This window comes from Salmo salar, chromosome 13 (genome assembly GCF_965601325.2).
Source record: "Salmo salar chromosome 13, fSalSal1, whole genome shotgun sequence".
Lineage (NCBI taxonomy): Eukaryota > Metazoa > Chordata > Actinopteri > Salmoniformes > Salmonidae > Salmo > Salmo salar.
Window position 1 is genome coordinate 94,342,640 of NC_138303.1, and position 144,179 is coordinate 94,486,818.

The following is a 144,179-nucleotide window of genomic DNA, read 5'->3' on the forward strand; positions in this document are numbered from 1 at the left end:
AGCATAATTTGCAAATAAATTAATTCAAAATCCTACAATGTGATTTTCTGGATTTTTTTTTCTAATTTTGTCTGTCATAGTTGACGTGTACCTATGATGAAAATTACAGGCCTCTCTCATCTTTTTAAGTGGGAGAACTTGCACAATTGGTGGCTGACTAAATACTTTTTTGCCCCACTGTAGGTAGAGTTATTAAAGTGACAATGCATATATAATAACAGAGAGTAGCAGCAGCGTAGAAGGGGGGCAATGCAAATAGTCTGGGTAGCCATTTGATTAGCTGTTCATGAGTCTTATGGCTTGGTGGTAGAAACTGTTAAGAAGCCTCTTGGACCTAGACTAAGTGCTCCAGTACCGCTTTCCATGCAGTAGCAGAGAGAACAGTCTATGACTAGGGTGGCTGGAGTCTGACAATTTTTAGGGCCTTCCTCTGACACCGCCTGGTATAGAGGTCCTGGATGGCAGGAAGTTTGCCCACGGTGATGTACTGGGCCATACGCACTACCCTCTGTAGTGCCTTGCGGTCAGAGGTCGAGCAGTTGCCATACCAAACAGTGATGCAACCAGTCAGGATGCTCTCGATGGTGCAGTTATAAAACCTTTTGAGGATCTGAGGACCCATGCCAAGTCTCCTGAGAGGGAATAGGTTTTGTCGTGCCCTCTTCACATCTGTCTTGGTGTGGTTGGACCATGTTAGTTTGTTGGTGATGTGGACGCCAAGGAACTTGATGCTCTCAACCTACTCCATTACAGCCCCGTCGGTGAGAATGGGGGCGTGCTCAGTCCTCCTTTTCCTGTAGTCCACAATCATCTCCTTTGTCTTGATCACGTTGAGGGAGAGGTTGTTGTCCTTGCACCACATGGTCAGGTCTCTGACATCGTCCCTATAGGCTGTCTCATCATTGTCGGTGATCAGGCCTACTACTGTTACGTCATCAGCAAACTTAATGATGCTGTTGGAGTCATGCCTTGCCATGCAGTCATGAGTGAACAGGGAGTACAGGAGGGGACTGAGCACGCACCCCTGAGGGGCCCCCGTGTTGAGGATCAGCGTGGCGGATGTGTTGTTACCTACCCTTACCACCTGGGGGTGGCCCGTCAGGAAGTCCAGGATCCAGTTGTTTAGTCCCAGGGTCCTTAGCTTAGTGATAAGCTTTGAGGGCACTATGGTGTTGAACGCTGAGTAGTCAATGAATAGCATTCTCACATAGGTGTTCCTTTTGTCCAGGTGGGAAAGGGCAGTGTGGAGTGCAATAGAAATTGCATCATCTGTGGATCTGTTGGTACGGTATGCAAATTGGAGTGGGTCTAGGGTTTCTGGGATGATGGTGTTGATGTGAGCCATGACCAGCCTTTCAAAGCATTTCATGGCTACAGACGTGAGTGCTATGGGTCGGTAGTCATTTAGGCAGGTTATATGGGCAGCAAGTACGAGACAGCGCAGAGAAGCGTAAGAATTGTTATAGAGGTATTTTGTCATGCATAGGCAAGAGATGTGATTTGTTAATGCAACCTATCGATAATAAAGTTAGGAATTTTCATGCGAGACAGGAGTCAGGATTTAGGGTTTCGGTCGGATTTGGACTGATATGAAAATAGCCTAGGCTCTAGATCAGGAGAAGATCTACTCATTAAGACTGCATGTCTGTGACAGAGATGCCTATGTAGTGAATTGTGCATATGCCTATGAAATTTGTGACATAATGACAGCTCAAAGAGGCACACGTTATTTTATAGGCTATACTGTAGCAGTTTATTAGGGTAGTAGGGTTTATGGGTTTATTAACCGCATTCTGGTCACGACTCGCCTGTGCAGTCCGGCAGTGTCAATTATGTGTGTGCTTTGAATTCAGGGTGACTTTGTGTGAAGTAAATACGCTAGGCTAACAGCTTCCATGTGACAACCTGTTTGGATAATGTGCTATTTAATTTTTTGCTAATCTGCTGCTGTGCATATTGGGTATTTTATGGAATTGCATTAGTGCGATATTGGGGATAATTGGATTTTGAATGGGAATCAATAGTTTGGTCCCCACAAGGATAGTGTGAGTGTGGCAGTCCATATTTTAACAAAACATAAATACTCTTACGACAATGAGTACATTTTTCCTAACATGCTCATGTGTGTATGTTTTGGAGCAGGAGGAATGTTTTTCCTTGTTTGTCATTAAATCACAGCTCACAGATCACTGCACCTGTACATAGCCCATCTGTAAACAGCCCATCTATCTACCTACCTCATCCCCATACTGTATTTATTTATTTATCTTGCTCCTTTGCACCCAAGTATCTCTACTTGCACATTCCTCTTCTGCACATCTACCATTCCAGTGTTTAATTTCTATATTGTAATTACTTCGCCACCATGGCCTATTTATTGCCTTATCTTACCTCATTTGCACTCCCTGTATATAGACTTTTTGTTTTCTTTTGTTCCACTGTATTATTGACTGTATATTTTGTTTATTCCATGTGTAACTCTGTGTTGTTGTATGTGTCGAATTGCTATGCTTTATCTTGGCCAGGTCGCAGTTGCAAATGAGAACTTGTTCTCAACTAGCCTACCTGGTTAAATAAAGGTGAAATAAAATAAATAAATGTGAAACTGTTTTCATCTGTATGCATGCTTTTGGGTGGATGTTGCTAGTGTGTCTGTCTGCCTGCCTGTCAGTCTGGGCATGTGTATGAGTTATGTGTGTGGGTGGAAGGTAGCCTAGCACTTAAGAACTTTGTGCCAGTCAACCAAAGGTCTCTGGTTCGAATCCCTAAGCTGACTGTCGATGTGCCCTTGAGCAAGGCAATTTACCCTAATTGCTCCTGTAACTTGCCCTGGATAAGACTGTCTGCTAAATGACTAAAATGTGTTTCTAACCCAGTATTCCTCTCTTCCTCTCAGGTCGTGGTGGTCGTGTGGCAGCCCATGGAGGTACTCTGCCCTCCATTGTGAAGAACATTGCTCTGGACAAAATTGATGACAGCAACCTTTGCCAGGCCTTCCTCTGACACGCCAAGGAGCCCTCCAAAAACCCCTACTGGGTCGCCCATGCCTACACCAAGTAAAACCGACCCCACACAAACACACTCCCGTGATGACACAGAGAGACAGGCTGTAAAATGAGGCTGCGGTGGGTATAGTTTATGGCAGTGTGGCTGTGCTAAGGTTGCAGCCTGCCTGGCTTGGTGACACATGGATGTTTAAAGTGCTGCAGGCTGCAGCCCAGGTCTGGAGGCCCACGAACCACCATTCAGCTACCTAAGAGGGCTCGTGTTCCACCTTGATGTCCACAGACACCCTGGCTAAGGGACAGGACATTTATGGGCTGAGGATCTAAAGGTGTTTAAGGAAAACGTCCACATTCATCTGTAGGCATCCCAAACCTAGTCATGATAGGCCCATATAAATGTCATTAATGGCATGATATTTGACAGGAGACAGTATATTTAGTTAGCACAAACCTCTCTTGGGTTCGGCATCTGCTTGGTTTGGAGTTCACATGCATTATGCATCAGTTTAATTCTGGCGACACAATCCCAATGGACTGTCAATATAGCTCATCACCTCACCAGTCGACAGGTGTATACATGAGTTATGGAGATTTCATCGTCATCATCCTTTTCATCATCATCCATGCAGGTACGCTTGCTGAGGTATTGAGTGTCGTGGACACTGGGGTAAGACACACCAAGGTACCATGTCTAGTCTGGGCTAAGAAAACATCCTAATCCATGTAACCATACCTGTAGCCTCTTACCTGAGTGGCCTTGCTCAGCTGATCCGCCCTGTATGGAGATGATCACTCATTAGTCATTACCACTGCTAACTGGAATGTTGACACTAATGAGACACATTGTAGCACTTGGGCACCATGATAGATTCATGACCAACTGATCTGGTTACTTCCTTTGTTGGGCTCCCTTTAATTAGTTATCTCTGGTATAAGTACACACACACTAGTGATGCGTGGGTTGAATAAAGAGAAACAATACCTTTAAAAAATCCATACATGTATAATTATTGTGCAATTTATATAGGTACATTGAGGTTTTTCTTTAATTATTTTAGGCTATCTGGTGTTACTGCATAAGCCTGAACTTTAGGGCTAAACTGTACGCGCCAAATAGCCTACACAGCCAATTGCCAAATAATGCTTTTGGGAACAGGCAGAAAAAGTTAATGTCAATCCACGGAGGCAAAAAGGACATTGCCGAAGTATAATTCATTAAGACAAAAGCTGCGAAAGGAGAGTTGAAAATAAAGAGAAGTGTGGGGGGGACTTCAATTAGGCCTATGGCATGTCAAAGGAAATGTTGCCTACTGTTTAGATGGGTTAAATGCAAACTGAAATCTGGACATTGACTAACCAGAATAACCGGTGGGGGATTTAGGTGTAGGCGACATGAGCATCTTGCCGGGGGCGGCACTGGGGCCTGCACAAAAAAAAATCAGAAATGGTGACATTTGCGCGATTGGTTTTCTATCGCTCATTTGCACATCATGTCAATGATATCATGTCACCGTGTGGGACTGTTGGTCAATTAACCTTGTCGGAGTGGGCGCCCTGATTCTAGTTTGTGAGCTAGGCAGGCTACTGCCTGGGAAGGTCTCCCACTCACAAGTACGAGATGGGGAGAGGGGCGGAGGTAGGTTATAGTGCACCTCTAACTTTGTACAGTACTAATGCAATTAATAAAATCATTAGTAAAATCAGTTACACTACGAAATGCTACGAAATAAACCACAATTCATTCATAATACTGTGAATATATAGTTTCAAAGACATATTGTTGGTTTGTGCGAAATAGTTTAGAATAATATAAAACCAGTCTGCACATCACCAAGGTGAATTGGTTTAGTCTTGACTCTTGGTTGACAGTGTTGGGGGATGGGTAATGTAGTGCTGCTCGAGTGCCAAATCAACATTTGTCTTTGTTACTTCTTTTGATAGTCTTATTTTTGTATATTTTTATTTTATTTATATAGTTTTAAATGTTATGATTATTTATTTGTGTTGATCCAAATGTCTGAATAAAAATGACAGTTAGTGCAGAATTTGTTGGGGGGGGGGGGCTCTCAAAGGGGGGTTTGCCCAGGGAGCCATACAAGCTAGAACCACCACTGAGAATAACCTACAGTTTTTTTGGCAAATTCCAAAGTCCTCTGATAATACGAGTCCCGTGCGAATCCACATCCTTGTGTTTTGAGAGAAATGTCTGTTTGACAGTTGTTGCTCGCGATTTGACCAAGAAAACAATAACTGATTCGATAAATTGAACAAAGTTCTATGCATAGCCTATATATTGCGCCTCTGTAATAACAGACATTCTGGGCTAGTAATTACATAACAGCGTGGCAGCGTGGCAGACGTGTTGTTGCCTACTCTTACCACCTGGGGTGGCCCGTCAGGAGGTCCAGGATCAAGTTGCAGAGGGAGGTGTTTAGCCCCAGAGTCCTTAGCTTGGTGATGAGCTTTGTGGGCACTATGGTGTTGAACGTTGAGCTGTAGTCAATGAACAGCATTCTCACATAGGTGTTCCTTTTGTCCAGGTAAGAAAGGGCAGTGTGGAGTGCAATTGAGATTGCGTCATCTGTGGATCTGTTGGGGCGGTATGCAAAATGAAGTGGGTCTAGGGTGTCTGGGATGCTGTTGATGTGAGCCATGACCAGCCTTTCAAAGCACTTCATGGCTACCGATGTGAGTGCCACTGGGCGGTAATCATTAAGGCAGGTTTCCTTCGCTTCCTTAGGCACAGGGACTATGGGGGTCTGCTTGAAACATGTAGGTATTACAGACTCGGTCAGGGAGAGATTGAAAATGACAGTTGGTCCGTGCATGCTTTGAGTACAAGTCCTGGTAATCCGTCTGGCCCAGCGGCTTTGTGAATGTTGACTTGTTTAAAGGTTTTGTTCACATCGGCTACAGAGAGCGTTATCACACAGTCATCCAGAACAGCTGGTGCTCTCATGCATGCTTCAGTGTTGCTTGCCTCGAAGCAAGCATAAAAGGTATTTAGCTCGTCTGGTAAGCTCGCGTCACTGGGGAGCTCGTGTCTGGGTTTCCCTTTGTAGTTTGTAATAGTTTTCAAGCCCTGCCACATCCGACGAGCATCAGTGCCGGTGTAGTAGGATTCAATCTTAATCCTGTATTGACGCTTTGCTTGTTTGATGTTTCGTCTGAACTCTAGCCTTTAGCTCGATGAAGATGTTGCCTGTAATCCATGGCTTCTGGTTGGGATATGTACGTACAGTCACTGTGGGGACAACGTCATCGATGCACTTATTGATGAAGCTGATGACTGAGGTGGTGTATTTCTCAATGCCATTGGATGAATCCCGGAACATATTCCAGTCTGTGCTAGCAAAACAGTCATGTAGTGTAGCATCCGCATCATCTGACCACTTCCATATTGAGCGAGTCACTGGTACTTCCTGCTTTAGTTTTTACATGTAAGCAGGAATCAGGAGGATAGAATTGTGGTCAGATTTGCCAAATGGAGGGTGGGGGAGAGCTTTGTATGCATCTCTGTGTGTGGAGTAAAAGTGGTCTCAGGTTTTTTTCCCCCTGGTTGCACATGTGACAGGCTGGTAAAAATTTGGTAAAACGGATTTATTTTTGCCTGCATTAAAGTCCCCGGCCACTAGGAGAGCCGCTTCTGGGTGAGCATTTTCTTCTTTGCTTATGGCCTTATAGAGTTCGTTGAGAGCAGTCTTAGTGCCAGCTTTGTTTTGTGGTGGTAAATAGACGGCTACAAATAATACAGATGAGAACTCTCTTGGTAGATAGTGCAGTCTACAGCTTTTTAGGTACTCTACCTCAGGCAAGCAATACCTCGAGACTTCTTAATATTAGACCAGCTGTTATTGACAAAAAGACACACCCCCACCCCTCGTCTTACCAGAGGTAGCGTCTCTGTTCTGCCGGTGCATGGAAAATCCTGCTAGCTCTATATTGTCCGTATCCTCGTTCAGCTACGTCTCGGGGAAACATAAGATGCTACAGTTTTTAATGTCCCATTGGTAGGATAATCTTAATCGTACGTCGTCCATTTTATTGTCCAGTGATTGCACGTTCGCGAGAAGATTGGGAGGCAGTTGGAGTTTACCCGCTCGCCTCCGCATTTTCAGAAGGATCCCCGATCTGCGACCCCTTTTCCGGCGTCTTTTTTTTTCATGCAAACGGAGTGGATCTGGGCCTGTTCCAGTGAAAGCAGGAGATCCTTCTCGTCGGACTCGTTAAAGGAAAAATGTTCTTCCAGTCCGCTGTGAGTAATCGCTTTTCTGATGTCCAGAAGTTATTTTCGGTCATAAGAGACGGTAGCAGGACATTATATACACAATAAGTCAAAAAATAAGTTACACAAAATGCAAAAGAAATAACAAAATAGCATAATTGGTTGGGAGAATGTAAAACGTCAGCCATGTTCTTTGGCGCCATCTTTCAAATACTCTACCAAAATGTTGGATATTCTAAGCAGATATTTATCTAAATCGGGGACCAAAAAAATCCAGCACCCCTGTCGAATAATCGTTCTGCAGTCTTTGACTGTAGCCTATAGCGCTTTTTCATTATTTGCTGTTTAGAGTTAGGTGTGAGCCTCAGATTTTCACTTTATCACAGTCGGGCGGTTGCAGATTGGTTATTAGCAATTGCGGGCGGTTACGGGTGAACAAACAGCTGACCCGCGTACCACTAACACACACACACACACACGAGACAGAACACTATAAATATTGTATTACAACTCCCTCACCTGATCATTGAATGACCTGTTAGAAAGTTCTAAAAGAGAAGGTATGGTCTATAAAACATCTTAAGGAAAGAGTCATTGAGTAGGAGGCATACTACAAGTGTTTTAGGAGGTGCTGCCTGGACCCTAGTGGAGGTATTGGAAGAACATATTCCTAATTTCCCTACTCTCTCCTTCCTATAGTCTAACCCAATGTGTGCTTTTCGTGTGTGTCTGTATGTTTCTGTGAGTGTGTGTCATGTCCACTCCATTACTCACCTAGGACAGATGTTGGATTTTAATCATTGCTCAGAATGAGCAGAGTGATAACAATAAGGAAATGGTTTAATCTCCTGCCGACCTACCTCACTGGTTAATGTCCTATCCCTTTCACTAAAATCACTAAAATCTTGTCCCATTATTCCTTCTCTCGGTCTGTATCAGTTTAATTTTCTGTTGTGTTGACGCTGAATAAGACTATCTTATTTGTATCGTGTAAGGATGGTTGTAATGTACCGTACCAAAGTAAATTGTCTCCCCTCCTCCCTGTCTTCTGCCAGTACCAACCAGTTGCAATCTTTCAAGATGAGGAAGAGTCTGATGAAGAGGCTGACAATGAACCAGATTGGAAGAAACGCAAGATTTGAGCCGCAGCAACTCCTTTGTGTGTGCGTGTGTGCATGCAAGTGTGAGTATGAGTGTGTTTTTGTGCGATTGTGTGCTAGTGTGCTGGGGAGTGTTTCTATATGAATATGTGTATGCTTTTTAACTTTCTGTACTTGAATCAAATTTTGTGTCGTTTATGATCTCCTGAGATACAGTAATTAAAGGCATAGTTCATCCAAATTATACATGTAGTGTGTACTTTACTCCACCTCACTTTATCCCACCTCATTGAAGCCTATAGCATGACTTTGGACTTTCATTCCCAGATCAAGACTTTCAGCTAGATTTTATTGAGATGCAATCTCTTCCAATTAAAATCCATCTTGATCTATCTGGTGTCTATCATGGAGTTAACCTCTTAGACATCCACTCAGTCTTAGTCATAGACTGAAGGACATGCATGCATTTCCTTTGAGTCACTCCTTCAAATAAATATTTATTTAGATGTTATTTCTGTTGCGCAGTTTCACTTGCAGGACTTAACCAGTCCTAAATATTGATGGGAAAAGAGAACATTTTGCATGGAAATGGTTTATTGAATTCGGAAATACCAAGACAACTTAATGCCATGTGGTGTTATTTACGATTCATCATTTGGGGAATCGTTTTGGGGTATGAATTGAGTTTAGAAAGTTACTCCATGTATAATACTTTTGTCAATATGAACAGGTACTTTATCTAGTATACAGTACCAGTCAAAAGTTTGGACACACCTACTCATTCCAGGGTATTTCTTTATTTTTTACTATTTTCTACATTGTCAAATAATAGTGAAGACATCAAAACTATGAAATAACACATGGAATCATGTAGTAACCAACACATTTTTAATCAAATCAAGTTATATTTTATATTTGAGATTCTTCAAAGTAGCCACCCTTTGACTTGATGACAACTTTGCACACTCTTGGCATTCTCTCAACCAGCTTCATGAGGTAGTCATCTGGAATACATTTCAATTAATAGGTGTGCCTTGTTAAAAGTTAATTTGTTGAGTTGTGTTAAGTTGTGCTGTGACAAGGTAGGGGTGGTATACACAAGATAGCCCTATTTGGTAAAAGACCAAGTCCATATTATGGCAAGAACAGCTCAAATAAGCAAAGAGAAACGGCAATCCATCATTACTTTAAGACATAGTCTGTCAATCTGGAAAATTTCAAGAACTTTGAAAGTTTCTTCAAGTGCAGTCGCAAAAACCATTGAGCTCTATGATGAAACTGGCTCTCATGAGGACCGCCACAGGAAAGGAAGACCCAGAGTTACCTCTGATGCAGAGGATAAGTTCATTGGAGTTACCAGCTTCAGAAACTGCAGCCAAAATAAATGTTTCACAGAGTTCAAGTAACAGACACATCTCAAGATTAACTGTTCAGAGGAGACTGTGCGAATCAGGCCTTCATGGTCGAATTGCTGCAAAGAAACCACTACTAAAGGACACCAATAAGAAGAAGAGACTTGCCTGGGCCAAGAAACACGAGCAATGGACATTAGACCGGTGGAAATCTGTCCTTTCGTCTGATGATTCCAAATTTTAGATTTTTGGTTCTAACCTGTGTCTTTGGGAGACGCAGAGTAGGTGAACGGATGATCTCCTTATGTGTAGTTCCCACCCTGAAGCATGGAGGAGGAGGTGTGATGGTGTGTGGGTGCTTTGCTGGTGACACTGTCTGTGATTTATTTAGAATTCCATGGCACACGTAATCAGCATGACTACCACAGCATTCTGCAGCTATACGCCATCCCATCTGGTTTGCGCTTAGTGGGACTATCAGTACTGAGCAGCTGTCTTCATCGACCTGGCCAAGGCTTTCGACTCTGCAGACAAGAATGCGGTGATTGACAGACTCAATAGCCTTGGCTTCTCAAATGACTTCCTCGTCTGGTTCACCAACTACTTCTCAGATAGAGTTCACTTTGTCAAATCGGAAGGCCTGTTGTCCGGACCTCTGGCAGTCTCTATGAGGGTGCCACAGGGTTCAATTCTCGGGCCGACACTTTTCTCTGTATATATCAATGATGTTGCTCTTGCTGCTGGTGATTCTCTGATCCACCTCTACGCAGACGACACCATTCTGTATGCATCAGGCAGTTCTTTGGACACTGTGCTAACAAACCTCCAAACGAGCTTCAATGCCATACAACACTCTTTCCGTGGCCTCCAACTGCTTTTAAATGCTAGTAAAACTAAGTGCATGCTCTTCATAAATAGAATTTAAAGTCATGTCTCATTATGATATGTGGAGAAATAAGTATAGCCAGTTACAATTGTAATGGCCTAGCGGATAATAAGAAAAGACGATCAGTATTTACCTTGTTAAAAGAGAAGGAATATAATATCTATTGTTTACAGGAAACCCATTCAACAATTTTAGATGAAGTTTTGTGGAAAAAGAACTGCGGGGGCGAAATATATTTCTCCCATGGGCAAAGAAATTCAAAAGGGTGGTTTTAATTAACAGTAATTTTGATCCAAATGTGCAAATTGTCCAAACAGATTATCAAGGTAGATGGATTATTTTAAATATGTTATTGGACAATAAACAGATATGGCTTATTAACCTATACGGTCCGAATAATGATGATCCAAGCTTCTTTGAAAATATATATAAGAATTTATCAACTCTACAAGCAACACTAGACTCTATTATTATGGTGGGAGATTTTAATACAGTCTTAAATACCTCTATGGACCGGAAAGGAAATCACACTACAAACTATGACCCTCAGGCACTTAAGGAAATCATGAATGTCATGGATATATTGGAATTAGTGGATATATGTAGACTTAAATACCCTGACCTAGTGAGATATACATGGCGGAGGCTTAATCAAGCTAGTCGTCTTGACTACTTTCTTATGCCATTCTCTCTGGCACCAAAAGTTTAAAAAGTGTTGATAGGGGACAGAATACGGTCGGATCATCACATAATTGGCATATATATTACTCTTACAGAATTTCCACGTGGGCGAGGATATTGGAAATTTAATCAAAGCCTACAAGATGATAAATTGTTTAGAACTAGGACAGAAGAATTTATAACTGACCTTTTCAGACATAACATAGGTACAGCAGATCCCCTTATTGTATGGGACACTTTTAAGTGTGCCTTTAGAGGCCATGCAATTCAGTACTCATCTATAAAACAAAAGCAATTTAGATCAAAAGAGTCCATATTAACAAAGGAAATTGAAGGACTAACAATACAGTTAGATAGCAATAAAACCATAGAGGCACAGAATAAGTTAGATGAAAAACAAAAAGAAATGGAGGAACTTATCCTGTTAGGGCTAGGGGGCAGTATTTGCACGGCTGGATAAATTTTTTTACCCGATTTAATCTGGTTACTAATCCTACCCAGTAACTAGAATATGCATATACTTATTATATATGGATAGAAAACACTCTAAAGTTTCTAAAACTGTTTGAATGGTGTCTGTGAGTATAACAGAACTCATTTGGCAGGCAAAACCCTGAGACATTTTCTGACAGGAAGTGGATACCTGATGTGTTGTATTACCTTTAAACCTATGCCATTGAAAAACACAGGGGCTGAGGAATATTTTGGCACTTCCTATTGCTTCCACTAGATGTCACCAGCCTTTACAAAGTGTTTTGAGTCTTCTGGAGGGAGATCTGACCGAACAAGAGCCATGGAACGATGATGGCCCATTAGACACCTGGCGCGCGAGTTCATGTTGGGTACCCTCGTTCCAATACGTTATAAAAGAGAATGCATTCGTCCACCTTGAATATTATTCATGTTCTGGTTAAAAAAGGCCCTAATGATTTATGCTATACAACGTTTGACATGTTTGAACGAACGTAAATATATTTTTTCCCCTCGTTCATGAAGTGAAGTCCGGCGGGCTTAGATCATGTGCTAACAAGACGGAGATTTTTGGACATAAATGATGAGCTTTTTTGAACAAAACTACATTCGTTATGGACCTGTGATACCTGGAAGTGACATCTGATGAAGAGAATCAAAGGTAATGGATTATTTACATAGTATTTTCGATTTTAGATCTCCCCAACATGACGGCTTGTCTGTATCGCAACGCGTATTTTTCTGGGCGCAGTGCTCAGATTATTGCAACGTGTGATTTCCCAGTAAGGTTATTTTTAAATCTGGCAAGTTGATTGCGTTCAAGAGATGTAAATCTATAATTCTTTAAATGACAATATAATATTTTACCAATGTTTTCTAATTTTAATTATTTAACCTGTTAGGGCTAGGGGGCAGTATTGACACGGCTGGATAAAAAACGTACCCGATTTAATCTGGTTACTACTCCTGCCCAGTAACTAGAATATGCATATAATTATTGGCTTTGGATAGAAAACACTCCAGAGTTTCTAAAACTGTTTGAATGGTGTCTGTGAGTATAACAGAACTCAAATGGCAGGTCAAAACCTGAGAATATTCTGTACAGGAAGTACCCTGTCTGACCATATCTTGGCCTTCTTTGCCCATCTCTATCCAAAACAAAGGATCTCTGCTGTTACGTGACACTTCCTACGGCTCACATGGGCTCTCAGAAGGCGGCAAAAAGCTGAATCGTGGCTTTGCATGCTCTGGCTGAAAAAAAGTAGCGCGTTTGGGTAGTGGCTGGTTACAGTACTGTGAGATTCAGGCGCGTGCCCGCGTCGACCGAATGCTTTGTTTTCTTTCCTCTGTTTACCTAAACGCAGATTCCCGGTCGGAATATTATCGTTTTTTTACGAGAAAAATGGCATAAAAATGGATTTTAAACAGCGGTTGACATACTTCGAAGTACGGTAATGGAATATTTAGATTTTTTTTGTCACGAATTGCGCCATGCTCGTGACCCTGATTTACCATTTCGGATAGTGTCTGGAACGCACGAACAAAACGCCGCTATTTGGATATAACGATGGATTATTTTGGACCAAACCAACATTTGTTATTGAAGTAGCAGTCCTGGGAGTGCATTCTGATGAAGACAACAAAGCTAATCAAACTTTTGTAATAGTAAATCTGACTTTGGTCAGGGCTAAACTTGGTGGGTGTCTAAATGGCTAGCCGTGATGGCTGGGCTATCTACTGAGAATATTACAAAATGTGCTTTCACCGAAAAGTATTTTAAAATCGGACACCTCGATTGCACAAAGGAGTTCTGTATCTATAATTCTTAAAATAATTGTTATGTTTTTTGTGAACGTTTATCGTGAGTAATTTAGTAAATTCCCCGGAAGTTTGCGGGGGGTATGCTAGTTCTGAACATCACATGCTAATGTAAAGAGCTGGTTTTTGATATAAATATGAACTTGATTGAACAAAACATGCATGTATTGTATAACATAATGTCCTAGGTGTGTCATCTGATGAAGATCATCAAAGGTTAGTGCTGCATTTAGCTGTCTTCTGGGGTTTTGTGACATTATATGCTAGCTTGAAAAATGGGTGTCTGATTATTTCTGGCTGGGTACTCTGCTGACATAATCTAATGTTTTGCTTTCGTTGTAAAGCCTTTTTGAAATCGGACAGTGTGGTTAGATTAACGAGAGTCTTGTCTTTAAAATGCTGTAAAATAGTCATATGTTTGAGAAATTGAAGTAATAGCATTTCTAAGGTATTTGAAAATCGCGCCACGGGATTCAACTGGCTGTTGCGTAGGTGGGACGAATTCGTCCCGCCTAGCCCCCACTCCTATATAAATGGTAGATTATCAGACACGCAACAAGAAGGTCTGATATCATTATTACTGAAACTGGACCCAAATGGTATATACACTGCTCAACAAAAATAAAGGGAACACTTAAACACACAATGTAACTCCAAGTCAATCACACTTCTGTGAAATCAAACTGTCCACTTAGGAAGCAACACTAATTGACAATACATTTCACATGCTGTTGTGCAAATGGAATAGACAACAGGTTTTTTGCACACCAGTGTTTCTACTTGCACATCTTCATCTGCACATCTATCAATCCAGTGTTAATTTTCTAAATTGTAATTACTTCGCTACTATGGCTTATTTATTGCCTAACCTCCTTTCTTGTCTCACTGCTTTGCTTTATCTTGGCCAGGTCGCAGTTGTGAATGAGAACTTGTTCTCAACTGGCCTACTTATCCAAATGGAATAGACAACAGGTGGAAATTATAGGCAATTAGCAAGACACCCCCAATAAAGGAGTGGTTCTGCAGGTGGGGACCACAGACCACTTCTCAGTTCCTATGCTTCCTGGCTGATGTTTTGGTCACTTTTGAATGCTGGCAGTGCTTTCACTCTAGTGGTAGCATGAGACAGAGTCTACAACCCACACAAGTGGCTCAGGTAGTGCAGCTCATCCAGGATGGCACATCAATGCGAGCTGCGGCAAGAAGGTTTGCTGTGTCTGTCAGCGTAGTGTCCAGAGCATGGAGGCGCTACCAGGAGACAGGCCAGTACATCAGGAGACGTGGAGGAGTCCGTAGGAGGGCAACAACCCAGCAGCAGGACCGCTACCTCCGCCTTTGTGCAAGGAGGAGCAGGAGGAGCACTGCCAAAGCCCTGCAAAATGACCTCCAGCAGGCCACAAATGTGCATGTGTCTGCTCAAACGGTCAGAAACAGACTCCATGAGGATGGTATGAGGGCCCGACGTCCACAGGTGGGGGTTGTGCTTACAGCTCAACACCGTGCAGGATGTTTGGCATTTGCCAGAGAACACCAAGATTGGCAAATTCGCCACTGGCGCCCTGTGCTCTTCACAGATGAAAGCAGGTTCACACTGAGCACATGTTGTAAAAGCATTCCAGGTGAAGCTGGTTGAGAGAATGCCAAGAGTGTGCAAAACTGTCATCAAGGCAAAGAGTGTCTACTTTGAAGAATCTCAAATATATTTTGATTTGTTTAACACTTTTTTGGTTACTACATGATTCCGTATGTGTTGTTTCATAGTTTTGATGTCTTCACTATTATTCTACAATGTAGAAAATAGTAAAAATAAAGAGAAACCGTGGTACTGACTGGTACTGTACATAAACAGTAGAGCTATCTTACGCAACATGTATGGTATGGCCACCCAAATGTGTCAGAGCTGAATAGCTAGAAATGTTTAAAATATCCTTTAATTGCTGCTTTCACCTCACCCAGAAACTAAATAAGTGATGACAGTCAGCAGTGTTGTCCTAAATCTCCTGTCCAACCTGTAGATTGTCTATAATTATGTTAGTGTGAGGGAAAAAGCTAGTAGGGTACAGTGCATGGATCACGTCTATGTTCATTACAGTCCTCTGGAATGTAGCCTCTGGCTTTTACCCACCTTACAGTTTCATCTATATTTTTCGTTGCTGAATATTTACCACCACAAACCAATGCTGGCACTAAGACCACACTCAACAATTTGTATACGCTACAGTTCAAAGGTTTGGGGTCACTTAGAAATGTCCTTGTTTTTGAAAGAAAATCACATTTTTTGTCCATGTAAAATCACATCAAATTGATCAGAATACAGTGTAGACATTGTTAAGGTTGTAAATGACTATTGTAGCTGGAAATGGCAGATTATTTTTGAAATACCTACGTAGGCGTACAGAGGCCCATTATCGGCAACCATCACTCCTGTGTTCCAATGGAACATTGTGTTAGCTAATCCAAGTTTATCATTTTAAAAAGGCTCATAAGAAAAAACTTTTGCAATTATGTTAGCACAGCTGAAAACTGTTGTTCTGATTAAAGAAGCAATAAAACTGGCCTTCTTTAGACTAGTTGAGTATCTGGAGCATCAAATCAAAGTTTATTTGTCACTGTAACGAGTATCGTGTGTGGAGGACCAAGACGCAACAGGGAAGTGTATACTCATCTTCTCTTTTTAATATATAAGAAGGAGAAACAAAATAAACACGCATACAATTAACTGAAACGACACTAACAGTTCTGTCAGGTGACAAGCACAAAACAGAATACAACTACCCACAATACAATCACACCCCTAATTATAGGACCTTCAATCAGAGGCAACGATAGACAGCTGACTCCAACTGAAGGTCCCAACACCAATTAACTAAACATAGAAATACAAATGACTAGACAGAACAGAAATAAACTAACATAGAACAATAACCAAAACCCTGGACTAATAAATCAAATACCCCTCTCCACATGGACACATACACACAACCACCCTGAACCACATAAAACAAATACCCCCTGCCACGTCCTGACCAAACTAAACACTAACAAATAACACCTTTACAGGTCAGAACGTGACAGTCACGTGCGCCGAATACAACAGGTGTTGACCTTACAGCGAAGTGCTTATTTACAGGCTCTAACCAACAGTGCAATTTTTAAGTAAAAACAAGTTATTAGGTGAAAAATATATAAGTAAAGAAATAAAAACAGAGTGTGATTACACAGTCGTCCGGAACAGCTGATGCTCTCATTCATGCCTCAATGTTTCTTGCCGCGAAGCGAGCATAGAAGTGATTTAGCTCGTCTGGTAGGCTTGTGTCACTGGGCAGCTCGCGGCTGTGCTTCCCTTTGTAGTCTGTAATAGTTTGCAAGCCCTGCCACATAAGACGAGCGTCGGTAGTAGTAGTGCGATTCAATCTTAGCCCTGTATTGACGCTTTGCCTGTTTGATGGTTCGTCGGAGGGCATAGCAGTATTTCTTTTAAGCTTCCGGGTTAGAGTCCCGTACCTTGAAATCGGCAGCTCTACCCTTTAGCTCAGTGCGAATGTTGCCTGTAATCCATGGCTTCTGGTTGGGGTATGTACGTACAGTCACAGTGGGGATGAAGTCCTCGATGCACTTATTGATAAAGCCAGTGACTAATATGATGTACTCCTCAATGTCATCGGAAGAATCCCAGAACATGTTCCAGTCTGTGATAGCAAAACAGTCCTATAGTTTAGCATCTGCTTCATCTGACCACTTTTTTACTGACCGAGTCACTGGTGCTTCCTGCTTTAATTTTTGCTTGTAAGCAGGAATCAGGAGGATAGAATTGTGGTCAGATTTACCAAATGGAGGGCGAGGGAGAGCTTTGTACTCTGTGTGTGGAGTAGAGGTGATCTAGAATTTTTTTCCCTCTGGTTGCATATTTGACATGTTGATAGAAAGCATTTGTGGGTTCGATTACAGGCTCAAAATGGCCAGAAACAAATAACTTTCTTCTGAAATTCACCAATCTTTTCTTGTTCTGAGAAATTAAGGTTAATCCATGTGAAAAATTTCCAAGAAACTGAAGATCTGTTACAACGCTCTGTTACGTACTACTCCCTTCACAGAATAGCGCAAACTGGCGCTAACCAGAATACAAATAGGAGTGCACAACTGAGCAAGAGGACAAGTACATTAGAGTGTCTAGTATAATAAACAGACGCCTCACAAGTCCTCAACTGGCAGCTTCATTAAATAGTACCTGCAAAACACCAGTCTCAACGTCAACAGTGAAGATGCGACTCTGGGATGCTGGTCTTCTAGGCAGTGTTCCTCTGTCCAGTGTCTGTGTTATTTTGCCCATCTTAAACTTTTCTTGATATTGTCCAGTCTGAGATATGGCTTTTTCTTTGCCACTCTGCCTAAAAGGCCAGCATCCCGGAGTCGCCTCTTCACTGTTGACGTTGATACTGTCAGAAACATCTCAAGAAAGCTCATCTGCGTGCTCGTCGTCCTTACCAGGGTCTTGACCTGACTACAGTTTGGCGTCATAACAGACTTCAGTGGGCAAATGCTCCCCTTCGATGGCCACTGACACGCTGGAGAAGTGTGCTCTTCACGGATGACTCCCAGTTGAAACTGTACCGGGCAGATGGCTGATGGCGTGTATAGCGTTGTGTGAGCAAGTGATTTGCTGATGTCAACGTTGTGAACAGATTGCACCATGATGGTGAAGGGTTATGGTATGGGCAGGCAGGCTTAAGTTAGGGACAATGAACACAAATGCATTTTATTGATGGCAATTTGAATGCACAGAGTTACAGTGACGAGATCCTAAGGCCCATTGTCCTGCCATTCATCCGCCACCATTACCTCATGTTTCGGCATGATAATGCACGGCCCCATGTCGCAAGGATCTATACACAATTCCTTGAAGCTGAAAATTTTCCAGTTCTTCCATGGCCTGCACCCATTGAGGATGTTTGGGATGCTCTAGATCGACGTGTATGACAGCGTGTTCTTGTTCCCGCCAAATCCAGCAACTTCGCACAGCCATTGAAGAGGAGTGGGACAACATTCCACAGGCCACAATCAACAGCCTGATCAACTCTATGCGAAGGAGATGTTGTGCTGCATGAGGCAAATGGTGGATACTGACTTGTTTTATGATCCACACCCCTACTTAAAAAAAGGTGCATATCTGTATTCCCAGTCATGGGCCTAATGAATGTACAGTGGGGGAAAAAAGTATTTGATCCCCTGCTGATTTTGTATGTTTGCCCACTGACAAAGAAATGATCAGTCTATAATTTTAATGGTAGGTTTATTTGAACAGTGAGAGACAGAATAACAACAAAAATATCGAGAAAACGCATGTCAAAAATATTATAAATTGATTTGCATTTTAATGAGAGAAATAAGTATTTGACCCCCTCTCAATCAGAAAGATTTCTGGCTCCCAGGTGTCTTTTATACAGGTAACGAGCTGAGATTAGGAGCACACTCTTAAAGGGAGTGCTCCTAACCGCAACTTGTTACCTGTATGCACATATAACTAGGAATAAAGTTACAGATGGAAAACAGTAGTATGTGACAAGTCAAAAAGGTTTTTGCAAAAAGGGTCAATGCAGATAGTTAACCAAATAGCTCCTCGGACTAACTACATTTAACAAAAATATAAACACAACATGCAACAATTTCAAAGATCTTACATAGTTACAGTTCATATAAGGACATCAGTCAACTTAAATACAGTGGGGGGAAAAAGTATTTGATCGCCTGCTGATTTTGTACATTTGCCCACTGACAAAGAAATGATCAGTCTATAATTTTAATGGTAGGTTTATATGAACAGTGAGAGACAGAATAACAACAAAAAAATCAAATACTTATTTCTCTCATTAAAATGCAAATCAATTTATAACATTTTTGACATACGTTTTTATTCTGTTGTTATTCTGTCTCTCACTGTTCAAATAAACCTACCATTAAAATTATAGACTGATCATTTCTTTGTCAGAGGGCAAACATACAAAATCAGCAGGGGATCAAATACTTTTTCCCCCCACTGTATCTACCTCAACTACCTTGTACCCCTGCACATCGACTTGGTACTAGTACCTTGTGTATATAGCCAAGTTATCATTACTAATTGTGTATCTATTATTACGTGATTTACTTTTCTATTATTTCTCTTTCTTTCTCTCTGCATTGTTGGGAAGGGCCCGTAAGTAAGCATTTCACTGTTAGTCCATATCTGTTGTTTACGAAGCATGTGACAGATACATTTGATTTGAGTTTTGAGGGATTGAGAAGACCATTCAGTTTTGACAAACACTACTTTAGTGTCTTTATAAAGTAGCAGTTCTCATTCACCAGTGTGAATACCCAGTCCCTAGATTTTGTTAACGTTTTTAAGAAAACAGGCATGAAAAGGGTTAGTTTTGTCTTTCCTTAGTGAATCAAATAGCACTGTGAATCAAATTGTGCTGTGCTTTGTCATGCACAATCATCCCAAGAGATCATGACTAGAAAGCGTGTTCTAAACACAAACCCTTGAAAGCTGCTCATCATCTGGACTGTGACCAGTTCGCCATGAAAAAGCCTCAAACGTCCTGAAAACCGTAATGAGTCCCAAAGGAACGTGGCTCAGCCAACCGCCAAGCCCTAAGGCCTAATCTTCTTGCCCAGCACTACTATTCCAAGGGGTGATGTCACCAGCCAGTGGCTGCAGCAGTGTCGGTTACCAGCCCAGGAATGCCAAAATGTTAGAATGCAGGATCAGTGAGTGACGTAACAGTCCAGCAATGTCCAGTGGGATCATCTGCCTCTTTTAGTAGTGGGCAAAGGGTGTGTTTTGGGCTGGATGTGGCACTACAATCCGTATAAGTCATGGAGCAATCAGAGGATCAAATCTCTCCTCTGGACAGGTCCCAGGTTTCTCCTCATCTCCTTGCCCCCAATCTTTGGCTTGTTTTTTAGTTTTTTGTTCAAAAGAGGGGCAGGTTTTGGACTAAAGAAATGTGCTTGTCGATGGTCCAGGCCTGAAGTCATCATCCTCACACAGCTTGATGGACAGCTGTGTGTACATAATCAGGGCTTTCCTTTTATCCACTGGAAAAACCAAGGTACATAAACCCACCTTGAGGTGTATACACACTGGCAGAAATTGACTGACTCACACCGCCTGTGCCATTTTTCTCATCAGTGTTTACACATCTTCTCTGTGCGGTGGAAACATTTTCCCTGAGTGCCTCGATTTCCAGCATGGTGTCGCTTTCCAGCAAGCTTTTGTTTACCGTACAGACCTGGCCCCGGCATTCAGGAATACACAACAGGAGGATGCAAAGCACTGGCGAGCCTCTCCTCCCTCTAATCTACCCCTACAACCCCCTAACACACACCTAAAACCCTCAACCACCCCTCCCTGACCCTTCCTATAAAACCTCAAACCCCCTCTTACCTGACCCTCCCCATAAAACCTCAAACCTCCCCTGCCCTGACCCTCCCTATAAAACCTCAAACCTCCCCTCCCCTGCCCTGACCCTACCCTATAAAACCTCCCCTGCCCTGACCCTCCCTATAACACCTCAAACCTACCCTGCCCTGACCCTCTCTATAAAACCTCAAACCTCCCCTGCCCTGACCCTCTCTATAAAACCTCAAACCTCCCCTCCCCTGACCCTCTCTATAAAACCTCAAACCTCCCCTGCCCTGACCCTCTCTATAAAACCTCAAACCTCCCCTGCCCTAACATCTGTCCTTCAAGTGCTGATGGCAACCTCCAACGAGGTTATTCCACCATGAGAATTACTTTTGCACTCGCCTTTCTTACAATCTCAGAACAGGCTGCTTTCTCTTCCCCCTCAAATGTCTGTCAGGGAGAGACTACACATGGAGTACTTTGTTACGGAAGACCTTTCTTATAAATGACCAATAGGATTCTACAGAACTCGCACTGTATTTTGTATTGAGTAGCAATCAGGCGCACAACATTTTGATAGAAACAAGTTTAATTCTGTAAAAAGTTATAAAATATTGTACAAAAATAAAATTTGTTGAGAGCTTTGGTTCAGTAACACAAAACAAGTGAGACATTACACCTTTTCTTTCACAGAGGCAATAACGACACAAACATAGGTCTGAAAACAAATAATGCAATTTTTTTCTGCCTGCCTGGTGTTTGTACACTTTGCATGTTTATCTTCACAGAATAACTGCCGGAGTTATGAACACACAGGAAAAGATCACTGACTGTTGAGCAAACAACCATAAGACAGAGGGGTCAGTCAGTTAGTTCACACACACTTTAAGATATCGTGCAGAAGGGTAAGGGCCCAAGAGGCTGCGAGGTTGTCTCCAGAAGACTTACACAGAAATCCGATATTAAAGGGGTAGATGGTCCAAATGAAAAGTGTGCTGTGATAAAATGGTAGATTTTTCTCTGACAGTATTTGGCCTAAATTTCAGCTTGATGCCGTGGATTTGTTCTGTGTGCAGGGTGGATTATGAGACTAAAGCTGTGTTGGTTGCAGTTGGGTGAGCACAGATACTCTGGTCCATAATCCATGCCCTTCATCAAGTCCTGTGGCTCTCTCTGTTTCCCTCAGAAGCTCCTCTCTATGATAATGGGACAAAGGCATAGCAGTAATATTATGCTCTTAAAGAATCCTCTGTTAGTGTTCCTTTCTGTTTAGTAGTTGTTTTGGGTGAGTGTATACTCTATGCTGTATAATGCTCACACTGAATGCCTGGTTACCCGGTGCACCCCTCTCTCCCCTTCAGTGATGTCACAAACACTATCTGTCTCTCTTTTTGTTGTACTGTCTGGTCTTAAGACATACACTTCCTTACATATTTATTTGGACAGTGAAACTAAATAACCTGTACATTTGTCCCTATACACCAGCATTTGGGATTTGAGATCAAATGTTTCAGATGAGGTGAGAGTGCAAAATGTCACCTTTTAATTTCAGGGTATATTCATACATATCTGTTTTACCGTTTAGAAATTAAATTACTTTGTAAGTAGTCCCCCCCTCCCCACACTTGAAGATATGTAAAAGTGACTCCAAAATTACACAATACATTATTTACTATTGGGAAAAACATAATTCGTAACACAACCAAAACAAACTGCAAATGCATCCAACAAGTTTGTAAAGTCACAAGCTTGATAGGAATATGGGAACAAATACTACACTTTTGACTACTTTAATACACTACAAGTAGTCAAAAGTGTAGTATTTGTTCCCATATTCCTATCAAGCTTGTGACTCTACAAACTTGTTGGATGCATTTGCAGTTTGTTTTGGTTGTGTTACGAATTATGTTTTTCCCAATAGTAAATAATGTATTGTGTAATTTTGGAGTCACTTTTATTGTAAATAAGAATATAATGTATTTCGGGACACTTCTGCATTAATGTGGTTTCTAGCAATGATTACGGATAATCATGAATGAATCGTGAATAATGATGAGTGAGAAAGTTAGACATCAATATCATATCCCCCAAAAAATGCTAACCTCCCCTGTTGGTAAAGATGAGAGGTTAGCATGTCTTGGAGGTATGACCTTTGTATCTCTAACTTTCTCATTGTGTGCTAGGAATATGGGACCAAATACAACATTTCTGACCACTTTAATACACATATGTGATTCTGTCCAAATATTTATGACACTTTCAAATGGGGGGACTAGATACATAGCGCTTTAATTTTTAAACGGATAAACAGAATGTCGGAAAATACCCTAAAATAAAAGGTGACATTCTGTACTGTCACCTCATATGAAATATTTGATCTCAAATTGAAAACGCTGGAGTATAGACCCAAGTGAAAAGTTTTAGCTTCACTGTCCAAATAAATATGTAGGGGAGTGTGTGTCGGTTTGGCTAAGAGAGGCAGAGCCAAGATCGCCCTTAAATGGTCTTAAGCACTGGTGTTCCAGTGGGAGTAGTGGGCTAAGCTGCATGTTAGAGGATTGTTTTCATACAAACCCCAGATCAGTAAGAAAAACCTGTTTGTCTGTCAAAGCAGAGACCACAGAGACAGAGACACTCCCAGGAACGCTAAAGCCTACTGGGACAGTAACCACTACGAAGTATTTGCCCGGACTTGGTGTAGAGCCAGGACCAGGCTGAAGGGTTGAGGGTAACAGACCCTGGCAGCCAAGTGTACATGCATACCATCAACTTCTGCACTGTGATGGCCAAAGGACAGTGGGTCCCTTTTCCACATTCTAGTGTCAAGGTTTTTACTGACTGCTTCTATGATATCAGAGAGTTTCTGTGCTACCATCACTCCTGGCTAGCTTTTTTGTAGCATTTTGTAAAGCGTTTAGTAACATATTACTTTGCAAACGGTGTGATAGAGAGAGAATGCAATTGAATTGAAAGCAGTGGGCCTGAAGGCTGGCCATATCCAACCTGTCCTGCACCACTTCTCTAGCAATGAGGTCATTTTGTTATTCTGTAAAAAAAGGATGTCTTGAATTAATGTGGAGAGTATCATTGTAAGGAAAGCTACACAGCTCTCCGGGATAACCACTGGCAGTACGACTTTATGTCTAGAAAATAAACAGTGAATGCAGGCTTTGTATGTTCCTTTGCAAACCGATAATGGCATGCCATGATTTTGGCAGTAGTCTTGTTTACCCATCTACTTGGTTAGCGTGAGGAGTGAGGAGCAGCTGACTGGTGTCTCCCAGGCCCTCAGCCCCTAACGTCCCAGGCTGCTCAGCCCTCTCTGCTTTCCATTAGTGACAAATGAGGAACACTGTCAAAGACGCTCAAACCTGGCATCATTCAAAAGGATCGAAAGCAGAGATAAGATTTTTAAGTTTTGAAAAAGGTTGGAATTGGTCCTCTCCACCCTGTCTCTTTCTTTCTGCGCCCCCTCTCTAAATCGATACCTTCTGTTATTCTCAGAAATCTATGATGTTTTGGAATCGGCAGTGGGTTTAGGATTAACTACCATGGATTACAGATATAAACTGTACAGCATTTTGAAACTGAAGGATGAGTTTTATTAGTTTTGGCTGCACCTTGAATCCGGTTGTTTCAGCACAATCTGATTCTACTTAGAAAACACATGGTCCACTTTGGTACCATCCGGGATAAAACAGAGCTCAAATAAATAAGAAGAACAAACATTTATTTTATAAAATGGACTGCAATAAATAACAATAAGTTAATTCAATCTTAATAAATACATCTTGTGTGTGTATATATATATATAAAAATTCTAAATATCTTGGATTTTACATCGATGTGTCTGTCTCTTTGCTATAGGACTAAACCAGTCAACAGGTTCCCTCGTTCATTGTGAATGTAAACTTTAAGCTCCAGTCTGTGCAGTGAAACCAGAACACTCTGGACTGCAGCTGGAAATATTCGTCAGGAAGAGTTCTGCTCTCACTGTATGCCTCATGATCTGACTACGGAAAAACAGACGTTTTTGAGGAACAATATCCTGAATTCCTCTGATTCCGTCTCAGCAGCTCCATTGCAGGCAAGCCTGTGAATGTAACAGCATGGTTTCACAGGGAAATGAGAGCGTATCCCCCTGTAGGCGTCCAAGAACGTGATCCAATCATGAAGTGAATACTGAGCTGAATTGACAACGTCTCTTTTAAAGACCGTTACGCTGAATTTCCAAGTCATTTAAATTCTATGTAATTATAGCATTGAGGAGTCCCTTCTCCACTGTGACCTGATCTGGGCTCCGAATCAGCCTAATTACTGGAGGTTTGGGGACCACACCATCCCTGTTCACCTCACAGCAGCCTCTCAGGAGTGGGACACAGGACATGCTAATACTGTCCATGGTTCCTAAGACACCACTGGAGTGGACTGTATCCGTCTCATGTTCCCTTCTTTTCCCATGTGTTCCTTCATTCCAAGAGGCAGTACCAGCCTCTGAGAGGCTTTATGTTACTGCTCCTTCTCCTTTCTGTCTGTCAGCCTTTCTTTCATTCGTCTCTCCCAGAGTCAGACACAGCCACATTTGCGGGCGGAATGCTTCCGCAGAATGTGGTAGTCCTCGTTGTTGTCATCCAGGAATGACAGATCATCGTCAAACGTGATTGGTCGACAGCAGGTTCGGGAGGGTGTGTCCTTGACCAGCTTCTTGTTGTGGGTGAGGTTGTTGAGGATCTTGTCATAGTTGGTCTCTGCATCTGAACAAGGGCCGCTGCAGTACCGGAAGATCAGTTCCTCTTTGGTCCGGTAGCCCAACCCTAAATCTGTGACATTGAGATGGACCTCTTTTAGCAAGCAGCCTCGGCCTTCAACCGGCTTCATCCGCTGCTCCCCTCTTTCACTGCTCCTCCCTTTGCCCCCTCGCCCCCGACCCTTCTTCTCCCCGCGTCCTCCTCTCCCCTCTCCTCTCCGTCCCCCTCTTCGGTCTGTGTTTGCTGCTCCTCTCTGTCTCCCCTGCTCTCTCTGCTCCCTCCTTCCCCTTGAGCCGCCGCCAGACTCTGATGATCTTCTCAGTCTGCCAATGGTAGCCTTGATAAAATCCATTACATCCTCAAACTGGTCCGGATATGGGCCTGTGATGTCATCTTTAAGAGAGAGAGGATGCAAAGACGAAATTACTGATAATGCAATAGTGAACTCAATGCAATGAAATGACAACACATAGAGTCGTAATAAACAATAGAAGTAAAAATAGTAATGACAACAATTTGAATGTTAAATCAATATTGAGCATCCCCATGACAAAGTAGCAATGCTTCGATGACTGTAACAGTTGACAGTGCCATACAGAATATTGTTTTAGTCTTCCTCAGTCATTTTAGGCAGAGCCATATATTAAGAGTTCAGCCAGGTTTTATTCTCGCCAGGTTGGTGATGTAACAATATGTCAGCGCCTCTGAAACGACCCGCTGTAAACAAGCAAAACAAAGTAGCCAATTTAACAGACGTTTTTATTGATTGGCATTCTGGATAATGTGTCTCCAAATCTGTACTGTGTTGTGGTGTCAACAAATTGCATAGCTGCTTTCACTGGACATCTTCATAGGTTTTGAAACTATCAGAGATAAACAGTACAACATCAATTATCACTTAACTACGGCTATGGAGGAGAAAGTGGCGCTCTCAGAACGTTCAGACACAAACCGTATTGGCACAAGTCTTCTCTAAATATGACTCTGATCTTAGTTATAGGTCTTGGAATGGACAGCCTTCTCTTTCCCTTTTAAAACATTGAATCAGAGTTTACAGCACCTCTAGAAGGGAATCATACGGAATGTGACATTGAGTTAGAGCAGATCTCTCGGAGCACCTATTCTGCTTCAAATTCAAAACATGCAGGGAGCCCTCTGCCCTCTGCAGAGGGGAACAAGAAGACACCCAGAGAGTGCTTTGATCCTTATGTAATACATGTTGATTCTATTATAGTGTAAACCCCCTCCTGCTCCACAGCGCATAAGCATCTTGCAACCCACTCAGAAGATCACAGAAAACATTATTGTGAAATGACTCAATTAGTATGACACTATTACCCAACAGCAATCAGGTGGATGATGTTTTTATTATGTTTTAATGTGCGTGCGTGTATGTTTGTGCATCTGTGTATTTGGTCAGTGTAGGTAAGGTTAGTAGAGGGGCTATGCTGGCCTTGACATGTTTACTCCAGGCCTCAGTTCACTGGCCTGTGTGTGGTGGGCACAGGGCAGCCAGACAGGTTCTGTAGTGTGTCTGTCTGGCAGGTGGAGGTGTCAGTAACCCACCCTCTCTATGGTGGTGGGTGTCACCTGTCTGGCCTGTCCCACTACCAGGGTACAGGTAATCTGATCCACCCAGGTCCAAAGCTAATTGGGCCATCGCGGCCGTATCGGGTGAGCCAGGGGCCAATCTGTTTAGACACCCTGTGCCCTTTTGATTTAGACACTTCCTATTGTGTGGCTATCAGCTGATACACTATAGAGCAGACAGACAGGGGTAGGTACTATTCTATGCCAGCTGACAGACAGGGGTAGGTACTATTCTATGCCAGCTGACAGACAGGGGTAGGTACTATTCTATGCCAGCTGACAGACAGTGGGAGGTACTATTCTATGCCAGCTGACAGACAGGGGTAGGTACTATTCTATGCCAGCTGACAGACAGGGGTTGGTACTATTCTATGCCAGCTGACAGACAGGGGTAGGTACTATTCTATGCCAGCTGACAGACAGGGGTAGGTACTATTCTATGCCAGCTGACAGACAAGGGTAGGTCCTATTCTATGCAAGCTGACAGACAGGTGTAGGTACTATTCTATGCCAGCTGACAGACAGGGGTAGGTACTATTCTATGCCAGCTGACAGACAGGGGTAGGTACTATTCTATGTCAGCTGACAGACAGGGGTAGGTACTATTCTGTGCCAGCTGATAGACAGGGGTAGGTACTATTCTATGCCAGCTGACAGACAGGGGTAGGTATTATTCTATGCCAGCTGACAGACAGGGGTAGGTATTATTCTATGCCAGCTGACAGACAGGGGTAGGTATTATTCTATGCCAGCTGACAGACAGGGGTAGGTACTATTCTATGCCAGCTGACAGACAGGGGTAGGTACTATTCTATGCCAGCTGACAGACAGTGGGAGGTACTATTCTATGCCAGCTGACAGACAGGGGTTGGTACTATTCTATGCCAGCTGACAGACAGGGGTAGGTACTATTCTATGCCAGCTGACAGACAGGGGTAGGTACTATTCTATGCCAGCTGACAGACAAGGGTAGGTCCTATTCTATGCCAGCTGACAGACAGGTGTAGGTACTATTCTATGCCAGCTGACAGACAGGGGTAGGTACTATTCTATGCCAGCTGACAGACAGGGGTAGGTACTATTCTATGTCAGCTGACAGACAGGGGTAGGTACTATTCTGTGCCAGCTGATAGACAGGGGTAGGTACTATTCTATGCCAGCTGACAGACAGGGGTAGGTATTATTAAATGCCAGCTGACAGACAGGGGTAGGTATTATTCTATGCCAGCTGACAGACAGGGGTAGGTATTATTCTATGCCAGCTGACAGACAGGGGTAGGTACTATTCTATGTCAGCTGACAGACAGGGGTAGGTACTATTCTATGCCAGCTGACAGACAGGGGTAGGTACTATTCTATGCCAGCTGACAGAGAGTGGGAGGTACTATTCTATGCCAGCTGACAGACAGGGGTAGGTACTATTCTATGCCAGCTGATAGACAGGGGTAGGTACTATTCTATGCCAGCTGACAGACAGGGGTAGGTATTATTCTATGTCAGCTGACAGACAGGGGTAGGTACTATTCTATGCCAGCTGACAGACAGGGGTAGGTACTATTCTATGCCAGCTGACAGACAGGGGTAGGTACTATTTTATGCCAGCTGACAGACAGGGGTAGGTACTATTCTATGCCAGCTGACAGACAGTGGGAGGTACTATTCTATGCCAGCTGACAGACAGGGGTAGGTACTATTCTATGCCAGCTGACAGACAGTGGTAAGTACTATTCTATGCCAGCTGACAGACAGGGGAAGGTACTATTCTATGCCAGCTGACAGACAGGGGTAGGTACTATTCTATGCCAGCTGACAGACAGGGGAAGGTACTATTCTGTGCCAGCTGACAGGCAGGGGTAGGTACTATTCTATGTCAGTTGACAGACAGGAGTAGGTACTATTCTATGCCAGCTGACAGACAGGGGTAGGTACTATTCTATGCCAGCTGACAGACAGGGGTAGGTACTATTCTATGCCAGCTGACAGACAGGGGTAGGTACTATTCTATGCCAGCTGACAGACAGGGGTAGGTACTATTCTATTCCAGCTGACAGACAGTGCTTGGTACTATGCTATGCCAGCTGACAGACAGGGGTAGGTACTATTCAATGTCAGCTGACAGACAGGATTAGGTACTATTCTATGCCAGCTGACAGACAGGGGTAGGTACTATTTTATGCCAGCTGACAGACAGGGGTAGGTACTATTCTATGCCAGCTGACAGATAGGGGTAGGTACTATTCTATGCCAGCTGACAGACAGGGGTAGGTACTTTTCAATGTCAGCTGACAGACAGGGGTAGGTACTATTCTATGCCAGCAGACAGGCAGGGGTAGGTACTATTCTCTGTCAGCTGACAGACAGGAGTATGTACTATTCTATGCCAGATGACAGACAGGGGTAGGTACTATTCTATGCCAGCTGACAGACAGGGGTAGGTACTATTCTATGCCAGCTGACAGACAGGGGTAGGTACTATTCTATGCCAGCTGACAGACAGGGGTAGGTACTATTCTATGTCAGCTGACAGACAGGGGTAGGTACTATTCTATGCCACCTGACAGACAGGGGTAGGTACTATTCTATGCCAGCTGATAGACAGGGGTAGGTGCTATTCTATGCCAGCTGACAGACAGAGGTAGGTACTATTCTATGCCAGCTGACAGACAGTGGTAGGTACTATTCTATGCCAGCTGACAGACAGGGGTAGGTACTATTCTATGCCAGCTGACAGACAGGGGTAGGTACTATTCTATGCCAGCTGACAGACAGGGGTAGGTACTATTCTATGCCAGCTGACAGACAGGGGTAGGTACTATTCTATGCCAGCTGACAGACAGGGGTAGGTACTATTCTATGTCAGCTGACAGACAGTGGGAGGTACTATTCTATGCCAGCTGACAGACAGTGGGAGGTACTATTCTATGCCAGCTGACAGACAGGGGTAGGTACTATTCTATGCCAGCTGACAGACAGGGGTAGGTACTATTCTATTCCAGCTGACAGACAGGGGTAGGTACTATGCTATGCCAGCTGACAGACAGGGGTAGGTACTATTCAATGTCAGCTGACAGACAGGAGTAGGTACTATTCTATGCCAGCTGACAGACAGGGGTAGGTACTATTCTATGCCAGCTGACAGACTGGGGTAGGTACTATTCTATGCCAGCTGACAGACAAGGGTAGGTACTATTCTATGTCAGCTGACAGGCAGGGGTAGGTACTATTCTATGCCAGCAGACAGGCAGGGGTAGGTACTATTCTCTGTCAGCTGACAGACAGGAGTATGTACTATTCTATGCCAGATGACAGACAGGGGTAGGTACTATTCTATGCCAGCTGACAGACAGGGGTAGGTACTATTCTATGCCAGCTGACAGACAGGGGTAGGTACTATTCTCTGCCAGCTGAAAGACAGGGGTAGGTACTATTCTATGCCAGCTGACAGACAGGGGTAGGTACTATTCTATGCCAGCTGATAGACAGGGGTAGGTACTATTCTATGTCAGCTGACAGGCAGGGGTAGGTACTATTCTATGCCAGCAGACAGGCAGGGGTAGGTACTATTATATGCCAGCAGACAGGCAGGGGTAGGTACTATTCTCTGTCAGCTGACAGACAGGAGTATGTACTATTCTATGCCAGATGACAGACAGGGGTAGGTACTATTCTATGCCAGCTGACAGACAGGGGTAGGTACTATTCTATGCCAGCTGACAGACAGGGGTAGGTACTATTCTCTGCCAGCTGACAGACAGGGGTAGGTACTATTCTATGCCAGCTGACAGACAGGGGTAGGTACTATTCTATGCCAGCTGATAGACAGGGGTAGGTACTATTCTATTTCAGCTGACAGACAGGGGTAGGTACTATTCTATGCCAGCTGACATACAGGGGTACGTACTATTCTATGCCAGCAGACAGACAGGCGTAGGTACTATTCTATGCCAGCTGACAGACAGGGGTAGGTACAATTCTATGCCAGCAGACAGACAGGGGTAGGTACTATTCTATGCCAGCTGACAGACAGGGGTAGTTACTATTCTATGCCAGCTGACAGACAGGGGTAGGTACTATTCTATGCCAGCTGACAGACAGGGGTAGGTACTATTATATGCCAGATGACAGACAGGAGTAGGTACTATTCTATGCCAGCTGACAGACAGGGGTAGGTACTATTCTATGCCAGCTGACAGACAGGGGTAGGTACTATTCTATGCCAGCTGACAGACAGGGGTAGGTACTATTCTATGCCAGCTGACAGACAGGGGTAGGTACTATTCTATGCCAGCTGACAGACAGGGGTAGGTACTATTCTATGCCAGCTGACAGACAGGGGTAGGTACTATTCTACGTCAGCTGACAGACAGGAGTAGGTACTATTCTGTGCCAGCTGATAGACAGGGGTAGGTACTATTCTATGTCAGCTGACAGACAGGGGTAGGTACTATTAAATGTTAGCTGACAGACAGGACTAGGTACGATTCCAGGTCAGCTGACAGACAGTAGTAGGTACTATTCTATGCCAGCTGACAGACAGGGGTAGGTACTATTCTATGTCAGCTGACAGACAGGGGAAGGTACTATTCTATGTCAGCTGACAGACAGGGGTAGGTACTATTCTATGCCAGCTGACAGACAGGGGTAGGTACTATTCTATGCCAGCAGACAGGCAGGAGTAGGTACTATTCTATGTCCGCTGACAGACAGGACTAGGTACTATTCTATGCCAGCTGACAGACAGGGGTAGGTACTATTCTATGCCAGCTGATAGACAGGGGTAGGTACTGTTCTATTTCAGCTGACAGACAGGGATAGGTACTATTCTAAGCCAGCTGACAAACAGGGGTAGGTACTATTCTATGCCAGCTGACAGACAGGGGAAGGTACTATTCTATGTCAGCAGACAGACAAGGGTAGGTAATATTCTATGCCAGCTGACAGACAGGGGTAGGTACTATTCTATGCCAGCTGACAGACAGGGGTAGGTACTATTCTATGCCAGCTGACAAACAAGGGTAGGTACTATTCTATGTCAGCTGACAGACAGGGGTAGGTACTATTCTATGCCAGCAGACAGACAGGGGTAGGTACTATTCTATGCCAGCTGACAGACAGGGGTAGGTACTATTCTATGCCAGCTGACAGACAGGGGTAGGTACTATTCTATGCCAGCTGACAGACAGGGGTAGGTACTATTCTATGCCAGCTGACAAACAGGGGTAGGTACTATTCTATGCCAGCTGACAGACAGGGGTAGGTACTATTCTATGCCAGCTGACAGACAGGGGTAGGTACTATTCTATGCCAACTGACAGACAGGGGTAGGTACTATTCTATGTCAGCTGACAGACAGGGTAGGTACTATTCTATGCCAGCTGACAGACAAGGATAGGTACTATTCTATGTCAGCTGACAGACAGGGGTAGGTACTATTCTATGCCAGCAGACAGGCAGGGGTAGGTACTATTCTCTGTCAGCTGACAGACATGAGTATGTACTATTCTATGCCAGATGACAGACAGGGGTAGGTACTATTCTATGCCAGCTGACAGACAGGGGTAGGTACTATTCTATGCCAGCTGACAGACAGGGGTAGGTACTATTTTATGTCAGCTGACAGACAGGGGTAGGTACTATTCTATGCCAGCTGACAGACAGGGTAGGTACTATTCTATGCCAGCAGACAGACAGGGGTAGGTACTATTCTATGCCAGCTGACAGACAGGGGTAGGTACTATTCTATGCCAGCAGACAGACAGGGGTAGGTACTATTCTATGCCAGCTGACAGACAGGGGTAGTTACTATTCTATTCCAGCTGACAGACAGGGGTAGGTACTATTCTATGCCAGCTGACAGACAGGAGTAGGTACTATTATATGCCAGATGACAGACAGGAGTAGGTACTATTCTATGCCAGCTGACAGAAAGGGGTAGGTACTATTCTATGCCAGCTGACAGACAGGGGTAGGTACTATTCTATGCCAGCTGACAGACAGGGGTAGGTACTATTCTATGCCAGCTGACAGACAGGGGTAGATACTATTCTATGCCAGCTGACAGACAGGGGTAGGTACTATTCTATGCCAGCTGACAGACAGGGGTAGGTACTATTCTACGTCAGCTGACAGACAGGAGCAGGTACTATTCTGTGCCAGCTGATAGACAGGGGTAGGTACTATTCTATGTCAGCTGACAGACAGGGGTAGGTACTATTCTGTGCCAGCTGATAGACAGGGGTAGGTACTATTCTATGTCAGCTGACAGACAGGGGTAGGTACTATTCTATGTCAGCTGACAGACAGGACTAGGTACTACTCTACGTCAGCTGACAGACAGGAGTAGGTACTATTCTGTGCCAGCTGACAGACAGGGGTAGGTACTATTCTATGCCAGCAGACAGGCAGGGGTAGGTACTATTCTATGTCAGCTGACAGACAGGACTAGGTACTATTCTATGCCAGCTGACAGACAGGGGTAGGTACTATTCTATGCCAGCTGATAGACAGGGGTAGGTACTATTCTATTTCAGCTGACAGACAGGGGTAGGTACTATTCTATGCCAGCTGACAGACAGCGGTAGGTACAATTCTATGCCAGCTGACAAACAGGGGTAGGTACTATTCTATGCCAGCTGACAGACAGGGGAAGGTACTATTCTATGTCAGCAGACAGACAGGGGTTGGTACTATTCTATGCCAGCTGACAGACAAGGATAGGTACTATTCTATGTCAGCTGACAGACAGGGGTAGGTACTATTCTATGCCAGCAGACAGGCAGGGGTAGGTACTATTCTCTGTCAGCTGACAGACAGGAGTATGTACTATTCTATGCCAGATGACAGACAGGGGTAGGTACTATTCTATGCCAGCTGACAGACAGGGGTAGGTACTATTCGATGCCAGCTGACAGACAGGGGTAGGTACTATTCTATGTCAGCTGACGGACAGGAGAAGGTACTATTCTATGCCAGCTGACAGACAGGGGTAGTTACTATTCTATGCCAGCTGACAGACAGGGGTAGGTACTATTCTATGCCAGCTGATAGACAGGGGTAGGTACTATTCTATTTCAGCTGACAGACAGGGGTAGGTACTATTCTATGTCAGCTGACAGACAGGAGTAGGTACTATTCTATGCCAGCTGACAGACAGGGGTAGGTACTATTCTATGCCAGCTGACAGACAGGGGTAGGTACTATTCTATGCCAGCTGACAGACAGGGGTAGGTACTATTCTATGCCAGCTGACAGACAGGGGTAGGTACTATTCTATGCCCTCTGACAGACAGGGGTAGGTACTTTTCTATGCCAGCTGACAGACAGGAGTAGGTACTATTCTATGCCAGCTGACAGACAGGAGTAGGGAATACTCTATGCCAGCTGACAGACAGGACTAGGTACTATTCTATGCCAGCTGACAGACAGGGGTAGGTACTATTCTTTGCCAGCTGACAGACAGGAGTAGGTACTATTCTATGCCAGCTGACAGACAGGAGTAGGTACTATTCTATGCCAGCTGACAGACAGGGATAGGTACTATTCTATGCCAGCTGACAGACAGGGGTAGGTACTATTCTATGTCAGCTGACAGACTGGAGTAGGTACTATTCTATGCTAGCTGACAGACAGAGTTAGGTACTATTCTATGCCAGCTGACAGACAGGGGTAGGTACTATTCTATTTCAGCTGACAGACAGGGGTAGGTACTATTCTCTGTCAGCTGACAGACAGGAGTATGTACTATTCTATGCCAGCTGACAGGCAGGGGTAGGTACTATTCTCTGTCAGCTGACAGACAGGAGTATGTACTATTCTATGCCAGATGACAGACAGGAGTAGGTACTATTCTATGCCAGCTGACAGACAGGAGTAGGTACTATTCTATGCCAGCTGATAGACAGGGGTAGGTACTATTCTATTTCAGCTGACAGACAGGGGTAGGTACTATTCTATTCCAGCTGACAGACAGGGGTAGGTACTATTCTATGCCAGCTGACAGACAGGGGTAGGTACTATTCTATGCCAGCTGACAAACAAGGGTAGGTACTATTCTATGCCAGCTGACAGACAGGGGTAGGTACTATTCTATGCCAGCTGACAGACAGGGGTAGGTACTATTCTATGCCAACTGACAGACAGGGGTAGGTACTATTCTATGTCAGCTGACAGACAGGGGTAGGTGTATTCTATGCCAGCTGACAGACAGGGGTAGGTACAATTCTATGCCAGCAGACAGAGAGGGGTAGGTACTATTCTATGCCAGCAGACAGACAGGGGTAGGTACTATTCTATGCCAGCTGACAGACAGGGGTAGGTACTATTATATGCCAGCTGACAGACAGGGGTAGGTACTATTCTATGCCAGCTGACAGACAGGGGTAGGTACTATTCTATGCCAGCTTACAGACAGAGGTAGGTACTATTCTATGTCAGCTGACAGACAGGGGTAGGTACTATTCTATGCCAGCTGACAGACAGGAGTAGGTACTATTCTATGCCAGCTGACAGACAGGGGTAGGTACTATTCTATGCCAGCTGACAGACAGGGGTAGGTACTATTCTATGTCAGCTGACAGACAGGAGTAGGTACTATTCGATGCCAGCTGACAGACAGGGGTAGGTCCTATTCCATGCCAGCTGACAGACAGGGGTAGATACTATTCTATGCCAGCTGCCAGACAGGAGTAGGTACTATTCTATGCCAGCTGACAGACAGGGGTAGGTACTGTTCTATGCCAGCTGACAGACAGGGGTAGTTACTATTCTATGCCAGCTGACAGACAGGAGTAGGTACTATTCTATGCCAGCTGACAGACAGGAGTAGGTACTATTCTATGCCAGCTGACAGACAGGAGTTGGTACTACTCTATGCCAGCTGACAGACAGGAGTAGGTACTATTCTATGCCAGCTGACAGACAGGGGTAGGTACTATTCTTTGCCAGCTGACAGACAGGGGTAGGTACTATTCTATGCCAGCTGACAGACAGGAGTAGGTACTATTCTATGCCAGCTGACAGACAGGGATAGGTACTATTATATGCCAGCTGACAGACAGGGGTAGGTGCTATTCTATGCCAGCTGACAGACAGGGGTAGGTACTATTCTATGCCAGCTGACAGACAGGGGTAGGTACTATTCTATGCCAGCTGACAGACAGGGGTAGGTACTATTCTATGCCAGCTCACAGACAGGGGTAGGTACTATTCTATGCCAGCTGACAGACAGGGGTAGGTTCTATTCTATGCCAGCTGACAGACAGTGGGAGGTACTATTCTATGCCAGCTGACAGACAGGGGTAGGTGCTATTCTATGCCAGCTGACAGACAGGGGTAGGTACTATTCTATGCCAGCTGACAGACAGTGGTAGGTACTATTCTATGCCAGCTGACAGACAGGGGTGGGTACTATTCTATGCCAGCTGACAGACAGGGGTAGGTACTATTCTATGCCAGCTGACAGACAGGGGTAGGTACTATTCTATGCCAGCTGACAGACAGGGGTAGGTACTATTCTATGCCAGCTGAAAGACAGGGGGAGGGACTATTCTATGCCAGCTAACAGAAAGGGGTAAGTACTATTCTATGTCAGCTGACAGACAGGGGTAGGTAGTATTCTATGCCAGCTGACAGACAGGAGTAGGTACTATTCTATGCCAGCTGATAGACAGGGGTAGGTAGTATTCTATGCCAGCTGACAGACAGGGGTAGGTACTATTCTATGTCAGCTGACAGACAGGAGTAGGTACTATTCTATGCCAGCTGACAGACAGGGGTAGGTACTATTCTATGCCAGCTGACAGACAGGGGTAGATACTATTCTATGCCAGCTGACAGACAGGAGTAGGTACTATTCTATGCCAGCTGCCAGACAGGAGTAGGTACTATTCTATGCCAGCTGACAGACGGGGAGGCGCGCCGCTGCGCAGGGGGTTACTATTCTATGCCAGCTGACAGACAGGCGTAGGTACTATTCTATGCCAGCTGACAGACAGGAGTAGGTACTATTCTATGCCAGCTGACAGACAGGAGTTGGTACTACTCTATGCCAGCTGACAGACAGGAGTAGGTACTATTCTATGCCAGCTGACAGACAGGGGTAGGTACTATTCTTTGCCAGCTGACAGACAGGGGTAGGTACTATTCTATGCCAGCTGACAGACAGGAGTAGGTACTATTCTATGCCAGCTGACAGACAGGGATAGGTACTATTATATGCCAGCTGACAGACAGGGGTAGGTGCTATTCTATGCCAGCTGACAGACAGGGGTAGGTACTATTCTATGCCAGCTGACAGACAGGGGTAGGTACTATTCTATGCCAGCTGACAGACAGGGGTAGGTACTATTCTATGCCAGCTCACAGACAGGGGTAGGTACTATTCTATGCCAGCTGACAGACAGGGGTAGGTTCTATTCTATGCCAGCTGACAGACAGTGGGAGGTACTATTCTATGCCAGCTGACAGACAGGGGTAGGTGCTATTCTATGCCAGCTGACAGACAGGGGTAGGTACTATTCTATGCCAGCTGACAGACAGTGGTAGGTACTATTCTATGCCAGCTGACAGACAGGGGTGGGTACTATTCTATGCCAGCTGACAGACAGGGGTAGGTACTATTCTATGCCAGCTGACAGACAGGGGTAGGTACTATTCTATGCCAGCTGACAGACAGGGGTAGGTACTATTCTATGTCAGCTGACAGACAGGAGTAGGTACTATTCTATGCCAGCTGACAGACAGGGGTAGGTACTATTCTATGCCAGCTGACAGACAGGGGTAGGTACTATTCTATGCCAGCTGACAGACAGGGGTAGGTACTATTCTATGCCAGCTGACAGACAGGAGTAGGTACTATTCTATGCCAGCTAACAGAAAGGGGTAAGTACTATTCTATGTCAGCTGACAGACAGGGGTAGGTACTATTCTATGCCAGCTGACAGACAGGAGTAGGTACTATTCTATGCCAGCTGATAGACAGGGGTAGGTAGTATTCTATGCCAGCTGACAGACAGGGGTAGGTACTATTCTATGTCAGCTGACAGACAGGAGTAGGTACTATTCTATGCCAGCTGACAGACAGGGGTAGGTACTATTCTATGCCAGCTGACAGACAGGGGTAGATACTATTCTATGCCAGCTGACAGACAGGAGTAGGTACTATTCTATGCCAGCTGACAGACAGGGATAAGTACTATTCTATGCCAGCTGACAGACAGGGGTAGGTACTATTCTATGTCAGCTGACAGACTGGAGTAGGTACTATTCTATGCTAGCTGACAGACAGAGTTAGGTACTATTCTATGCCAGCTGACAGACAGGGGTAGGTACTATTCTATGCCAGCTGACAGACAGGGGTAGGTACTATTCTATGCCAGCTGACAGACAGTGGTAGGTACTATTCTATGCCAGCTGACAGACAGGGGTGGGTACTATTCTATGCCAGCTGACAGACAGGGGTAGGTACTATTCTATGACAGCTGACAGACAGGAGTAGGTACTATTCTATGCCAGCTGACAGACAGGGGTAGGTTCTATTCTATGCCAGCTGACAGACAGTGGGAGGTACTATTCTATTGCATCTGACAGACAGGGGTAGGTGCTATTCTATGCCAGCTGACAGACAGGGGTAGGTACAATTCTATGCCAGCTGACAGACAGTGGTAGGTACTATTCTATGCCAGCTGACAGAGAGGGGTGGGTACTATTCTATGCCAGCTGACAGACAGGGGTAGGTACTATTCTATGCCAGCTGACAGACAGGGGTAGGTACTATTCTATGCCAGCTGACAGACAGGGGTAGGTACTATTCTATGCCAGCTGAAAGACAGGGGGAGGGACTATTCTATGCCAGCTAACAGAAAGGGGTAAGTACTATTCTATGTCAGCTGACAGACAGGGGTAGGTACTATTCTATGCCAGCTGAAAGACAGGAGTAGGTACTATTCTATGCCAGCTGACAGACAGGGGTAGGTACTATTCTATGCCAGCTGACAGACAGGGGTAGGTACTATTCTATGTCAGCTGACAGACAGGAGTAGGTACTATTCTATGCCAGCTGACAGACAGGGGTAGGTCCTATTCCATGCCAGCTGACAGACAGGGGTAGATACTATTCTATGCCAGCTGCCAGACAGGAGTAGGTACTATTCTATGCCAGCTGACAGACAGGGGTAGGTACTGTTCTATGCCAGCTGACAGACAGGGGTAGTTACTATTCTATGCCAGCTGACAGACAGGAGTAGGTACTATTCTATGCCAGCTGACAGACAGGAGTAGGTACTATTCTATGCCAGCTGACAGACAGGAGTTGGTACTACTCTATGCCAGCTGACAGACAGGAGTAGGTACTATTCTATGCCAGCTGACAGACAGGGGTAGGTACTATTCTTTGCCAGCTGACAGACAGGAGTAGGTACTATTCTATGCCAGCTGACAGACAGGAGTAGGTACTATTCTATGCCAGCTGACAGACAGGGATAGGTACTATTATATGCCAGCTGACAGACAGGGGTAGGTGCTATTCTATGCCAGCTGACAGACAGGGGTAGGTACTATTCTATGCCAGCTGACAGACAGGGGTAGGTACTATTGTATGCCAGCTGACAGACAGGGGTAGGTACTATTCTATGCCAGCTCACAGACAGGGGTAGGTACTATTCTATGCCAGCTGACAGACAGGGGTAGGTTCTATTCTATGCCAGCTGACAGACAGTGGGAGGTACTATTCTATGCCAGCTGACAGACAGGGGTAGGTGCTATTCTATGCCAGCTGACAGACAGGGGTAGGTACTATTCTATGCCAGCTGACAGACAGTGGTAGGTACTATTCTATGCCAGCTGACAGACAGGGGTGGGTACTATTCTATGCCAGCTGACAGACAGGGGTAGGTACTATTCTATGCCAGCTGACAGACAGGGGTAGGTACTATTCTATGCCAGCTGACAGACAGGGGTAGGTACTATTCTATGCCAGCTGAAAGACAGGGGGAGGGACTATTCTATGCCAGCTAACAGAAAGGGGTAAGTACTATTCTATGTCAGCTGACAGACAGGGGTAGGTACTATTCTATGCCAGCTGACAGACAGGAGTAGGTACTATTCTATGCCAGCTGACAGACAGGGGTAGGTACTATTCTATGCCAGCTGACAGACAGGGGTAGGTACTATTCTATGTCAGCTGACAGACAGGAGTAGGTACTATTCTATGCCAGCTGACAGACAGGGGTAGGTACTATTCTATGCCAGCTGACAGACAGGGGTAGATACTATTCTATGCCAGCTGACAGACAGGAGTAGGTACTATTCTATGCCAGCTGACAGACAGGGATAGGTACTATTCTATGCCAGCTGACAGACAGGGGTAGGTACTATTCTATGTCAGCTGACAGACTGGAGTAGGTACTATTCTATGCTAGCTGACAGACAGAGTTAGGTACAATTCTATGCCAGCTGACAGACAGGGGTAGATACTATTCTATGCCAGCTGACAGGCAGGGGTAGGTACTATTCTCTGTCAGCTGACAGACAGGAGTATGTACTATTCTATGCTAGATGAAAGACAGGGGTAGGTACTATTCTATGCCAGCTGACAGACAGGGGTAGGTACTATTCTATGCCAGCTGATAGACAGGGGTAGGTACTATTCTATTTCAGCTGACAGACAGGGGTAGGTACTATTCTATTCCAGCTGACAGACAGGGGTAGGTAATATTCTATGCCAGCTGACAGACAGGGGTAGGTACTATTCTATGCCAGCTGACAAACAGGGGTAGGTACTATTCTATGCCAGCTGACAGACAGGGGTAGGTACTATTCTATGCCAGCTGACAGACAGGGGTAGGTACTATTCTATGCCAGCTGACAGACAGGAGTAGGTACTATTCTATGCCAGCTGACAGACAGGGGTAGGTACTATTCTATGCCAGCTGACAGACAGGGGTAGGTACTATTCTATGTCAGCTGACAGACAGGAGTAGGTACTATTCGATGCCAGCTGACAGACAGGGGTAGGTCCTATTCCATGCCAGCTGACAGACAGGGGTAGATACTATTCTATGCCAGCTGCCAGACAGGAGTAGGTACTATTCTATGCCAGCTGACAGACAGGGGTAGGTACTGTTCTATGCCAGCTGACAGACAGGGGTAGTTACTATTCTATGCCAGCTGACAGACAGGAGTAGGTACTATTCTATGCCAGCTGACAGACAGGAGTAGGTACTATTCTATGCCAGCTGACAGACAGGAGTTGGTACTACTCTATGCCAGCTGACAGACAGGAGTAGGTACTATTCTATGCCAGCTGACAGACAGGGGTAGGTACTATTCTTTGCCAGCTGACAGACAGGGGTAGGTACTATTCTATGCCAGCTGACAGACAGGAGTAGGTACTATTCTATGCCAGCTGACAGACAGGGATAGGTACTATTATATGCCAGCTGACAGACAGGGGTAGGTGCTATTCTATGCCAGCTGACAGACAGGGGTAGGTACTATTCTATGCCAGCTGACAGACAGGGGTAGGTACTATTCTATGCCAGCTGACAGACAGGGGTAGGTACTATTCTATGCCAGCTCACAGACAGGGGTAGGTACTATTCTATGCCAGCTGACAGACAGGGGTAGGTTCTATTCTATGCCAGCTGACAGACAGTGGGAGGTACTATTCTATGCCAGCTGACAGACAGGGGTAGGTGCTATTCTATGCCAGCTGACAGACAGGGGTAGGTACTATTCTATGCCAGCTGACAGACAGTGGTAGGTACTATTCTATGCCAGCTGACAGACAGGGGTGGGTACTATTCTATGCCAGCTGACAGACAGGGGTAGGTACTATTCTATGCCAGCTGACAGACAGGGGTAGGTACTATTCTATGCCAGCTGACAGACAGGGGTAGGTACTATTCTATGCCAGCTGAAAGACAGGGGGAGGGACTATTCTATGCCAGCTAACAGAAAGGGGTAAGTACTATTCTATGTCAGCTGACAGACAGGGGTAGGTAGTATTCTATGCCAGCTGACAGACAGGAGTAGGTACTATTCTATGCCAGCTGATAGACAGGGGTAGGTAGTATTCTATGCCAGCTGACAGACAGGGGTAGGTACTATTCTATGTCAGCTGACAGACAGGAGTAGGTACTATTCTATGCCAGCTGACAGACAGGGGTAGGTACTATTCTATGCCAGCTGACAGACAGGGGTAGATACTATTCTATGCCAGCTGACAGACAGGAGTAGGTACTATTCTATGCCAGCTGCCAGACAGGAGTAGGTACTATTCTATGCCAGCTGACAGACAGGGGTAGGTACTGTTCTATGCCAGCTGACAGACAGGGGTAGTTACTATTCTATGCCAGCTGACAGACAGGCGTAGGTACTATTCTATGCCAGCTGACAGACAGGAGTAGGTACTATTCTATGCCAGCTGACAGACAGGAGTTGGTACTACTCTATGCCAGCTGACAGACAGGAGTAGGTACTATTCTATGCCAGCTGACAGACAGGGGTAGGTACTATTCTTTGCCAGCTGACAGACAGGGGTAGGTACTATTCTATGCCAGCTGACAGACAGGAGTAGGTACTATTCTATGCCAGCTGACAGACAGGGATAGGTACTATTATATGCCAGCTGACAGACAGGGGTAGGTGCTATTCTATGCCAGCTGACAGACAGGGGTAGGTACTATTCTATGCCAGCTGACAGACAGGGGTAGGTACTATTCTATGCCAGCTGACAGACAGGGGTAGGTACTATTCTATGCCAGCTCACAGACAGGGGTAGGTACTATTCTATGCCAGCTGACAGACAGGGGTAGGTTCTATTCTATGCCAGCTGACAGACAGTGGGAGGTACTATTCTATGCCAGCTGACAGACAGGGGTAGGTGCTATTCTATGCCAGCTGACAGACAGGGGTAGGTACTATTCTATGCCAGCTGACAGACAGTGGTAGGTACTATTCTATGCCAGCTGACAGACAGGGGTGGGTACTATTCTATGCCAGCTGACAGACAGGGGTAGGTACTATTCTATGCCAGCTGACAGACAGGGGTAGGTACTATTCTATGCCAGCTGACAGACAGGGGTAGGTACTATTCTATGTCAGCTGACAGACAGGAGTAGGTACTATTCTATGCCAGCTGACAGACAGGGGTAGGTACTATTCTATGCCAGCTGACAGACAGGGGTAGGTACTATTCTATGCCAGCTGACAGACAGGGGTAGGTCCTATTCTATGCCAGCTGACAGACAGGAGTAGGTACTATTCTATGCCAGCTAACAGAAAGGGGTAAGTACTATTCTATGTCAGCTGACAGACAGGGGTAGGTACTATTCTATGCCAGCTGACAGACAGGAGTAGGTACTATTCTATGCCAGCTGATAGACAGGGGTAGGTAGTATTCTATGCCAGCTGACAGACAGGGGTAGGTACTATTCTATGTCAGCTGACAGACAGGAGTAGGTACTATTCTATGCCAGCTGACAGACAGGGGTAGGTACTATTCTATGCCAGCTGACAGACAGGGGTAGATACTATTCTATGCCAGCTGACAGACAGGAGTAGGTACTATTCTATGCCAGCTGACAGACAGGGATAAGTACTATTCTATGCCAGCTGACAGACAGGGGTAGGTACTATTCTATGTCAGCTGACAGACTGGAGTAGGTACTATTCTATGCTAGCTGACAGACAGAGTTAGGTACTATTCTATGCCAGCTGACAGACAGGGGTAGGTACTATTCTATGCCAGCTGACAGACAGGGGTAGGTACTATTCTATGCCAGCTGACAGACAGTGGTAGGTACTATTCTATGCCAGCTGACAGACAGGGGTGGGTACTATTCTATGCCAGCTGACAGACAGGGGTAGGTACTATTCTATGACAGCTGACAGACAGGAGTAGGTACTATTCTATGCCAGCTGACAGACAGGGGTAGGTTCTATTCTATGCCAGCTGACAGACAGTGGGAGGTACTATTCTATTGCATCTGACAGACAGGGGTAGGTGCTATTCTATGCCAGCTGACAGACAGGGGTAGGTACAATTCTATGCCAGCTGACAGACAGTGGTAGGTACTATTCTATGCCAGCTGACAGAGAGGGGTGGGTACTATTCTATGCCAGCTGACAGACAGGGGTAGGTACTATTCTATGCCAGCTGACAGACAGGGGTAGGTACTATTCTATGCCAGCTGACAGACAGGGGTAGGTACTATTCTATGCCAGCTGAAAGACAGGGGGAGGGACTATTCTATGCCAGCTAACAGAAAGGGGTAAGTACTATTCTATGTCAGCTGACAGACAGGGGTAGGTACTATTCTATGCCAGCTGACAGACAGGAGTAGGTACTATTCTATGCCAGCTGACAGACAGGGGTAGGTACTATTCTATGCCAGCTGACAGACAGGGGTAGGTACTATTCTATGTCAGCTGACAGACAGGAGTAGGTACTATTCTATGCCAGCTGACAGACAGGGGTAGGTCCTATTCCATGCCAGCTGACAGACAGGGGTAGATACTATTCTATGCCAGCTGCCAGACAGGAGTAGGTACTATTCTATGCCAGCTGACAGACAGGGGTAGGTACTGTTCTATGCCAGCTGACAGACAGGGGTAGTTACTATTCTATGCCAGCTGACAGACAGGAGTAGGTACTATTCTATGCCAGCTGACAGACAGGAGTAGGTACTATTCTATGCCAGCTGACAGACAGGAGTTGGTACTACTCTATGCCAGCTGACAGACAGGAGTAGGTACTATTCTATGCCAGCTGACAGACAGGGGTAGGTACTATTCTTTGCCAGCTGACAGACAGGAGTAGGTACTATTCTATGCCAGCTGACAGACAGGAGTAGGTACTATTCTATGCCAGCTGACAGACAGGGATAGGTACTATTATATGCCAGCTGACAGACAGGGTTAGGTGCTATTCTATGCCAGCTGACAGACAGGGGTAGGTACTATTCTATGCCAGCTGACAGACAGGGGTAGGTACTATTGTATGCCAGCTGACAGACAGGGGTAGGTACTATTCTATGCCAGCTCACAGACAGGGGTAGGTACTATTCTATGCCAGCTGACAGACAGGGGTAGGTACTATTCTATGCCAGCTGACAGACAGGGGTAGGTACTATTCTATGCCAGCTGACAGACAGGGGTAGGTACTATTCTATGCCAGCTGACAGACAGGGGTAGGTACTATTCTATGCCAGCTGACAGACAGTGGTAGGTACTATTCTATGCCAGCTGACAGACAGGGGTGGGTACTATTCTATGCCAGCTGACAGACAGGGGTAGGTACTATTCTATGCCAGCTGACAGACAGGGGTAGGTACTATTCTATGCCAGCTGACAGACAGGGGTAGGTACTATTCTATGCCAGCTGAAAGACAGGGGGAGGGACTATTCTATGCCAGCTAACAGAAAGGGGTAAGTACTATTCTATGTCAGCTGACAGACAGGGGTAGGTACTATTCTATGCCAGCTGACAGACAGGAGTAGGTACTATTCTATGCCAGCTGACAGACAGGGGTAGGTACTATTCTATGCCAGCTGACAGACAGGGGTAGGTACTATTCTATGTCAGCTGACAGACAGGAGTAGGTACTATTCTATGCCAGCTGACAGACAGGGGTAGGTACTATTCTATGCCAGCTGACAGACAGGGGTAGATACTATTCTATGCCAGCTGACAGACAGGAGTAGGTACTATTCTATGCCAGCTGACAGACAGGGATAGGTACTATTCTATGCCAGCTGACAGACAGGGGTAGGTACTATTCTATGTCAGCTGACAGACTGGAGTAGGTACTATTCTATGCTAGCTGACAGACAGAGTTAGGTACTATTCTATGCCAGCTGACAGACAGGGGTAGATACTATTCTATGCCAGCTGACAGGCAGGGGTAGGTACTATTCTCTGTCAGCTGACAGACAGGAGTATGTACTATTCTATGCTAGATGAAAGACAGGGGTAGGTACTATTCTATGCCAGCTGACAGACAGGGGTAGGTACTATTCTATGCCAGCTGATAGACAGGGGTAGGTACTATTCTATTTCAGCTGACAGACAGGGGTAGGTACTATTCTATTCCAGCTGACAGACAGGGGTAGGTAATATTCTATGCCAGCTGACAGACAGGGGTAGGTACTATTCTATGCCAGCTGACAAACAGGGGTAGGTACTATTCTATGCCAGCTGACAGACAGGGGTAGGTACTATTCTATGCCAGCTGACAGACAGGGGTAGGTACTATTCTATGCCAACTGACAGACAGGGGTAGGTACTATTCTATGTCAGCTGACAGACAGGGGTAGGTACTATTCTATGCCAGCTGACAGACAGGAGTAGGTACTATTCTATGCCAGCTGACAGACAGGAGTTGGTACTACTCTATGCCAGCTGACAGACAGGGGTAGGTACTATTCTATGCCAGCTGACAGACAGGGGTAGGTACTATTCTATGCCAGCTGACAGACAGGGGTAGGTACTATTCTATGCCAGCTGACAGACAGGAGTAGGTACTATTCTATGCCAGCTGACAGACAGGGGTAGGTACTATTCTATGCCAGCTGACAGACAGGGGTAGGTACTATTCTATGCCAGCTGACAGACAGGGGTAGGTACTATTCTATGCCAGCTGACAGACAGGGGTAGGTACTATTCTATGCCAGCTGACAGACAGGGGTAGGTACTATTCTATGCCAGCTGACAGACAGGGGTAGGTACTATTCTATGCCAGCTGACAGACAGGAGTAGGTACTATTCTATGCCAGCTGACAGACAGGGGTAGGTACTATTCTATGCCAGCTGACAGACAGGGGTAGGTACTATTCTATGCCAGCTGACAGACAGGAGTAGGTACTATTCTATGCCAGCTGACAGACAGGAGTAGGTACTATTCTATGCCAGCTGACAGACAGGGGTAGGTACTATTCTATGCCAGCTGACAGACAGGGGTAGGTACTATTCTATGCCAGCTGACAGACAGGGGTAGGTACTATTCTATGCCAGCTGACAGACAGGGGTAGGTACTATTCTATGCCAGCTGACAGACAGGGGTAGGTACTATTCTATGCCAGCTGACAGACAGGGGTAGGTACTATTCTATGCCAGCTGACAGACAGGGGTAGGTACTATTCTATGCCAGCTGACAGACAGGGGTAGGTACTATTCTATGCCAGCTGACAGACAGGGGTAGGTACTATTCTATGCCAGCTGACAGACAGGGGTAGGTACTATTCTATGCCAGCTGACAGACAGGGGTAGGTACTATTCTATGCCAGCTGACAGACAGGGGTAGGTACTATTCTATGCCAGCTGACAGACAGGGGTAGGTACTATTCTATGCCAGCTGACAGACAGGAGTAGGTACTATTCTATGCCAGCTGACAGACAGGAGTAGGTACTATTCTATGCCAGCTGACAGACAGGGGTAGGTACTATTCTATGCCAGCTGACAGACAGGGGTAGGTACTATTCTATGCCAGCTGACAGACAGGAGTAGGTACTATTCTATGCCAGCTGACAGACAGGAGTAGGTACTATTCTATGCCAGCTGACAGACAGGAGTAGGTACTATTCTATGCCAGCTGACAGACAGGAGTAGGTACTATTCTATGCCAGCTGACAGACAGGGGTAGGTACTATTCTATGCCAGCTGACAGACAGGGGTAGGTACTATTCTATGCCAGCTGACAGACAGGAGTAGGTACTATTCTATGCCAGCTGACAGACAGGGGTAGGTACTATTCTATGCCAGCTGACAGACAGGGGTAGGTACTATTCTATGCCAGCTGACAGACAGGAGTAGGTACTATTCTATGCCAGCTGACAGACAGGGGTAGGTACTATTCTATGCCAGCTGACAGACAGGGGTAGGTACTATTCTATGCCAGCTGACAGACAGGAGTAGGTACTATTCTATGCCAGCTGACAGACAGGGGTAGGTACTATTCTATGCCAGCTGACAGACAGGGGTAGGTACTATTCTATGCCAGCTGACAGACAGGGGTAGGTACTATTCTATGCCAGCTGACAGACAGGGGTAGGTACTATTCTATGCCAGCTGACAGACAGGGGTAGGTACTATTCTATGCCAGCTGACAGACAGGGGTAGGTACTATTCTATGCCAGCTGACAGACAGGGGTAGGTACTATTCTATGCCAGCTGACAGACAGGGGTAGGTACTATTCTATGCCAGCTGACAGACAGGGGTAGGTACTATTCTATGCCAGCTGACAGACAGGGGTAGGTACTATTCTATGCCAGCTGACAGACAGGGGTAGGTACTATTCTATGCCAGCTGACAGACAGGGGTAGGTACTATTCTATGCCAGCTGACAGACAGGGGTAGGTACTATTCTATGCCAGCTGACAGACAGGGGTAGGTACTATTCTATGCCAGCTGACAGACAGGGGTAGGTACTATTCTATGCCAGCTGACAGACAGGGGTAGGTACTATTCTATGCCAGCTGACAGACAGGGGTAGGTACTATTCTATGCCAGCTGACAGACAGGGGTAGGTACTATTCTATGCCAGCTGACAGACAGGGGTAGGTACTATTCTATGCCAGCTGACAGACAGGGGTAGGTACTATTCTATGCCAGCTGACAGACAGGGGTAGGTACTATTCTATGCCAGCTGACAGACAGGGGTAGGTACTATTCTATGCCAGCTGACAGACAGTGGTAGGTACTATTCTATGCCAGCTGACAGACAGGGGTAGGTACTATTCTATGCCAGCTGACAGACAGGGGTAGGTACTATTCTATGCCAGCTGACAGACAGGGGTAGGTACTATTCTATGCCAGCTGACAGACAGGGGTAGGTACTATTCTATGCCAGCTGACAGACAGGGGTAGGTACTATTCTATGCCAGCTGACAGACAGGGGTAGGTACTATTCTATGCCAGCTGACAGACAGGGGTAGGTACTATTCTATGCCAGCTGACAGACAGGGGTAGGTACTATTCTATGCCAGCTGACAGACAGGGGTAGGTACTATTCTATGCCAGCTGACAGACAGGGGTAGGTACTATTCTATGCCAGCTGACAGACAGGGGTAGGTACTATTCTATGCCAGCTGACAGACAGGGGTAGGTACTATTCTATGCCAGCTGACAGACAGGGGTAGGTACTATTCTATGCCAGCTGACAGACAGGGGTAGGTACTATTCTATGCCAGCTGACAGACAGGGGTAGGTACTATTCTATGCCAGCTGACAGACAGGGGTAGGTACTATTCTATGCCAGCTGACAGACAGGGGTAGGTACTATTCTATGCCAGCTGACAGACAGGGGTAGGTACTATTCTATGCCAGCTGACAGACAGGGGTAGGTACTATTCTATGCCAGCTGACAGACAGGGGTAGGTACTATTCTATGCCAGCTGACAGACAGGGGTAGGTACTATTCTATGCCAGCTGACAGACAGGGGTAGGTACTATTCTATGCCAGCTGACAGACAGGGGTAGGTACTATTCTATGCCAGCTGACAGACAGGGGTAGGTACTATTCTATGCCAGCTGACAGACAGGGGTAGGTACTATTCTATGCCAGCTGACAGACAGGGGTAGGTACTATTCTATGCCAGCTGACAGACAGGAGTAGGTACTATTCTATGCCAGCTGACAGACAGGGGTAGGTACTATTCTATGCCAGCTGACAGACAGGGGTAGGTACTATTCTATGCCAGCTGACAGACAGGGGTAGGTACTATTCTATGCCAGCTGACAGACAGGGGTAGGTACTATTCTATGCCAGCTGACAGACAGGGGTAGGTACTATTCTATGCCAGCTGACAGACAGGGGTAGGTACTATTCTATGCCAGCTGACAGACAGGGGTAGGTACTATTCTATGCCAGCTGACAGACAGGGGTAGGTACTATTCTATGCCAGCTGACAGACAGGGGTAGGTACTATTCTATGCCAGCTGACAGACAGGGGTAGGTACTATTCTATGCCAGCTGACAGACAGGGGTAGGTACTATTCTATGCCAGCTGACAGACAGGGGTAGGTACTATTCTATGCCAGCTGACAGACAGGGGTAGGTACTATTCTATGCCAGCTGACAGACAGGGGTAGGTACTATTCTATGCCAGCTGACAGACAGGGGTAGGTACTATTCTATGCCAGCTGACAGACAGGGGTAGGTACTATTCTATGCCAGCTGACAGACAGGGGTAGGTACTATTCTATGCCAGCTGACAGACAGGGGTAGGTACTATTCTATGCCAGCTGACAGACAGGGGTAGGTACTATTCTATGCCAGCTGACAGACAGGGGTAGGTACTATTCTATGCCAGCTGACAGACAGGGGTAGGTACTATTCTATGCCAGCTGACAGACAGTGGTAGGTACTATTCTATGCCAGCTGACAGACAGTGGTAGGTACTATTCTATGCCAGCTGACAGACAGGGGTAGGTACTATTCTATGCCAGCTGACAGACAGGGGTAGGTACTATTCTATGCCAGCTGACAGACAGGGGTAGGTACTATTCTATGCCAGCTGACAGACAGGGGTAGGTACTATTCTATGCCAGCTGACAGACAGGGGTAGGTACTATTCTATGCCAGCTGACAGACAGGGGTAGGTACTATTCTATGCCAGCTGACAGACAGGGGTAGGTACTATTCTATGCCAGCTGACAGACAGGAGTAGGTACTATTCTATGCCAGCTGACAGACAGGGGTAGGTACTATTCTATGCCAGCTGACAGACAGGGGTAGGTACTATTCTATGCCAGCTGACAGACAGGGGTAGGTACTATTCTATGCCAGCTGACAGACAGGGGTAGGTACTATTCTATGCCAGCTGACAGACAGGGGTAGGTACTATTCTATGCCAGCTGACAGACAGGGGTAGGTACTATTCTATGCCAGCTGACAGACAGGAGTAGGTACTATTCTATGCCAGCTGACAGACAGGAGTAGGTACTATTCTATGCCAGCTGACAGACAGGGGTAGGTACTATTCTATGCCAGCTGACAGACAGGGGTAGGTACTATTCTATGCCAGCTGACAGACAGGGGTAGGTACTATTCTATGCCAGCTGACAGACAGGGGTAGGTACTATTCTATGCCAGCTGACAGACAGGGGTAGGTACTATTCTATGCCAGCTGACAGACAGGGGTAGGTACTATTCTATGCCAGCTGACAGACAGTGGTAGGTACTATTCTATGCCAGCTGACAGACAGGGGTAGGTACTATTCTATGCCAGCTGACAGACAGGGGTAGGTACTATTCTATGCCAGCTGACAGACAGGGGTAGGTACTATTCTATGCCAGCTGACAGACAGGGGTAGGTACTATTCTATGCCAGCTGACAGACAGGGGTAGGTACTATTCTATGCCAGCTGACAGACAGGGGTAGGTACTATTCTATGCCAGCTGACAGACAGGGGTAGGTACTATTCTATGCCAGCTGACAGACAGGGGTAGGTACTATTCTATGCCAGCAGACAGACAGGGGTAGGTACTATTCTATGCCAGCTGACAGACAGGGGTAGGTACTATTCTATGCCAGCTGACAGACAGGGGTAGGTACTATTCTATGCCAGCTGACAGACAGGGGTAGTTACTATTCTATGCCAGCTGACAGACAGGGGTAGGTACTATTCTATGCCATCTGACAGACAGAAGTAGGTACTATTCTATGCCAGCTGACAGACAGGGGTAGGTACTATTCTATGCCAGCTGACAGACAGAGGTAGGTACTATTCTATGCCAGCTGACAGACAGCGGTAGGTACTATTCTATGCCAGCTGACAGACAGGGGTAGGTACTATTCTATGCCAGCTGACAGACAGGGGTAGGTACTATTCTATGCCAGCTGACAGACAGGGGTAGATACTATTCTATGCCAGCTGACAGACAGGGGTAGGTACTATTCTATGTCAGCTGACAGACAGGGGTGGGTACTATTCAATTCCAGCTGACAGACAAGGGTAGGTACTATTCTATGTCAGCTGACAGACAGTGGTAGGTACTATTCTATGCCAGCTGACAGACAGTGGTAGGTACTATTCTATGTCAGCTGACAGACAGGAGTAGGTACTATTCTATGCCAGCTGACAGACAGGGGTAGGTACTATTCTATGCCAGCTGACAGACAGGGGTAGGTACTATTCTATGCCAGCTGACAGACAGGGGTAGGTACTATTCTATGCCAGCTGACAGACAGGAGTAGGTACTATTCTATGCCAGCTGACAGACAGGGGTAGGTACTATTCTATGCCAGCTGTCAGACAGGGGTAGGTACTATTCTATGCCAGCTGACAGACAGGAGTAGGTACTATTCTATGCCAGCTGACAGACAGGGGTAGGTACTATTCTATGCCAGCTGACAGACAGGGGTAGATACTATTCTATGCCAGCTGACAGACAGGAGTAGGTACTATTCTATGCCAGCTGACAGACAGGGGTAGGTACTGTTCTATGCCAGCTGACAGACAGGGGTAGGTACAATTCTATGCCAGCTGACAGACAGGAGTAGGTACTATTCTATGCCAGCTGACAGACAGGAGTAGGTACTATTCTATGCCAGCTGACAGACAGGAGTAGGTACTATTCTATGCCAGCTGACAGACAGGGTTAGGTACTATTCTATGCCAGCTGACAGACAGGGGTAGGTACTATTCTTTGCCAGCTGACAGAGAGGAGTAGGTACTATTCTATGCCAGCTGACAGACAGGAGTAGGTACTATTCTATGCCAGCTGACAGACAGGGATAGGTACTATTCTATGCCAGCTGACAGACAGGGGTAGGTACTATTCTATGTCAGCTGACAGACTGTAGTAGGTACTATTCTAAGCAAGCTGACAGACAGGGGTAGGTACTATTCTATGCCAGCTGACAGACAGGGGTAGGTACTATTCTATGCCAGCTGACAGACAGGGGTAGGTACTATTCTATGCCAGCTGACAGACAGGGGTAGGTACTATTCTATGCCAGCTGACAGACAGGGGTAGGTACTATTCTATGCCAGCTGGCAGACAGGGGTAGGTACTATTCTATGCCAGCTGACAGACAGGACTAGGTACTATTCTATGCCAGCAGACAGACAGTGATATGTACTACTCTATGCCAGCAGACAGACAGGGGTAGGTACTATTCTATGCCAGCTGACAGACAGGGGTAGGTACTGTTCTATGCCAGCAGACAGACAGGGGTAGGTACTATTCTATGCCAGCTGACAGACAGGGGTAGTTACTATTCTATGCCAGCTGACAGACAGGGGTAGGTACTATTCTATGCCAGCTGACAGACAGAAGTAGGTACTATTCTATGCCAGCTGACAGACAGGGGTAGGTACTATTCTATGCCAGCTGACAGACAGAGGTAGGTACTATTCTATGCCAGCTGACAGACAGCGGTAGGTACTATTCTATGCCAGCTGACAGACAGGGGTAGGTACTATTCTATGCCAGCTGACAGACAGGGGTAGGTACTATTCTATGCCAGCTGACAGACAGGGGTAGGTACTATTCTATGTCAGCTGACAGACAGGGGTGGGTACTATTCAATTCCAGCTGACAGACAAGGGTAGGTACTATTCTATGTCAGCTGACAGACAGTGGTAGGTAGTATTCTATGCCAGCTGACAGACAGTGGTAGGTACTATTCTATGTCAGCTGACAGACAGGAGTAGGTACTATTCTATGCCAGCTGACAGACAGGGGTAGGTACTATTCTATGCCAGCTGACAGACAGGGGTAGGTACTATTCTATGCCAGCTGACAGACAGGGGTAGGTACTATTCTATGCCAGCTGACAGACAGGAGTAGGTAGTATTCTATGTCAGCTGACAGACAGGAGTAGGTACTATTCTATGCCAGCTGACAGACAGTTGTAGGTACTATTCTATGCCAGCTGACAGACAGGAGTAGGTACTATTCTATGCCAGCTGACAGACATTGGTAGGTACTATTCTATGCCAGCTGACAGACCGGGGTAGGTACTATTCTATGCAAGCAGACAGACGGAGTGGCACTATGCGCTGCGACGGGGGGTACGTCTATGCCAGCTGACAGACAGGGGTAGGTACTATTCTATGCCAGCTGACAGACAGGACTAGGTACTATTCTATGCCAGCAGACAGACAGTGAGTATGTACTACTCTATGCCAGCTGACAGACAGGGGTAGGTACTATTCTATGCCAGCTGACAGACAGGGGTGGGTACTATTCTATGCCAGCTGACAGACAGGGGTAGGTGACTATTCTATGCCAGCTGACAGACAGGGGTGTGTACTATTCTATGCCAGCTGACAGACAGGAGTATGGTACATATTCTATGCCAGCTGACAGACAGGGATAGGTACTATTCTATGCCAGCTGACAGACAGGGGTAGGTACTATTCTATGTCAGCTGACAGACTGTAGTAGGTACTATTCTAAGCAAGCTGACAGACAGGGGTAGGTACTATTCTATGCCAGCTGACAGACAGGGGTAGGTACTATTCTATGCCAGCTGACAGACAGGGGTAGGTACTATTCTATGCCAGCTGACAGACAGGGGTAGGTACTATTCTATGCCAGCTGACAGACAGGGGTAGGTACTATTCTATGCCAGCTGGCAGACAGGGGTAGGTACTATTCTATGCCAGCTGACAGACAGGACTAGGTACTATTCTATGCCAGCAGACAGACAGTGATATGTACTACTCTATGCCAGCAGACAGACAGGGGTAGGTACTATTCTATGCCAGCAGACAGACAGGGGTAGGTACTATTCTATGCCAGCTGACAGACAGGGGTAGGTACTATTCTATGCCAGCTGACAGACAGGGGTAGGTACTATTCTATGCCAGCTGACAGACAGGGGTAGGTCCTATTCCATGCCAGCTGACAGACAGTGGTAGGTACTATTCTATGTCAGCTGACAGACAGGGGTAGGTACTATTCTATGCCAGCTGACAGACAGGAGTAGGTACTATTCTATGCCAGCTGACAGACATGGAGCAGGTACTATTCTATGCCAGCTGACAGACAGCGGTAGGTACTATTCTATGTCAGCTGACAGACAGGTGTAGGTACTATTCTATGCCAGCTGACAGACAGGGGTAGGTACTATTCTATGCCAGCTGACAGACAGGAGTAGGTACTATTCTATGCCAGCTGACAGACAGGGGTAGGTACTATTCTATGTCAGCTGACAGACAGGATGGAACTATTCTATGCCAGTTGACAGACAGGGGTAGTTACTATTCTATGCCAGCTGACAGACAGGGGTGGGTACTATTCTATGCCAGCTGACAGACAGGGGTAGGTACTATTCTATGCCAGCTGACAGACAGGGATAGGTACTATTCTATGCCAGCTGACAGACAGGGGTAGGTACTATTCTATGTCAGCTGACAGACTGTAGTAGGTACTATTCTAAGCAAGCTGACAGACAGGGGTAGGTACTATTCTATGCCAGCTGACAGACAGGGGTAGGTACTATTCTATGTCATCTGACAGACAGGAGTAGGTACTATTCTATGCCAGCTGACAGACAGGGGTAGGTACTATTCTATGCCAGCTGACAGACAGGAGTAGGTACTATTCTATGCCGGCTGACAGACAGGGGTAGGTACTATTCTATGCCAGCTGACAGACAGTGGTAGGTAGTATTCTATGTCAGCTGACAGACAGGAGTAGGTACTATTCTATGCCAGCTGACAGACAGTTGTAGGTACTATTCTATGCCAGCTGACAGACAGGAGTAGGTACTATTCTATGCCAGCTGACAGACATTGGTAGGTACTATTCTATGCCAGCTGACAGACCGGGGTAGGTACTATTCTATGCAAGCAGACAGACAGTGATATGTACTACTCTATGCCAGCTGACAGACAGGGGTAGGTACTATTCTATGCCAGCTGACAGACAGGACTAGGTACTATTCTATGCCAGCAGACAGACAGTGATATGTACTACTCTATGCCAGCTGACAGACAGGGGTAGGTACTATTCTATGCCAGCTGACAGACAGGGGTGGGTACTATTCTATGCCAGCTGACAGACAGGGGTAGTGACTATTCTATGCCAGCTGACAGACAGGGGTGTGTACTATTCTATGCCAGCTGACAGACAGGAGTAGGTACTATTCTATGCCAGCTGACAGACAGGGGTAGGTACTATTCTATGCCAGCTGACAGGCAGGAGTAGGTACTATTCTATGCCAGCTGACAGACAGGAGTAGGTACTATTCTATGCCAGCTGACAGACAGGGGTAGGTACTATTCTATGCCAGCTGACAGACAGGGGTAGGTACTATTCTATGTCAGCTGACAGACAGGAGTAGGTACTATTCTATGCCAGCTGACAGACAGGGGTAGGTACTATTCTATGCCAGCTGACAGACAGGGGTAGGTACTATTCTATGCCAGCTGACAGACAGGGGTAGGTACTATTCTATGCCAGCTGACAGACAGGGGTAGGTACTATTCTATGCCAGCTGACAGACAGGGGTAGGTACTATTCTATGCCAGCTGACAGACAGGGGTAGGTACTATTCTATGCCAGCTGACAGACAGGAGTAGGTACTATTCTATGCCAGCTGACAGACAGTGATAGGTACTATTCTATGCCAGCTGACAGACAGGGGTAGGTACTATTCTATGCCAGCTGACAGACAGGGGTAGGTACTATTCTATGCCAGCTGACAGACAGGGGTAGGTACTATTCTATGCCAGCTGACAGACAGGGGTAGGTACTATTCTATGCCAGCTGACAGACAGGGGTAGGTCCTATTCCATGCCAGCTGACAGACAGTGGTAGGTACTATTCTATGTCAGCTGACAGACAGGGGTAGGTACTATTCTATGCCAGCTGACAGACAGGAGTAGGTACTATTCTATGCCAGCTGACAGACATGGAGCAGGTACTATTCTATGCCAGCTGACAGACAGCGGTAGGTACTATTCTATGCCAGCTGACAGACAGGGGTAGGTACTATTCTATGCCAGCTGACAGACAGGGGTAGGTACTATTCTATGCCAGCTGACAGACAGGATGGTACTATTCTATGCCAGCTGACAGACAGGGGTAGTTACTATTCTATGCCAGCTGACAGACAGGGGTGGGTACTATTCTATGCCAGCTGACAGACAGGGGTAGGTACTATTCTGTGCCAGCTGACAGACAGGGGTAGGTACTATTCTATGCCAGCTGACAGACAGGGGTAGGTACTATTCTATGTCAGCTGACAGACTGTAGTAGGTACTATTCTAAGCAAGCTGACAGACAGGGGTAGGTACTATTCTATGCCAGCTGACAGACAGGGGTAGGTACTATTCTATGTCATCTGACAGACAGGAGTAGGTACTATTCTATGCCAGCTGACAGACAGGGGTAGGTACTATTCTATGCCAGCTGACAGACAGGGGTAGGTACTATTCTATGCCAGCTGACAGACAGGGGTAGGTACTATTCTATGCCAGCTGACAGACAGTGGTAGGTACTATTCTATGCCAGCTGACAGACAGGAGTAGGTACTATTCTATGCCAGCTGACAGACAGTTGTAGGTACTATTCTATGCCAGCTGACAGACAGGAGTAGGTACTATTCTATGCCAGCTGACAGACAGGGGTAGGTACTATTCTATGCCAGCTGACAGACCGGGGTAGGTACTATTCTATGCCAGCTGACAGACAGGGGTATGTACTATTCTATGCCAGCTGACAGACAGGGGTAGGTACTATTCTATGCCAGCTGACAGACAGGGGTAGGTACTATTCTATGCCAGCTGACAGACAGGGGTAGGTACTACTCTATGCCAGCTGACAGACAGGGGTAGGTACTATTCTATGCCAGCTGACAGACAGGGGTAGGTACTATTCTATGCCAGCTGACAGACAGGGGTAGTGTACTATTCTATGCCAGCTGACAGACAGGGGTGTGTACTATTCTATGCCAGCTGACAGACAGGGGTAGGTACTATTCTATGCCAGCTGACAGACAGGGGTAGGTACTATTCTATGCCAGCTGACAGACAGGAGTAGGTACTATTCTATGCCAGCTGACAGACATTGGTAGGTACTATTCTATGCCAGCTGACAGACCGGGGTAGGTACTATTATATTCCAGCTGACAGACCGGGGTAGGTACTATTCTATGCAGCAGACAGACAGTGATATGTACTACTCTATAACAGCTGACAGACAGGGGTAGGTACTATTCTATGCCAGCTGACAGACAGGACTAGGTATATTCTATGCCAGCAGACAGACAGTGATATGTACTACTCTATGCCAGCTGACAGACAGGGGTAGGTACTATTCTATGCCAGCTGACAGACAGGGGTAGTGACTATTCTATGCCAGCTGACAGACAGGGGTGGGTACTATTCTATGCCAGCTGACAGACAGGAGTAGGTACTATTCTATGCCAGCTGACAGACAGGGGTATGTACTATTCTATGCCAGCTGACAGAGAGGAGTAGGTACTATTCTATGCCAGCTGACAGACAGGAGTAGGTATTATTCTATGCCAGCTGACAGAGAGGGGTAGGTACTATTCTATGTCAGCTGACAGACAGGGGTAGGTACTGTTCTATGCCAGCTGACAGACAGGGGTGGGTACTATTCTATGCCAGCTGACAGACAGGAGTAGGTACTATTCTATGCCAGCTGACAGACAGGAGTAGGTATTATTCTATGCCAGCTGACAGACAGGGGTAGGTACTGTTCTATGCCAGCTGACAGACAGCGGTACGTACTATTCTATGCCAGCTGACAGACAGGGGTAGGTACTATTCTATGCCAGCTGACAGACAGGGGTAGGTACTATTCTATGCCAGCTGACAGACAGGGGTAGGTACTATTCTATGCCAGCTGACAGACAGGGGTAGGTACTATTCTATGCCAGCTGACAGACAGGAGTAGGTACTATTCTATGCCAGCTGACAGACAGGGGTAGGTACTATTCTATGCCAGCTGACAGACAGGAGTAGGTACTATTCTATGCCAGCTGACAGACAGGGGTAGGTACTATTCTATGCCAGCTGACAGACAGGGTAGGTACTATTCTATGCCAGCTGACAGACAGGGGTAGGTACTATTCTATGCCAGCTGACAGACAGGGGTAGGTACTATTCTATGCCAGCTGACAGACAGGGGTAGGTACTATTCTATGCCAGCTGACAGACAGGGGTAGGTACTATTCTATGCCAGCTGACAGACAGGGGTAGGTACTATTCTATGCCAGCTGACAGACAGGGGTAGGTACTATTCTATGCCAGCTGACAGACAGGGGTAGGTACTATTCCATGCCAGCTGACAGACAGGGGTAGGTACTATTCTATGCCAGCTGACAGACAGGGGTAGGTACTATTCTATGCCAGCTGACAGACAGTTGTAGGTACTATTCTATGCCAGCTGACAGACAGGGGTAGGTACTATTCTATGCCAGCTGACAGACAGGGGTAGGTACTATTCTATGCCAGCTGACAGACAGGGGTAGGTACTATTCTATGCCAGCTGACAGACAGGGGTAGGTACTATTCTATGCCAGCAGACAGACAGTGATATGTACTACTCTATGCCAGCTGACAGACAGGGGTAGGTACTATTCTATGCCAGCTGACAGACAGGACTAGGTACTATTCTATGCCAGCAGACAGACAGTGATATGTACTACTCTATGCCAGCTGACAGACAGGGGTAGGTACTATTCTATGCCAGCTGACAGACAGGGGTAGTGACTATTCTATGCCAGCTGACAGACAGGGGTGGATACTATTCTATGCCAGCTGACAGACAGGAGTAGGTACTATTCTATGCCAGCTGACAGACAGGGGTATGTACTATTCTATGCCAGCTGACAGACAGGAGTAGGTACTATTCTATGCCAGCTGACAGACAGGAGTAGGTATTATTCTATGCCAGCTGACAGAGAGGGGTAGGTACTATTCTATGTCAGCTGACAGACAGGGGTAGGTACTGTTCTATGCCAGCTGACAGACAGGGGTGGGTACTATTCTATGCCAGCTGACAGACAGGGGTAGGTACTATTCTATGCCAGCTGACAGACAGGGGTAGGTCCTATTCCATGCCAGCTGACAGACAGTGGTAGGTACTATTCTATGTCAGCTGACAGACAGGGGTAGGTACTATTCTATGCCAGCTGACAGACAGGAGTAGGTACTATTCTATGCAAGCTGACAGACAGGGGTAGGTACTGTTCTATGCCAGCTGACAGACAGCGGTAGGTACTATTCTATGCCAGCTGACAGACAGGGGTATGTACTATTCTATGTCAGCTGACAGACATGAGTAGGTACTATTCTATGCCAGCTGACAGACATGGGGTAGGTACTATTCTATGCCAGCTGACAGACAGGGGTAGGTACTACTCTATGCCAGCTGACAGACAGGGGTAGGTACTATTCTATGCCAGCTGACAGACAGGGCTAGGTACTATTCTATGCCAGCAGACAGACAGTGATATGTACTACTCTATGCCAGCAGACAGACAGGGGTAGGTACTATTCTATGCCAGCAGACAGACAGGGGTAGGTACTATTCTATGCCAGCTGACAGACAGTTGTAGGTACTATTCTATGCCAGCTGACAGACAGGAGTAGGTACTATTCTATGCCAGCTGACAGACATTGGTAGGTACTATTCTATGCCAGCTGACAGACCGGGGTAGGTACTATTATATTCCAGCTGACAGACCGGGGTAGGTACTATTCTATGCCAGCAGACAGACAGTGATATGTACTACTCTATAACAGCTGACAGACAGGGGTAGGTACTATTCTATGCCAGCTGACAGACAGGACTAGGTACTATTCTATGCCAGCAGACAGACAGTGATATGTACTACTCTATGCCAGCTGACAGACAGGGGTAGGTACTATTCTATGCCAGCTGACAGACAGGGGTAGTGACTATTCTATGCCAGCTGACAGACAGGGGTGGGTACTATTCTATGCCAGCTGACAGACAGGAGTAGGTACTATTCTATGCCAGCTGACAGACAGGGGTATGTACTATTCTATGCCAGCTGACAGAGAGGAGTAGGTACTATTCTATGCCAGCTGACAGACAGGAGTAGGTATTATTCTATGCCAGCTGACAGAGAGGGGTAGGTACTATTCTATGTCAGCTGACAGACAGGGGTAGGTACTGTTCTATGCCAGCTGACAGACAGGGGTGGGTACTATTCTATGCCAGCTGACAGACAGGAGTAGGTACTATTCTATGCCAGCTGACAGACAGGAGTAGGTATTATTCTATGCCAGCTGACAGACAGGGGTAGGTACTGTTCTATGCCAGCTGACAGACAGCGGTACGTACTATTCTATGCCAGCTGACAGACAGGGGTAGGTACTATTCTATGCCAGCTGACAGACAGGAGTAGGTACTATTCTATGCCAGCTGACAGACAGGGGTAGGTACTATTCTATGCCAGCTGACAGACAGGGGTAGGTAGTATTCTATGTCAGCTGACAGACAGGAGTAGGTACTATTCTATGCCAGCTGACAGACAGGGGTAGGTACTATTCTATGCCAGCTGACAGACAGGAGTAGGTACTATTCTATGCCAGCTGACAGACAGGGGTAGGTACTATTCTATGTCAGCTGACAGACAGGGTAGGAACTATTCTATGCCAGTTGACAGACAGGGGTAGGTACTATTCTATGCCAGCTGACAGACAGGGGTAGGTACTATTCTACGCCAGCTGACAGACAGGGGTAGGTACTATTGTATGCCAGCAGACAGACAGGGGTGGGTACTATTCTATGCCAGTTGACAGACAGGGGTAGTTACTATTCTATGCCAGCTGACAGACAGGGGTGGGTACTATTCTATGCCAGCTGACAGACAGGGGTAGGTACTATTCCATGCCAGCTGACAGACAGGGATAGGTACTATTCTATGCCACCTGACAGACAGGGGTAGGTACTATTCTATGTCAGCTGACAGACTGTAGTAGGTACAATTCTATGCAAGCTGACAGACAGGGGTAGGTACTATTCTATGCCAGCTGACAGATAGGGGTAGGTACTATTCTATGTCATCTGACAGACAGGAGTAGGTACTATTCTATGCCAGCTGACAGACAGGGGTAGGTACTATTCTATGCCAGCTGACAGACAGGGGTAGGTACTATTCTATGCCAGCTGACAGACAGTAGTAGGTACAATTCTATGCCAGCTGACAGACAGGGGTAGGTACTATTCTATGCCAGCTGACAGACAGGGGTAGGTACTATTCTATGCCAGCTGACAGACAGGAGTAGGTACTATTCTATGCCAGCTGACAGACAGGGGTAGGTACTATTCTATGCCAGCTGACAGACAGGGGTAGGTACTATTCTATGCCAGCTGACAGACAGGGTAGGTACTATTCTATGCCAGCTGACAGACAGGGGTAGGTACTATTCTATGCCAGCTGACAGACAGGGGTAGGTACTATTCTACGCCAGCTGACAGACAGGGGTAGGTACTATTGTATGCCAGCAGACAGACAGGGGTGGGTACTATTCTATGCCAGTTGACAGACAGGGGTAGTTACTATTCTATGCCAGCTGACAGACAGGGGTGGGTACTATTCTATGCCAGCTGACAGACAGGGGTAGGTACTATTCCATGCCAGCTGACAGACAGGGATAGGTACTATTCTATGCCACCTGACAGACAGGGGTAGGTACTATTCTATGTCAGCTGACAGACTGTAGTAGGTACAATTCTATGCAAGCTGACAGACAGGGGTAGGTACTATTCTATGCCAGCTGACAGATAGGGGTAGGTACTATTCTATGTCATCTGACAGACAGGAGTAGGTACTATTCTATGCCAGCTGACAGACAGGGGTAGGTGCTATTCTATGCCAGCTGACAGACAGGGGTAGGTACTATTCTATGCCAGCTGACAGACAGGAGTAGGTACTATTCTATGCCAGCTGACAGACAGGGGTAGGTCCTATTCTATGTCAGCTGACAGACTGTAGTAGGTACAATTCTAAGCAAGCTGACAGACAGGGGTAGGTACTATTCTATGCCAGCTGACAGACAGGGGTAGGTACTATTCTATGTCATCTGACAGACAGGAGTAGGTACTATTCTATGCCAGCTGACAGACAGGGGTAGGTACTATTCTATGCCAGCTGACAGACAGGGGTAGGTACTATTCTATGCCAGCTGACAGACAGGAGTAGGTACTATTCTATGCCAGCTGACAGACAGGGGTAGGTACTATTCTATGCCAGCTGACAGACAGGGGTAGGTACTATTCTATGCCAGCTGACAGACGGGTAGGTACTATTCTATGCCAGCTGGCAGACAGGGGTAGGTACTATTCTATGCCAGCTGACAGACATTGGTAGGTACTATTCTATGCCAGCTGACAGACCGGGTTAGGTACTATTCTATGCCAGCAGACAGACAGTGATATGTACTACTCTATGCCAGCTGACAGACAGTTGTAGGTACTATTCTATGCCAGCTGACAGACAGGGGTAGGTACTATTCTATGCCAGCAGACAGACAGTGATATGTACTACTCTATGCCAGCAGACAGACAGGGGTAGATACTATTCTATGCCAGCAGACAGACAGGGGTAGGTACTATTCTATGCCAGTTAACAGACAGGGGTAGGTACTATTCTATGCCAGCTGACAGACAGGGGTAGGTACTATTCTATGCCAGCTGACAGACAGTGGTAAGTACTATTCTATGCCAGCTGACAGACAGGAGTAGGTACTATTCTATGCCAGCGGACAGACATTGGTAGGTACTATTCTATGCCAGCTGAAAGACAGGGGTAGGTACTACTCTATGCCAGCTGACAGACAGGGGTAGGTACTATTCTATGCCAGCTGACAGACAGGACTAGGTACTATTCTATGCCAGCAGACAGACAGTGATATGTACTACTCTATGCCAGCTGACAGACAGGGGTAGGTACTATTCTATGCCAGCTGACAGACAGGGCTAGGTACTATTCTATGCCAGCAGACAGACAGTGATATGTACTACTCTATGCCAGCAGACAGACAGGGGTAGGTACTATTCTATGCCAGCAGACAGACAGGGGTAGGTACTATTCTATGCCAGCTGACAGACAGTTGTATGTACTATTCTATGCCAGCTGACAGACAGGAGTAGGTACTATTCTATGCCAGCTGACAGACATTGGTAGGTACTATTCTATGCCAGCTGACAGACCGGGGTAGGTACTATTATATTCCAGCTGACAGACCGGGGTAGGTACTATTCTATGCCAGCAGACAGACATTGATATTTACTACTCTATGCCAGCTGACAGACAGGGGTAGGTACTATTCTATGCCAGCTGACAGACAGGACTAGGTACTATTCTATGCCAGCAGACAGACAGTGATATGTACTACTCTATGCCAGCTGACAGACAGGGGTAGGTACTATTCTATGCCAGCTGACAGACAGGGGTAGTGACTATTCTATGCCAGCTGACAGACAGGGGTGGGTACTATTCTATGCCAGCTGACAGACAGGAGTAGGTACTATTCTATGCCAGCTGACAGACAGGGGTATGTACTATTCTATGCCAGCTGACAGACAGGAGTAGGTACTATTCTATGCCAGCTGACAGACAGGAGTAGGTATTATTCTATGCCAGCTGACAGAGAGGGGTAGGTACTATTCTATGTCAGCTGACAGACAGGGGTAGGTACTGTTCTATGCCAGCTGACAGACAGGGGTGGGTACTATTCTATGCCAGCTGACAGACAGGAGTAGGTACTATTCTATGCCAGCTGACAGACAGGAGTAGGTATTATTCTATGCCAGCTGACAGACAGGGGTAGGTACTGTTCTATGCCAGCTGACAGACAGCGGTACGTACTATTCTATGCCAGCTGACAGACAGGGGTAGGTACTATTCTATGTCAGCTGACAGACAGGAGTAGGTACTATTCTATGCCAGCTGACAGACAGGGGTAGGTACTATTCTATGCCAGCTGACAGACAGGAGTAGGTACTATTCTATGCCAGCTGACAGACAGGGGTATGTACTATTCTATGCCAGCTGACAGACAGGAGTAGGTACTATTCTATGCCAGCTGACAGACAGGACTAGGTACTATTCTATGCCAGCAGACAGACAGTGATATGTACTACTCTATGCTAGCTGACAGACAGGGGTAGGTACTATTCTATGCCAGCTGACAGACAGGGGTATGTACTATTCTATGCCAGCTGACAGACAGGAGTAGGTACTATTCTATGCCAGCTGACAGACAGGAGTAGGTATTATTCTATGCCAGCTGACAGAGAGGGGTAGGTACTATTCTATGTCAGCTGACAGATAGGGGTAGGTACTGTTCTATGCCAGCTGACAGATAGGGGTGGGTACTATTCTATGCCAGCTGACAGACAGGAGTAGGTACTATTCTATGCCAGCTGACAGACAGGAGTAGGTATTATTCTATGCCAGCTGACAGACAGGGGTAGGTACTGTTCTATGCCAGCTGACAGACAGCGGTACGTACTATTCTATGCCAGCTGACAGACAGGGGTAGGTACTATTCTATGCCAGCTGACAGACAGGAGTAGGTACTATTCTATGCCAGCTGACAGACAGGGGTAGGTACTATTCTATGCCAGCTGACAGACAGGGGTAGGTAGTATTCTATGTCAGCTGACAGACAGGAGTAGGTACTATTCTATGCCAGCTGACAGACAGGGGTAGGTACTATTCTATGCCAGCTGACAGACAGGAGTAGGTACTATTCTATGCCAGCTGACAGACAGGGGTAGGTACTATCTTATGTCAGCTGACAGACAGGGTAGGAACTATTCTATGCCAGTTGACAGACAGGGGTCGGTACTATTCTATGCCAGCTGACAGACAGGGGTAGGTACTATTCTACGCCAGCTGACAGACAGGGGTAGGTACTATTGTATGCCAGCAGACAGACAGGGGTGGGTACTATTCTATGCCAGTTGACAGACAGGGGTAGTTACTATTCTATGCCAGCTGACAGACAGGGGTGGGTACTATTCTATGCCAGCTGACAGACAGGGGTAGGTACTATTCCATGCCAGCTGACAGACAGGGATAGGTACTATTCTATGCCACCTGACAGACAGGGGTAGGTACTATTCTATGTCAGCTGACAGACTGTAGTAGGTACAATTCTATGCAAGCTGACAGACAGGGGTAGGTACTATTCTATGCCAGCTGACAGATAGGGGTAGGTACTATTCTATGTCATCTGACAGACAGGAGTAGGTACTATTCTATGCCAGCTGACAGACAGGGGTAGGTCCTATTCTATGTCAGCTGACAGACTGTAGTAGGTACAATTCTAAGCAAGCTGACAGACAGGGGTAGGTACTATTCTATGCCAGCTGACAGACAGGGGTAGGTACTATTCTATGTCATCTGACAGACAGGAGTAGGTACTATTCTATGCCAGCTGACAGACAGGGGTAGGTACTATTCTATGCCAGCTGACAGACAGGGGTAGGTACTATTCTATGCCAGCTGACAGACAGGAGTAGGTACTATTCTATGCCAGCTGACAGACAGGGGTAGGTACTATTCTATGCCAGCTGACAGACAGGGGTAGGTACTATTCTATGCCAGCTGACAGACGGGTAGGTACTATTCTATGCCAGCTGGCAGACAGGGGTAGGTACTATTCTATGCCAGCTGACAGACATTGGTAGGTACTATTCTATGCCAGCTGACAGACCGGGTTAGGTACTATTCTATGCCAGCAGACAGACAGTGATATGTACTACTCTATGCCAGCTGACAGACAGGGGTAGGTACTATTCTATGCCAGCTGACAGACAGGGGTAGGTACTATTCTATGCCAGCAGACAGACAGTGATATGTACTACTCTATGCCAGCAGACAGACAGGGGTAGATACTATTCTATGCCAGCAGACAGACAGGGGTAGGTACTATTCTATGCCAGTTAACAGACAGGGGTAGGTACTATTCTATGCCAGCTGACAGACAGGGGTAGGTACTATTCTATGCCAGCTGACAGACAGTGGTAAGTACTATTCTATGCCAGCTGACAGACAGGAGTAGGTACTATTCTATGCCAGCTGACAGACATTGGTAGGTACTATTCTATGCCAGCTGACAAACAGGGGTAGGTACTACTCTATGCCAGCTGACAGACAGGGGTAGGTACTATTCTATGCCAGCTGACAGACAGGACTAGGTACTATTCTATGCCAGCAGACAGACAGTGATATGTACTACTCTATGCCAGCAGACAGACAGGGGTAGGTACTATTCTATGCCAGCAGACAGACAGGGGTAGGTACTATTCTATGCCAGCTGACAGACAGGGGTGGGTACTATTCTATGCCAGCTGACAGACAGTTGTAGGTACTATTCTATGCCAGCTGACAGACAGGAGTAGGTACTATTTTATGCCAGCTGACAGACATTGGTAGGTACTATTCTATGCCAGCTGACAGACCGGGGTAGGTACTATTCTATGCCAGCTGACAGACCGGGGTAGGTACTATTCTATGCCAGCAGACAGACAGTGATATGTACTACTCTATGCCAGCTGACAGACAGGGGTAGGTACTATTCTATGCCAGCTGACAGGCAGGACTAGGTACTATTCTATGCCAGCAGACAGACAGTGATATGTACTACTCTATGCCAGCTGACAGACAGGGGTAGGTACTATTCTATGCCAGCTGACAGACAGGGGTGGGTACTATTCTATGCCAGCTGACAGACAGGGGTAGTGACTATTCTATGCCAGCTGACAGACAGGGTGGGTACTATTCTATGCCAGCTGACAGACAGGAGTAGGTACTATTCTATGCCAGCTGACAGACAGGAGTAGGTATTATTCTATGCCAGCTGACAGAGAGGGGTAGGTACTATTCTATGTCAGCTGACAGACAGGGGTAGGTACTGTTCTATGCCAGCTGACAGACAGGGGTGGGTACTATTCTATGCCAGCTGACAGACAGGACTAGGTACTATTATATGCCAGCAGACAGACAGTGATATGTACTACTCTATGCCAGCTGACAGACAGGGGTAGGTACTATTCTATGCCAGCTGACAGACAGGACTAGGTACTATTCTATGCCAGCAGACAGACAGGGGTAGGTACTATTCTATGCCAGCTGACAGACAGGGGTGGGTACTATTCTATGCCAGCTGACAGACAGGGGTAGGTACTATTCTATGCCAGCTGACAGACAGGGGTGGGTACTATTCTATGCCAGCTGACAGACAGGGGTAGTGACTATTCTATGCCAGCTGACAGACAGGGGTGGGTACTATTCTATGCCAGCTGACAGACAGGAGTAGGTACTATTCTATGCCAGCTGACAGACAGGAGTAGGTACTATTCTATGCCAGCTGACAGACAGGAGTAGGTATTATTCTATGCCAGCTGACAGACAGGGGTAGGTACTGTTCTATGCCAGCTGACAGACAGCGGTACGTACTATTCTATGCCAACTGACAGACAGGGGTAGGTACTATTCTATGTCAGCTGACAGACAGGAGTAGGTACTATACTATGCCAGCTGACAGACAGGGGTAGGTACTATTCTATGCCAGCTGACAGACAGGGGTAGGTAGTATTCTATGTCAGCTGACAGACAGGAGTAGGTACTATTCTATGCCAGCTGACAGACAGGGGTAGGTACTATTCTATGCCAGCTGACAGACAGGGGTAAGTACTATTCTATGCCAGCTGACAGACAGTGATATGTACTACTCTATGCCAGCTGACAGACAGGGGTAGGTACTATTCTATGCCAGCTGACAGACAGGGGTAGGTACTATTCTATGCCAGCAGACAGACAGTGATATGTACTACCCTATGCCAGCAGACAGACAGGGGTAGATACTATTCTATGCCAGCAGACAGACAGGGGTAGGTACTATTCTATGCCAGCTGACAGACAGGGGTAGGTACTATTCTATGCCAGCTGACAGACAGTGGTAAGTACTATTCTATGCCAGCTGACAGACAGGAGTAGGTACTATTCTATGCCAGCTGACAGACATTGGTAGGTACTATTCTATGCCAGCTGACAGACAGGGGTAGGTACTATTCTATGCCAGCTGACAGACAAGGGTCGGCACTATTCTGTGCCAGCTGACAGACAGGGGTAGGTACTATTCTATGCCAGCTGACAGACAGGGGTAGGTACAATTCTATGCCAGCTGACAGACAGGAGTAGGTACTATTCTATGCCAGCTGACAGAAAGGGGTAGGTACTATTCTATGCCAGCTGACAGACAGGGGTAGGTAGTATTCTATGTCAGCTGACAGACAGGAGTAGGTACTATTCTATGCCAGCTGACAGACAGGGGTAGGTACTATTCTATGCCATCTGACAGACAGGGGTAGGTACTATTCTATGCCAGCTGACAGACCGGGGTAGGTACTGTTCTATGCCAGCAGACAGACAGTGATATGTACTACTCTATGCCAGCTGACAGACAGGGGTAGGTACTATTCTATGCCAGCTGACAGACAGGGGTAGGTACTATTCTATGCCAGCAGACAGACAGTGATATGTACTACCCTATGCCAGCAGACAGACAGGGGTAGATACTATTCTATGCCAGCAGACAGACAGGGGTAGGTACTATTCTATGCCAGCTGACAGACAGGGGTAGGTACTATTCTATGCCAGCTGACAAACAGTGGTAAGTACTATTCTATACCAGCTGACAGACAGGAGTAGGTACTATTCTATGCCAGCTGACAGACATTGGTAGGTACTATTCTATGCCAGCTGACAGACAGGGGTAGGTACTATTCTATGCCAGCTGACAGACAAGGGTCGGTACTATTCTGTGCCAGCTGACAGACAGGGGTAGGTACTATTCTATGCCAGCTGACAGACAGGGGTAGGTACTATTCTATGCCAGCTGACAGACAGGGGTAGGTACTATTCTATGCCAGCAGACAGACAGGGGTGGGTACTATTCTATGCCAGCTGACAGACAGGGGTAGGTACTATTCTATGCCAGCTGACAGACAGGGGTGGGTACTATTCTATGCCAGCTGACAGACAGGGGTAGTGACTATTCTATGCCAGCTGACAGACAGGGGTGGGTACTATTCTATGCCAGCTGACAGACAGGAGTAGGTACTATTCTATGCCAGCTGACAGACAGGGGTAGTGACTATTCTATGCCAGCTGACAGACAGGGGTGGGTACTATTCTATGCCAGCTGACAGACAGGAGTAGGTACTATTCTATGCCAGCTGACAGACAGGGGTAGGTACTATTCTATGCCATCTGACAGACAGGGGTAGGTACTATTCTATGCCAGCTGACAGACCGGGGTAGGTACTGTTCTATGCCAGCAGACAGACAGGGGTGGGTACTATTCTATGCCAGCTGACAGACAGGGGTAGTGCCTATTCTATGCCAGCAGACAGACAGTGATATGTACTACTCTATGCCAGCAGACAGACAGGAGTAGGTACTATTCTATGCCAGCTGACAGACATTGGTAGGTACTATTCTATGCCAGCTGACAGACCGGGGTAGGTACTATTCTATTCCAGCTGACAGACCGGGGTAGGTACTATTCTATGCCAGCAGACAGACAGTGATATGTACTACTCTATGCCAGCTGACAGACAGGGGTAGGTACTATTCTATGCCAGCTGACAGACAGGACTAGGTACTATTCTATGCCAGCAGACAGACAGTGATATGTACTACTCTATGCCAGCTGACAGACAGGGGTAGGTACTATTCTATGCCAGCTGACAGACAGGGGTGGGTACTATTCTATGCCAGCTGACAGACAGGGGTAGTGACTATTCTATGCCAGCTGACAGACAGGGGTGGGTACTATTCTATGCCAGCTGACAGACAGGAGTAGGTACTATTCTATGCCAGCTGACAGACAGGGGTAGTGACTATTCTATGCCAGCTGACAGACAGGGGTGGGTACTATTCTATGCCAGCTGACAGACAGGAGTAGGTACTATTCTATGCCAGCTGACAGACAGGGGTAGGTACTATTCTACGCCATCTGACAGACAGGGGTAGGTACTATTCTATGCCAGCTGACAGACCGGGGTAGGTACTGTTCTATGCCAGCAGACAGACAGTGATATGTACTACTCTATGCCAGCTGACAGACAGGGGTAGGTACTATTCTATGCCAGCTGACAGACAGGGGTAGGTACTATTCTATGCCAGCAGACAGACAGTGATATGTACTACCCTATGCCAGCAGACAGACAGGGGTAGATACTATTCTATGCCAGCAGACAGACAGGGGTAGGTACTATTCTATGCCAGCTGACAGACAGGGGTAGGTACTATTCTATGCCAGCTGACAGACAGGGGTAGGTACTATTCTATGCCAGCTGACAGACAGTGGTAAGTACTATTCTATGCCAGCTGACAGACAGGAGTAGGTACTATTCTATGCCAGCTGACAGACAAGGGTCGGTACTATTCTGTGCCAGCTGACAGACAGGGGTAGGTACTATTCTATGCCAGCTGACAGACAGGGGTAGGTACTATTCTATGCCAGCTGACAGAAAGGGGTAGGTACTATTCTATGCCAGCAGACAGACAGGGGTGGGTACTATTCTATGCCAGCTGACAGACAGGGGTAGTGACTATTCTATGCCAGCAGACAGACAGTGATATGTACTACTCTATGCCAGCAGACAGACAGGGGTAGGTACTATTCTATGCCAGCAGACAGACAGGGGTAGGTACTATTCTATGCCAGCTGACAGACAGGGGTAGGTACTATTCTATGCCAGCTGACAGACAGTTGTAGGTACTATTCTATGCCAGCTGACAGACAGGAGTAGGTACTATTCTATGCCAGCTGACAGACATTGGTAGGTACTATTCTATGCCAGCTGACAGACCGGGGTAGGTACTATTCTATTCCAGCTGACAGTCCGGGGTAGGTACTATTCTATGCCAGCAGACAGACAGTGATATGTACTACTCTATGCCAGCTGACAGACAGGGGTAGGTACTATTCTATGCCAGCTGAAAGACAGGACTAGGTACTATTCTATGCCAGCAGACAGACAGTGATATGTACTACTCTATGCCAGCTGACAGACAGGGGTAGGTACTATTCTATGCCAGCTGACAGACAGGGGTGGGTACTATTCTATGCCAGCTGACAGACAGGGGTAGTGACTATTCTATGCCAGCTGACAGACAGGGGTGGGTACTATTCTATGCCAGCTGACAGACAGGAGTAGGTACTATTCTATGCCAGCTGACAGACAGGAGTAGGTATTATTCTATGCCAGCTGACAGAGAGGGGTAGGTACTATTCTATGTCAGCTGACGGACAGGGGTAGGTACTGTTCTATGCAAGCTGACAGACAGGGGTGGGTACTATTCTATGCCAGCTGACAGACAGAAGTAGGTACTATTCTATGCCAGCTGACAGACAGGAGTAGGTATTATTCTATGCCAGCTGACAGACAGGGGTAGGTACTGTTCTATGCCAGCTGACAGACAGCGGTACGTACTATTCTATGCCAGCTGACAGACAGGGTAGGTACTATTCTATGTCAGCTGACAGACAGGAGTAGGTACTATTCTATGCCAGCTGACAGACAGGGGTAGGTACTATTCTATGCCAGCTGACAGACAGGGGTAGGTAGTATTCTATGTCAGCTGACAGACAGGAGTAGGTACTATTCTATGCCAGCTGACAGACAGGGGTAGGTACTATTCTATGCCATCTGACAGACAGGGGTAGGTACTATTCTATGCCAGCTGACAGACCGGGGTAGGTACTGTTCTATGCCAGCAGACAGACAGTGATATGTACTACTCTCTGCCAGCTGACAGACAGGGGTAGGTACTATTCTATGCCAGCTGACAGACAGGGGTAGGTACTATTCTATGCCAGCAGACAGACAGGGGTAGATACTATTCTATGCCAGCAGACAGACAGGGGTAGGTACTATTCTATGCCAGCTGACAGACAGGTGTAGGTACTATTCTATGCCAGCTGACAGACAGGGGTAGGTACTATTCTATGCCAGCTGACAGACAGTGGTAAGTACTATTCTATGCCAGCTGACAGACAGGAGTAGGTACTATTCTATGCCAGCTGACAGACATTGGTAGGTACTATTCTATGCCAGCTGACAGACATGGGTAGGTACTATTCTATGCCAGCTGACAGACAAGGGTCGGTACTATTCTGTGCCAGCTGACAGACAGGGGTAGGTACTATTCTATGCCAGCTGACAGACAGGGGTAGGTACTATTCTATGCCAGCTGACAGACAGGGGTAGGTACTATTCTATGCCAGCAGACAGACAGGGGTGGGTACTATTCTATGCCAGCTGACAGACAGGGGTAGTGACTATTCTATGCCAGCTGACAGACAGGGGTGGGTACTATTCTATGCCAGCTGACAGACAGGAGTAGGTACTATTCTATGCCAGCTGACAGACAGGGGTAGGTACTATTCTATGCCAGCTGACAGACAGGAGTAGGTATTATTCTATGCCAGCTGACAGAGAGGGGTAGGTACTATTCTATGTCAGCTGACAGACAGGGGTAGGTACTGTTCTATGCCAGCTGACAGACAGGGGTGGGTACTATTCTATGCCAGCTGACAGACAGGAGTAGGTACTATTCTATGCCAGCTGACAGACAGGAGTAGGTATTATTCTATGCCAGCTGACAGACAGGGGTAGGTACTGTTCTATGCCAGCTGACAGACAGCGGTAGGTACTATTCTATGCCAGCTGACAGACAGGGGTAGGTACTATTCTATGTCAGCTGACAGACATGAGTAGGTTCTATTCTATGCCAGCTGACAGACAGGGGTAGGTACTATTCTATGTCAGCTGACAGACAGGAGTAGGTACTATTCTATGCCAGCTGACAGACAGGGGTAGTGACTATTCTATGCCAGCTGACAGACAGGGTGGGTACTATTCTATGCCAGCTGACAGACAGGGTGGGTACTATTCTATGCCAGCTGACAGACAGGAGTAGGTACTATTCTATGCCAGCTGACAGACAGGAGTAGGTATTATTCTATGCCAGCTGACAGAGAGGGGTAGGTACTATTCTATGTCAGCTGACAGACAGGGGTAGGTACTGTTCTATGCCAGCTGACAGACAGGGTGGGTACTATTCTATGCCAGCTGACAGACAGGAGTAGGTATTATTCTATGCCAGCTGACAGAGAGGGGTAGGTACTATTCTATGTCAGCTGACAGACAGGGGTAGGTACTGTTCTATGCCAGCTGACAGACAGGGGTAGGTACTATTCTGTCAGCTGACAGACAGGGGTAGGTACTATTCTATGCCAGCTGACAGATAGGGATAGGTACTATTCTATGCCAGCAGACAGACAGTGGTAGGTACTACTCTATGCCAGCTGACAGACAGGGGTAGGTACTATTCTATGCCAGCTGACAGACAGGGGTAGGTACTATTCTATGCCAGCTGACAGACAGGGGTAGGTACTATTCTATGCCAGCAGACAGACAGGGGTGGGTACTATTCTATGCCAGCTGACAGACAGGGGTAGTGACTATTCTATGCCAGCTGACAGACAGGGGTGGGTACTATTCTATGCCAGCTGACAGACAGGAGTAGGTACTATTCTATGCCAGCTGACAGACAGGGGTAGGTACTATTCTATGCCAGCTGACAGACAGGAGTAGGTATTATTCTATGCCAGCTGACAGAGAGGGGTAGGTACTATTCTATGTCAGCTGACAGACAGGGGTAGGTACTGTTCTATGCCAGCTGACAGACAGGGGTGGGTACTATTCTATGCCAGCTGACAGACAGGAGTAGGTACTATTCTATGCCAGCTGACAGACAGGAGTAGGTATTATTCTATGCCAGCTGACAGACAGGGGTAGGTACTGTTCTATGCCAGCTGACAGACAGCGGTAGGTACTATTCTATGCCAGCTGACAGACAGGGGTAGGTACTATTCTATGTCAGCTGACAGACATGAGTAGGTACTATTCTATGCCAGCTGACAGACAGGGGTAGGTACTATTCTATGTCAGCTGACAGACAGGAGTAGGTACTATTCTATGCCAGCTGACAGACAGGGGTAGTGACTATTCTATGCCAGCTGACAGACAGGGTGGGTACTATTCTATGCCAGCTGACAGACAGGGTGGGTACTATTCTATGCAAGCTGACAGACAGGAGTAGGTACTATTCTATGCCAGCTGACAGACAGGAGTAGGTATTATTCTATGCCAGCTGACAGAGAGGGGTAGGTACTATTCTATGTCAGCTGACAGACAGGGGTAGGTACTGTTCTATGCCAGCTGACAGACAGGGTGGGTACTATTCTATGCCAGCTGACAGACAGGAGTAGGTATTATTCTATGCCAGCTGACAGAGAGGGGTAGGAACTATTCTATGTCAGCTGACAGACAGGGGTAGGTACTGTTCTATGCCAGCTGACAGACAGGGGTGGGTACTATTCTATGCCAGCTGACAGACAGGACTAGGTACTATTATATGCCAGCAGACAGACAGTGATATGTACTACTCTATGCCAGCTGACAGACAGGGGTAGGTACTATTCTATGCCAGCTGACAGACAGGACTAGGTACTATTCTATGCCAGCAGACAGACAGTGATATGTACTACTCTATGCCAGCTGACAAACAGGGGTAGGTACTATTCTATGCCAGCTGACAGACAGGGGTGGGAACTATTCTATGCCAGCTGACAGACAGGGGTAGTGACTATTCTATGCCAGCTGACAGACAGGGGTGGGAACTATTCTATGCCAGCTGACAGACAGGAGTAGGTACTATTCTATGCCAGCTGACAGACAGGAGTAGGTACTATTCTATGCCAGCTGACAGACAGGAGTAGGTATTATTCTATGCCAGCTGACAGAGAGGGGTAGGTACTATTCTATGTCAGCTGACAGACAGGGGTAGGTACTGTTCTATGCCAGCTGACAGACAGCGGTACGTACTATTCTATACCAGCTGACAGACAGGGGTAGGTACTATTCTATGTCAGCTGACAGACAGGAGTAGGTACTATTCTATGCCAGCTGACAGACAGGGGTAGGTACTATTCTATGCCAGCTGACAGACAGGGGTAGGTAGTATTCTATGTCAGCTGACAGACAGGAGTAGGTACTATTCTATGCCAGCTGACAGACCGGTGTAGGTACTATTCTATGCCAGCTGACAAACAGGAGAAGGTACTATTCTATGCCAGCTGACAGACAGTGGTAAGTACTATTCTATGCCAGCTGACAGACAGGAGTAGGTACTATTCTATGCCAGTTGACAGACATTGGTAGGTACTATTCTATGCCAGCTGACAGACAGGGCTAGGTACTATTCTATGCCAGCAGACAGACAGTGATATGTACTACTCTATGCCAGCAGACAGACAGGGGTAGGTACTATTCTATGCCAGCAGACAGACAGGGGTAGGTACTATTCTATGCCAGCTGACAGACAGGGGTAGGTACTATTCTATGCCAGCTGACAGACAGTTGTAGGTACTATTCTGTGCAAGCTGACAGACAGGAGTAGGTACTATTCTATGCCAGCTGACAGACATTGGTAGGTACTATTCTATGCCAGCTGACAGACCGGGGTAGGTACTATTCTATTCCAGCTGACAGACAGGGGTGGGTACTATTCTATGCCAGCTGACAGACAGGAGTAGGTACTATTCTATGCCAGCTGACAGACAGGAGTAGGTATTATTCTATGCCAGCTGACAGACAGGGGTAGGTACTGTTCTATGCCAGCTGACAGACAGCGGTAGGTACTATTCTATGCCAGCTGACAGACAGGGGTAGGTACTATTCTATGTCAGCTGACAGACATGAGTAGGTACTATTCTATGCCAGCTGACAGACAGGGGTAGGTACTATTCTATGTCAGCTGACAGACAGGAGTAGGTACTATTCTATGCCAGCTGACAGACAGGGGTAGTGACTATTCTATGCCAGCTGACAGACAGGGTGGGTACTATTCTATGCCAGCTGACAGACAGGAGTAGGTACTATTCTATGCCAGCTGACAGACAGGAGTAGGTATTATTCTATGCCAGCTGACAGAGAGGGGTAGGTACTATTCTATGTCAGCTGACAGACAGGGGTAGGTACTGTTCTATGCCAGCTGACAGACAGGGGTGGGTACTATTCTATGCCAGCTGACAGACAGGAGTAGGTACTATTCCATGCCAGCTGACAGACAGGAGTAGGTATTATTCTATGCCAGCTGACAGACAGGGGTAGGTACTGTTCTATGCCAGCTGACAGACAGCGGTAGGTACTATTCTATGCCAGCTGACAGACAGGGGTAGGTACTATTCTATGTCAGCTGACAGACATGAGTAGGTACTATTCTATGCCAGCTGACAGACAGGGGTAGGTACTATTCTATGTCAGCTGACAGACAGGAGTAGGTACTATTCTATGCCAGCTGACAGACAGGGGTAGTGACTATTCTATGCCAGCTGACAGACAGGGTGGGTACTATTCTATGCCAGCTGACAGACAGGAGTAGGTACTATTCTATGCCAGCTGACAGACAGGAGTAGGTATTATTCTATGCCAGCTGACAGAGAGGGGTAGGTACTATTCTATGTCAGCTGACAGACAGGGGTAGGTACTGTTCTATGCCAGCTGACAGACAGGGGTTGGTACTATTCTATGCCAGCTGACAGACAGGACTAGGTACTATTATATGCCAGCAGACAGACAGTGATATGTACTACTCTATGCCAGCTGACAGACAGGGGTAGGTACTATTCTATGCCAGCTGACAGACAGGACTAGGTACTATTCTATGCCAGCAGACAGACAGTGATATGTACTACTCTATGCCAGCTGACAAACAGGGGTAGGTACTATTCTATGCCAGCTGACAGACAGGGGTGGGAACTATTCTATGCCAGCTGACAGACAGGGGTAGTGACTATTCTATGCCAGCTGACAGACAGGGGTGGGAACTATTCTATGCCAGCTGACAGACAGGAGTAGGTACTATTCTATGCCAGCTGACACACAGGAGTAGGTACTATTCTATGCCAGCTGACAGACAGGGGTAGTGACTATTCTATGCCAGCTGACAGACAGGGTGGGTACTATTCTATGCCAGCTGACAGACAGGAGTAGGTACTATTCTATGCCAGCTGACAGACAGGAGTAGGTATTATTCTATGCCAGCTGACAGAGAGGGGTATGTACTATTCTATGTCAGCTGACAGACAGGGGTAGGTACTGTTCTATGCCAGCTGACAGACAGGGGTTGGTACTATTCTATGCCAGCTGACAGACAGGACTAGGTACTATTATATGCCAGCAGACAGACAGTGATATGTACTACTCTATGCCAGCTGACAGACAGGGGTAGGTACTATTCTATGCCAGCTGACAGACAGGACTAGGTACTATTCTATGCCAGCAGACAGACAGTGATATGTACTACTCTATGCCAGCTGACAAACAGGGGTAGGTACTATTCTATGCCAGCTGACAGACAGGGGTGGGAACTATTCTATGCCAGCTGACAGACAGGGGTAGTGACTATTCTATGCCAGCTGACAGACAGGGGTGGGAACTATTCTATGCCAGCTGACAGACAGGAGTAGGTACTATTCTATGCCAGCTGACACACAGGAGTAGGTACTATTCTATGCCAGCTGACAGATAGGAGTAGGTATTATTCTATGCCAGCTGACAGAGAGGGGTAGGTACTATTCTATGTCAGCTGACAGACAGGGGTAGGTACTGTTCTATGCCAGCTGACAGACAGCGGTACGTACTATTCTATACCAGCTGACAGACAGGGGTAGGTACTATTCTATGTCAGCTGACAGACAGGAGTAGGTACTATTCTATGCCAGCTGACAGACAGGGGTAGGTACTATTCTATGCCAGCTGACAGACAGGGGTAGGTAGTATTCTATGTCAGCTGACAGACAGGAGTAGGTACTATTCTATGCCAGCTGACAGACCGGGGTAGGTACTATTCTATGCCAGCTGACAAACAGGAGAAGGTACTATTCTATGCCAGCTGACAGACAGTGGTAAGTACTATTCTATGCCAGCTGACAGACAGCGGTACGTACTATTCTATACCAGCTGACAGACAGGGGTAGGTACTATTCTATGTCAGCTGACAGACAGGAGTAGGTACTATTCTATGCCAGCTGACAGACAGGGGTAGGTACTATTCTATGCCAGCTGACAGACAGGGGTGGGTACTATTCTATGCCAGCTGACAGACAGGAGTAGGTACTATTCTATGCCAGCTGACAGACAGGAGTAGGTACTATTCTATGCCAGCTGACAGACAGGAGTAGGTATTATTCTATGCCAGCTGACAGAGAGGGGTAGGTACTATTCTATGTCAGCTGACAGACAGGGGTAGGTGCTGTTCTATGCCAGCTGACAGACAGGAGTAGGTACTATTCTATGCCAGCTGACAGACAGGAGTAGGTATTATTCTATGCCAGCTGACAGACAGGGGTAGGTACTGTTCTATGCCAGCTGACAGACAGCGGTACGTACTATTCTATGCCAGCTGACAGACAGGAGTAGGTATTATTCTATGCCAGCTGACAGACAGGGGTAGGTACTGTTCTATGCCAGCTGACAGACAGCGGTACGTACTATTCTATACCAGCTGACAGACAGGGGTAGGTACTATTCTATGTCAGCTGACAGACAGGGGTAGGTACTGTTCTATGCCAGCTGACAGACAGGAGTAGGTACTATTCTATGCCAGCTGACAGACAGGAGTAGGTATTATTCTATGCCAGCTGACAGACAGGGGTAGGTACTATTCTTTGTCAGCTGACAGACAGGAGTAGGTACTATTCTATGCCAGCTGACAGACAGGGGTAGGTAGTATTCTATGTCAGCTGACAGACAGGAGTAGGTACTATTCTATGCCAGCTGACAGACCGGGGTAGGTACTATTCTATGCCAGCTGACAAACAGGAGAAGGTACTATTCTATGCCAGCTGACAGACAGTGGTAAGTACTATTCTATGCCAGCTGACAGACAGGAGTAGGTACTATTCTATGCCAGCTGACAGACATTGGTAGGTACTATTCTATGCCAGCTGACAGACATGGCTAGGTACTATTCTATGCCAGCAGACAGACAGTGATATGTACTACTCTATGCCAGCAGACAGACAGGGGTAGGTACTATTCTATGCCAGCAGACAGACAGGGGTAGGTACTATTCTATGCCAGCTGACAGACAGGGGTAGGTACTATTCTATGCCAGCTGACAGACAGTTGTAGGTACTATTCTATGCCAGCTGACAGACAGGAGTAGGTACTATTCTATGCCAGCTGACAGACATTGGTAGGTACTATTCTATGCCAGCTGACAGACCGGGGTAGGTACTATTCTATTCCAGCTGACAGACCGGGGTAGGTACTATTCTATGGCAGCAGACAGACAGTGATATGTACTACTCTATGCCAGCTGACAGACAGGGGTAGGTACTATTCTTTGCCAGCTGACAGACAGGGGTGGGTACTATTCTATGCCAGCTGACAGACAGGGGTAGTGACTATTCTATGCCAGCTGACAGACAGGGGTGGGTACTATTCTATGCCAGCTGACAGACAGGAGTAGGTACTATTCTATGCCAGCTGACAGACAGGAGTAGGTATTATTCTATGCCAGCTGACAGAGAGGGGTAGGTATTATTCTATGCCAGCTGACAGACAGGGGTAGGTACTGTTCTATGCCAGCTGACAGACAGGGGTAGGTACTGTTCTATGCCAGCTGACAGACAGCGGTACGTACTATTCTATGCCAGCTGACAGACAGGAGTAGGTATTATTCTATGCCAGCTGACAGACAGGGGTAGGTACTGTTCTATGCCAGCTGACAGACAGCGGTACGTACTATTCTATACCAGCTGACAGACAGGGGTAGGTACTATTCTATGTCAGCTGACAGACAGGGGTAGGTACTGTTCTATGCCAGCTGACAGACAGGAGTAGGTACTATTCTATGCCAGCTGACAGACAGGAGTAGGTATTATTCTATGCCAGCTGACAGACAGGGGTAGGTACTATTCTTTGTCAGCTGACAGACAGGAGTAGGTACTATTCTATGCCAGCTGACAGACAGGGGTAGGTAGTATTCTATGTCAGCTGACAGACAGGAGTAGGTACTATTCTATGCCAGCTGACAGACCGGGGTAGGTACTATTCTATGCCAGCTGACAAACAGGAGAAGGTACTATTCTATGCCAGCTGACAGACAGTGGTAAGTACTATTCTATGCCAGCTGACAGACAGGAGTAGGTACTATTCTATGCCAGCTGACAGACATTGGTAGGTACTATTCTATGCCAGCTGACAGACATGGCTAGGTACTATTCTATGCCAGCAGACAGACAGTGATATGTACTACTCTATGCCAGCAGACAGACAGGGGTAGGTACTATTCTATGCCAGCAGACAGACAGGGGTAGGTACTATTCTATGCCAGCTGACAGACAGGGGTAGGTACTATTCTATGCCAGCTGACAGACAGTTGTAGGTACTATTCTATGCCAGCTGACAGACAGGAGTAGGTACTATTCTATGCCAGCTGACAGACATTGGTAGGTACTATTCTATGCCAGCTGACAGACCGGGGTAGGTACTATTCTATTCCAGCTGACAGACCGGGGTAGGTACTATTCTATGGCAGCAGACAGACAGTGATATGTACTACTCTATGCCAGCTGACAGACAGGGGTAGGTACTATTCTTTGCCAGCTGACAGACAGGGGTGGGTACTATTCTATGCCAGCTGACAGACAGGGGTAGTGACTATTCTATGCCAGCTGACAGACAGGGGTGGGTACTATTCTATGCCAGCTGACAGACAGGAGTAGGTACTATTCTATGCCAGCTGACAGACAGGAGTAGGTATTATTCTATGCCAGCTGACAGAGAGGGGTAGGTACTATTCTATGTCAGCTGACAGACAGGGGTAGGTACTGTTCTATGCCAGCTGACAGACAGGGGTGGGTACTATTTTATGCCAGCTGACAGACAGAAGTAGGTACTATTCTATGCCAGCTGACAGACAGGAGTAGGTATTATTCTATGCCAGCTGACAGACAGGGGTAGGTACTGTTCTATGCCAGCTGACAGACAGCGGTACGTACTATTCTATGCCAGCTGACAGACAGGGGTAGGTACTATTCTATGTCAGCTGACAGACAGGAGTAGGTACTATTCTATGCCAGCTGACAGACAGGGGTAGGTAGTATTCTATGTCAGCTGACAGACAGGAGTAGGTACTATTCTATGCCAGCTGACAGACAGGGGTAGGTACTATTCTATGCCAGCTGACAGACAGGGGTAGGTACTATTCTATGCCAGCTGACAGACAGGGGTAGGTACTATTCTATGCCAGCTGACAGACAGGAGTAGGTACTATTCTATGCCAGCTGACAGACAGGGGAAGGTCCTATTCCATGCCAGCTGACAGACAGTGGTAGGTACTATTCTATGTCAGCTGACAGACAGGGGTAGGTACTATTCTATGCCAGCTGACAGACAGGAGTAGGTACTATTCTATGCCAGCTGATAGACAGCGGTAGGTACTATTCTATGCCAGCTGACAGACAGGAGTAGGTACTATTCTATGCCAGCTGACAGACAGGGGTAGGTACTATTCTATGCCAGCAGACAGACAGGGGTGGGTACTATTCTATGCCAGTTGACAGACAGGGGTAGTTACTATTCTATGCCAGCTGACAGACAGGGGTGGGTACTATTCTATGCCAGCTGACAGACAGGGGTAGGTACTATTCTATGCCAGCTGACACACAGGGATAGGTACTATTCTATGCCAGCTGACAGACAGGGGTAGGTACTATTCTATGTCAGCTGACAGACAGGGATAGGTAATATTCTATGCCAGCTGACAGACAGGGGTAGGTACTATTCTATGTCAGCTGACAGACTGTAGTAGGTACTATTCTAAGCAAGCTGACAGACAGGGGTAGGTACTATTCTATGCCAGCTGACAGACAGGGGTAGGTACTATTCTATGCCAGCTGACAGACAGGAGTAGGTACTATTCTATGCCAGCTGACAGACAGGGGTAGGTATTATTCTATGCCAGCTGACAGACAGGGGTAGGTACTGTTCTATGCCAGCTGACAGACAGCGGTACGTACTATTCTATGCCAGCTGACAGACAGGGGTAGGTACTATTCTATGTCAGCTGACAGACAGGAGTAGGTACTATTCTATGCCAGCTGACAGACAGGGGTAGGTACTATTCTATGTCAGCTGACAGACAGGAGTAGGTACTATTCTATGCCAGCTGACAGACAGGGGTAGGTACTATTCTATGCCAGCTGACAGACAGGGGTAGGTACTATTCTATGCCAGCTGACAGACAGGGGTAGGTACTATTCTATGCCAGCTGACAGACAGGAGTAGGTACTATTCTATGCCAGCTGACAGACAGGGGAAGGTCCTATTCCATGCCAGCTGACAGACAGTGGTAGGTACTATTCTATGTCAGCTGACAGACAGGGGTAGGTACTATTCTATGCCAGCTGACAGACAGGAGTAGGTACTATTCTATGCCAGCTGATAGACAGCGGTAGGTACTATTCTATGCCAGCTGACAGACAGGAGTAGGTACTATTCTATGCCAGCTGACAGACAGGGGTAGGTACTATTCTATGCCAGCAGACAGACAGGGGTGGGTACTATTCTATGCCAGTTGACAGACAGGGGTAGTTACTATTCTATGCCAGCTGACAGACAGGGGTGGGTACTATTCTATGCCAGCTGACAGACAGGGGTAGGTACTATTCTATGCCAGCTGACACACAGGGATAGGTACTATTCTATGCCAGCTGACAGACAGGGGTAGGTACTATTCTATGTCAGCTGACAGACAGGGATAGGTAATATTCTATGCCAGCTGACAGACAGGGGTAGGTACTATTCTATGTCAGCTGACAGACTGTAGTAGGTACTATTCTAAGCAAGCTGACAGACAGGAGTAGGTACTATTCTATGCCAGCTGACAGACAGGGGTAGGTACTATTCTATGCCAGCTGACAGACAGGAGTAGGTACTATTCTATGCCAGCTGACAGACAGGGGTAGGTCCTATTCTATGCCAGCTGACAGACAGGGGTAGGTACTATTCTATGCCAGCTGACAGACAGGGGTAGGTACTATTCTATGCCAGCTGGCAGACAGGGGTAGGTACTATTCTATGCCAGCTGACAGACATTGGTAGGTACTATTCTATGCCAGCTGACAGACCGGGGTAGGTACTGTTCTATGCCAGCAGACAGACAGTGATATGTACTACTCTATGCCAGCTGACAGACAGGGGTAGGTACTATTCTATGCCAGCTGACAGACAGGGGTAGGTACTATTCTATGCCAGCAGACAGACAGTGATATGTACTACTCTATGCCAGCAGACAGACAGGGGTAGATACTATTCTATGCCAGCAGACAGACAGGGGTAGGTACTATTCTATGCCAGCTGACAGACAGGGGTAGGTACTATTCTATGCCAGCTGACAGACAGGGGTAGGTACTATTCTATGCCAGCTGACAGACAGTGGTAAGTACTATTCTATGCCAGCTGACAGACAGGAGTAGGTACTATTCTATGCCAGCTGACAGACATTGGTAGGTACTATTCTATGCCAGCTGACAGACAGGGGTAGGTACTATTCTATGCCAGCTGACAGACAGGGGTCGGTACTATTCTGTGCCAGCTGACAGACAGGGGTAGGTACTATTCTATGCCAGCTGACAGACAGGGGTAGGTACTATTCTATGCCAGCTGACAGACAGGGGTAGGTACTATTCTATGCCAGCAGACAGACAGGGGTGGGTACTATTCTATGCCAGCTGACAGACAGGGGTAGTGACTATTCTATGCCAGCTGACAGACAGGGGTGGGTACTATTCTATGCCAGCTGACAGACAGGAGTAGGTACTATTCTATGCCAGCTGACAGACAGGGGTAGGTACTATTCTATGCCAGCTGACAGACAGGAGTAGGTATTATTCTATGCCAGCTGACAGACAGGGGTAGGTACTGTTCTATGCCAGCTGACAGACAGCGGTAGGTACTATTCTATGCCAGCTGACAGACAGGGGTAGGTACTATTCTATGTCAGCTGACAGACATGAGTAGGTACTATTCTATGCCAGCTGACAGACAGGGGTAGGTACTATTCTATGTCAGCTGACAGACAGGAGTAGGTACTATTCTATGCCAGCTGACAGACAGGGGTAGGTACTATTCTATGCCAGCTGACAGACAGGAGTAGGTACTATTCTATGCCAGCTGACAGAAAGGGGTAGGTACTATTCTATGTCAGCTGACAGACAGGGTAGGAACTATTCTATGCCAGCTGACAGACAGGGGTAGGTACTGTTCTATGCCAGCTGACAGACAGCGGTAGGTACTATTCTATGCCAGCTGACAGACAGGGGTATGTACTATTCTATGCCAGCTGACAGACAGGGGTAGGTACTATTCTACGCCAGCTGACAGACAGGGGTAGGTACTACTCTATGTCAGCTGACAGACTGTAGTAGGTACTATTCTAAGCAAGCTGACAGACAGGGGTAGGTACTATTCTATGCCAGCCGACAGACAGGGGAAGTGACTATTCTATGCCAGCTGACAGACAGGTGTGGGTACTATTCTATGCCAGCTGACAGACAGGAGTAGGTACTATTCTATGCCAGCTGACAGACAGGGGTAGGTACTATTCTATGCCAGCTGACAGACAGGAGTAGGTACTATTCTATGCCAGCTGACAGACAGGGGTAGGTCCTATTCTATGCCAGCTGACAGACAGGGGTAGGTACTATTCTATGCCAGCTGACAGACAGGGGTAGGTACTATTCTATGCCAGCTGGCAGACAGGGGTAGGTACTATTCTATGCCAGCTGACAGACATTGGTAGGTACTATTCTATGCCAGCTGACAGACCGGGGTAGGTACTGTTCTATGCCAGCAGACAGACAGTGATATGTACTACTCTATGCCAGCTGACAGACAGGGGTAGGTACTATTCTATGCCAGCTGACAGACAGGGGTAGGTACTATTCTATGCCAGCAGACAGACAGTGATATGTACTACTCTATGCCAGCAGACAGACAGGGGTAGATACTATTCTATGCCAGCAGACAGACAGGGGTAGGTACTATTCTATGCCAGCTGACAGACAGGGGTAGGTACTATTCTATACCAGCTGACAGACAGGGGTAGGTACTATTCTATGCCAGCTGACAGACAGTGGTAAGTACTATTCTATGCCAGCTGACAGACAGGAGTAGGTACTATTCTATGCCAGCTGACAGACATTGGTAGGTACTATTCTATGCCAGCTGACAGACAGGGGTAGGTACTATTCTATGCCAGCTGACAGACAGGGGTCGGTACTATTCTGTGCCAGCTGACAGACAGGGGTAGGTACTATTCTATGCCAGCTGACAGACAGGGGTAGGTACTATTCTATGCCAGCTGACAGACAGGGGTAGGTACTATTCTATGCCAGCAGACAGACAGGGGTGGGTACTATTCTATGCCAGCTGACAGACAGGGGTAGTGACTATTCTATGCCAGCTGACAGACAGGGGTGGGTACTATTCTATGCCAGCTGACAGACAGGAGTAGGTACTATTCTATGCCAGCTGACAGACAGGGGTAGGTACTATTCTATGCCAGCTGACAGACAGGAGTAGGTATTATTCTATGCCAGCTGACAGACAGGGGTAGGTACTGTTCTATGCCAGCTGACAGACAGCGGTAGGTACTATTCTATGCCAGCTGACAGACAGGGGTAGGTACTATTCTATGTCAGCTGACAGACATGAGTAGGTACTATTCTATGCCAGCTGACAGACAGGGGTAGGTACTATTCTATGTCAGCTGACAGACAGGAGTAGGTACTATTCTATGCCAGCTGACAGACAGGGGTAGGTACTATTCTATGCCAGCTGACAGACAGGAGTAGGTACTATTCTATGCCAGCTGACAGAAAGGGGTAGGTACTATTCTATGTCAGCTGACAGACAGGGTAGGAACTATTCTATGCCAGCTGACAGACAGGGGTAGGTACTGTTCTATGCCAGCTGACAGACAGCGGTAGGTACTATTCTATGCCAGCTGACAGACAGGGGTATGTACTATTCTATGCCAGCTGACAGACAGGGGTAGGTACTATTCTACGCCAGCTGACAGACAGGGGTAGGTACTACTCTATGTCAGCTGACAGACTGTAGTAGGTACTATTCTAAGCAAGCTGACAGACCGGGGTAGGTACTATTCTATGCCAGCTGACAGACAGGTGTAGGTACTATTCTATGCCAGCTGACAGACAGGGGTAGGTACTATTCTATGCCAGCTGACAGACAGGGTAGGAACTATTCTATGCCAGTTGACAGACAGGGGTAGGTACTATTCTATTCCAGCTGACAGACAGGGGTAGGTACTATTCTATGCCAGGTGACAGACAGGGGTAGGTACTATTCTATGCTAGCTGACAGACAGGGGTAGGTACTACTCTATGCCAGCAGACAGACAGGGGTAGATACTATTCTATGCCAGCAGACAGACAGGGGTAGGTACTATTCTATGCCAGCTGACAGACAGGGGTAGGTACTATTCTATGCCAGTTGACAGACAGGGGTAGGTACTATTCTATGCCAGCTGACAGACAGTGGTAAGTACTATTCTATACCAGCTGACAGACAGGAGTAGGTACTATTCTATGCCAGCTGACAGACATTGGTAGGTACTATTCTATTCCAGCTGACAGACAGGGGTAGGTACTATTCTATGCCAGCTGACAGACAGGGGTAGGTACTATTCTATGCCAGCTGACAGACAGGGGTAGGTACTATTCTATGCCAGCTGACAGACAGGGGTAGGTACTATTCTATGTCAGCTGACAGACAGGAGTAGGTACTATTCTATGCCAGCTGACAGACAGGGGTAGGTACTATTCTATGCCAGCTGACAGACAGGGGTAGGTACTATTCTATGCCAGCTGACAGACAGGGGTAGGTACTATTCTATGCCAGCTGACAGACAGGGGTAGGTACTATTCTATGCCAGCTGACAGACAGGGGTAGGTACTATTCTATGCCAGCTGACAGACAGGGGTAGGTACTATTCTATGCCAGCTGACAGACAGTGGTAGGTACTATTCTATGCCAGCTGACAGACAGGGGTAGGTACTATTCTATGCCAGCTGACAGACAGGGGTAGGTACTATTCTATGCCAGCTGACAGACAGGGGTAGGTACTATTCTATGCCAGCTGACAGACAGGGGTAGGTACTATTCTATGCCAGCTGACAGACAGGGGTAGGTACTATTCTATGCCAGCTGACAGACAGGGGTAGGTACTATTCTATGTCAGCTGACAGACAGGAGTAGGTACTATTCTATGCCAGCTGACAGACAGGGGTAGGTACTATTCTATGCCAGCTGACAGACAGGGGTAGGTACTATTCTATGCCAGCTGACAGACAGGGGTAGGTACTATTCTATGCCAGCTGACAGACAGGGTAGGAACTATTCTATGCCAGTTGACAGACAGGGGTAGGTACTATTCTATTCCAGCTGACAGACAGGGGTAGGTACTATTCTATGCCAGGTGACAGACAGGGGTAGGTACTATTCTATGCTAGCTGACAGACAGGGGTAGGTACTACTCTATGCCAGCAGACAGACAGGGGTAGATACTATTCTATGCCAGCAGACAGACAGGGGTAGGTACTATTCTATGCCAGCTGACAGACAGGGGTAGGTACTATTCTATGCCAGTTGACAGACAGGGGTAGGTACTATTCTATGCCAGCTGACAGACAGTGGTAAGTACTATTCTATGCCAGCTGACAGACAGGAGTAGGTACTATTCTATGCCAGCTGACAGACATTGGTAGGTACTATTCTATTCCAGCTGACAGACAGGGGTAGGTACTATTCTATGCCAGCTGACAGACAGGGGTAGGTACTATTCTATGCCAGCTGACAGACAGGGGTAGGTACTATTCTATGCCAGCTGACAGACAGGGGTAGGTACTATTCTATGCCAGCTGACTGACAGTGGTGGGTACAATTCTATGCCAGCCGACAGACAGGGGAAGTGACTATTCTATGCCAGCTGACAGACAGGTGTGGGTACTATTCTATGCCAGCTGACAGACAGGAGTAGGTACTATTCTATGCCAGCTGACAGACAGGGGTAGGTACTATTCTATGCCAGCTGACAGACAGGAGTAGGTACTATTCTATGCCAGCTGACAGACAGGGGTAGGTCCTATTCTATGCCAGCTGACAGACAGGGGTAGGTACTATTCTATGCCAGCTGACAGACAGGGGTAGGTACTATTCTATGCCAGCTGGCAGACAGGGGTAGGTACTATTCTATGCCAGCTGACAGACATTGGTAGGTACTATTCTATGCCAGCTGACAGACCGGGGTAGGTACTGTTCTATGCCAGCAGACAGACAGTGATATGTACTACTCTATGCCAGCTGACAGACAGGGGTAGGTACTATTCTATGCCAGCTGACAGACAGGGGTAGGTACTATTCTATGCCAGCAGACAGACAGTGATATGTACTACTCTATGCCAGCAGACAGACAGGGGTAGATACTATTCTATGCCAGCAGACAGACAGGGGTAGGTACTATTCTATGCCAGCTGACAGACAGGGGTAGGTACTATTCTATACCAGCTGACAGACAGGGGTAGGTACTATTCTATGCCAGCTGACAGACAGTGGTAAGTACTATTCTATGCCAGCTGACAGACAGGAGTAGGTACTATTCTATGCCAGCTGACAGACATTGGTAGGTACTATTCTATGCCAGCTGACAGACAGGGGTAGGTACTATTCTATGCCAGCTGACAGACAGGGGTCGGTACTATTCTGTGCCAGCTGACAGACAGGGGTAGGTACTATTCTATGCCAGCTGACAGACAGGGGTAGGTACTATTCTATGCCAGCTGACAGACAGGGGTAGGTACTATTCTATGCCAGCAGACAGACAGGGGTGGGTACTATTCTATGCCAGCTGACAGACAGGGGTAGTGACTATTCTATGCCAGCTGACAGACAGGGGTAGGTACTATTCTATGCCAGCTGACAGACAGGAGTAGGTACTATTCTATGCCAGCTGACAGACAGGGGTAGGTACTATTCTATGCCAGCTGACAGACAGGAGTAGGTATTATTCTATGCCAGCTGACAGACAGGGGTAGGTACTGTTCTATGCCAGCTGACAGACAGCGGTAGGTACTATTCTATGCCAGCTGACAGACAGGGGTAGGTACTATTCTATGTCAGCTGACAGACATGAGTAGGTACTATTCTATGCCAGCTGACAGACAGGGGTAGGTACTATTCTATGTCAGCTGACAGACAGGAGTAGGTACTATTCTATGCCAGCTGACAGACAGGGGTAGGTACTATTCTATGCCAGCTGACAGACAGGAGTAGGTACTATTCTATGCCAGCTGACAGAAAGGGGTAGGTACTATTCTATGTCAGCTGACAGACAGGGTAGGAACTATTCTATGCCAGCTGACAGACAGGGGTAGGTACTGTTCTATGCCAGCTGACAGACAGCGGTAGGTACTATTCTATGCCAGCTGACAGACAGGGGTATGTACTATTCTATGCCAGCTGACAGACAGGGGTAGGTACTATTCTACGCCAGCTGACAGACAGGGGTAGGTACTACTCTATGTCAGCTGACAGACTGTAGTAGGTACTATTCTAAGCAAGCTGACAGACAGGGGTAGGTACTATTCTATGCCAGCTGACAGACAGGTGTAGGTACTATTCTATGCCAGCTGACAGACAGGGGTAGGTACTATTCTATGCCAGCTGACAGACAGGGTAGGAACTATTCTATGCCAGTTGACAGACAGGGGTAGGTACTATTCTATTCCAGCTGACAGACAGGGGTAGGTACTATTCTATGCCAGGTGACAGACAGGGGTAGGTACTATTCTATGCTAGCTGACAGACAGGGGTAGGTACTACTCTATGCCAGCAGACAGACAGGGGTAGATACTATTCTATGCCAGCAGACAGACAGGGGTAGGTACTATTCTATGCCAGCTGACAGACAGGGGTAGGTACTATTCTATGCCAGTTGACAGACAGGGGTAGGTACTATTCTATGCCAGCTGACAGACAGTGGTAAGTACTATTCTATACCAGCTGACAGACAGGAGTAGGTACTATTCTATGCCAGCTGACAGACATTGGTAGGTACTATTCTATTCCAGCTGACAGACAGGGGTAGGTACTATTCTATGCCAGCTGACAGACAGGGGTAGGTACTATTCTATGCCAGCTGACAGACAGGGGTAGGTACTATTCTATGCCAGCTGACAGACAGGGGTAGGTACTATTCTATGCCAGCTGACAGACAGGAGTAGGTACTATTCTATGCCAGCTGACAGACAGGGGTAGGTACTATTCTATGCCAGCTGACAGACAGGAGTAGGTACTATTCTATGCCAGCTGACAGACAGGGGTAGGTACTATTCTATGCCAGCTGACAGACAGGGGTAGGTACTATTCTATGCCAGCTGACAGACAGGGGTAGGTACTGTTCTATGCCAGCTGACAGACAGCGGTAGGTACTATTCTATGCCAGCTGACAGACAGGGGTAGGTACTATTCTATGCCAGCTGACAGACAGGGGTAGGTACTATTCTATGCCAGCTGACAGACAGGGGTAGGTACTATTCTATGTCAGCTGACAGACAGGAGTAGGTACTATTCTATGCAAGCTGACAGACAGGGGTAGGTACTATTCTATGCCAGCTGACAGACAGGGGTAGGTACTATTCTATGCCAGCTGACAGACAGGGGTAGGTACTATTCTATGCCAGCTGACAGACAGGGTAGGTACTATTCTATGCCAGCTGACAGACAGGGGTAGGTACTATTCTATGCCAGCTGACAGACAGGGGTAGGTACTATTCTATGCCAGCTGACAGACAGGGGTAGGTACTATTCTATGCCAGCTGACAGACAGGGGTAGGTACTATTCTATGCCAGCTGACAGACAGGGGTAGGTACTATTCTATGCCAGCAGACAGACAGGGGTAGGTACTATTCTATGCCAGCTGACAGACAGGGGTAGGTACTATTCTATGCCAGCTGACAGACAGGGGTAGGTACTATTCTATGCCAGCTGACAGACAGGGGTAGGTACTATTCTATGCCAGCTGACAGACAGGAGTAGGTACTATTCTATGCCAGCTGACAGACAGTGGTAGGTACTATTCTATGCCAGCTGACAGACAGGGGTAGGTACTATTCTATGCCAGCTGACAGACAGGGGTAGGTACTATTCTATGCCAGCTGACAGACAGGGGTAGGTACTATTCTATGCCAGCTGACAGACAGGGGTAGGTACTATTCTATGCCAGCTGACAGACAGGGGTAGGTACTATTCTATGCCAGCTGACAGACAGGGGTAGGTACTATTCTATGCCAGCTGACAGACAGGGGTAGGTACTATTCTATGCCAGCTGACAGACAGGAGTAGGTACTATTCTATGCCAGCTGACAGACAGGGGTAGGTACTATTCTATGCCAGCTGACAGACAGGGGTAGGTACTATTCTATGCCAGCTGACAGACAGGGGTAGGTACTATTCTATGCCAGCTGACAGACAGGGGTAGGTACTATTCTATGCCAGCTGACAGACAGGGGTAGGTACTATTCTATGCCAGCTGACAGACAGGGGTAGGTACTATTCTATGCCAGCTGACAGACAGGGGTAGGTACTATTCTATGCCAGCTGACAGACAGGGGTAGGTACTATTCTATGCCAGCTGACAGACAGGGGTAGGTACTATTCTATGCCAGCTGACAGACAGGGGTAGGTACTATTCTATGCCAGCTGACAGACAGGGGTAGGTACTATTCTATGCCAGCTGACAGACAGGGGTAGGTACTATTCTATGCCAGCTGACAGACAGGGGTAGGTACTATTCTATGCCAGCTGACAGACAGGGGTAGGTACTATTCTATGCCAGCTGACAGACAGGGGTAGGTACTATTCTATGCCAGCTGACAGACAGGGGTAGGTACTATTCTATGCCAGCTGACAGACAGGGGTAAGTACTATTCTATGCCAGCTGACAGACAGGAGTAGGTACTATTCTATGCCAGCTGACAGACAGTGGTAGGTACTATTCTATGCCAGCTGACAGACAGGGGTAGGTACTATTCTATGCCAGCTGACAGACAGGGGTAGGTACTATTCTATGCCAGCTGACAGACAGGGGTAGGTACTATTCTATGCCAGCTGACAGACAGGGGTAGGTACTATTCTATGCCAGCTGACAGACAGGGGTAGGTACTATTCTATGCCAGCAGACAGACAGGGGTAGGTACTATTCTATGCCAGCTGACAGACAGGGGTAGGTACTATTCTATGCCAGCTGACAGACAGGGGTAGGTACTATTCTATGCCAGCTGACAGACAGGGGTAGGTACTATTCTATGCCAGCTGACAGACAGGGGTAGGTACTATTCTATGCCAGCTGACAGACAGGAGTAGGTACTATTCTATGCCAGCTGACAGACAGGGGTAGGTACTATTCTATGCCAGCTGACAGACAGGAGTAGGTACTATTCTATGCCAGCTGACAGACAGGGGTAGGTACTATTCTATGCCAGCTGACAGACAGGGGTAGGTACTATTCTATGCCAGCTGACAGACAGGGGTAGGTACTATTCTATGCCAGCTGACAGACAGGGGTAGGTACTATTCTATGCCAGCTGACAGACAGGGGTAGGTACTATTCTATGCCAGCTGACAGACAGGGGTAGGTACTATTCTATGCCAGCTGACAGACAGGGGTAGGTACTATTCTATGCCAGCTGACAGACAGGGTAGGTACTATTCTATGCCAGCTGACAGACAGGGGTAGGTACTATTCTATGCCAGCTGACAGACAGGGGTAGGTACTATTCTATGCCAGCTGACAGACAGGGGTAGGTACTATTCTATGCCAGCTGACAGACAGGGGTAGGTACTATTCTATGCCAGCTGACAGACAGGGGTAGGTACTATTCTATGTCAGCTGACAGACAGGGGTAGGTACTATTCTATGCCAGCTGACAGACAGGGGTAGGTACTATTCTATGCCAGCTGACAGACAGGGGTAGGTACTATTCTATGCCAGCTGACAGACAGGGGTAGGTACTATTCTATGCCAGCTGACAGACAGGGGTAGGTACTATTCTATGCCAGCTGACAGACAGGGGTAGGTACTATTCTATGCCAGCTGACAGACAGGGGTAGGTACTATTCTATGCCAGCTGACAGACAGGGGTAGGTACTATTCTATGCCAGCTGACAGACAGGGGTAGGTACTATTCTATGCCAGCTGACAGACAGGGGTAGGTACTATTCTATGCCAGCTGACAGACAGGGGTAGGTACTATTCTATGCCAGCTGACAGACAGGGGTAGGTACTATTCTATGCCAGCTGACAGACAGGGGTAGGTACTATTCTATGCCAGCTGACAGACAGTGGTAGGTACTATTCTATGCCAGCTGACAGACAGGGGTAGGTACTATTCTATGCCAGCTGACAGACAGGGGTAGGTACTATTCTATGCCAGCTGACAGACAGGGGTAGGTACTATTCTATGCCAGCTGACAGACAGGGGTAGGTACTATTCTATGCCAGCTGACAGACAGGGGTAGGTACTATTCTATGCCAGCTGACAGACAGGGGTAGGTACTATTCTATGCCAGCTGACAGACAGGGTAGGTACTATTCTATGCCAGCTGACAGACAGGGGTAGGTACTATTCTATGCCAGCTGACAGACAGGGGTAGGTACTATTCTATGCCAGCTGACAGACAGGGTAGGTACTATTCTATGCCAGCTGACAGACAGGGGTAGGTACTATTCTATGCCAGCTGACAGACAGGGGTAGGTACTATTCTATGCCAGCTGACAGACAGGGGTAGGTACTATTCTATGCCAGCTGACAGACAGGGGTAGGTACTATTCTATGCCAGCTGACAGACAGGGGTAGGTACTATTCTATGCCAGCTGACAGACAGGGGTAGGTACTATTCTATGCCAGCTGACAGACAGGAGTAGGTACTATTCTATGCCAGCTGACAGACAGGGGTAGGTACTATTCTATGCCAGCTGACAGACAGGGGTAGGTACTATTCTATGCCAGCTGACAGACAGGGGTAGGTACTATTCTATGCCAGCAGACAGACAGTGGTAGGTACTATTCTATGCCAGCTGACAGACAGGGGTAGGTACTATTCTATGCCAGCTGACAGACAGGGGTAGGTACTATTCTATGCCAGCTGACAGACAGGAGTAGGTACTATTCTATGCCAGCAGACAGACAGGGGTAGGTACTATTCTATGCCAGCTGACAGACAGGGGTAGATACTATTCTATGTCAGCTGACAGACAGCGGTAGGTACTATTCTATGCCAGCTGACAAACAGGGGTAGGTACTATTCTATGCCAGCTGACAGACAGGAGTAGGTACTATTCTATGCCAGCTGACAGACAGGGGTAGGTGCTATTCTATGCCAGCTAACAGACAGGGGTAGGTACTATTCTATGCCAGCTGACAGACAGGGGTAGGTACTATTCTATGCTAGCAGACAGACAGTGGTAGGTACTATTCTATGCCAGCTGACAGACAGGGGTAGGTACTATTCTATGCCAGCTGACAGACAGGAGTAGGTACTATTCTATGCCAGCTGACAGACAGGGGTAGGTACTATTCTATGCCAGCTGACAGACAGGGGTAGGTACTATTCTATGCCAGCTGACAGACAGTGGTAGGTACTATTCTATGTCAGCTGACAGACAGGGGTAGTTACTATTCTATGCCAGCTGACAGACTGGTGAAGTGTTCTGCAGCAAAACTGCCCAACATACAGAAACACCCCCTGGCTCTCCCATGCACCCGTTTCAAACGTTCTCTAGAATCATGTTTTTATGATTTAGAGATCAGCTCTGAAGCCTGCCAGTGTAAAGCTCCACTGAGACCAAAGTGATGTCCTGACAAGGATCCGACAGGGACCAAAATATTATTTACTATTAAAAATTTCATCAGTTTTCTAGCCTAGTTGAGCATGCTCCAGAAGCCTTGTACATGTTTTTTGTCCTACAGACACAAGTATCTCTAGAGTCTGTGGATCAGCTGCAGAGACACTTGCCTCCAAAGATTACTTGGAATGGGTACAAGATTCATCGCTTACCACAGACATTGCAACTGAAACAAAAGGACAAAAGCTCCCATTGAGTTCCAGGGTTGTTTACACCTTGGTGTATTGTTAATGGTCTTAAGTTACAGAACAGGCTGAGGAGATGTCACTCACCGCCGCTAACTGAATATGAGGTGAGGGGGAAACATTTCTCTGGTCTAAATGTTCCATGTCTCATCTACAGCTTATACTGTGTAATGACAAGACAGGTTCATGCTCTTCTAAACAAAATGAATTCCTCACCCTCGCAGCTGCTAAAATGAACATAAATACAATATTGAGCTTTCCCTTGTTGCTTCTTACTCGCCGTATAGTCCATTCTCTCTCCTGTGATCGGCATCTGTTTTGCGGTTCCTCTACTGTAACTTGGTTTTTGGGGGGGGGGGGGGGGGGCCTTTGTTTTCCTGACAGGGAGCGGCCACAGATCCTGCAGTCCCAGAGAGGCAGGGTTGAAGATAAACAAGGCAGTAGGAATGTCAGTGCTCAACTCTGTTTAGGACTGAGGCACTGCAGTCACTTTTTCTTGCTCCTTCTGCCGCATGGATGTTTTGACCCCAGCGTGATGCTGCCAACAGCAGCAGAGAAGGCTGCTCAAACCTGCTGTTAGACAAACTACTGCTCCTCCTCTGAATCAGGCACTCAGCAGGATTCATCAATGACTGGTCTGGCCTCTGTTCAAGGGCGCTTCACACTATCAGGCGTCAATTACATTGACTGCTGTCCCTTTACTTGGGATAAGCTTGCCTTGCTACAATGTGGTTCATAGCAAAAGGCAGTATCTTGCAAGACTTTAACCCACCAAAATCCAAGTGTAACCCCAGAGAGCCTGTGCTTACCAGGGGAACACCCCTGGTGCAATGTGTAACACATGGCAACCTATGGCCATGGTAAACAGATATGTATCCTCTCTGTTTGGGTTACATGTTTGGACTGAATGTAGCACATTTGTTTTGGTAATCAGGCAATTTGAACACACTGAGTACCAAACAATACATGGTATGTTTAATGTATGGTGTGTCACCCTCTTTAAACCCATATTCACTTCAAGAAACTGAGAACCAGTTGAGGACTGAGTACTGCAGTCACATTTATGCTCCGGTTTTGCAACAGAGTCTCATCAAGCAACTTTAATAGTCTTCTATAAGAAATAATAATTTTCCTGAAGACGGTCTGATCTTATGCAGAAGAAAGTATATTTGAAACTTCAGCAGGTGATGAAACAATGCATCAGAATCTTGACTTACATTTGTCCTCCATGGAAATCTCTTGCAGGCTGTGAGACTCCGACTGGAACTCTGGCTCTGGTTCCTCCACAGACGGGGACAGAGAATCACTATACCAATCCGAGTAGTGAGCTCTTTTGGCAGGCTGAAGGTTTTGGTAGAGGGGGCGTGTGGATACAGAGCTCAGAAGCAACAAACACGTGGCCAAAACATCCCATAACTTCATCTTAGACTCAGTTCCTATGAAGGAATCTGCAAGAAAACGAGACGGAAGTGTGAGTTGGATCCTACTTTAAAATAATCAAACATTTCTGAATTGGATTGAACTATGAATATAAGTGTAGGCTGCAGACACAAAGCCAAAAGGGGGTTAGTTTGGTAATCTTTCAATAGCGGAACTGGAAAATATTACAAGTCGATAAAATGTATAAAAATGCTGGGCAGGCCATTATTTTGGCTACCATGGCTATGCCTCCATAGGATGACAATGCCTCCATCCACACGGCACGAGAGGTCCCTGAATAGTTTGATGAGCATAAAAACAATGTAAACCATATGCCATGGCCGTCTCAGTCTCCAGATCTCAACCCAATTGAACACTTATGGGAGATTCTGGAGCAGCGCCTAGGACAGCATTTTCCACCACGGTCAACAAAACACCAAATGATGGAATTTCTCGTGGAAGAATTGAGGTCTCCGATAGAGAATCTATGCCAAGGTGCATTGAAGCTATTCTGGCTGGTGGTGGCCCAACGCCCTATTAAGAAACTATATGTTGGTGTTTATTTTGGCAGTTACCTGTAGTTATTTGTATGACGTTTTGTTGGCTAACTGGGGTTCCAAATTAACAAACCTCAGAGAGCATTATTTACATTGTATCAAATTTGATATTTTTCAATTTAAAGGTCAAATATGTCTAGAAGGTTATAAACACTATATGTAACTATAAACTGTTACCACATGGTATTTAGGTTTAAATTGCCTAGATATAATCTATTAATATAATTTAATACATGACTATCCTATTACTTTAGGGACCTCCATAGCTTCTGCATGATACAAATATTGATAATCACAATATGAATTTCCATTCTGGCCCAAACGACACCTCGATTACAACTAATTTTAGACCTATTTCAGAGAGAATTTATGAGTGCGTGTTACTGAAATGGGTGGCCGCCACAAGCGTAGGGTGCGCCTTCAATCCAAAATGTGTTTATGGACACATGCATAGCGCATTGGCTACTGTCCAGGAGAAAGGCTACACTAGCCCAAATGTTGACATGGATTCGCCAGATGGTGAATCCCTGGCCAATTAATTCTTACCTGGACTCTTGTTAATTGAGCATTGTCTGCAGCTAAAGTTTGTCCATTGTTAATAGGCTTCATGCATAAAATAAATTACTTCCAATTGTGCAGCTAAGACCGAAGAAAAGTGTTTACACAGCTAGTGCATAGTGTGTATATGCTATTAGAAAACGGTCCTTTTTTACATATTTGATGCGTTTGTCCTTTCAAAGATAATCATTGAAGAATGCTTTTTTGTATTTTGTAGGCTAGACATTCAGAATGTCCGATAGCCTCAAAATGAATGTATCAATATTATAGGCATACGACAGCCTACACACCTGCATCTAAATTACTCAATACTACTGAACAACCAATAACTGTGAATGTACTGTGCTTACCTTAAATCTGGCCCTTGCAGACCTGCAATTGGTATCAGAATTAAAATCCAACACACAGCGATGCATTTAACGTTCCGTGGTGCGTAAGAAGCAGCCCTAGTTGTATCCAAAGGATATATTCAGACTGTAAAGTTTTATCTGATCACATATACAACATTTAATGTAATTTACAATGTAAAAATGACCCTGAAAATGAATGCAACCAGGCTTGATGAGTGGCTTCTCGTATACAGAGCAGCCAACCATGTGTCTGCCCACAGGTAGGCTACGCGCTGCACTCCAAAGTTGGCTGGCCAAAGTGCCGCTGCGCTCTCTCTCCAGGCGCTCAGTCGCAAACTAATTGGATTCTGGTTTCCACATTGGATATCCGAGAAAGATCCACCATCACCAACTGCAAGGAGTCAAATGAAGACATCGGCTTTCCCGACGCAGGGAGTGGACCAGTTCGCCAAAGCCGAGGCGCAGGGAAACGTACAGAAAACTCGCGTTAGAGAGACCGTTAACTGTTACTTTTGACCTTTTTCATGAGAGAAAATGTAATAAATAACGTTCGTAACATCCACCAGAGCAACATGTATGATCATAAAGATTTACGCGATGTTTTCATATCCCAAATGTATTCTAATAAAAAATGAGGGCAATGATGTGTATTCTCCATTATATCCAAGGTGTCCGCGTGAGGAGTGAGATGGCTGTCCACATGCGGGCTCTTCAGGCTGGCACTGGCAGTACAGATGTGCAGCTGTCTGCGCATTACACCATACCGGGCGCAGAGAGCGGTTTGGATAGATTTATAGCTTTAAGCGCGCTGACGTTTCGAAGTGTCCGCCCTTCTTTTCTCGACCTCTGCACGACCAAACAGTAAGTAGAGACAGAAGTCCACTCCAACACACATCTCCAAACCACCCCTGGCACTCCATTTGCTGGGTCGCAGTTTTGGGATGTCTTGAGGATTATGTCACTCTCCTGATGTCCTCGGGTTAGATTTCAGTAATGCGGAAGGCGATTTGGAGACATTCGGTTGCGATACATGTTCCTTGCCTACACTGATCTTCACCGCGCGCGCTGGGTGTCAGGTTCGGTCTGGTGGCTACACACAGCTCAAATTAGGATGCTCACCACTCTTATTTACTAGGACACACTTGTAAATACATGTGATGGACATTTGGGGGGAAAAGTGAACATGTATAACGACTTTTAACATTTTACGTATATGGCAAACTATATAATTCTCCATAATTGAATGCATCAGTAGAATACTCATAACTATTCAGATGCACGCTATAGGTCGCAGCAAATGGTCACTTAATAACCCGTGTTTGGTGTCGTTATCCCTGCAGGGGTCTATGTGGGCCACAATAGAGGCACCAGAAGCCTTCTGGGATATGGCACCTGAGAGGCCTGGTCCATTAGCCCTCATCATTTACACTCAACAATCTCCTTTCATCTTTAGGAGAGCCAAATTCCTCCTGGTTTAACCCAACTGTTTATGAATTTATGTGATTTTAGTATTGATGAGTTAGAAGGTACCTGACACCCCCCCTCAAAATAGAAAAAACGTCCAAATACAGGACACATGTTTTATTAGAAAGAGAAGGACTTCGTTTCTGTTTGACAGGCAAATTACAGAGGGAAATTTCTGAATGTCGACAAAAGGGATGCAAATCCTACTGTTGACACTGTAAATCCAAAGTGACTGGTGATATGATTTAGCTTGTTTAGATCATTCATTGGTATTAAAGGTGCGTACGTGTTAGCTCCAGGACTGGAATATCATGTCAATACATGCATTCTCTAATATGGTTTTGCCTTGGTTACCCTGTGTCCTCTTGGTATTGAGTCCTTTCTACATACACACAATACTGTAGATTCCTCTCTGGCATGTTCTCTTCTGAAGCTATGCATTTCATTGTTGCTATATCATTAACAGACTGTGAGTAATGGGTGCACCAATAACCTGTCAAGAGGCATACAATTCTCTAAATCCATATAATGTAGGTGTAAAGACACCTATGACTGACTGTGTGCTGCTTACTACATCTCATAATTATGCCTAAACCACAGCATAACTATTTTTGCTTAGTGAATCACTTTTAAGTGTTATGTCTGTGTAAGAATGTAGGATGTTTCAAAAGCCAAGGGAGGGATATCCTCTACCAAGGTGCAGTATAACATAATAATTGAATAACCAGTAGTTTAGAAGTGCAGGTGCAGGCTAAGGGAGTATATGACATATTTATAGAGTGGATCATAAAAGAAAAACACTTTTACAAAAACTATAGTAAATTGACTTACAGTACACAGAAGATGGGTGGGATTATTCTTATTTGCATTCCCAGTATCTTCTCTCCTCTGTCCATGGTACATCCCTTTCTTGATGTTAACTATACGCATTTGCACAACCCCACTGACCTGCTTTAACTCCATTGTCTAGAACCTTAAAACAAATAGGGGTCAAAAGTGACCTATTCTGCCTGTGCTTACTCTGATGCTGAGAGGTGGAGCAAATTAGGGTTAAAGGGATACTTCGGGATTTTGGCAATAAGGCCACTTATCTACTTCCCAGAGTCAGATGAACTCGTGGATACCATTTTTGTCTCTGCATGCAGTTTAAAGGAAGTTGCTAACTAGCTATAGCGTAATTGCTAACTAGCGCAATGACTGGAAGTCTATGTGCTAGCATGCTGCTGTAGTAGATACTCATTACCCATTGACTTCAAGTCATTGTTCTAACTAACGCTAGTTAGGATTGGCTCATGAAACAACCTATAACTTCCTTCATGCTGGACACAGAGACATAAAAATAGTATCTAGAGGTTAATCTGACTCTGGGGAAGTATATAAAGGGCTTCATTGTCAAAATCCCAAGTATCCCTTTAAGTGCCTTGCTCAAGGGCACTTAATAGTGTTGACAGTAAAAGATGGCGGAAACCATTTAACTACAGGCTGATACAAGTACCATGTGTCTGTGGGTGAATCTGTTGACATTTGAAGGGAGGCACTCATTCCATAGTGAAGTCCTATCCCCTGCTTCTCCATTGAGACGGCATTATATTTAAAGGTTCAATGCAGCCGTTTTTATCTCAATATCAAATCATTTCTGGGTAGAAATTAAGTATCTTACCGTGATTGTTTACAATTAAAATGGTCAAAAACAAACAAAAATTGTCACGTCCTGACCATAGTGAGTGTTATTTTCTATGGTAGAATAGGGCGTGACAGGGGGTGTTTGTCTGGGTTTTGTATGTCTATTTTTTGGTTCTAGGTTTGCATTTCTATGTTGGTGGTGTTTGGCATGACCTCCAATTAGAGGCAGCAGGTTGTCGTTGTCTCTAATTGGAGGTCCTATTTAAGTTAGGTTTGCCCTACATGTGTTTGTGGGTGATTGTTCTTTGTGAGGTTATTGTTCCTCCAGCGTCACGGTTTGTTGTTTTGTATATACTTGTAATGTTTAATTGTTGCATTCGGTTTCACTGATTTAATAAAACACGTGGAACTACGAAAACGCTGCATCTTGGTTTGCTCTTTTAAATAGCCGTGACAAAAATAGCTTCTTAGCGAAGTGAAATTTCTTAAACAAGAATTTTGCTAGGACTGTCTGGGAGTGGTTTGAGTTGGGAAGGGAAAACTGAAAATGTGCTGTTATTGGCAGAGAGGTTAGGAACTCTTTCTTATTAGTCTATTGACTAATTTAGTTAATAGTGATGGTGATGTCACCATGGAAGGCCAAAACTCCCTCTCACCAAAACAGGCAGACATTTCAGGTGTTCTTTTCAAACAGCTGTTACACTAAAAGGGCATAATCATAATTTTCACAATTTCACATTATTATTGCAGCCTCATAGTGTGGAAATATATATAAAATACAAGAAAATCACGTTTTGACTGCACTAGGCCTTTATGCGGTGCAGTCATAATTGGTGCACTGCCCAGTACCCCTGATTTAGGTCTTGCCGTGAGAATCACTTTAACTGTCTCTTTCTTGCTCTATTTCCTCTGGGCATTATTGACTGTCAGAGCTGTGTGTGCCTGTGTCTGTGCTGCTCTGGGTTTGGCCAAATGTTTGGCTTGGTGTTGGTGCCTCCAGGATGGATGCCCATTGACCATGGACATCTAGATAAAATACATCACACATCCTTTATGGAAGAGGCGGTTACTAGTGGTTACTACTAACAAACCATGACAAACAAACACTACCATAAAAACAAGAATAAACAGAATTACATAATGATGCCCATTTTCCCTCTTACGGTCAACGAGAATATCAACAATAATGACAATGATTCATATGCTGTCTGCTACCAACAAGCCCAGTAATGTCACAGTCAAGTTGTTGTGTTCAGTAACAGACAGCAACAAAAGCCAACATATACAACAAACAGTGGTCCTGAACTAGAGCCTTCATAGAGAGTTGGGTCTTTAAAAGTGATTTAAAGGGGAGGGGCTGAGAATTCCACAGGCGGGGGGTAGAAGTGGAGAGGGGGGCTGTCCCCTGTGGGGTATTGGGGCAGTAAGGAGACCAGGGCCAGAGCCCAGGAGCTGCTCGAGTGACTTGAGGTCAGTTACCAGTCCACTCAAACTGATTCGTAGAGTGCTTCTCACAATGACATTGTCACCAAGCCTCGAATACGTTACGGAAAGCCAGTGGAGGTGTTGTGTTGGTAAGGGAGAATAGTTTTTATGATGTGATAACCAAAAAAAACAGCAGGGGAACTAGATATTTGGGAATTATCAAACAGCTTTCTCTGGCTGGCACTGGGAAAGTGTGTCTCAACTTTGCATGACTGGGCAACAACACAGGTCATGGTTGAAGATGGTCATGCCAGTGCACAGAGCCAGTGAAGTTAGAAGATAGGCAATATTATTATTAATATCAAACCTCGTCACAGAGAACAGCTGAGAGAGATTGTTCCAATAGCAACCGTGTAATACAATCAACCATTATCATAACAAGCAATCAATCACTTTCAGTTAATCACAGAGCTCTCTGATGTCAGAGACTAGTTGAACATGACCAGCTCATAGACAGACAGAGCGTGTATTGTTAAGTGGATTAGACTAGAGCTAGACTGGGGTGATACCAAAGACTTCCTCATACTGCCCTCTCTCTGGACCTCTGATACTAACATTAATGAGGTAGTAGTGGGTCCCCAAAAAAGTACTCATTTTAGAAAGCTCCTTTGTTTGAGAATACAGAACAGATGGAGGGTGCCATTGCCCCCCAGGGCTGAATTTCTCAAGTGCTTGTATGAAATATTAATTGGTTTGCAGGAGTAACATGAGTAAGCTGAACGAATCACCACCACATGGGGTGTGAGGAAGAGACTAGTGACTGAGATGGAAGTGCTTTCTTTTGTCATTAGGCTTGCGGTGCGATGGGGAGAACACCTCTATATTTAATGCCAACCCTCAGATCACTCAAACAGTCTCAGTAGGATGGTGACTGTTGGTTGATCTTTAGTATTTAAACTCAACCCCAGTGTTTAAAATAACTAGTCACAAAGAGTTTGGGGACTTTTTGGGACAGCTTTGGGTCTTGTCATGTGGTGGGTTTCATTGTGTGTGTGTGTATGTATCATATAGGACAGAGGAAAGCTGATTAACAGGGGTCATCATTACATTTACATTTACATTTAAGTCATTTAGCAGACGCTCTTATCCAGAGCGACTTACAAAATGGTGCATTCACCTTATGATATCCAGTGGAACAACCACTTTACAATAGTGCATCTAAATCTTTTAAGGGGGGGGGGGGGGTTAGAAGGATTACTTTATCCTATCCTAGGTATTCCTTAAAGAGGTGGGGTTTCAGGTGTCTCCGGAAGGTGGTGATTGACTCCGCTGTCCTGGCGTCGTGACGGAGCTTGTTCCACCATTGGGGTGCCAGAGCAGCGAACAGTTTTGACTGGGCTGAGCGGGAACTGTGCTTCCTCAGAGGTAGGGGGGCCAGCAGGCCAGTGGTGGATGAACGCAGTGCCCTTGTTTGGGTGTAGGGCCTGATCAGAGCCTGAAGGTATGGAGGTGCCGTTCCCTTCACAGCTCCGTAGGCAATCACCATGGTCTTGTAGCGGATGCGAGCTTCAACTGGAAGCCAGTGGAGAGAGCGGAGGAGCGGGGTGACGTGAGAGAACTTGGGAAGGTTGAACACCAGACGGGCTGCGGCGTTCTGGATGAGTTGTAGGGGTTTAATGGCACAGGCAGGGAGCCCAGCCAACAGCGAGTTGCAGTAATCCAGACGGGAGATGACAAGTGCCTGGATTAGGACCTGCGCCGCTTCCTGTGTGAGGCAGGGTCGTACTCTGCGAATGTTGTAGAGCATGAACCTACAGGATCGGGTCACCGCCTTGGATGTTAGTGGAGAACGACAGGGTGTTGTCCAGGATCACGCCAAGGTTCTTAGCACTCTGGGAGGAGGACACAAGGGAGTTGTCAACCGTGATGGCGAGATCATGGAACGGGCAGTCCTTCCCCGGGAGGAAGAGCAGCTCCGTCTTGCCGAGGTTCAGCTTGAGCTGGTGATCCGTCATCCACACTGATATGTCTGACAGACATGCAGAGATGCGATTCGCCGCCTGGTTATCAGAAGGGGGAAAGGAGAAGATTAATTGTGTGTCGTCTGCATAGCAATGATAGGAGAGACCATGTGAGGATATGACAGAGCCAAGTGACTTGGTGTATAGCGAGAATAGGAGAGGGCCTAGAACAGAGCCCTGGGGGACACCAGTGGTGAGAGCGCATGGTGCGGAGACAGATTCTCGCCACGCCACCTGGTAGGAGCGACCTGTCAGGTAGGATGCAATCCAAGCGTGGGCCGCGCCGGAGATGCCCAACTCGGAGAGGGTGGAGAGGAGGATCTGATGGTTCACAGTATCAAAGGCAGCAGATAGGTCTAGAAGGATGAGAGCAGAGGAGAGAGAGTTAGCTTTAGCAGTGCGGAGAGCCTCCGTGACACAGAGAAGAGCAGTCTCAGTTGAATGCCCAGTCTTGAAACCTGACTGATTAGGATCAAGAAGGTCATTCTGAGAGAGATAGCAGGAGAGCTGGCCAAGGACGGCACGTTCAAGAGTTTTGGAGAGAAAAGAAAGAAGGGATACTGGTCTGTAGTTGTTGACATCAGAGGGATCGAGTGTAGGTTTTTTCAGAAGGGGTGCAACTCTCGCTCTCTTGAAGACGGAAGGGACGTAGCCAGCGGTCAAGGATGAGTTGATGAGCGAGGTGAGGAAGGGGAGAAGGTCTCCGGAAATGGTCTGGAGAAGAGAGTGTGTCATCACACTAAACTCCTGTTGATAACTGTTGATAGTCGCAAAAACCATCAAGCGCTATGATGAAACTGGCTCTCATGAGGACCGCCACAGGAAAGGAAGACCCAGAGTTACCTCTGCTGCAGAGGATAAGTTCATTAGAGTTACCAGCCTCAGAAATTGCAGCCCAAATAAATGTTTCACAGAGTTCAAGTAACAGACACATCTCAACATCAACTGTTCAGAGGAGACTGCGTGAATCAGGCCTACATGGTCAAATTGCTGCAAAGAAACCACTACTAAAGGACACCAATAATAATAAGAAGAGACTTGCTTGGGCCAAGAAACACGAGCAATGGACATTAGACCAGTGGAAATCTGTCCTTTGGTCTGATGAGTCCAAATCTTTATTTTTGGTTCCAACCACCGTGTCTTTGTGAGACGCAGAGTAGGTGAAGAGATGATCTCCGCATGTGTGGTTCCCCCCGTGAAGCATGGAGGAGGAGTTGTGATGGTATGGGGGTGCTTTGTCTGGTGACACTCTCAGTGATTTATTTAGGATTCAAGGTATACTTAACCAGCATGTCTACCACAGCATTCTGCAGCAATACGCCATCCCATCTGGTTTGCGCTTAGTTGGACTATCATTTGTTTTTCAACAGGACAATGACCCAACACACCTCCAGGTTGTGTAAGGGCTATTTGACCAAGAAGGAGAGTGCTGCATCAGATGACCTGGCCTCCACAATCACCCAACCTCAACCAAATTGTGATGGTTAAGGATAAGTTGGACCGCAGAGTGAAGGAAAAGCAGCCACCAAGTGCTCAGCGTACTTGGGAACTCCTTCAAGACTGTTGGAAAAGCATTCCAGGTGAAGCTGGTTGAGAGAATGTCAAGAATGTGCAAAGTTGTCATCAAGACAAAGAAAGTGTGGCTACTTTGAAGAATCTAAAATATATTTAGATTTGTTTAACACTTTTTTTGGTTACTACATGATTCCATATGTGTTACTTCATAGTTTTGATGTCTTCACTATTATTCTACAATGCAGAAAATAGTAAAAATAAATAAAAACCCTTGACTGAGTAGGTGTTTCTAAACTTTTGACTGGTACTGTATATCTAAAAATACTCCTAGAAGGCGTCAATATGATCCACCATTGTGTTTAGTACATGGGTGACATGTTAACCACTCGTTGGGCTGAGAGTTTTGTCTTGTGTGTTTTACGGTCCTGCTGACCACAGTAACCAGCCCAGTGGTACTGTTTGTGGACTCGTCTGAAAGGTCAGAATGTTAGCAGGATTATCAGGCTAGCACATGGAATTCACTCACATTATACACCCCTCACTCACATTATACACCCCTCACTCACATTATATACCCCTCACTCACATTATACACCCCTCACTCACATTATACACCCCTCACTCACATTATACACCTCTCACTCACATTATACACCCCTCACTCACATTATACACCCCTCACTCACATTATACACCCCTCACTCACATTATACACCCCTCACTTGCACTACACCCATGGAGTGGACTGTACCTTCTGACATAATACGTGACACTGTATATGCATCTCTGTCCCAACCTCATCAAGTAAGGCTTTGAGGATGTTGGTTTGACTCAGTTTGGACAGGTGTATTGACATGCACCTGTGATGAAAACATATACACAGTTTGGGTGCTTCAGCAGTTTGTAGGCTTTATTTGAACTACTTGCAGGTGGCATGACCACTGACAGTACCACACGTCCCTCCCTGAGCTGCCGAGCGAGCCGACCCTGAACAGATCCCACACTAGCCAGATAGTATCAGGCAGTGTTTGTTTGATGTGGCTGTGGGACAGTCACATGGCATTGCATAGTGGTCCTGTCTCTAAATCCCCTTTGGAACTCTTGCGGTGTGCCTGGGCACTGATACCCTGGAGGGCAGTGTCTCAACTCCACTAATACCCAGCTGCTACAGGCTGCCAGACACCCGCCATGGATAACCCCTTGAACCAACAGCTTCCTGTTGAGAGAGTAGTAGGTAATGTAACAAAGTTAGATCAGTAGGTGATTGTTATACTACTGCTCAGTTACTATACAGTGCTGTGTCTTCCTGTTTTCGTTCCCATTTTTTTTTATCAACTCATGAGGTGGTGTACAGGCATTAATCACACAATCTACTGTATGTCATGGTACTCCATAAGAAACAGTCTAGGTCACTGATAGAGGATAAATCTCTCAAACATAGAAATAAAATGTACAGAAAGGACACATTTTAAAAACCTACATGTACCGTTTCTTTAAAATATTGTGCGACTTGTAGTTGTTCTATTGCTTTTGTCAGTGCAATATACTGTAGATTAAATGAGACAAAATAGCCATGTCTTTTCTCCAGTCTAGTACATTCTACATCTATATACTCAGGACAAGACAGTAAAGATCAGAAGTCTTCACAGGAGTTTCTCTTCTCCTGATCTACTCAGCTGTGCCATAGGCCACTGACAGGTTTTACCATGGAGATAAGGGTCAGTGATTGAACTGTCTGCTGTGTTATTAGAACAGCACACTGCGGAGGTGTGGGAACAGCTCATTATTGGTCAAGGGTGAATGATCACCTCATGGGGATCAAAGGGAGCAGATTGTCTTGATCTGGGGGGAAATATTCAATGGCTTTTCAAGGCCTTGCATAGGCTTTTGAAGGGAATGACAGATTCAAGGTTCTTAAGAAGGTGGAGTGTGCTAAAAGGGGTTGGGTTTGTTATCAAGGTGTGTTCATATCTGACAAAGAGCCTACTTGATATACTTTGTGGAATCCTTTTGGAGTAGCATGTCCCTTTACAATGACATAGTTGTGTGTATGTATGTTAGGCTCTGGATGTATGGGTTGCGGCTCTCTTAATTGTTGCGACAGAGATGGTCTTGACAAGTTCCTAGGATCACACAGGCTTCCAGGAGTCTCTGTGTTCAGCTGGACAGAATCAGTGGAGGTTTCTGCAGGGTTTGTACGGCATCCAGCGCCTGGCGTCTGTGCTGAGCATGTGCGCCTGGCGTTTGGTCCGCCATGTGCTATCTCTGTAAGCCTTCATCTAGCTGTCAGACACACCAGCCAGCGCCTGCGGTCACAGGCACGGCGTCTATGGTGGAGCAGATAGTGTCCCAGCAGAGCCTTTTAACTCAGCCCACAGCCAACCCTGAGAGGGTCCCTGTTGGTCGCCAGCATGCCTTTGGGCTGATATGTTACCTGTGATGGGCTTGACCTCTACCTTTGACCTTCAGCAGCTGTCAGTGTGAGGTGCCATCTCATAAGAGACATGTCGGACGGTCCCCAAAGTGGCCCAGTATCAGAACCGACGCTAGCTTTACGGCTCTGACCATTCAAAGAGAGCCCCCCCCCCCCCCACTTCTGTTACTAAACAAACATGGACGGGCTAGTGCTGAGCAGCCTCACTGGAATCAGAGTAAAATATCCCTGGGGAAGGGAAATGATTACACTACTTGTTGTCCTGCTGCTTTATACACTCAATTTACAGAGCTGAGCAGTGCTATTTTAATGATAACCTCTAGCCTTCAGGGTTGCTGGCTTGCTTCTGCCGGCTAAAAATGTTGTACAGGCGGGGGGCTCGGTCTTGACTTTCACAACGTGTACCCGTCCCAAACGTAACAAGGTTGCATTAATTGGAGGAGGAAGTGCCAAGGATGTTTTTTGAGGAGGGGTAGCGGGCCCAATGAGTGATCGGAGAGGGGGCCAGATCCTGTTTCTGCTCTCCTCTGCTCTGGTTCCCTGTTCTAATCCAGCCCAGAATGTGTTGAGAACAAGGTGGGGGCCATTGGCTGTGTGATTCCATCCGGTGGCAGTGCAAAGAGAGTCGCTAACTCCATACTTCCTCCAACGCTTCACTCATAATGGACACACAGAGAGCGCTGAGAACACCTAATGGATCTATGTCAGGCAAATACACATACACACTGGCACACACACATACAGTACACACACACACATGCACATGCACACACACATAGAGTACACACACACACACATGCATATGCACACACATACAGTACACACACACACATGCACACGCACACACACACACACACACACACACACACATGCATATGCACACACATACAGTACACACACACACATGCACACGCACACACACACACACACACACACACACACACACACACACACACACACACACACACACACACACACACACACACACACACACACACACACACACACACCTCCAAACCTCCATGTCAGTTCATACCCAGGGGATATTATGTCTCTCTCTCAGCAGACTGAGCAGCTGGAAAAAGAAAAAAACATTGTTTATATAAGTAGATCTGCACCTGGTTACCCTAAAGTTTTTCAGTACTTTGAGCAGAAAATGTTATTTACTAATTCCTTGGCCAACAGTACAATCTATGACCAACAATGTGGGAACACACTGGGACTACTCTGCACATCTGCATGTCATTGCTAGTTGTCTAGTAGGGCTCATATTAATAACAGGGCTAAATTTGTCTCACTATCACAGTGAGGAGACTGGGTGAGGAGGAGAACTGACACCGATCCAAAAGGGTCACTAGCACCACGTAAATCACTGACACAGAACAACAGTGGCGAGTTAGCATGGCCACTCTCAGTGAGACAACCCCATGGGACCAGTTATTCCTATCAATGAAGTGGAGGCTAAATTGGGAAACCTACGCAGCCAGAAAGGTACATTATGGTGAATTATGCACTGATGCCAGTATTGTTGCAGCTAGATGCCCTTTCTCTCGGTATACCCTGGCTAGGATGAGAATGTTGTTTTACACATTCAAGGTAGGTAAGCAACAGTTATGTGAAATGACATAAAATGAAAAATAAGTATGAGCTTTTCACATTCCCAGCAGTAAATTGGTCTTGTATGGTGTTAAGAGTTAGTTACATTTAGAACATTGGGGAGAATATTTGTGATAGGGTTGGTATTTGAAGAGAAATTGAACTTTCATTCTAGATCATTTCCATACCTGCTGTTCCAATGCAGAGCTGTTGTTGTGGGTGGAGACAGAAGCCTTCCAGTATCTCAGCAGTGATCAGCCACCCTGGTGTGATACACCTGGCATTTCTTTCAAGGTTCTGCCAAATGGATTGCTGCTGGGTCAGTGCTCATGTGGCCTCAGCCTTGAACTTTGCTTTCTTAATCACAAACAACAAGTAGCTCACATTCACAACAACATTCATTATGAAGTTTGCCAAGAGACAATTAAAAGTAACCTAATGATTATCTAATCTGTTACCTTTGGGACTGTAACTGTTATGGATAACCTAAGTATAGATAGCAATTCTAATTCAATTCCAAGGTCAGGACAGGGGGGAATAGTGACTTCTTTCTCCAGGGATGATGACTGCCTATAAAGCCAGAGGAAAGAGTCAGCCAGGCACCAGTGAGTTTGCAGTCACACTTGTACTGTGTCAGATGTATTATCCGGACTGGACCACAAAGAGAAGCTGACCAACTGATCAGATATTCAGGAAATTAGGTTTTGGTTCAAGGGTCAAGGTTCAGGCGTCACAGATGACTCATGGTGAGTCATAGCGGGTGGATCTGAAGTTCTGAACCTTGGAACGAATGAAAGATATAGCTTTACTTAGTGTAGTCGTACAGTATTTCTGTACCACTCCTCTGCCCGTAATGTGTTTGTACCAGTCCATTTCCCTAACCACTAGGGTTAGCGTGTCCCATTTACCTGTGATAGAGGATCTGACTGACAGGGGGTTAGGACAGTGGTCTCATGTAACTAACCATTGATGTCTGCTGTGCAGAGCAACGGCCCAAACCTATGTAGTCCCATCACAATCAGGGGTGTGTCTGTATGTAACCTACAACACAGCTGTCATGTGGTGTGTAGTAACAGCTGAAAACACTGTAATGAACATGACCTGTGACCTGTCATTACTCTGTGGTCCAGGGAGGAATGGATGGATGAATAGGGAAATTAATAGACAGTTTTGCTAAAACTAACAGAGTGATCTGAGTGGCAGCATAATCTGGCAACAAATGCTTGACACTTGACAGCATCCTTATTTGCATGCACCTGGAGTAATGTGGAGACATTTTGTGAACATTTAGGATACTGTATTTGTGTGAGAATGGTATAAAACTAAATCTTAATTTCTGTTTATTTTATTTTTGTTTAAGTGTAAGTCAGCCAACCAAGGGGTCAATTATGCAGCTCTCAGGCAGGATCAACATGCTGTTTTCATACCTTTCTGCCTTTCTTCTGCATGTCAATGTTTTCACCAGGTGATTGGTGTCACTACCGCCCAGAGGTCTCTCCAAAGCCCAAAGGCAAAGGCTTTGGAGAAACAGACACCGCTCTGGCCCTCGTGGTGAAACCAATGAGGAGCACAATTATTTTCTATTTCTACACATTGCTATTACAACTGAAAGAGTTATACCTTTAACTTGCCGCATGCCAAGAAGCTATATTTCAAACGTGAAACATGACCTGTGTGTGTAACAAAGCGAATGTGCTGTATGGTCCATTTCAGAGAGAGAAAGGCCTGAGTCTTTGGAGCAGGTGGGGCTTTATCATCATGGCCGGGGGGCAAGAAGACACAGAGCAAGAGACAGGAGACCATAAGAAAGGTGGAGCGGGGACTGGACTGGACTGTGTCGCGTCTCAGTGTGGAGGGCTTTTACTCACCTTTCCTTTGGAGTCTTATCATGTTACCAGCCTTCTGAAGAGCCGCACTACCCTGCGCTGTATTGTACTATAGTGCACGTGGGCTGGGGAATAAAAGATACTAGACAATGCTCCAGATAATAGGGACTTGTTGCACGGTGGGGGTTAGCCTTGTCCCATTGTTGCTGATGAATCGTTTAATAAACCAGGAGATAAAGCTGATTGGATGGCTGCACGACCCTGCACTTGTTGCATGGTGGAGGTGGAGTTCATTTGCAGAAATGTAAAGGGGGGCGTGCAGACACTGTAGAGGTTGGAGATTGATACATTGCTCTCCCTTCCTTCTTTTGTATCTAGCAATGGACAAAGACACACATACTAGGCCAAATTGATGGCTTGACTTTGTGCAGTTGACTTGAACCACTCTTTTGACTTTTGACAACCTATTCTTTACTTCTCACCACCTCATCGTATTCAAAGAAATGTAGAATCCAGACTGATTTATACTTTGTGATATGCTTTCGTGCAAGAGTCTGCTGTAAAAAAGAACAAAGAAAATATTTTATTTGATGCTGTACTGAAACCATTTGCCCAGCTCCTGTCACGCATGTGGCTGTCCATACTAGCCATAATACCAGACCTCACTAGGATGGTTACATTGCTGAACCTGCTACTACCATCACCTGCCATTGGACCTCTACACCAGGCGCTGTCAGAGGTTGAGGATGTAATTCTTTACAGGGAGACAGAGCTCTCTCTCACTCTCTCTTTCTGTCAATCTGAGGGAGGTGATGGGAGTTCAAGAGCAGCGTTCCACCAGGTGGAAAGCTAAGCTGTCAGGGGTCAGAGACACAGGAGTGGTCACACACTTGTAAGGACATTATTTACAGCTGTAGAGGGCCACCACAGACCACCAACGACTGCACTGCTCTACACCACTCTCTACAGTACATCAGCATATCTGACCCTATGGAAGTGTTTTCCTACTTGGACCACTAGGTGGGAGTAAACATTTAGACATTACAATGTTCTGGTAGTCTAACCTACTTATTGTATATTTATATCCTTCAACCAGTGGAGGCTGCTGAGGTGAGGAAGACTTTTAATAATGTCTGGATCGGAGCTATTGAAATGGGATCAAACACTGGAAACCATTTGATTTATTTAATACCATGCCACTTATTCCGCTCCAGCCATTACCACAAGCCCGTCCTCCCAAATTAAGGTGCCACCATCCTCCTGTGCCTTCAACAGTGGTTATATGCTGTATGTTGATCAAAGGTACTGTGCAGCAGTTTGCTCTTTGTTTATGGGAAACAGCTGAGAACACTGGTTATGTTATTCAAGTGTTATACTGTAAACAATGCTATTCAAGTGTGTGCATGTGTATGCGTGTATGTGTGTGTGCGTGTGTGCGTGTGCGTGCTCGCGTATGTGTGTCTGTGTGTGTGCATAACTTGGCCTTTACTTGAAAAGGGTCCATAACCTTTGGGTTTCTTGTTCAAGGTTTGGAGGGAGTTAAGGCTAGGGTCAGTGTGTGAGTAACAGAGATGGAATGTGCTTTTGCTGCCTATAGTGCTATGGCTTCCAGATCCTAAATTTGTCATTCAAATACTGAAAAAAACTGAGCATGCAATATGAGAACACCATCTCTTATTCCATTTCCATGAATATGTTGGAGTGCATAATATGTAAGCACTGACCAACTAATCTTACACAAATACACTCTGCCAAGTCGACCCTTTCTAACCTTGATAATAAAAACCTTTATTGATAGACCTAAGGAATGTTACACTAGATGACGCCCTTCTACTGCAGACTTGAATCTCAAATCTTCTCTGCCATATTGCATTCAGTGAGTTGATTGTATGAATGAACATATCGAGTTAAGTTGTAAATAGGTGTCTCTAGTGGGCCAATATTAACCTTGACCAGACCAGAGAATCTTCTTTCTCATAGGTGCCTTTTGGCAAGCTCCAAGCGGGCTGCCATGAGCCTTTTACTGAGGAGTGGCTTCCGTCTGGCCACTCTAGCATAAAAGCCTAATTGGTGGAGTACTGCATAGATTGTTGTCCTTCTGGAATATTCCCCCATCTCCACGGAGGAACTCTAGAGCTCTGTAAGAGTGACCATCGGGTTCTTGGTTACCTCCATGACCAAGGCCCTTCTCCCCCGACTGCTCAGTTTGGCCGGGCGGCCAGCTCTAGGAAGAGTCTTGGTGGTTCCAAACTACTTCCATTTAAGAATGATGGAGGCCACTGTGTTCTTCGGGACCTTCAATGCTCCTGTCTCGGAGCTCTATGGACCATTCCTTCAACCTCATGGCTTGGTTTTTGCTCTGACATTATATAGACAGATGTGTGCCTTTCCCAATCATGTCCAATCAATTGAATTTACCACAGGTTAACTCCAATCAAGTTGTAGAAACATCTCAAGGATGATCAATGGAAACAGGATGCCCCTGAGCTCAATTTCGAGTCTCATAGCAAAGGGTCTCCCCAATTTCGATCTTGTCTCATCATTGCAACTCCCCAACGGGCTCGGGAGAAGCGAAGGTCGAGTCATGCGTCCTCCAAAACATGACCCGCGCTTTCCCCTAGAAGGCAAGCATCCGGAGTCGCCTCTTCACTGTTGACATTGAGACTGGTGTTTTGCGGGTAATATTTAATGAAGCTGAGGACTTGTGAGGCATCTGTTTCTCAAACTAGACACTCTAATGTACTTGTCCTCTTGCTTAGTTGTGCACCGGGGCCTCCCACTCCTCTTTCTATTCTGGTTAGAGCCAGTTTGCGCTGTTCTGTGAAAGGAGTAGTACACAGCGTTGTACGAGATCTTCAGTTTCTTGACAATTTCTCATATGGAATAGCCTTCATTTCTCAGAACAAGAATAGACTGACGAGTTTCAGAAGAAAGTTCTTTGTTTCTGGCCATTTTGAGCCTGTAATCGAACCCACAAATGCTGATGCTCCAGATACTCAACTAGTCTAAATAAGGCCAGTTTTATTGCTTCTTTAAGCAGGACAACAGTTTTCAGCTGTGCTAACATAATTGCAAAAGGGTTTTCTAATGATCAATTAGCCTTTTAAAATTATAAACTTGGATTAGCTACCACAATGTGCCATTGGAACACAGGAGTGATGGTTGCTGATAATGGGCTTCTGTACGCCTATGTAGATATTCCATAAAAAAATTTGCCATTTCCAGCTACAATAGTTATTTACAACATTAACAATGTCTACACTGTATTTCTGATCAATTTGATGTTATTTTAATGGACAAAAAAATTGCTTTTCTTTCAAAAACAAGGACATTTCTAAGAGATCCCAAACTTTTCAACCATAGTGTGTGTGGAGAGAATAGTATATGTACAGCAATAGTTAAATAGGATGGCCTTCACTAGATTACAGTATATAGATATGAATTGGGTAAAACAGTATGTAAACATTATAAAAGATATATTATGATATATTTGGTTCTGCTATGTAGAATACTATCATTATGTGATCTTGCAGACATTGATTCAGCTAACTTTATTAAACAAGCACCATTCAACTGAATAGCCTGTTCTCTGGGCAGCCGAACGAGATGCAGATGCTTCACACCTTTAGCTGTCGGGAAGAGGGTTCCAGAGAATTCGGATCAGCAGCCTCTGCCTTTTAAGTACATTTAGTTTGGCTTCCTCATTTAGTTTGGCTTACTTACAAGCCCTTAACCAACAGTGCAGTTCAAGAAGAAGAAAAAATGTACTAAGTAGGCTAAAATAAAAAGTAATAATAAAAACTAACACAATAACAATAACGATGCTATATACAGGGGGCACCGGTACCGAGTCAGTGTGCAGGGGTACAGGCTAATTGAGGTAATCTGTACATGTAGGTGGGGGCAAAGTGACTATGCATTGGTAACAAACAAACAGCGAGTAGCAGCAGTGTAAAGGGTGGGGGGGTGTCAATGTAAATTGTCCGGTGGCAATTTTTATGAATTGTTCAGCAGTCTAATAGCTTGGGGCTAGAAGGAGGAGCCTTTTGTTGAGGAGCCTTCTGATCCTAGACTTGGCGCTCTGGTGCCGTTTGCCGTGCAGTAGCAGTGAAAACAGTCTATAACTTGGGTGACTGGAGTCTCTGACAATTTTATGGGCTTTCCTCTGACACCGCCTATTATATAGGTCCAGGATGGCAGGAAGCTTGGCCCCAGTGATGTACTGGGCCGTTCGCACTACCCTCTGTAGCGCCTTACAGTGAGATGCCGAGCAGTTGCCATATCAGGCGGTGATGCAACCGGTCAGGATGCTCTTGATGGTGCAGCTGTAGAACCTTTTGAGGATCTAGATGCCCATGCCTTATCTTTTCAGTCCCATGAGGGGGAAAAGGTTTTGTCGTTCCCACTTCACGACTGTCTTGGTATGTTTGGACCATGATAGTTCGTTGGTGATGTGGACACCAAGGAACTTGAAACTCTCGACCCGCTCCACTACAGCCCCGTCGATGTTAATGAGGGCCTGTTCGACCCGCCTTTTCCTGTAGTCCACGATCAGCTCCTTTGTCTTGCTCACGTTGAGGGAGAGGTTGCTGTCCTGGCACCACACTGCCAGTTCTCTCTATATGCCGTCTCATCGTTGTCGGTGATCAGGCCTACCACTATCGTGTCGTCAGCAAACTTAATGAGGGTGTTGGAGTCGTGTTTGGCCACGCAGTCGTGGGTGAACAGGGAATACCGGAGGGGACTAAGTACACACCCCTGAAGGGCCCCAGTGTTAAGGATCAGCGTGGCAGACATATTGTTGCCTACCCTTACCACCTGGGGGCGGCCCGTCAGGAAGTCCAAGATCCATTTGCAGAGGGAGGTGTTTAGTCCCAGAGTCCTTAGCTTAGTGATGAGCTCCGTGGGCACTATGGTGTTGAACGCTGAGCTGTTGTCAATGAATAGCATTCTCACATAGGTGTTCCTTTTGTCCAGGTGAGAAAGGGCATTGTGGAGTGTGATTGAGATTGCATCATCTGTGGATCTGTTGGGGTGGTATGTGAATTCGAGTGGGTCTAGGGTGTCCGGGAGGATGCTGTTGATGTGAGACATGACCAGCCTTTCAAAACACTTCATGGCTACCGATGTGAGTGCCACGGGGCGGTAATCATTAAGGCAGGTTACTTTCACTTCCTTGGACACAGGGACTATGGTGGTCTGCTTGAACATCTAGGTATTACAGACAGGTTAGGGAGAGGTTGAAAATGTCAGTGAAAACACTTGGTCCACGCATGCTTAGAGTACATGTCCTGGTAATCCGTCTGGCCCAGCGGCTTTGTGAATGTTGACCTGTTTAAAGGTTTTGTTCACATCGGCTACACAGAGCGTTATCACACAGTCATCCAGAACAGCTGGTGCTCTCGTGTATGCTTCAGTGTTGCTTGCCTCGAAGGGAGCATAAAAGGCATTTAGATCATCTGGTAGGCTCGCGTCACTGGGCAGCTCGCATCTGGGTTTCCCTTTGTAGTCTGTAATAGTTTCCAAGCCCTGCCACATCCAACGAGCATCAGAGCCGGTGTAGTAGGATTCAATCTTAATCCTGTATTGATGCTTTGCTTGTTTGATGTTTCGTCTGAGGGCATAGCGGGATTTCTTATAAACTTCCGGATTTGTTTCCCGCTCCTTGAAAGCAGCAGCTCTAGCCTTTAGCTCAATGCGGATCTTGCCTGTAATCCATGTCTTCTGGTTGGGATATGTACGTACCGTCACTGTGGGGACGATGTCGTCAATGCACTTATTGATGAAGCCGATGACTGAGGTGGTGTATTCCTCAATGCCATTGGATGAATCCCGGAACATATTCCAGTCTGTGCTAGCAAAACAGTCCTGTAGTGTAGCATCCGCGTCATCTGACCAGTTCTGTATTGAGTGAGTCACTGGTACTTCCTGCTGTAGTTTTTGCTTGTAAGCAGGAATCAGGAGGATAGAATTGTGGTCAGATTTGCCAAATGGAGGGCGGGGGAGGGCTTTGTATGCATCTCTGTGTGTTGAGTAAAGGTTGTCTAGGATTTTTTTTCCCTGGTTGCACATGTGACATGCTGGTAAAAATTTGGTAAAACTGATTTAAGTTTGCCTGCATTAAAGTCCATGGCCACTAGGAGTGCCGCTTCTGGGTGAGCATTTTCTTCTTTGCTTATGGCCTTATAGAGTTCGTTGAGAGCGGTTTTTGTGCCAGCTTTGCTTTGTGGTGGTAAATAGATGGCTACGAATAATACAGAGGAGAACTCTCTTGGTAGATAGTGTGGTCTACAGCTTATCATAAGGTACTCTACATCAGGCAAGCAATACCTCAAGACTTCTTTAATTTTGGACATTGCGCACCAGCTGTTATTGACAAAAGACACACACCCCCAACCCTTCGTCTTACCAGAGGTAGCTCTCTTTTCTGCCGGTGCATGTAAAATCCAGCCAGCTCTATATTGTCCGTTTCTCCGTTCAGCCACGTCTCGGTGAAACATTGGATGTTACAGTTTTTAATGTCCTGTTGGTAGAATAATCTTAATAATAGGTCATCAATTTTATTTTCTAACGATTGCACGTTAGCAAGAAGAATGGAAGGCATTGGGAGTTTACTCGCTCACCTCCGGCTTCTCAGAAGGATCCCCGATATGCTTCCCCTTTTCCGGCGTCTTCTCTTCACGCAAAAGGAGTGGATCTGGGCCTGTTCCAGTGAAAGCAGGATATCCTTCTCGTCGGACTCGTTAAAGGAAAACGTTTCTTCCAGTCCGTGGTGAGTGATCGCTTTTCTGATGTCCAGAAGTTATTTTCGGTCATAAGAGACGGTACCAGCAACATTATGAACACAATAAGTTAAAAAATAAGTTACACAAAATGCAAAAAAAATAACAAAATTATACAAATGGTTGGGAGAATGTAAAACGTCAGCCATGTTCTTCGGCGCCATTTTCCTGTTGCTCAGGGAGAGTTCACTAAGGTCAGGTGTAGCAGTCGTCGCGGGGGGCGTTCAAGACCACACCAACCCCAGGACTAAGAGCCACACTGGTGCTGCCTTGCTCCACCACTGGCAGCATTCAATAGCCCATAGTGTTTGGTTGGTAGATATGACACTATGTCCCCCAGAGGGAAAGTAGAAGTTTCTAATCTAATCTCATTGCTCTCAGATACACTTGGTGACCTTTACTGAAGCTATGTGGTTTCATAACAGTATTGTACATCATGATTGCTGAGGAAATGTTACATTTATGCCTTAACTATTTGTCTCCACCCTCCTGTATCCTATTGACTGTTCCATATTCTTCTGGCTATCAGTTGACTCTGAATGAACTTACCATCCATCTGTCCCAGCACTTCTCTCAAGGGGTGAACGTAGAGGACTCCCTGCACCCCTGTGTAGACACCCCCTGTGCCAACAGGGGCATCTGCCGCCCCAAACAGGCCTTGTATTAGTGTGACTATTAGGGCTTGCAAGTTAAGCATTTCATTGTACTTGTGCATGACAAATACAACTTGAACTTGACTGCCCCCTGGGGTACACTGACAAGCACTGCCTGCAAGGTGAGACTTCTCACGCTTATACTTTATAATGCATGAGTATCAAAGGAGTCTGGTGGGAGGAGCTATAACAGGACAGGCTAATTATAATGGCTGGAATGGAATTAATCGAATGGATCAATAATGTGGTTTCCATATATTTCATGTTTGATACCGTTCCATTTATTCCATTGCAGCCATTACAATGAGTTCGTCCTCCTATAGCTTATTCCACCAGCCTCCACTGGTGTGTATGCTGCATGCACTCATCTCTAGTCTACCCACCTCTCGCCCTCTCTCTCTCTCTCTCTCCCGCTCTCTCCTCCCTCTCTTCTTGGCCCATGGTATTGCTGAGCAGAATGTGAGACTTACTGCATGAACTGTAAATCTCACTGTGTGTCATGTTGTTCAGATGCATAATTCTACGATATCATATTATAAGAATGAGCAGGCATGAATTGATAACAGCATGTGAAAGCATGTGGCATTTACTGGTAATTGGAAGCATTCTATTGATTGTTTTCTGTTGCCTAGTTGCCTACAACTGAATGAATCTGTCCATTGTAAAAGTTGTAGTGTCGTCTAGTGGACATTGTAGGTAAGGGCAACTTCCCCTTTATATCCTCTTGTGACATAGACCACTGAGATTGCAGTTTATTGGATGAAGGTGACTCAATTACAACAAGGACATTTTTAAGAGGTATGCCCCTTCGATTTTCCTATTTCATTATGAATCAACAAGCCTTATCAGTAGACCCAAATAAGTCTTATCTCCTCTACTATCTCTGTATCAGGGTGTTTTAAATTTTTTTATTTAACCTTTATTTAACTACGCAAGTTAGTTAAAAACAAATTCTTATTTATAGACTCATTTATAGGGGAGACTCATTAACAGGTGGGACTCATTTATAGGGGAGACTCATTAATAGGTGGGACTCATTTATAGGGGAGACTCATTAACAGGTGGGACTCATTTATAGGGAGACTCATTAACAGGTGGGACTCATTTATAGGGGAGACTCATTAACAGGTGGGACTCATTTATAGGGGAGACTCATTAACAGGTGGGACTCATTTATAGGGGAGACTCATTAACAGGTGGGACTCATTTATAGGGGAGACTCATTAACAGGTGGGACTCATTTATAGGGGAGACTCATTAACAGGTGGGACTCATTTATAGGGGAGACTCATTAACAGGTGGGACTCATTTATAGGGGAGACTCATTAACAGGTGGGACTCATTTATAGGGAGACTCATTAACAGGTCAGACCATTAGTCTGTTAATTATTACGCTAATATTTACTGTATGTCATTGATGGAACCCAAACAATTAAGATGGATGGTTAACTTGCAAATATTGTATTATTTCTGGTGTTTTACTGTAAAGAATGTCCATTGATTTGTTATATGGAATTCCCTTATTAATAGAAGAGTGAGATATGGAACCCCTCTAGAATGTCTCTGTGCCTGATACTGAGGTGGGGTGTGGGGGTTTGAGCCAACAGAGACTGTACTTTCTCATAAAGCTGGGATCTTTTAATGTAGACTGTACTATATTGACTCTGTTTTACAAATCTTTTATTGAGAGTATTTTAACTTTTTGTATTGTTTGTTGGTTTGGCAATGCCACTGTCTGCCAGAGAAAAATGTTGAGAAGGATTATTACCACAGGAAGTAAGGTACTTGGAGTCAAACAGTCGGGCCTGGATGAGATCTTTAAGGTCAGGGCCCTCCGTAAGGCTCACAAAATCATTTTAGACCCAAGCCACCCCCTGTACCCGGACATTGAACTACTCCCCTCTGGGCGCAGGTATAGGGCACCCCTCAGCAGGAAAAACAGAACTAGACAATAATTTGTGCCAGGTGTGATATCCCTCCTAAGTAGCTCGGGCTAATGTTCCTATCGACTCCGTAAGGCCAGCAGGCTAGTCTTTAAAAAAAAAAGGTTTTATTTCTTTATTTATTATAATTATTATTATATATTTTTTTATTGGTATGTAACTGTTATGAAAGTTGTATTGTCAATTTTGTTTTGTATTTAAACGCCACTTTAAATGTGTACATGACACTGCAACAATAATTTCCCCATGGGGACAATAAAGTCAGTAAGTAAGGAAGTAAGTACTGTAACATACTGCTACCCAGATTTTTTGTGTATTTAATCCCATAATACATACATTGTATTGTAACCATATGTCTATCAAATGAAATGTATAATATGTACAGTACACTCAGTGCTCTGTCCATGACATAGGCTGACCAGGTGAATCCAGGTGAAAGCAATAATCCCTTATTGATGCCACTTGTTAAATTCACTTAAATCAGTGAAGATTAAGCGGAGAAGACAGATTAAAGAAGGATTTTTAAGCCTTGGGACAATTGAGACGTGGATTGTGTATGTGTGGCATTCAAAGGGTGAATGGGCAAGACAAAAGATGTAAGTTCCCTTGAACCAGGTATGGTAGTAGGTGCCAGGTGCTCAACAGTTTCTTGTGTGTATCAAGAATGTTCCACCACCCAAAAGACATCCAGCCAATTTGACGCAACTGTGGGAAACATTGGAGTCAACATGGGCGGGCATCCCTGTGGAACGCTTTCGACACATTGTGGAGTCCATGACCTGATGCATTGAGGATATTCTGAGGACAAAAATGTTTTTTTTGCAATATTTTTTGCCCTAAGATAAAGTAAGCTTTAGTAAATGCATTTTTAGCAGCTTCAATGCCACGAGGAGAAAATCTATACCATCTTAGAAGTCTGTGATTGCTCTCAGAGAGAGAGAGATGATTCTGAGGTTGTTTTGTTTGTTTGTGACTGTTTGCTGTGTGGGCAGACGGTTTAGGTCTGTAGTGCTGTCGGCCATGTGATTTGCCCCAGTGCTTTAACTGATGTTGTTCCGCTCTCTGTGTGTAACTCTACAGAGAGATTGCATTGTGATCATCCCATCTGAGACTCCTCCTCTAACCTCTCTTCATCCCCCTTCCTATAGAGCTCCTCTGTTCTCCAGCCTCTCAGCTCTGGCTTCTTTCCTTCTCTCTGTTTCTGTTTCTCTCCAACCCCTGTTTTCCCAGGCTGAGACCTGGCCACTCTTCCTCCATTTTAGTCACAATCCACTCCCATGACCTTACCCACTCACCCTAGTTCACCATTATGTGTTAGTCTCTGGTGTACAATAGCCACATAGTGCTGAGAAGTTTCTACTTAACGTTTTTTGGTTTTCGAGATTCCTCTTCAATGGCTTAGCGGAGGTGCAACTCAATATTATGAAGGTGTTCTTAAAGTTTTGTATCAGGTTGGTAATATAAAAATGAAAAACATTGAAATATACAGTAGCAGTCAAAAGTTTTTTTTTACTCATTCAAGGGTTTTTCTTTATTTTTACTATTTTCTACATTGTAGAATAATACTGAAGACATCAAAACTATGAAATAACACATATGGAATCATGTAGTAAAGCATTAAACAAAACAAAATATATTTTATATTTAACAATTCTTTAAAGTAGCAAAGTACCCTTTGCCTTGACAGCTTTGCACACTCTTGGCATTATCTCAACCAGCTTCATGAGGTAGTCACCTGGAATGCATTTCAATTAACAGGTGTGCCTTGTTAAAAGTTCGTTTGTGGAATTTATTTCCTTCTTAATGCGTTTGAGCCAATCAATTGTGTTGTGACAAGGGATGGGTGGTAGCCCTATTTGGTAAAAGCAGAAGTGTGTCCTATACGATGAATTCCAAACGTCTTAACCCTATCACCGACTGCGCTCCCTGTCATTGGTAGTTTCCCCAATGATAATCTGTCATGTCTTGGCTGTGCGTTGCCATTGGGTATAGCTAAATCCATACTAATCTACACTGACGGCACAGCAGCAGTCCCTAACATAAATGGCGGCTTGATCCCCACTGCTATTAGATAACACGTTTCACTTAATGACAGACCTGCATTCCAGTGGGTGCACCAGTGACCGTCTGGCTCTGCCAGGACAGCCTGCTGCTTAGAACACTATCGAAGCTTGCTGAATACAAGCTGTCCACTTAAGGTTGCTGCCAAGTGCTTTTCCTGAAATCTTTAGTGTGAAAATCACCATATTGTATCTCACTATTTACTTTTGCCTTCTAATTCATTATAATAACAGATGTAACAAGAACTTATTGAATAAGGGTGTGCTGTTTGCTTTTGTAATAGTTTTTTTTTGTAATACCTCATGTCAAACCACATCACGTTTTTCAACTGGTTTCTCCACCCCACCATACCTTTCTGAGTGCCTTGATTGAATGATCAGAGTGACTAAGATAAGTAAATCACATGTCCCTGATTGTGGTAGACTGAATTCCCTGAGTTGTGGTCCCACAGCCATTGTAGTAGCTGAGATGACCCTCTCATCTCTGCTCTATGTGTTTTAAAGACTGACTGCCTTTAAAAACACTGAAACCCTTTGAAAACGGCCTATGTGGCATCGATATGAGTCAGAAACAGTTATCGTAGTGTCAAAATTGACTACAAAGTGTAAGTTGGATAATTTGAGTCATAAAGTCAGTCTGGTCTAAAACGGAGTTTAGAACATCAATGGGTAAATGAAGGTTGGGTTTTGTTTTGACGATGTCTATTTGCCCACTAACATGGGGTGAACAGCTGCGGTGAATGCTCTCTATAGCATAGACATAGACCTGCTCAGCAGCTCCGACTGTTTACATAAGACAACACGTTGCATATTTTTTTACTTGAGAAATACTGCACCAAACAGCCTCGGCAAAAACATATAAAAATGTAATTACAGACTTCGTGAGTTATCTTAGATTCATTCTGGGGATTTGAGGAAGTGAAATAGGCTTCCGCGTCTACAGTGTCTCATGGGAGACAAACATCATTAACCAAACGCGGAACCGGTGTGGAAGCACGCCTCCAAGACTGAAATCTCGTTTTTCTATTGAGCAACAAAAGAAACACGTGCCAATCAACGTCTTCCGTGGCTCTTTAAAGGCTATTCAGTGTCTGCCTGGTCTGTCGAAGTATGTGTTCATTACAGACCTGATCAATAACCTGTGTTTTCTCTCTCTCTGCTCTGGTCCATTACCTGTGCTTACATGCACATGCACACAGCACACACACACACACACACACACACACACACACACACACACACACACACGCACACGCACACGCACACGCACACACACAAGCAGAGATTGACAGACCAATCAGAGGGCCTGTTACCCACAGCATGGATTGGAGACTAGCCCCAGGCAGGCTTCAATGGCATGTCACTAGCACAGATGAGAGGCATTTCAGAGCACAGTCATTTCACTCCTGAAATAGTCAAGGAGCATGAGTGAATGACATTAGACAATGTCATATAAAGCGTTAGAGTAAATGGTGGCTGGGGGGGGGGGCAGTAAAATGGACACGTTATCGAGTGTGTAATCATAGCAGCATTTGTGGACCTAAAATAGGAAGTGGTAACAGAAGCAATACAGGCTGAGTCGTTATGAGGTTATAATAATATAACAAATATCACAAAGCTCTATCTGAGATGCTAGTACACACCACTAAGATGACATAACCTAATGCTGAGGCCATACAGTCTAATGTGACTCTCCTCTGGCTCTGTCCTTGAGACTGGATGACCGCTCATTTGTCAAGATGTCTGATAGCGTATATCTGCGTCCGAAATGGCACTCTATTCCCTATATAGTGCACTACTTTTGACCAGGGCCCACAGGGCCATTTTTGGCCTATCAGACCTAGACACTCACGGTGCTGTAGCAGCAGAGGAAAATGCTTGCATGTGAGATGCCTGGAGAGGCTCCTTTCATGGTGCATAAGTATGAGGGCTTCTTGTCTCTGCTATGTGCAGGAACACTAGTTGGTTTTGTTTCAGCAGTGATAAACCTCTGCTAGTGTATCAGCTGGTAATCTCAACAATGGACTGGCTGTGTTTGGCCTCAAATAAACCAGTCCACAGAACAACAAGTTAACTGAAAACATCAACACATCAACAGAGCTGCGGATGACAATATACTCACAGTTTTAAGAAAAACCAACCAGTCAGTTAATGTCAGTTGTCACCAGGTGAAAAAACCCAATTTCATGGAAAAAGTGTGGAACGGTATTTTCGTGAATGGAAAATCCTAATGCTTTGAAGTTGGAGATTAATATTCTATTTACAACAAGTCTAATTCCCTAGAAAATGGAAGGAATTCAACAGTTTTTACTGTTTTCAGTTTTGGAGTTGGAATAATGCCTTTTTTTCTTGTATCCTGACTAGTGTTGCAAAGGGGGTTATATTACTGAAAATGTTCTAAGTTTACCAGTAAACTACCAGAATTTTATCTTTCAAGGATTGTATGTGATCTATTACAAGGCCCTTTTGGGTACTTTTCGGCACTACCATTGGTGTTTAATATGAGGGTTTCAGCATCAAATATTTTCATATTTTACTGTCAATATGTATTTGTTGTCAATGTTTTGATGTCAAACTGCTGGCAGTTGTGAAAAAGTAAATATTGGAAGAGTGGCAGAGTATAATTAAAAATAATGCCATTAGATGCTTTTTCATTAATTAGGCTATTTTCTCTTGAGCCGTATGGTCAATCTATTAGAAACTCATAGACAAGATGGACACAGTTATAATAAATGAATACTATATATGAATACATTTTAAGGGATAGAATGGTACAGTGTGAACCTGAACCGGTACAGAGTAAACCTGCTATCTCTTTTACAAGTGGTAGAGATTAATCTTTAGAGTGTTCTGCCCTGCGGTAAACCCAGGCAAAGCGAGCCTAGTGTTTTGGTTTTTGAACAAAGCGGTCTGAATGGTGTCTTGGGGAGTGGGGTGGAGGAGCAGCTGCTTGCTCACTTTGGCATGAGATGATTAAAGTCGGGAGGCTTTTATCTGTCCCTCTCCCAGGACTCACACATGGCTGCTCATTTAAGAGGCCTGATGCTGGTCTAAAAGGTCTGATTGTCCCTGGATCCCCATGCAGGATCTCTTCAGTCTCTCCTCCCCTCCGTAGGGAGCAGGGCTGGGCCACACTCTGCTCTTACCACTCAGGTACCCTGGGCCCTGGAGCTCCATGTACACGCAGATCTGATTAAGGCATGCAGGGTTAGAGAGAACCTAACTTTTTAGCAGTGAATTCTCTGTGGTGTTCAGCATGTACAGTAGTTATATAATGGATGGAGAATGGAGTCTAAGAATGATATGCTGTAGATTCTAAATAATGCAATAACGCAATTTGTATTTTGTAAGTAATAGAATATTGACAGTTATTTTCTGCTTGTGGATTAAGCCATTTTGATACATACATCCATATGTTTGAAGAGTAAAAATCACGGAGCTTATGAAGGTCGTACTATCTATACTGAGGGCCAGACAGCCTTAGGGACCCGTGTATATGGAGGAATTTGGGGAAGGGTCATGCCTTTTCAATGTCAGTCCGGGTGAGGGTTTACTTTTTTTTTATTTAGTCCAGGGGAGGGTCATGTAATGTGTAATGAATGAAATGTCAATATTTCTCAGTTTTATAGAATTAGTTGCTCATTATATCTCCAGGTTGCCCGATGCCCCCTCATCTTTGCGTACTGTGGTGTGGTTCACCGCAGGTGCAATGCAGTCCGGACCAAACACCGGAAAAGAACCAGAGGCAAGCAGTTTTTGGCCTATAGATTGTTAGACTGCGAGCATTTGATGAAATGCACGCAATATCATAACTTTATATCTCTGAAACGCAGATTAGGGCAGACCGGGCCTAGCTACCGCACTCCTCCTGTGTGCTTCTCAACACCAGTAGGCCTATATCTTATGAGACTCTTCAGCATTAGTACATTTCTACGTGGGAATATCTAGAGTACAGTGAGGTTTCAGACATGATTTACATGAGTGAGTCATTTCCCCACTTACATTTCTTGCTGCTCCCTCTAGTCCCCGTGCCTAACATGATCAGACTACCTAAACCTTAACACTGCAGCACTGCCAAGTCCTCCCACCCCCCAATCCTCCTAAAACACAGAAATGTCCTTATCGTGGATTTCAGTCAATGTCTACATGGTAAATGTATGCCATGCACAGTCCTACTAATTTAGATTTACATGCAACAATGACAAGTTGTGCCAAAAGGACATTGGAAATCAATGTAATGCATGACCAGTGTGAGAACAGATGGGAGGTAGGGAAGCAGGGGAAGGCAGGGGGTGTGGGGAGGCTGCTCTTCTGCTCTCTCACTAGTGTTGCTCCCTACTGGCTGGTTGTGAGGACGCAGACTGAGGCTGAGGTGAGAGAAAAGCAGGGCACTTGATTCCTGTAGCTTTGGGTGATTATCATCAGAGCATTTGAACAAACGTCAGGCTCCTCCTAACCCAGGGATTAGAGAGAGAGAGAGAGAGAGAGAGAGAGAGAGAGAGAGAGAGAGAGAGAGAGAGAGAGAGAGAGAGAGAGGCTGGGGTCTAGGACCTCATATACGCATTTAAACCTTCACCCTGTCTGCGTTTTCCAACACTTCCTATACATGCTGCACAGCCAAAGTCAATCTCCACCAGTCCATACTAACACAGAGTCAACAGGAGGAGGAGGACTCCACTGGAGCAACAGGTATGTGGAGTTGAATTATTATTATTATTATGTATTTATTATTTGTTGACAGTAATTTTTTCTCTGCTAACATAGATTGATTGATGTATTTTGTGATTTGATGATGGAGCTTGTTTAGATTTTTAATACTGTACCAAATCTGTCTTCAGATTGCTTGCAGTATTGGCAGTTGAAAGCTATACTAATTTTGTAAAACTTTCTTTGATTCACTATACTGCACGGCATCCCTTCTTAAGACATTGAATAAGTTTGGAATGTTTCGAATTAGACTATTATTCCTGGTATTTCTCTGGCCATTAAAAAGCTCACATGATTGGACTTTTATCTGTAATATTGGAAAGAAACTTGAAGATGATGTTTTGTTTTGTTGAATAGTCATGACTGGTTCGAGCTATCTGTCATGTCGTAAGACAACGGTGGCAAAGGATATCATTACTACTTAACGCGGATCCAAGTTCAGTTTTGAGATCCACATGCATCATTTGCATGGGTTGGATGTTTCTGACTGGTCTTGGAACTCTGACAACGGGCAGCCTCTCCCCACTTGGCTCGAAGGGATATGTAGTGACTTTGCCAACACAGCCAGATATGTGCACAGTCTTGTACCCTCAACCTTTTTGAAACTAACTATCGTATTTGTTTATTAAATCTGACTTTATTAGTATAATGAGTAATCCAGAAATGTCACGATTTAATTGACACAAGAGAAAACTAGAGAAAATAGCAACTCTACAGAGCACCAATGGCTAAAATTAATGGCTAAATGACTTCCGGACAAGAATGGTCCACAGAACTCTGTCTCCTCCTCACCACTATATTGCAGTATCAGTAAAATAAACTTTGCCTCTTGAGATTACTGTGAATCATTCTTGGTCAGCCACACTGATGGAGGTGGGGGGGTCAGTCAAATAAACAGCAGTTGAATGGTGCCCCCTCTGCTCTACCCTGATGTAGGTCACAGATAAAAGATGAATGGCTTTACATTAAGTCTCATGGATCGGAGTGCTTGTGACAAGCAGCATTTGGAATGAGAATTTAGGCGAGACTGCACATACTATGAACAAAACTTAATGTATGGGCATTTCTGTCATATTGAAGTTTATGCTGCTTTTGTGTGGTGATACAATTATTCAATATGTGGCATCATAGACTCATGAAGTCATAGACTATTTACACTGCACAAAAATATAAACACAACATGCAGCAAAGATATGACTGAGTTACAGTTCAAATAAGGAAATCAGTCCATTGAAATAAATGAATTAGGCCCTAATGGATTTCACATGACTGGGAATACAGAGGTATCTATTGGTCACAGATACCTTAAAAAAAAAAGCAGGGGCGTGGATCATAAAACCAGTCAGTATCTGGTGTAACCACCGTTTGCATCATGCAGCATGACACATCTCCTTCGCATAGAGTTGATCAGGCTGTTGATTGTGGCCTGTTGAATATTGTCCCACTCCTCTTCAATGTCTGTGCGAAGTTGCTGGATATTGGCGAGAACTGGAACACGCTGTCGTACACGTCAATCCAGAGCATCCCAAACATGCTCAATGGGTGACATGTCTGGTTTGTATGCAGGCCATGGAAGAACTGGGATGTTTTCAGCTTCCAGGAATTGTGTACAGATCCTTGTGACATGGGGCTGTGAATTATCATGCTTAACATGAGGTGATATACTTTAACGGAGACATTGGACTCAAACAGCATTTGTGTCAGTGTTAATAAATTATAATATTAATCACTGGGAAATGTCCATAACTCTAATGATTAAAGGAAGTGATTAAGCCAAGGCATTTGTGATGATGAAAAAAGCCATGCACATCCTTCAGTGTGTTGGCTTGGCTCTGTGTGACCGCAGTCCCACTGAGGTGCTGATTATAAGAGGATTTCTTTCTTTTGTTAATGTAATCGAATCAAAAGTGCCCATAGAGTCACGCAATGTGAAGCCATGCCGCTCCATGCCGCATCCTTTAATGGAAAAGTCCCAAGGTCCGACCAAACTCTGATGTCACCCCATTCAAGTTGAAATTTAAAATGGTTAGGTTAGGGTAAGGGTAAGGGTTAGGTTAGGGGTTAGGGTTTCAGGGTTAGGGTTAGGGTAGGGGTTGGGGTTTAGGGTTATAGGGTAGGGTTTAGGTTATGATGTCCCAAGGATCCAGCATAGCACTAACGCTCCCTTAAAGATGCACCATTTACGACCTTTTCCTGTTGAAAAAAAAGGTACAGTTTTGAGCAAAGTAGTGTTTCAAGGAGTAGGCCATTCAAGGAGTTGGTCTGATGGTGCACTCCCCCTGCTTGAGGATCAATAGAGGAGCGGTCAAAGGCACTGCATCTCGGTGCTAGAGGCGTCACTACAGACACCCTGGTTCGGATCCAGGCTGTATCACAACCGGCCATGATTGGGAGTCCCATAGGGTGGCGCACAATTGGCCCAGCGTTGTCCGGGTTTGGCCGGTGTAGGCCGTCATTGTAAATAAGAATTTGTTCTTAACTGACTTGCCTAGTTAAATAAAGGTTAAATAAAAAAAATCATGAGCAAATCAGGAAAGGCCCACCCCCAACTTGTGCTACTGTATGTCATGAAGATACCGGGACCACCTATTGAGGGGACTGCCTTTTAAGTAAATCAGGTGATAAATACTTTTTTTTTACGGTTTTATTGTCACATACACTGGATAGGTGCAGTGAAATGTGTTGTTTTACAGGGTCAGCCATAGTAGTTCAGTGCCCCTGGAGAAAATTAGGTGCTAGTTAAGTGCTCAATGGGAAATCAACAGATTTCTTTTACCTTGTCAGCTCAGGTATTTGATCCAGCGACCTTTCGGTTACTGGCCCAACATGCTAACCGCTAGGCTACCTGCTGCCCTGAGGTAACTTAGCTAAAAAAGAGACTGGAGTAGGACTTTCGAGGTTTCTAAATGTTATTGCTGTGCAGTGTCCTGTCTGGACAGAGTTATGTAAAGCCATGTTGACTACACCTCAGCAGCTCAACCTCAAGGCTCTACCTGGAAGTGATCAATATCTGAACAACAGGACACATTTCACCTGTAGGATGATGGGAGGTTAGATAATACGTTTGGATTAGTTATGAGAGCATTTGTCTTACTACCGTGTTCCATTCTGGGTGGGATGAAATGTCAATGTCAATGTTAGTCAATGTTCACTACTGATATCATAGAGCCAAGACAAATGCCACGGAAGACCATTATGAGGAAAGATTTGCTTATACACTCGGCATCTGCTGTAATGTCAAACCTATTGAAACTTTGTGTGATAGAAACAAATAACTCATGACAGCAACTTGTTGTAAGCAACCTAATATTCTTCAGCAGGAAGTGTATGTCTGATTAAACTAATACATCACAGCAGTTTGTATGCACAATTTATTTCACTCATCCCTTCAATTCACATTCCTATAGTGTATTTGTATTTATTTGGGATCCCCATTAGCTGCTGCCAAGGCAACATCTACTCTTCCTAGGGTCCAAACACGTTAAAGCCCTTACATTACATGTACAACAAAAGATTAAACAGTGCATCATTTATCATTGTTCCATCACTACATATATACAATACAAAATGTACAATACAAAAATAAAAAAATAACACCATAGAACAATATTACAATGTATGCGTATCTCTTCACAGTCCTCGCTAGTAGGAAGCGCCTAGTATACATGCCTTATGAATATGTTGAAAGACTGTGACACGTTCGTCGTAAGGAGACCAAGGTGCAGCGTGGTAGGCGATCATTTTTCCTTTATTAAAAATGAACACCGTTAAAAAACAACAAAATACAAAAAAACAAACGTAAAGTTCTGCGGGCAACACAGTACCTAACAAAAACCAGATCCCACAAAAACCCAGTAGGAAAAGGCTGCCTAAATATGATCCCCAATCAGAGACAAAGAAAGACAGCTGTCTCTGATTGGGAACCATATCAGGCCAACATAGAAATACATAATCTAGAATGCCCACACAAATCACACCCTGACCTAACCAAATAGAGAAATAAAAAGGCTCTCTACGGTCAGGGCGTGACAGTACCCCCCTCCCCAAAGGTAGCAAAACCTGACTCAATAGGGGAGGGTCCGGGTGGGCCTCTAGCCTCGGTGGGGGCTCCGGTGCGGGACGTAGACCCCGCTCTGCTCGCGGATCCGCCACCCTTGGTGGCAACTCTATTTCGGGGGTCGTCGCCGAAAGAACTGGACCGTGGATCGTCGCCGGAGGACCCGGACCGTGGATCGTCGCCGGAGGTGACCGGACCGGTGATCGTCGCCAGAGGCTCTGAACTGGGAACCCCGCTGGAGGCTCTGGACTGCCGACCGTCGCTGGAGGTTCTGGACCGCTGCTGGAGACTCCGGACTGCCGACTGCCACTGGAGACTCCGGACTGCCGACCGCCGCTGGAGACTCCGGACTGCCGACCGTCGCTGGAGACTCCGGACAGGGGACCCTCGCTGAAGACTCTGAGCCGGGGACCCTCGCTGCAGGCTCCGTGCCGGGGACCCTCTCTGCAGGCTCCGTGCCGGGGACCCTCACTGCAGGCTCCGTGCCGGGGACCCTCGCTGCAGGCTTCGTGCCCTGGATCATCACTACAGGCTTCGGACCATGGATCATCACTAGAGGCTTTGTACGTGGAGCCGGAACAGGTCTCACTGGACTGAGTAGATGTACTAGCAGCCTGGTGCGTGGAGCTGCCACAGGGTTTACCAGGCAGGGGAGACACACTGGAGGCCTGGTACGTGGAGCCGGAACAGGTCTCACCGGACTGGAGAGACGCACTGGAGGTCGGGTGCGTGAAGCAGGCACAGGATATACTGGGCCGCGGAGGCGCACTGGAGGTCTGGAGCATAGGGCTGGCACAACCCGTCCTGGCTGGATGCTCCCTTTAGCCCGGCAAGTGCGGGGCGCTGGAACAGGACGCACTGGGCTGTGAAGGCGCACTGGCGACAGTTCGTAGAGCCGGCGCAGGATATCCTGGACCGAGGAGGCGTACTGGAGACCAGGAGCGCTGAGTCGGCACAACCCGTCCCGGCTGAATGCCCACGCTAGCTCGGAAAATGCAGGGAGCCGGCAACGAGCGCACCGGGCTGTGAATGCGCACTGGAGATACAGTGCGCATCACCGCATAACACGATGCCTGACCGGTCACACGCTCCCCATGGTAAGCACAGGGAGTTGGTTCAGGTCTAAACCCTGACTCCAATCTCCCCGTTTGCCCCCGCCCAAATTTTTGGGGGGAGCTGCCTCTCGGGCTTCCGTTGTTGTGCTAATTCCTCATATCGTCGCCGTTCCTCTCTTGCTGCCTCTATCTCCTCCCTTTGGACAGCGATACTCTCCACTCCACGTCCAGGGTCCTTTGCCGTCCCGGATGTCTTCCCATGTCCACTCCTCCTGGCCACGCTGCTTGGTCCGTTTTTGGTGGGATCTTCTGTCACGTTCGTCGTAAGAAGGAAACCAAGGTGCAGCGTGGTAGGCAAACATTTTTCCTTTATTAAAAATGAACACCGTCAAAACAACAAAATACAAAAAAAACGAACGTAAAGTTCTGTAGGCTACACAGTTCCTAGCAAAAACAAGATCCCACAAAAACCCAGTGGGAAAAGGCTGCCTAAATATGATCCCCAATCAGAGACAACGAAAGACAGCTGCCTCTGATTGGGAACCATATCAGGCCAACATAGAAATACATAATCTAGAATGCCCACCCAAATCACACCCTGACCTAACCAAATAGAGAAATAAAAAGGCTCTCTACGGTCAGGGTGTGACACTCCGTGCATTGTTCCACTGCTATGATGAGACATAGGGTGTGACATTTCAGCTAGACAGAGGTTGAGAAGGCAAGCCAGTCTGTCTGAATAAATGACAGTACGTTAAATTAAGAAATGGGAAAAACTGTTTCTGGATTGAAGGAACTGAAGGGTAGCATCAAAGGTTTTACATGAGTGAATATGCAGAGGGGGACTGGCTGGTTTGTTTGATTTGTAGCCCCCAGATATTTGAATGGATGCTTATGAGGAGAAACATAAATGGAGAGAAAGAGAGAGAGAGAGAGAGAGAGAGAGAGAGAGAGAGAGAGAGAGAGAGAGAGAGAGAGAGAGAAAGTGTCACGAGAGATGTTGTGAAAGAGGGAGAGATCTATGGTTAAAGTGCTTTAGTGAAAGTGTTGTATGATGCATTAGGTTGTTCATAAGGACTGAGCTTCTCTCTCTGTCCCAGGCATGTCAGGCATGGACAACATGGACCGAGGTTTCTTCCGGAAGGTAGACGTGCCAGACCAAGCTCATTACATCGTGGCCTGCTTCGTTGTGGTGATCGGAGCGGTGGGGGTCGGTGGGAATGCCCTGGTGATGTACGCCTTCTTCAGGTAGGCCACAGTACCTAAGGGAAGGGGGATTTGGAGAAGAGAGGTTGGGTGCCAGTCTGTTTATTCTCTCTTGCAGAATGGCACTGAAGCTGATGTGTTTCTGTTTTCTTCCCTGAAAATCTGTTTTTATTTGATTCACCAAAGTAATTTCTAAGTGTTTACAGAAGAGATTTGTCCATGCAGGGTATTTAAAGAGGACATTTGGATTTCTGAAGGTCTTTGTGGGATTTGAGAACAGGCATGTCTCACATTTCAACTACATCTTCTATTTAATCTTTTCTGGATTTTCACACCCTTTGGTTTAAGCTCTGTGATTTGTCCTCATCTGCCTGTTCTTAACAGAATCCTATCCTTTAAAATTCCTAAAAACTGTTCATGTTCAGGTCTTCGGTAATGGAGTAGTCACTATTCATAAATCATTGTCCCTGGTTCATCATTGGCCAGCTGAGAGAAAGTGAACCTCAAAGGTTGCAGCAGGATGATGTGTTTGATTTAACAATGTGATCTTGAGCGTCATGTGTTTTGACATGGTACTGTTCTGACACTAAGACTTATTTTCGACAGTGCTCGAAGCGACAGAGCGAGGCTTGCTAATGCTGCGTGACAGAAAGAAGTCACACATTGTCCGGCTGGCTGGTCTGGTGCGGTGGTGACACACAACTGATTTACTTTTAGTTCACGTTGAACAACAAACTGGAGCTCTCAGATATAGAAATAATGAATGGCATGCCAAGCAAACAGCTGTCTATTTTACATGTAATTCACAACAACAACAAAAACGAATTACAGGAGTTATGTGGCTGGGTTTTTCAACTGTTGAGATCTCGAGGGCCACCGTGTATTTGGTTGTTATCCCTACTCTCAAATCATGAAGTGTTTCATAGTTGGAGAGAAGACATTCCTCTAGACACTGTGACCCTTCATAGACCCCCTTCATGGAAGACATTAGTGAAATTTGCTGTACGTATTGTACCATTCGGTAAAAGTAGCTAAGGTGCAAATATTAGAGACCACAGTGAAGAAAGTCTCTGCACTCATAGATAAAATGCTAATTCCAGTAATTTCATGTGCTTAGCTTTCGGTCATAGCAGACCTTTGACAGAGCTAACATAGTAGCTAGATCTACTACTGCTTTGACCGAAAACTAAGCACATTCAATTACTGATATCTGCATCTGATCTAAGAGCACAGAGACATTTTCTCTTCCACTAAGGCATGGCATACCTATGATATTTAATTTGATTTTGATTTGATATGGTATTATCATATGCACAGGCTACACACTTATCTGATTGCTTGAACATGTGTGATCCAATTTGTTTTGTTCACAGTTCTACAGTGATATCCCATTCTAACATGTGTTTCATTTCTACCTGAGCCGAGAGCTTTGATTTTATTTTATTTAGTATCCCCATTAGCACCATTGGCGACAACTACTCTTTCTGGGGTCTGAGACATGACGAAAAAATGCTTTACATGTTAATATTTTTAAATGTATGTAAATTGTAGACATTCCAAATGTATACTGTACACAATGCATTCGAAAAGTATTCAGACCCCTTGACTTTTTCCACATTTTATTACACCTCATCAATCTACACACAATACCCCATAATGACATAGCAAGTTTCCATATTGGATCTCTTTGTACTTTGCTCCGTTTATCTTTGCTTCGATCCTGACTAGTCTCCCAGTCCCTGCCGCTGAAAAACATCCCAACAGCATGATGCTGTCACCATCATGCTTCAACATAGGGATGGTGCCAGGTTTCCTCCAAACGTGATGCTTGGCATTCAGGCCAAAGAGTTCAATCTTGGTTTCATCAGACCAGACAATCCTGTTTCTCACTCTTAGACTACTTTAGGTGCCTTTTGCCAAACTCCAAGCGGGTCACCTCCCTGACCAAGGCCCTTCTCCCCTGATTGCTCAGTTTGGCCGGGCAGCCAGCTCTAGGAAGAGTCTTGGTGGTTCCAAACTTCTTCAATTTTAAGAATGATGGAGGCCACTGTGTTCTTGGGGACCTTCAACACTGCAGACATTTTTGGTACCCTTCCCCTGATTTGTGCCTCGACACAATCCTGTCTCGGAGCTCTACGGACAATTCCTACGACCTCATGGCTTGGTTTTTTGCTCTGACATGCATTGTCAACTGTCGGACCTTATATAGACAGGTGTGTGCCTTTCTAAATAATGTCCAATCATTTGCGTTTACCACAGGTGGACTCCAATGAAGTTGTAGACACATCTCAACTATGATCAATGGAAACAGGATGACCCTGAGCTCAATTTCGAGTCTCATTGCCTAGGGTCTGAATAATTATGTAAATAAGGTATTTCTGTTTTTATTTTTATATATACTGCTCAAAAAAATAAAGGGAACACTAAAATAACACATCCTAGATCTGAATGAATGAAATAATCTTATTAAATACTTTTTTCTTTACATAGTTGAATGTGCTGAATGTGCTCTACATGGTCTCCTGAGGGATCTCCTCCCAGACCTGGACTAAAGCATCCGCCAACTCCTGGACAGTCTGTGGTGCAACGTGGCGTTGGTGGATGGAGCGAGACATGATGTCCCAGATGTGCTCAATTGGATTCAGGTCTGGGGAACGTCCATAGCATCAATGCCTTCCTCTTGCAGGAACTGCTGACACACTCCAGCCACATGAGGTCTAGCATTGTCTTGCATTAGGAGGAACCCAGGGCCAACCGCACCAGCATATGGTCTCACAAGGGGTCTGAGGATCTCATCTCGGTACCTAATGGCAGTCAGGCTACCTCTGGCGAGCACATGGAGGGCTGTGCGGCCCCCCAAAGAAATGCCACCCCACACCAGACTGACCCACCACCAAACCGGTCATGCTGGAGGATGTTGCAGGCAGCAGAACGTTCTCCACAGCGTCTCCAGACTCTGTCACGTCTGTCACATGTGCTCAGTGTGAACCTGCTTTCATCTGTGAAGAGCACAGGGCGCCAGTGGCGAATTTGCCAATCTTGGTGTTCTCTGGCAAATGCCAAACGTCCTGCACGGTGTTGGGCTGTAAGCACAACCCCCACCTGTGGACGTCGGGCCCTCATACCACCCTCATGGAGTCTGTTTCTGACCGTTTGAGCAGACACATGCACATTTGTGGCCTGCTGGAGGTCATTTTGCAGGGCTCTGGCAGTGCTCCTCCTGCTCCTCCTTGCACAAAGGCGGAGGTAGCGGTCCTGCTGCTGGGTTGTTGCCCTCCTACGTCCTCCTCCACGTCTCCTGATGTACTGGCCTGTCTCCTGGTAGCGCCTCCATGCTCTGGACACTACGCTGACAGACACAGCAAACCTTCTTGCCACAGCTCGCAATGATGTGCCATCCTGGATGAGCTGCACTACCTGAGCCACTTGTGTGGGTTGTAGACTCCGTCTCATGCTACCACTAGAGTGAAAGCACCGCCAGCATTCAAAAGTGACCAAAACATCAGCCAGGAAGCATAGGAACTGAGAAGTGGTCTGTGGTCCCCACCTGCAGAACCACTCCTTTATTGGGGGTGTCTTACTAATTGCCTATAATTTCCACCTGTTGTCTATTCCATTTGCACAACAGCATGTGAAATATATTGTCAATCAGTGTTGCTTCCTGAGTGGACAGTTTGATTTCACAGAAGTGTGATTGACTTGGAGTTACATTGTGTTGTTTAAGTGTTCCCTTTATTTTTTTGAGCAGTGTATATAATCTGTTCTCGCTTTGTCATTATGGGGTATTGAGTGTAGATTGATGGGGAATTTGTTTATTTAATCAATTTTAGAGTAAGGCTACAACATAACAAAATGTGGAAAATGGAAGGGAATACTGTATATACAGTGCCTTCGGAAAGTATTCTGACCCCTTGACTTTTTCCACATTTTGTTACTTGACAGCCTTATTCTAAAATTGATTACAACGTTTTTCCCCCTCATCAATCTACACACAATACCCCATAATGACAAAGCAAAAACTGGTTGGACGTACTGCCAAATTCTCTAAAACGACATTGGTAGAGAAATTAACATTCAATTATCTTGCAACAGCTCTGCAGTCAGCATGCCGCCTGACTGCAGAGGAAACTGTGGAATTGTGACAAAATTGCACATTTTAAAGTGGTGTTTTATTGTCCCCAGCACAAGGTGCACCTGTAAGGTGGATAGATTATCTTGGCAAAGGAGAAATGCTCACTAACAGGGATGTAAACAAATTTGTGCCAAAAATGTGAGAAAAATGTTTTTTGTGCGTCTGGAAAATGTCTAGGATATTTTATTTCAGCTCATGAAACATGGGGCCAACACTTTACATGTTACATGTTATATTATATTATATATATATATATACACACTGTATACACTGTATACTCAGTGTATATATATACACTGAGTATACAAAACATTTAGAACACTGCTCTTTCCATGACATAGACTGACCAGGTGAATCCAGGTGAAATCTATGATCCCTTATTGATGTCATTTGTTAAATCCACTTCAATCAGTGTAGACGAAGGGGAGAAGACAAGTTATAGAAGGATTTTTAAGCCTTGAGACATGGAACACTTTCGCCACTTTGTAGAGTCCATGCCCCGACGAATTGAGGCTGACCTGAGGGAAGAAGGGGGGTTGGGGCGGAGTGCAACTCAATATTAGGAAGGCATTCCTAATGTTTGGTATATTCAGTGTATATAAAACATTAAGGATACCTGCTCTTTCCATTCACATTTCCAGATGAATCCAGGTGAAAGCTATAATCCATTATTGACCCCATTTGTTAAATCCACTTCAATCAGTGTAGATGAAAGGGAGGAGACAGGTTAACCTGTCTGGGAACCTGGGACGCTTGCGTCCCACCCTAGTCAACAGCCAGTGGAATCGCGTCGCGCGAAATACAAATACCTCATAAATGCTATAACTTAAATTTCTCAAACATATGACTATTTTACACCATTTTATAGATACACCTCTCCTGAATCGATCCACGTTGTCCAATTTCAAAAAGGCTTTACAGCAAAAGCAAAACATTAGATTATGTTAGGAGAGTACCCTGCCAAAAATAATCACACTGCCATTTTCAAAGCAACTAGCATGCATCACAAATACCCAAAACACAGCTAAATGCAGCACTAACCTTTGACAATCTTCATCAGATGACACGCCTAGGACATCATGTTACACAATACATGCATTTTTTGTTAGATAAAGTTCATATTTATATATAAAAACAGCATTTTACATCGGCGCGTGACGTTCAGAAAATATTTTCCCTCAAATGCTTCCAGTGATCAGCGCTACAATTTACAAAATTACTATTCGAAAACATTGTTAAAATGTAATATTGTCATTCAAAGAATTATAGATTAACATCCCGTGAATGCAACCGCATTGCCAGATTTAAAAATAACTTTACTGGGAAATCACACTTTGCAATAAACGAGGTGCTATGCTCAGAAAAATAGGCTAGGCGATACAGGTTAGCGCAATCTTGGAAGCATCTAAAATCAAATATACTATTGTAAATATTCCCTTACCTTTGATTATCTTCATCAGAAGGCACTTCCAGGGATCCCAGGTCCACAACAAATGTAGTTTTGTTCGAAAAAGTTAATAATTTATGTCCCAATAGCTCTTTCTTGTTAGCGCGTTCCGAAGGCTACTCATAATGTACTGAAGCGCGCGGGACTTGTCGTCACGAATGTGCAAAAAAATATATTTACGTTCGTTCAAACATGTCAAACGTTGTATAACATAAATCTTTAGGGCCTTTTTCAATCAGAGCTTCAATAATATTCAAGGCGGACGATTGCATTGTCTTACTAAACGTTTCGGAACGAGAGGGTACTCACGGGCGCCCGCGTCATAGTAGTAATGGCCCTCCCCCTATGACCAACTTTCCAGGCCTCTCGTTCGGTCAGTTTTTACCGGAGAAGACTCAAACCACTTTGTAAAGACTGTTGACATCTAGTGGAAGCCTTAGGAAGTGCTAAATGAATCCTAACTCACAGTGTGTTTCATAGGCAAAGTGTTGAAGGTGATTCCACAAATCAGATTTCCACTTCCTGCATGGAATCTTCTCAGGTTTTGGCCTGCCATATGAGTTCTGTTATACTCACAGACACCATTCAAACAGTTTTAGAAACTTTAGAGTGTTTTCTATCCAAATCTACTAATTATATGCATATTCTAGTTACTGGGCAGGAGTAGTAACCAGATTAAATCGGGTACGTTTTTTATCCGGCCGTGCAAATACTGCCCCCTAGCCCCAACAGGTTTTAAAGGAGGATTTTTAGGCCTTGACACAATTGAGACATGGATTGTGTATGTGTGCCATTCAGAGGGTGAATGGGCAAGACAAAGATTTAAGTGCCTTTGAACGGGGTATGGTAGTAGGTGCCAGGCACACTGGTATGTGTAAAGAACTGCAACGCTGCTGGGTTTTTTACGCTCAACAGTTTCGCGTGTGTATCAAGAATGATCCACCACCCAAAGGACATCCAGCCAACTTTACACAGCTGTGTAAGCATTGGCTTCAACATGGGCCAGCATACCTGTGGAAAGCTTTCGACACCTTGTGGAGTCCATGCATTAAACGAATTGAGGCTGTTCTGAGAGCAAAAGTACACTTAGTGTACACAGTACATATACAAAAAGGAGAAGTAAAGACACAAAAATGTTTAAAAAAACGAAACACAAAAACAATATAACCAAAGAATAATAATTTGTGGGTGTGTGTTAGAGTGTTCGTTCGCGCGTGCGTGTGTCCATCTATCAGTTACACATACACATCAGTGCATACACACAAATAGTAGGTCACATGGGGGAGAGGCGTTGTGCCGTGAGGTGTTGCTTTATTTGTTTTCTGAAATCAGGTTTTCTGTTCCCTTGCGCTATATGAGCTGGAAGAGCTCACTAGGTTGTACATATAGCTACAGTTTAGGTTGTCTGGTAGGAGCGTGTCTGACTCCAAGCTAGGGACTTTAATCCGCTACCTGTCAGAGTGGCTCACTCCACATGGCAGTGGAGACGGCAGTAGAGATGGCAAGGTTCCCTGGGTGTGCTGCTAACATGCTTTGTGCATTAAGAAGATCCTTGACTGATGCTGTGACACGGTACTCCCCTGCAACCATTCAATCTCTGCTGTAGCCACACATGTATTTTTACCCTTCACCTCCCCCACACATTGTATAGAAACACAATCCACACACATTGCGTTATAACTATACTATAGAAACACAATCCACACACATTCTGTTATAACTATACTATAGAAACACAATCCACACACACTGTGTTATAACTATACTATAGAAACACAATCCACACACACTGTGTTATAACTATACTATAGAAACACAATCCACACACACTGTGTTATAACTATACTATAGAAACACAATCCACACACACTGTGTTATAACTATACTATAGAAACACAATCCACACACACTGTGTTATAACTATACTATAGAAACACAATCCACACACACTGTGTTATAACTATACTATAGAAACACAATCCACACACACTGTGTTATAACTATACTATAGAAACACAATCCACACACACTGTGTTATAACTATACTATAGAAACACAATCCACACACACTGTGTTATAACTATACTATAGAAACACAATCCACAAACTGTGTTAGCCAACTTTACCAACTAGCAGAACTGTAGAAACGAAATACATTACAACGGAACAATTTGATTAGTGTAATGTTAGCTAGCTACATAGTTGTCTTTGTATCAAAGATAAAGGTAAACGCAGCCATTGCTAGCTAGCCAACTCTACCAGCTAGCAGTACTGTATCATTTTTAGTCAATAAGATTTTTGCAACGTAAGCTTAACTTTCTGAACTTTCGAGATGTGTAGTCCACTTGTGTAGCTAGCAGGACTGATTTTGTGTTAGCTAGCCAACGTTTAATTACTTCTGCGTTATGAAAGGAAGTAGACACGGACACGAATGATCCATTGGTAGTTTGTTGTAACCAAGTATTGGTGCTAACCATGTGTTATTGGATGCTAGCATGCTAGTTAGCTACGGCGTCATAGGATACAGTGCACTGGGTGGGTTTCACGGAAGAATACTGTACAAAGTTATCTAGCTGAATAAACTAAGTTTGAGCCTATTCCTGGAAACATTGAACCACTGTAGTTTACATCAATTATAATTTCTAAAGTGGAAGTTGGAAAAGTTATATTTGAGTGTTTCAGTGAATGATTAATGAGGGAGGCCCTGCTCTCTCGCTTCCCCAGTTGTTTAGTTAATTTTCATTCCAATCTCCTTTGCATTAGCGTAGCCTCTCCTGTAGCCTGTCAACT

The 144,179-nt window shown here is 45.7% G+C and overlaps 2 protein-coding genes across 2 annotated transcripts in view; one reads left to right on the forward strand and one right to left on the reverse strand.

The window, feature by feature from the left end:
• Positions 1 to 22,846: 22,846 nt before the first annotated feature.
• LOC106568186 (glial cell line-derived neurotrophic factor-like) lies at positions 22,847 to 100,194 on the reverse strand. The gene is made up of 3 exons (XM_014138303.3): positions 99,444 to 100,194; positions 97,777 to 98,007; positions 22,847 to 26,069 (listed from the first exon to the last, which is right to left on the reverse strand). The coding sequence occupies exons 2-3, from the start codon at positions 97,979 to 97,981 to the stop codon at positions 25,495 to 25,497; spliced, it is 780 nt and encodes a 259-aa protein (XP_013993778.1). The 5' UTR covers positions 97,982 to 98,007; positions 99,444 to 100,194; the 3' UTR covers positions 22,847 to 25,494.
• Positions 100,195 to 135,589: 35,395 nt separating this feature from the next.
• The window catches only part of LOC101448024 (melanopsin-B), a 33,358-nt gene continuing 24,768 nt past the window's right edge, over positions 135,590 to 144,179 (forward strand). The window contains exon 1 of the mRNA XM_082959753.1: positions 135,590 to 135,852. Within this exon, the coding sequence (XP_082815879.1) occupies positions 135,707 to 135,852 (146 nt within the window). The 5' untranslated portion in view covers positions 135,590 to 135,706. The remainder of the gene's footprint in view (positions 135,853 to 144,179) is intronic.

Bases quoted from the DNA above. Each gene is read 5' to 3' on its own strand.
- LOC106568186 (XM_014138303.3), bottom strand. From the start codon at position 97,981: ATGAAGTTATGGGATGTTTTGGCCACGTGTTTGTTGCTTCTGAGCTCT. The intron at 26,070-97,776 runs GTAAGTCAAGAT...TCTCTCTTAAAG, and splicing joins GATTTCCATGGAGGACAAAT to ATGACATCACAGGCCCATAT.